The sequence below is a fragment of the Calliphora vicina genome, chromosome 5 (genome assembly GCF_958450345.1).
Source record: "Calliphora vicina chromosome 5, idCalVici1.1, whole genome shotgun sequence".
Classification (NCBI taxonomy): domain Eukaryota; kingdom Metazoa; phylum Arthropoda; class Insecta; order Diptera; family Calliphoridae; genus Calliphora; species Calliphora vicina.
The window spans coordinates 112,619,708-112,763,886 of record NC_088784.1 but is presented as its reverse complement, the minus strand read 5'-3'; the positions used below and the strand labels follow the sequence as shown (position 1 = coordinate 112,763,886).

The window sequence follows — 144,179 nt, the reverse complement described above, 5'->3', positions numbered from 1 at the left end:
CCACCATACAAGGACCCCATCAGGAAGATAGCAAATGTTACAGTTTGTAAAGGACTTGTACATAAGGAGAAACTTTTCTCAATGTCAAGATCGAATCACTAATGATGTTTTGTTCGACCAACAAACTTTACAGATCGAAAGATTTGCTGACATAAAGTCAGCGACTTGTGAACTTCCCTTGTCGCCTTCATTAAATGTTATGAGTTTTTTGTATCAAGTCTCAAAATGTACATACGTGAAATATTTGAGAAGAATTTGTCTTAATTTGCAATTTATTTTAATTTTAGTGAAAACAAACTATTTTAGTTACAGTTAATTGAGTTTGAGGTCAGTTTTATAAAATAAAATTTGTTTTTTATTTCCGATATTTCACTACTCCTTTGTCTAGCATCTTCAGAATTCAAAATTAACAAAAAATATTTTATAAAACTGACCTCAAGCTCTATCAATCACGGATCCAGGTCAACCATTTGGGGAGGGCTAATAAAGTGAAATTTATTTTATTTTTCTTGTTATCCTTTTTTATATTAAAACTTTTCGGTTTTGAGGGGGATCTGCGCCTGTGCTCAATTAACTGTAACTAAAATTAATAAAAAAGTTCGAAAAATTAGATAAACATTTTACAGAAAACAAAATAAGTATGACAGAAATAAATGCAGTTTTCACTTTTTTTTATAATTCAACGATTACTGAAACAGTTTAACATAAATAAGTTGCCAAAGCAAACAATTTGTACATTGATGTAGATTAATATTTAAGGATTTTTATCGTGTTTTGCACAAATTTGAAAATAATTAATTCGTCTTTAATAATATTGACAAAGCGTAAATTTATTCTGTGCTGAAACCGTAGCCACCAGCATAAATTGTCCATTCATAAAATGTTGTTGACTTAATGTAATCAATGATAACAACAAGTAAGTAACACTTAAGGAGAAACTTGATAAGTTCAAGTTGTGCAAAAGTTGTATGTACGTACGTACATCGATCCACATGTAAAGTTAATAACACTCCTGGTAAAATAGTGATTACATCGTTTGTGTCATGAGTAGATGCATCCTTATAAAGCGAAAAAACGCGTGCCCAACAAAAGCACATTAACAACCCTGTCTGAAAATAAAAAGTGGGATCGATCGACCCTCTTCGTTCATTGAGTAAATGTTTGTTGAAACCATTAACTGATGGTAAAACTAAAATTACTGATCACCGATTGCACACCTATAGTCACAAAAAGTTTCAAGGAATAATGAATGAATTGATCGCTGGCTCATTCACGGATACCTAAAGAATGAAATAATAAAAAAACGCAAAAGTCCAAGCAGGTCCTTTAAGCTGAACCCTTTTCATTTTCTTGTGTAAATAAGTTTTATACTAAAAAGACCCTAATTGTTGGGCATAAACATTAAGTTGAAAATACAAAAATCATCATCATCAAGAACATCAGCAACATAAACATTAATAACATTGTAAAGGTAACACTAGTATGTATGTACCTACATACATATATAATACCTTAATACACCAACAAGAGCGACAGGTGAGTGAGAATTTATTTATTGATAAATGCAACAACAGGTTCTTCCTTAAATCGATATTATGATCGGAAGTGATTTTATCCATGTCTACGGGTATCAATTGTTGTTGCTGCAGATAAGATTAAACTTCAACACAATAACGTTATTGTTGCATTTGCATAATGCTCAAGTTAATTGAATATCAGTTTAAAATGGAGAGTTAGCGGTAATTGAACTTTTGTAAAAGAGTTCATACTTTATGACCAACAATGGAAATTGCTTAACTCATTTATAATTGCAGAAGCGTGATTTCAACACTTTACAAAACATTTAGGTTTTATTTGGAAAATAATGAAAAAATCATAAACATTTTTTTGACGTTTGAAAAAGTTTTTTTTATTTAGGAAATAAACATTTTGTTTTAAAGATTTATGATGTGTTTCAAATTAAGTACTTCCCTCTTTTCGGTTATGGCAAAGGTACGTATAAGTATCTACATAATCGTATATACAATAGTAAAAAGCATTTCATTCATTTGGTTTTTATTATTATTTTTTTTATGAGTTGTTCAATTTTCTCTTATTCCTTAAACTTTGCAAAAAGTGCAGTTTGCGACAAAACCGTCATATATGAAAAATTTTAATTTTGCAAATCGGGATAAAATCTAATTTTACTTAAACAACTGTTAATTTGGTTATTAGTTAGTTTCATCGTAATAAACATCAACAAATATTTGGACAAAAGAAGGAAACACAAAACGTGGAAAAACTTTTAAATCCGTTTTACTAAAAAGTGAATTTTTTCAATTATGACGGTATATTCGTATTTGAGCGAAATGCCAAAATTAATATTAGTAATTTAGTATTCTCATAAATTAACAAGAACTTCCAGAGAAGTGAAAATGTACACTCAGGTCTCGTTTTATGCGAGGTATGTGTTTCAAAAGTAATCGCATAAATTGAATTCGCATAAAACGATACTCTAGCTTCATACAAAAACTAATGATTCGTTCCAAAATTCTGAAAAATCGCATAAATTCAGATTTTAATTAAAAAATTAGATCAAAATCGCATAAAAAAAATCAACAAAAATATTTATAATTACAGAAAAAGTGAAAATGATCCAAAAAAAATCAGCTAACACATTTTTTAAGGAAATTCTGTAAATCTGAATCACTGTATAATTGTCTGCATCGGTTTGGAATTGGTTCAACGTCACTTTCATCACTAGATGATATAATCTTATTGTCATCATATGGTAAAATATCATTTTCATCACTAGAATTAATCTAGTGAATAGGGGACGAATCGAGGAATTTTTAGGAGCTTCAATTGCTTCTTTTCTTGCAAAATAATTTGTCATTAAACTTTGCGATTTTGAATTTTTAAGTTGCTTATGCAACTCTTGATATCCGGAAAACAGATCAGTCAGTCCGCGATTAATCTTTAATTTTCTTTCCGTATCGGAATCTATATTAAGAATTTGATCAGTGATGTAAAATTGGTTTAATTTAAATATGGTAAAAAGGTAAGGCCCTTAGGCTCGGTTATGTAAAGAATTAAAAAAAGCTCTAAAATTTCAAAATCTTTTAAAATTCTTAAAAAAAATTTAATTTAAAAATCGCATAAATTTGAATCCGCATAAAACGAGACCTGAGTGTATTTACTATTTGGAAAACAATTATGTTTTAAGTGCCAAGGTTTGATACCGTTATCGCTACCGTTTTCCCTAAAATTATTCCTATTGTCTAGACTACGGTTATCGCCTAAAAATTCTATAATTCTAAATTATGAAAATACCTATTTTTATACCCTTCACCTTCATTTCCGACCCTATAAAGTATATATATTCTGGATCTTTATAGATAGCGGACTCGATTAAGCCATGTCCGCCTGTCTGTCTGTTGAAATCAATTTTGTGAAGACCTCAGATATCTTCGGGATCCAAATCTTCAATAATTCTGTCAGACATGCTTTCGAGAAGTTTGCTATCTAAAATTTTTTGCTAAAATCAGCAAAATCGGTCCACAAATGGCTGAGATATGAGGAAAAAACCAGGACAACCTCGATTTTTTACCTATATCTGGATAACAAAGTCATTAATATAGACAATATGGATATCTAATGATAGATATTTCAAATACCTTTGCAACGACGTATATAACACCATAGTAAATTGAACTTACAATGGGTCAAAATCGGAAAAATTTTTAACCTGAATTTTTTTTTGATCCAAAAAAAATTTAAAAATAAAAATTTTTTTTTAAAATTTAAAAAAAAAAATTTAAAATAAAAAATTTAAATTTAAAAAATTAAAATAACATTTTTAACAAAAAATTAAAAAAACGACATTGGAAAAAAAAATAAATTTTGTTTACCTAAAAATATTTAAAATTTGTATTTTGAAATATAATTTGGTGAAGGGTATGTATATAAGATTGGGCACAGCCGAATATAGCTCTCTTACTTGTTGTTTTATGTAGTTGAGTTTATTGAAATCTACATAAAATACCATCTTTGTCCATTTATTTAATATTTTTTTAGCTAATTTTATTATATTATTTTATTTATTAAGTCAGTCTGAAGTTATCGTTATTATTTAAGTGCCTTTACCGAAATAACAGCAAATACCGTTACCGTTAAATCACCAGAAGCCAACCGTATCAAATTGTAGTTATATTTCAAAATAATCTAACTGATACAGCAAAATGTAGATGTAGATTTCAGCAAATAACAATTCTCCGGAGTTTTCAAAATATAATATATGCATTTAAAATTTTATGAAATATGTTGCAAGTGCTATGATTAACCAACTTGTTCTCAGTTTAATGCTTTGGAAAGGAAAATTTCGGTAAAAAAAAGAATCTATTAAAATTCATTAAAATATAAAATTGCCATAAACCTTAACGTAAGGCTTCTGTATTAAGCATACAGTAGCGATTCAACTGATTTGTTTTGCTAAAACTCTGCAAATGAAAAAAGTGTAGTCTTTTGTACAAAGGTTAAAACCATAAACCATTGAGTTTTTTGTATTTTCATCTTACCTACAAATGTATATCTACATTAGGGTAATAACTAATATGTGTAAAATACATTGCAGTTATTTCGGTAACGGTAGATTGGCGATAACTTGTTTTTGGTCAGGTTATATGTACATTACGATGCTCCCAAATTCTAAAATTATGCAAAATCGTATAACGTTTATTTGAAGATTTGGGTCAAAAGATTCAAAAATAAAAATTTTGAAAAACATTCAATTCAAGTTTTAGTATTTCATTTGCCCTTATAACTTGAAATCCAAAAAAATCATAAATTGTATATTTTAAGAATTTTTTAAACAAAATTTCAAAAACTATAAGAAATTGTTTTCGATTCTAATAAATGCTAACTGACTATTAGAAATGCAATTATAAACGGTTGTACCTTTCATGGATTAGCGTGGGGGCCGATTTGAAATTGGTGGATTTGGTCGCAAATTTGTTAAAATATTTCGTATGTTATTTTCTTATATTTAATTTCAGATTCTTTCCTTAGATCTTGAAAGCTTCGAACATTTTCAAAATAAGGGCCACCCTAATATGTGTGTTTGTATGCATATTTGTAAGTATTGTCCCAGCGCTACACTCGGTCAAACACTTTAAGTCTGATAGAGTTATTAAACAAATTTAATACTCTTATTATAACTTTAATAAATGGATAATGATATAAAATCTATATTTAGTTTATACGGTCAATAAACTTTCGAAATATTGCATAATGTACTATAAAATAGGCCGTAGGCTGTAGTGCTTATAAATTTCAAAAAGAAAATTAGTTTTGTAAATTCTTGAAATTTCTGGACCTGTTCAACCGATGTGAGTCGCATTTAACAGATATAATATAGATTGAATAAAATGGAGAAACAAGGAAAAGAGAATAATACTAAAATGTAACTTTTTATCTTGTGTTCTAGAACAACAATTTTCAAATGATCCAGTCTAATTCTCAATTATTAATAATTGATGGTGTTCATAATATCTAGCAATCATCTTTTTATCAATAATAATGTAGGGTATTTAAATATTCATACAGTCGCAATATATTTTCACAAACACACAAGTTTCTTTGCAAATGCAAAATCACTTGCAAGATACTGAAAGCATTTTAAAAGTTTTAAATTTCAACATGCAACCTACAAAGTGAAAAAGTTAATGTTGCTGCTTTTTCACAAAGAGATATAAAAAAGATGGACAAGCGTTAAATCGATTTGAAAATATATTTTACAACATTTTTATGCATTTAAGATTATGATTTTCTTAATTGCAGTCAGTTGTATTCCTGGCTTGGAGCATAAAACATAGACTGACTGTAAAATACATTAGTTCTTGCCAAAATGACTGATCAATGGCAAATGTTAAAAAGAAATATTTTCAAACGAAATGTTTCGATATACAATACAATAAAAACTATAGTTGAATATAGTAATAATTAAAATTTTGTTAATGTACATATGTATGGCTGTAATATAAAATTGATGTATTATATTGAAATTGTTACTTATTTAGATTTAGATTTTCATTTGATACAATTACTGTCAATTTTTTTACATTTTCTCAACTTTTATTTTTAAGGTTTTTATATTTAAGGTAAATATTTAGGTAATATTTAAAAACAGAAATAAAATCAGACGATTTTTTTTATTACCTACTAAAGAAACCTTAAAAATGATTTTTTTGTGGTTAATTTCTTAATTATTTTTATTATATTAACAACTATGAATGTTTGGTGTTAAATGTATCCCGAATTTCGCAGTAAAATTTTAGAGTACATACTTAGAACTAATTTGTGCAACATTTTATCAGGATTGCTGTTTGACTGCTCAAACAGTATTCCGGGGAGACATCAAAAATTATGGTGGATATAAAAATCCTTTAAAAGTACAAGATTGAGTAACCAAATCAATAGAATTTAGTATTATGGACTAAATAAAATAAACCGAAATTTAAGAGCAATCATATACACATAGAAGTCATAGCTACGACATGATTGCGGCAAATAAACTATGTTTAGCGCAATCATAAATATTAGTCACAAACCACTATGTGATTAAAAAACATTTAAATTTAATAATATTTTGGTTGGCGATTCAAAAAATCTTTTTTTTTAGACTACATACACATAAAAATCATTTAATAAACTTCTCATTTAACGAAGGACATGTTTAATATGTTTGCTTGAATAATTTTATAATTTTAAGGATTCTTATCACCCTTGTAAGTAAATATTTAGTACGTACGTATGTATGAATGTAATATGCATTATCAGAAAGAGAGAGAGTTTGTTGTTTAAAAACATACAATGTCGCAAAGGGTCCCTTTTGTTTTGTTGTATTATTAGGCGGCTCTTGGTGGCAAAACGAATGAATGGCTATATTATGTACTCCGTATGTATGTATGTATGTACGTGCACATGTAGGTATTTATGTTACGTTTGGTTAAGTTTGTCATATTTATGCCATCAACTTAATTTATCGCTCTTACCCCCGAAGTTTTCACATTTTATATGAGTTAATAATACATGTAAAAGTTATATTGAGTCCTTGACTGCCTGCAAGGAAAACGTATCCTTTTTGTTGTTATTGCATGAAACATTGAAGACCATTTGCTATGAAGACGAAAAGAAACTTCGTATATAATTCAGCCAGTTGACAATTATGGGTATTGGTTTTTATTATTTTATTTTTCCCGAAAATTTCAAGTTTTAGGTCTAAAGAAGATTCTATCATTTTGGTTTCAATTTTTTGTTGTGTGCAGGTTCATGAATCCTTAGTTGCGGATGGCGTGAGCTAAAGTGTTTGTTTTCTGTTTCTGTTTTATATTCATGTCCGATTGTGAATAATGTGAGAAAATGTTATTTTATAACGTAATTGTTTTCAGTTTTTTTTATCAAGATTAAACATTTTGTCCCGTGTGTTTTTTATGTTCAACAGGGCCCATTTATAAAATGTCCTTTAGCTGAATTCTTCCTTCGCATTGTTTCTAATATTTGGCAGGTGTTTACTATTGGCACTAACAAAGAGTATTTATATGTACATACAAATATCTAACTACATACATACATATATCTTGTAATAATTTAATTAATTTTTCTGTCGTTAATTGGGTCAATTTTATTACATTTAATTTTCATTTACTTGTCGCTTTCTTACGAAATTTAAGGGTACTTTTTGTTGTACATTTCACTGCTGACAATTATTTAAGATACAAGTTATTACTGTCATACAAATTATTTTCGTAATTATTGTCTCCTATTGTTGACGTGCCATATTAGACACATCTACTACTTAAACGAAATGTCGCGTCATATTTTTTAAATTTTTTTATTTTTCAAAATGTATAATTTTTGTTATTGTAATTTATAATTATGTGATTCCATGTAGAGTTAAGGCAAAAAAAAATATTTTTGCTGAAATTTCGCTAGGGCGACAAACAAGCAGTGTTGGTAAATCTTACAGTTTCCTTAAAAAAATCTTGGTGAAAAATCATTTTTGTTCCAAATTTTTTAAACAATTCTTAGAATTTCCAGAAGTTATTATGATATCGAGTCATAACAGCAAAAAAGACGTAAGCGCCAAAAACCAAAATTTACAGGGGATTTTTTTTTAATGTGCTTGGTTTATTTATTTTATTTCATATATTTCCAAGATAAAGGGTATTTATGTCGCTTACGTCCATTTTGCTGGATATTACGTCCTTCCAATTTTATTAAAAGCACAACCTAATGTTTAAATTTTTTTGTTTTGTTCAAATTATATTCGCGTTCCAGAATTCAAATTAACGTTTTTATCCTACATATGTCTAAATTGTTTTTGCTGTAAAATCATAACGGTACATTATACAGCGATGGTGTTTTGTGATCAAGAACTATCGATGTTTATCAAAAAACGAAAATTTATAATCATGGCGCTTACGGTTTTTTTATGGAGGATATGGCACGATATGCAGTTATTTTTATATTTTTATTTTACTTTGGACAAAACTTAATACATATTTACTTTTATTTCCTGTGCATTTTTTTTTAAATTCCGGGAAATATTCGGAATTTTTTTATAAGTTCTCTTCTTTAAGTTACATTATTACATATTGAACTGGCTTCAATTATTTTATAATTGAATCAAGTATTCATTTGCTCAAAAACAAAATTTTCTGATATTTTCTATTGAATTTTGAGTTTTGAATTTGATAATTTTGACAATTGAATACACAATTTTCGTTATTGCTTGAATTTTAAATACAAAAATTATTGAATAGATAATTTTCGTAATTGAAAACACATTTTTGTTATTTTTTGTGTTTTCAATTACAAAATTATCTATTGCCATAAGAGTATTATTTATTTGTTCTTTCAAAATATAGTGCAGGAAAAAGATACTACTTACTAGTGTTTATAAACCGGATAACAGGTTAACCGAAAAACCATTTTTTTTTTTCAAAATCTACATTTTTTGCGAACCGGTTAATTTAACCGAGTGATATAAACCGGTTTAACCGGTTTATCCGGTTTATATCACTTAATTAAAGTTATTAGCGAATTTAAATATTTTGAGTTTTTATATAAAAAATAAATTTTTGCTCAGAAATATAAGTGATCACAGATCGAGCTCCTTTTCTTGATTAAACGCTTATTGGCCAAGTTATAAGCGAATTTAGATATTTTGAGTTTTTATATAAAAAATCGATTTTTGGTTACAAATATGAGTGATCACAGATCGAGCTCCTTTTCTTGATTAAGCGCTTATTGGACAAGTTATTAGCGAATTTAAATATTTTGAGTGTTTATATAAAAAATAAATTTTTGGTCAGAAATATAAGTGATCACAGATCGAGCTCCTTTTCCTGATTAAACGCTTATTGGCCAAGTTATTAGCGAATTTAGATATTTTGAGTTTTTATATAAAAAATCGATTTTTGGTCAGAAATATGAGTGATCACAGATCGAGCTCCATTTCTTGATAAATCGATTGTTGGCCAAGTTATTAGCGAATTTAGATATTTTGAGTTTTTATATAAAAGATCGATTTTTGGTCAGAAATATGAGTGATCACAGATCAAGCTCCATTTCTTGATAAATCGATTGTTGGCCAAGTTATTAGCGAATTTAGATATTTTGAGTTTTTATATAAAAAAACGATTTTTGGTCAGAAATATGAGTGATCACAGATCGAGCTCCATTTCTTGATAAATCGATTGTTGGCCAAGTTATTAACGAATTTAGATATTTTGAGTTTTTATATAAAAAATCGATTTTTGGTTACAAATATGAGTGATCACAGATCGAGCTCCTTTTCTTGATTAAACGCTTATTGGACAAGTTATTAGCGAATTTAAATATTTTGAGTTTTTATATAAAACATCAATTTTTGGTCAGAAATATGAGTGATCACAGATCGAGCTCCATTTCTTGATAAATCGATTGTTGGCCAAGTTATTAGCGAATTTAGATATTTTGAGTTTTTATATAAAAAATCGATTTTTGGTTACAAATATAAGTGATCACAGATCGAGCTCCTTTTCTTGATAAATCGATTGTTGGCCAAGTTATTAGCGAATTTAGATATTTTGAGTTTTTATATAAAAAATCGATTTTTGGTCAGAAATATGAGTGATCACAGATCGAGCTCCATTTCTTGATAAATCGATTGCTGGCCAAGTTATTAACGAATTTAGATATTTTGAGTTTTTATATAAAAAATCGATTTTTGGTTACAAATATGAGTGATCACAGATCGAGCTCCTTTTCTTGATTAAACGCTTATTGGACAAGTTATTAGCGAATTTAAATATTTTGAGTTTTTATATAAAACATCAATTTTTGGTCAGAAATATGAGTGATCACAGATCGAGCTCCATTTCTTGATAAATCGATTGTTGGCCAAGTTATTAGCGAATTTAGATATTTTGAGTTTTTATATAAAAAATCGATTTTTGGTTACAAATATAAGTGATCACAGATCGAGCTCCTTTTCTTGATTAAACGCTTATTGGCCAAGTTATTAGCGAATTTAGATATTTTGAGTTTTTATATAAAAAATCGATTTTTGGTTACAAATATAAGTGATCACAGATCGAGCTCTTTTTCTTGATTAAACGCTTATTGGCCAAGTTATTAGCGAATTTAGATATTTTGAGTTTTTATATAAAAGATCGATTTTTGGTCAGAAATATGAGTGATCACAGATCAAGCTCCATTTCTTGATAAATCGATTGTTGGCCAAGTTATTAGCGAATTTAGATATTTTGAGTTTTTATATAAAAAATCGATTTTTGGTTACAAATATGAGTGATCACAGATCGAGCTCCTTTTCTTGATTAAACGCTTATTGGCCAAGTTATTAGCGAATTTAGATATTTTGAGTTTTTATATAAAAAATCGATTTTTGGTCAGAAATATGAGTGATCACAGATCGAGCTCCATTTCTTGATAAATCGATTGTTGGCCAAGTTATTAGCGAATTTAGATATTTTGAGTTTTTATATAAAAGATCGATTTTTGGTCAGAAATATGAGTGATCACAGATCAAGCTCCATTTCTTGATAAATCGATTGTTGGCCAAGTTATTAGCGAATTTAGATATTTTGAGTTTTTATATAAAAAATCGATTTTTGGTCAGAAATATGAGTGATCACAGATCGAGCTCCATTTCTTGATAAATCGATTGTTGGCCAAGTTATTAACGAATTTAGATATTTTGAGTTTTTATATAAAAAATCGATTTTTGGTGATCACAGATCGAGCTCCTTTACTTGATTAAACGCTTATTGGACAAGTTATTAGCGAATTTAAATATTTTGAGTTTTTATATAAAAAATAAATTTTTGGTCAGAAATATAAGTGATCACAGATCGAGCTCCTTTTCTTGATTAAACGCTTATTGGCCAAGTTATTAGCGAATTTAGATATTTTGAGTTTTTATATAAAAAATCGATTTTTGGTCAGAAATATGAGTGATCACAGATCGAGCTCCATTTCTTGATAAATCGATTGTTGGCCAAGTTATTAGCGAATTTAGATATTTTGAGTTTTTATATAAAAAATCGATTTTTGGTTTATTTCTGATTTTCCGGTTTTTTTAAACCGGCTTTTACAAAAGGACGGTTTTCGAGTTATTCGACAAACCGGTTTTTTTGTCTCGAATTATTCGACAAAATCGAATATTTTTTAAAATTTATTTTAAGATTTTATGCGATTACTTTTTAATAATTATCTATTCCCCTCTTTAATTTTAAACAAATTTTAATACAAAAATGTTATATTTAAATTAACAAACTAATGTTAAGAAACTTTAACATATAGAAGTCAGAAAACACATCGAGCAAAAAATAACCAGATGGGTTTTTAACGTCACCTGTAATAAATTCGCCTTGTTGTACCGTATGCAGTAATACTTTTTAATTGACTTTTTGGTCATAACTAAATGAAAGTACATCAAGTTCTGGTTTACAATACATTGAAGGTGACTCGCAAAATTTAGAAGCTCAGCTCTGTTTTGCAACAACGAGCGACTTAAAACAAGATTTTAATTATTTGGAAAAATTTTAAAAAATATAGAATTAAATCTTTTATACAATGCAATTTTAACAGTTAGTCAATGTTTCTTCTTTAATAAAAAATTCTTAAATTGACAAAAAAAGACTAAAAACCGGTTATTCGAACCGGTTTTTGATAGAAAAAACCGAAAACCGGTTTTTAAAAATTAAGCTTTTTCGAATGATTCGAAAACCGGTTTTTAGAATATGTCGAATATTTGACTACTCTATACCCAAATCCCCTGCTTGTAGTGGATGAATCCTGCTGCATGCAAACATTTTGAAAATGCTGATTGACTAGATCCCAAGGATTTTGTTGAGTTTGACAACAATCTTCATGGAGTAATGCCCGGCAAAAAATGATGGGAATCGGGTAGTGAAAAATTGGCAAAATTCCCGGGAAATTTGTACCGGGAATTCCCAGGATAAGAACCCTAAGCAAAAAAGTATGAAATGTTATTAGGTAGAATTAGCCAGCATTGTTAAATGAAGTACAACCGAATCCTGCTGGCGACTCTGGAACACATTTTTATAACTTATGATTTTAATTTACGTTTACCACTTGTGGAATTTTCAATTTACACAAATAAAAAAATACAAATATCTATATGTATGTATATGTATGGATGGATGGATGTATGTATGTATGTATTGTATTGTATGTATCTCATTACGATCGGTAAACATGCGTGATTTTTGGCAATTATGACAATAAAAAACGAAGCGCAAAACAAAATCACAAAAAACATCAACTTACGACCATTTCATCAAAGTGTGCCCTAAAGACGCTTCAAAAGAGATGAAGAAAAAAAATAAACTTGTCTGCGATTTTGTCTTAAAGGCCTAAATCGACTAAATTTCATGGCAATTATGCATAAAAAGGTAGAGCATAAAAAATGCCAAAATGTTCCTCGAGGCAATAAAACTGAAACCGATAATTATTTATGAAAAACTCCTAGCTACTGAATTAAAGGAATTTTTAAAAATATTTTCATATAATGAAAGAAAAATAAAATATTTATATTCCAATTACTATATGGGGGTGTAGGAAAGTTTGAGCTTTTTTATTATAATTTAAAATTGTATTCTAATCGTAAAGTTAATTCAAAATAAACATGTATTTGTGTTACTGGCTACGAAGGTATTTATTTAAACTTTTAATAATAAAATAAAAAGGTAAGAAGACATAATTGAAGGGCGTTCTAATTGGCAGTTTTGTGGTACGCAGGCAGATGCAAGTGCAACTAAAAACTAACGCATCCAAATTATTATATCTTTGGATTTGACAAAAAATGCAACAAAAACCCAAAAACAAAGAATTGAAGAAAAAAAAACACTCGCTACATATAAATTGAAGGGAATAAATAGCAAGTGCATGAACACTGAAGTCTACACTTAAAATAATTTTAGTGTTTTTAACGTGGGCCTTTAGAAATTTTCTAAAATAATTTTTTAATGATTTTGCCACGCGATCTTTGTTTTTGTTCCTCGAAAATTATAAAACAAAAACAGTAAGGATGTTATTTTGCACTTGATAATAATGATGATCCTTCTTACATTTGGTACGCATTGATGCGATGATGATCATGATGATGACGAACAAGCGAGCGATCGATCGATCACCTGCAATTGTTGAAAGTGATGTAATTTGTTGAGCGTTTGAAGAATTCTCTTGGTTTTGCACCTTGTCACTGTCTGTGCATTTCTATGTATGTATGTACGGACGTGTACGTGTACGTGTCACTGGGGTTACGCACGTGAGTGTTCGTTGATGACGATTTTCTATAGAGAGAGAAACAATTTTCTTTTTTCACAACCGATAAGAATTGTGTTTCTCTTCGTTTCTTTTCATTATAGTGTTCTTGTACTATTGCCATCTGATGATCAGATAAACCGACAATCAAATACATTTGCACTTGTTCGCATGCTCAATTGTTTTAACATCCATAAATGTCCTGTTCGACAACTGAAAGCAGAAATACCTAAGCAGACACGCAACGTTCTTATTCTCAACGTACATAAGTACTAAATGGTTATAAAAATAAAAAAAATTGTTAAGTGATAAGAAATTTATTGAGATCGTGTTACAAAAGGTTAATATGTATTTCAATTGAAGTCTTTATTATTTTGTAACAATAAAATTAAGAGATTAAAATCAAATTGATCGTAATCATGTTATTACATGTGTTCTTTTTAACTTTAATCAATAGAGAGAGTGAGAATTTATTCGTTATTTTTAAATATCTACAACACAATACATGTGAAAGTTTGGTATTTCAATGGCGAAAGTATTGTTTGTGCAATAATTAGTCACATTCCTAAAACTTCTTCTTGCTGTATAAAACCAAAACCCATGTAAATGTGAGTCAGTTTTAAGTACTAAAACAGTTGTTCGCTGTGAATCCTTTACACTCCGCAAAATATTATTTTAACATGTTATATTTAAGTCAGAATATAAAAATTTGCATTAAATGTATCTATATAAGTACATGCACGTACATACTTAGTGTATGTCATACAATATTCCCATTTATCCTTTTTACTGAATCCTTGGCCCATGAATGAGTATAAACTCGTCTTCTACGTAAACTACATTACAAGTACTGATTATTTGAATGACATTTTGTTCTCATACGACGAAGAAGAAAGAAATCTGCAAAGTATAGATAAACACTCGACATAAAAAATATACACTGGCTAAAAATAACTTAAAAAGGACTTTTCCCATTTAACCGAGCGTATTGTAATGAGATCAACTTGTTTCGTTATTTCACATCCATCCAAACAAACAATAACAACAAAATAAAGGAAATCCTTCAGCTAATAGAATGTACATATATGTATGTTTGTATGTTTGTATGTATGTATCTATGGATGTGTATACTAACCGAATACACTATTGTTGTTGTTGCTACTTTCCTTTTACTTACTGTAAGTTTGTATGTGCGAAAGTGATTCAGTTCACCTCCTTTAAAAAGCCCACTTAAATAGACACGCCTGATATTTGTGCGAACGTTGGTGTTTGATTGAAAAGTTGACACAATGTTAAAACTGACTTTAAGTCAACACCCATTATGTGACGAGGATAATGCTCTCACTCTTGGTGATTGTGATACGATTATGACTGACTTACAAGCACAAACTGTTGTTTAGCAAAACAATTACCCATCCTCTTCATCCTCCTCCTCCTGTTCATCCTCTTCACAACAACTCAGACGAAAAATATGATAAAACCAAATGTTTCAGTACCCGTACAGAGTGTATTTAACGAAACTTTGAATCTTTCAACATTCATCGTTTGCCAATATGAATGACACTCATTGTGAGAATATATTTTTGAATTTGTGTTTGTAGCTGAGTGTGTCACTGTGTGCTGGTTCATATTTTTAATCGCACTCTGTATTTGTTTGTAATCGTGGCATTACGCTTGTTTCTTAACCAAATTAAGGGTGTCAAAATGTTTGGTGGGCAAATTGCTCATTTCATTACACATAGTTGTGGAAAATAAAACCGAAATATAGTTTGTTTTTTAATTTATCCATAATCGGCTTAATTTTACAAATGACTGAATATTTATAATTGATTTTTGAAATACTGTTGACTCTAATGTTACTGCTACGTGATAATATTTATTTTGGATATGAAATGTTTTAACTAGTTACACAAATCGAAATTAAATCGAATTTTAAACTTTTTTATTCACCAGATAATTCAGTCACATGGACATTGTTTAAACGGATTTTCACATTTATAAGGATCTGGAATACCACCGTGTGCCAGTGATGGGATTTGAACATATATATTTAGTATAAATTGTGCCAAATTGGGTTCAATAGTGCCAAAATTACTTTTCACAAAATAAACAGAATTTGGATCGATTTTTTACACAATTTTTTATACAATTGGTTAAAAGTAAAATGATATGCTGCATCATTTGATACTAAACTTATTTGCAAATGGCATTATGAAAATCACGCAGATTTTCTAAACTTTAATGACGTGTTTTCGACTTGAAAATTGGCGGATTAATCTCTGCAATAAATTTGACAAACAGCTTACTTAGTTTTTTTATTTATATGTTAACTAATCTGATTAGTACTCTTTATTTCATCTTCAATTCAAAACCCCACCCTAAAATGAAAATAATGATTTTTCAAACTGTTTCGGTTCGGATTGATAAATTAGATTTTCCATATTGTTCTAAAGTTAATAAAAATTGTATTTTAAGTGTTCTAAAATATTTGTATTATATTTATAGCCTTTTATTCAATTACATTTAGGTGGGACCGATAAAAACTGATATAATTATGCTTGTACTATATCACTGATGTGCACTCATTAACAACAAAATATGATCGCTTTAAAAGCTAAAATAATTATCGGGAAATTTGAAAAAATACAGCTTTTCTCGAGGCACATCCAGGGTGAATTCCAAAACGTCTGTATGCAATGCAACCTTAAAAAGTCGAGCGATTCTTAAGAATCAATCTGAAATTAAATATTAGAAAATAGACCAAAAAATGTTTTTTTAATAAATTTGTGACAAAAACTTACTCGAAATTTTTAGGTCCAATAATACGCCCACTTATCAAATGCATCTGTAAATATGTGACCAAAGGTGGCAATTTCATATGGGCCGCTATGTTAGCACTAACGACGCCATTTGGCGCATTTCTTCATTTGCCATATATCCAACTGTTCATTTAGCCGCACAACTGGAAAATGATCAAAGAGTGTACTTTACTGAGGAGAATGTATTACAATGAGTTGATCGACCGTCATCTACAACATTCACCAGATTTTTTTAAATGTTTTTTGAAAATTTGCCCGAACGCTCTTGTACTCCGAAATGCCAAGATATTAACTTGGAATCAATAGTCAAAGAAAAACACAAAATATCTAAATTCGCTAATAACTTGGCCAATAAGCGTTTAACCTTCGCTTTACCAAAGGTTTTTTATGTACATGGTTTACCAATACCCACCCGGGTGACACTAGACTTCTATAAATATATGCGACGAACAAAATTTTAAAAAATTGAAAAAACCTTATAAAAAGTTTAAAAGTTTGTATTAAATTCTATAAAACTCTAAAATTTGTTCAGTGAGTATAAATTTGATTTAAATCGAAGCAAAATTAAAAAAAATATTAAACCAATAAAAACGATGTGGTCACCCGGGTGGGTATTGGTAAAGCGAAGGTTAATCAAGAAAAGAACCTCGACCTGTGGACACTCATATTTCTGACCAAAAATCGATTTTTAATTTAAAAACTCAAAATATCATTAATCAATTCATTAATAACTTGGCCAATAAGCATTTAATCAAGAAAAGGAGCACGATCTGTGATCACTCATATTTCTGGCCAAAAATCTATATTTTTATATAAAAATTCAAAATATCTAAATTCGCTAATAACTTGGCCAATAAGCGTTTAATCAAGAAAAGGAGCTCGATCTGTGATCACTCATATTTCTGAACAAAAATCGATTTTTTATATAAAAACTCAAAATATGTACATTGATGTACATGTACATGTATTCTGTTGTTGCAAGTCTTAGGTTTTTGACAACAGACTTAGGTTCTTTGTCTCTCAGTAACATATTTTAAAATCAAATGTAAATCAAACATAACCCAAACCTATATGAATACAAATTATCATTCAACAATACGTTTTTTTTTCGTTTTAACTATTTTTAACCATTTCAAACCGCTTCTCACAAATCTAACACAAGCATTTTTTTAATTTGGACAGGACAACGTCTGTCGGGTCAGCTAGTAAGTGAATAAATTAATAATTACAATTTTTTAGTTACATATTTATTTAAATAAATAGGTATAGCTGTGAGTGAAAACCACCAGTATAAACAAGTTAGATTTCGATTATAATTTCGGGTCGAAATTAAGTAATGTCGATGCAGTCTGAATGTGATATTAGGGTACAAACTTTCCGGTACAAAAATAAATATGACATTATACCTACGATTAAAAAAATAATTGAAAATCACATAAATATTAAGAGCTTTTAATGGTATGAAAATAAACATTCATTTACTACAAATAGTAAACTTTAAATACCCATTCTCAATTAAATGTAACAAAGCATTTTTACTTATCAAGATTTAACGATTTCTGCTTTCAATGCTTTACACTCACTCTTACGTCAACGTTCAACGTTTCCCATGCCAATCGCATTAACTGAATTACAATAGAATTTAACCACAATAATAGAAACACTCCAGGCATCAATGAACGTTTGCAATGGGACGACTAAAGCGAAAATAAAGAAAGACAAAAAAAAAGTATTTTTATCTATTCGAACCATTCGTAGGTTATTTTGTTCATTTCAAACTTTAATTTACAATTCATTTACCCAGAAGAGAGAGAGAGTATGAAACGTTCGAATGAGTAGGTACAACAAATTAAACATTGCTGACGAACATAGAATGTTCGTCTGTACTCTTTCCTGAAACAAATAAATATATGTAGGTGGGTGGTTGGTTGGTTGGTAGTCAGCCGGGTGTGGGTAAAGAGCATTTAACAGCGTAAAAGCGTCAATTTCCGTTACCCGAACGAACTTTTGAAAAAACGTTTTTCATAGTTGCCCCTTTTCAGTGGGTGTTTGTGTAATGAAAATTAAGCTGGGAGCACGTGTGCATATATTTTTTTTTATTTTGTACTTATACAATTTTTTTGAATATAAAAGCGTTGCGATTGGCCGTAACGTGGTTGAAATATTGAATATGCTGTAACCGTTATGCTGCAGCAACGGTTTTTCTTGCTTATAGATGGCACATTTTCAAATGCTTGCGTTGCTGTTGTAGTTTTTGTTGCTACTTCAAACAATACTTTAGTATTTAAAAGAACCATGTACGAGTGTGCAGCAACGTAGTATTCAATTAAAATTCATTATCTAAAGGGGAGGTCTCAACACAACAGTGGGACTTAATGTGTAAATTTGTGAAAAAATTATAATATCCTAGAAATAATTATCATGTTATATTATTGGAGGGTAAATATAAATATATGTGTAATAACTGATAAGTAGTAAAGGTTAAATATTGGATAAGTAGTAAAGGCCTTATTCATAACCAGTTTTTAAATTTATCAAATGTTTATACAATAAATTTTGTATGGAAAACTTAATTTAAAACCTTTTATATCTTTAAACATTTATTATGAATATGGAGAATGCTAAAAAAAATCATCTTAAATGTATAAAAACTATAATATAGGTAGTTGCATTATTTATTAACTTATTATTAATTCTTGGTTCCTAATCGGTAAAATCTTCCGGGGAAGATTATATACCAAACGCAACTATAATAAGGAGATAGAAACTCACAGTAATGATTGCATTATTTGAAATTATCTGGAACTGATAAAGAAAATTATAAAATTTTCAAATATTTCGAAAAATTTCTTTTCGGTTTTCAAATTAAAAAAAAATCAACACAACAAAACACATAACGGTAGACCTTATTATACTAATATATCACCTCTTAAAGCTAAAAATATGCTTTGAAACTTAAAAGAGATTTGTGAATAATTTGATATCACAGTTTCTAGCTTACAAATTATATCCAAGATATATTAAAGTCAGTAGACTTTGGACTAGGGTTCCAAATTTCTCGGACTTTTTCCTTCCCCGGGAAGAAATTAAAAAATCATTTGATTCCCGGGAATTTATTAACGCTTTAAAAGAATAAAAGAATTGTGCAATATTGGTCCAACTTTTTAAGGGTTTCTAATTTAATAGTGGCATCTATCGGTAGCTTTAATCGGTATAAAATCAATAAATTCTTTGTTTAATTAAAAAACTTAGGAATTTCGACTATGTTAAACTGTAAAACACACGTAGTTAGTTTCGAAAGGAAAATTTTTGATATAATTGTAATATTCCTATTTTGAAAGTCTTTAAATAAACTAAGCTTATTGAATTATGAAAATGATTAATACAAGTTTTTGGCTTCGGGTTTAAACCCGCGATTAAAACAGAACGTTATTCTTAAATGATACTCTTTTACTAATAAAGTATGTATTTTTTTTACAAAATTTCATTAATAAATTTGTTATGTTTGCTTCAAAAGATGTCATCCACTTTTTCTATATTCTATATACACACAGCCTCAGAAGTGAGTAACACCAGTGAATTTTTTGATTTTTTTAAGATCATAAAAATCATTATGTTCCGAATTAAATATTTTTTGTAAAGAATCAAATCTATTATTAAACTCAATCTCCAACCAACCGAAACTTTTAAATTTGAATCTATGGACAGATTTTAGGATTTTCATTATCTTAAAAAAAATCAAATAATTGTTGGTGTTTACTCACTTTTGAGGCTCACTGTATATAAAAATTAAATGATCCTGCTGGCTGGAGCGATTTGGCTGATTTTTTTTTTAGTCGATTCGAAATTTTCAGGAGATGGTTTGTAAAGAAAAAAAATCGGAAATTTAAATTTTCACTTCTCACTTTTCTTAATAAGGGACATTTTTTGGAGAAACTTGAAGAACTAACAGTAGTAAATAGCTACCGGGCGAAGCCGGGGCGGGCGATCATCTAGTAATTTAATAATTTTTGATTGAATCAGTTTATTATCAATAATTTCGCTTGTATTTTTAAATTCCTCATTATATTTCAATATATAAAAAATACTTAATTTCATTTCCACTAAAATTAACGAAATATTAACCCACTGTATTGCACATGCATACATATCCATCTATCTCTTTGACAATGTGTTGTACAGTGTGCGAGTACATATTTGGTTTTCGTTTTGCTAGTGAGAGCACGAGTGGGAACGAGACAAACATTCGATTTGCAGCCAATCAGCGACGACCTGGTAATTGTAGATGGCGTTAGTTTGCCTTTGGTAAATGAATAGCCTTGTATGTGGTTGGTAGAAAACTGGTTTAGCGTAAATGTGTGACGCTCTTATGTGGTGGTAGTGATGGAACTGGTTTTCCGCTTCCGCCCTTTTTACTTTAACGCATTTGTCTGCTTCTGTGTTTGTGCTGTAGTGAGTAGTGAATCAGCAGTGAGACCAAAGAAAATAAGAAAAGCCGTAGCCTGTTTGTTGCGCTATTGTTCCACCTTCAGAGTAGAAACGATCGATCAATACGTTTTTTTTTCGTTAACTGTCATTGCCGCTGTCCAAGTGTGAGTGTGTGAGGCGATGATAGTGGTCGGTGGTGGTGGTTGGTAAATATTGTGTGTGTTTGTGTATTCTATACTATAGTTTTATTCTGTTTCAGCTTTTTTTGTTTTCGTTTTTAATTTTTTTGGTGGCGTTACGGCATTTTTATATTTATACGTTTTTAGATTGCTCGCGAGTCTTGCAACGGTCGGTGGTTACATTGCTTGTTGTATTTGCTACTACTACTGACTTCTTTCTTTACCAAAACACTCTATCCGAAACAGAATAAGAAAAAAGGCTGTGTGTTGAGAAAGCACAGTAGTCGTGTATCATTAGTTAGTGAGTTGTGAACACATTAGCACAGTTAACTGGTGTTTAATAATTAAATATTAAGCGCGTAACTTTTAAACGATTTAAACAAGTTTAATATTAATTCTACTCTCAAGAGTTTAAGTTTAAAATAACTTTGGATTTTATGAAAAACAAAGTGTAACTAATTAATAATCGTAGCAATTGAAATTAACAAAGAAAAAAAATAGTATAACAAAAAAATAACAAATAAATTAAACAATGTTTTTACAAATAAATACATAAGTGATTGTATGTAACTAAATTAGTGTGCGTGAGTTAAGTTTTGCGTAAAAACAGAAACAAAATTTTAGTTACAATTATAGTCATTATAAAAAACTAATTCTAAAGGATATTTTAACGTATTGATGTAAGTATGATTAATTTAATTTTAATCAATTTAATAAAGTAAAACCCATACAAATTTTAGAAAGAAAACTTATCAAAAACACATTCAAAAATTCAGTTTCTAATTTATTTCACTTATTAGAAGAAACCTATTTATTCAGAAATGTAATTTATATAGATCATTCGATAGTACATCAAGTTTAAATAAACATTTTCATTTAATTCGTTATACCTATTCAATTCCACTGTTGCCGTTTGGTTTGTTAAATTGTTCATAACTTTTAAGTCTTTTTGAAATCTTTCTTTTCGAAACTTTTGGTTCTGGCAATAAAACATAGTACTTGATCAAATAGAAGTACATAACTATGTAGGTACTAACAATTTCCAACAACCTGAAATGAAGTTATTGTTTTTAAGTGGCTTGACTTGTTATTTTTGAAACTCCTTCCGAAAATATTCTTATTGTTTCTGTTCTGTTGCGCTTTTATTATGCATGACTTTTGGACGAAATGAGCCGCTTAAAAGCAATAAGATTTGCATCTTAAATTAAAATCACATATGTATCTATGTCTCCCTTACATTACTGGTACTTTGCTGCAGTTCTGTAAGGTTTCACTGTTAGTATCTCTAATTTAAGATATTGTATAGCTTCCAAAATATATATTGCATCCTAGGATAAACAGTTCCTTAGAAATATTTTTTTATTCTAAAATATAACTCCCATATTTTAGAATAAAAATCGGAGACCTATTTTAGAAATATTTTTTTTTATTCTAAAATATCAAATTCAAATTCTGGTAACGATTGGAAGATCCAATCAAAACTTATTTCGCACTCATTACTAAATTATGAAACAGTTTGCAACTATTAAATTTTCTTTAAATTTAATTTGATTATTAAGGATTTACACGATCGAATTTTACCAAAAACTTTTATAACGGTAACAAAAATAAAATCGTATCCGCTTGTAGAATGTGTATTTGGAAACTTATATGTAGCTCCCTTCTTATGTTAATGCTGTAAAACACATACTTTTAAAGTTCCAAAATTAAATCGGAATGTGATCGTGTAAAGAGGCTTTAATTAATATTGTACATATTTTGGGAGTTTCATAAATGTTTTACTAAAAACATAATCACACATTTGTTGTGACAAGTGTTCCAACCGTCTTCATCTTTATCAATTGACTTTCTGTACTGAATAATTTGAATTCGAATCGAGATTTCAATGCTTTATTCCTTTCTTTGTGGAGTTTTTCTTTTTTTGTTTATAAATTAAGTTTTTTTGAGTTAAAATTTGACCCACCTCAGAACTAAACCATGGAAAACCACGAAGATTTCAATAGTTTATTTCATAAATGAAGAAATATTAAAAACTTGATACTAGCTAATTAAATCTTAAAATTGTGACTGTATGCAATCAAAATTTTGGTTATTGCTAGTAAAAATCATGGAAGGTTTCACTGAATGCTATATTACAAGGCTTTGGCTGGTTTTTAAATTCCTATTGGAATTAAATATATATAAAAACTACTTTGGAATCTTAGAAAACTAAAGAAATTTAAATATCGGAATGTTTTAATTGAACAAAATCGATTGATGTAAAACATTTACGACTTGGTTTTATTTAATAAAAAATGTCCGACGCACTCAACTTTTTGAAATTTGTTCACCGTATTTCAGTAAGCTGTCACATAAATATAAAGCAATATTATTCAACAACTTGTGATGTAAAATTTCTGATATTGTGTTATAGATATTTTCTTATATCTTATAGCGTTTTCTTTTCTGGCAAAAATGAAAAAAAATTTATTTTATATTTTACCCTTCTTTGTGTTCTTTACTGAAACAGTTTGGTAAGCGTATAATGTGTTCTTTTCAAATAATGTTGCCCTAAAACCCCGAAAATATGCTACATAGTATATCACCTTCAATTTTATCAAAGGTTAAAAAGCTTTTCTTCACAGAGAAAACAGATTCGTAGAAGCCAATCGAATGAATCGATTACACACACAGAATTTTTCGGCTATAAACAGAAAGTCAATTGAAAAATAAGAATTTCAGTTGAAGCAACCAAACTTGTGTTACTCCTTCTGAAATTCTGTAGCCACAACTGTAAAATTCGGTCACTGAGGTAGAATCATTCGATTGGCAACAAATTCGGTTGCCACTACTAATCTGTTTTCTATGTGTTGTTATTGTTTTTGAAGTTCGTTTGTGTTAATGAAATAGTTTTTGTATTTTTTGATTAAAAGTATTAAAATGGAAGCAAAAAGTATACTTTTAGAATATTTAGAAGATACATAAAAGAAAATTGCATAAATAGCAATGATTTTTGTTCTTTTGTGATCGTTTAAAATGTAACACATTATGTAATCTTTAATAAATGATACAAAATATGTAGGCAATAATTTGTGCCATTCCAAACAAACAAAAAACCTGCTCTATACTATAGCACATGTAGAGCTCACACTCTTCCTTAGAGAAGACATGAATATTGAATGGTGGGTTCCCACTTTTAATAAGGTTTTGTATTTCTTTTGTTATGTTGTTGTTGTCTGCTGTCGTCGAAAGTTTTGCCCTGGGAAAAAACCTTCCGATTGATATAGCTGTCTTTGAGTTGATAATATTTAGCCGAAATAGACTCGGGTCGTTCTGGAGCGAATATTTAATGGTTGTTGTAGATCCTTTTGTTTTCCTACCACTTCTATATCTAAGATGCGTCTTTTTCTTAAGTGCTTCGAAAATAATTACTGTGATATTCTTACAGATACAATTTTCAACATATATGTAAATCTTACAAAACAAACAGTTTTCACACAATACTGTCAAGAAAATTGTTGGATGTGAAAAACGAATTTGTGTGCCAATTTCCATTACTTTTTCTTCAATTCATTCGTTTTAAGTGATAACTATGTATTTCGTTAAAAAACGTTATATAAGTATACATTAGAGTGGGTTTTGTGAAAGGGGAACATTTTTTTTCTGCTCACATCTAGAATTGTTCCTTTTAGTTAAAAAATACTTTGCCTTCCCGTGCCGAAAGAGTCCTGAAGTTTTCCAAAATGCTACCGCTAACAGCATCTGCCTGATTGATACCTGTGCTATTCTCTAAAACGGAGATTCCCAATAGTTGTTCATCATCTCCTTTGCTTACCAATATTGCAACAACAAACTTTAAATTGATATTTCTCTGTAAGTACATTTACAAGCGAGAAGTCAAAACCAAAATTGGGATTCCCAGATTTAAAGTTCAAGAGACGCCAGAAGAGTTGAGAAAATAAGTTTTCACCTCACTTATTATGAGAAAAAGTAGTAGTAATTTTAAAACTTCGAGTCACTTTCGGCACGGGAAGGCAAAGTCCGATTGAGCTAAAACTTTAACAATCGTATTTTTACACTAAATGGCACAATTCTAGACGTGAGCATCTATAAAAATTGGAAATCGATTTTATAAAACCACCCTATTATACATATTTATATGTTTAATAAATTCCATCAGATGGATTATAGATTTCATTAAAATTTCTTTGAAAACAATATCAAATTTAATTTTCCCGCATGTAGAATTAATTAAATTATGACTTTATGAATGTATTCTTTAAATTATTTATAAACGAATTTTGTATCTAACTAAATTTTGTATCTAACTAAACAAATTTTATGTATTACTACCAACATTTATAACTTCATTAAAATGCATGAAATTAAAATTTGCATTAAAATGTTTTCATTACGAGCCACTCACTCAATTTGATCGGTTGCTATCAAAAATCTCCTCCTTTCGACACCAAACTTTAGATAATCTACGTTAGCGGCTTAACTTCAAAAGATCAACTTGAAACATGATCGATCTAATTATGTGGAACAAACAATACACAAATTTGTCATCTCCGAAATTAATTTCATTAATAACAAATACAAATACATGTTAAAAAGAAAACGTTCAAAGAGAAAAAGTTGTAGAAAATCTCTAATAATAAACACCTGTACTGGATCTCACGAGTTTGAATATGTTAATTTTGTTTCTATTCCATCTAACATGGCAATTAGTAGATGGGAAAGGGAATTCAGAAGTCGAAATACTACTACTACTACTACTACTGGTAGCCACTAAAACTAATCATAAGATACGAGTATTAAGTACAATGAAAAATATCACAATATTGTAACACAAACTCATTCATTTTTCAATATGTCACACTGGCTAAAAGGGCACTTGCTACAGTATAAACTTACATATTTATACATACATATATACTGATAGTTTTAGATATGTATGAATAAGTAGAAACGCTCTAAAGCTTCTGTTTTCGAACTCTCGATCATTTCCTCTTGTTGGCTGAGCCCGCGAACGGTCGGTTTCGTTTGATCAGTCTAAACAAACGTTAGTTTTTTTTTATAAGTTTTGAAAATAAAAAATCAATTTTTTGATAATTATTTAAAATTTTAATGTCTCATTTGAATACACACAAGTCAATCGAACGAACAGTAAGACAAACAGAGAGACAGAAAGACAAGACCATTATTACGAGTTTTAGATCTTGAATTTGTCTTTAATCTCAAACCTTTGGTAACGGTGAGTGCGTGTGTTTGTGTGTAAATCTGTTAATGATGATCATTGTGGAACGACTTAATTAGCAATAAAGTGGAACTGATTTCTTGTTGTTAATATCGAACAAAATAGAAGAAAACAAGCGGCTGTAAAGAGGAATAAAAAATTATATTAAAATAAAAAAATTTAAATAGATTTCTGCTGTGTTTGTTTGTAAAACAAAAACATAAACAAAATACGACAAATTTACATAAATCACTAAACTTTTTATATTTCTTTATTGCTTGTTTCTCGTTTCTTCTTCAATATTTCATTTCTCAAGACATTCGATTATGATTAAAAGTTTTCTTTCGAAACTCGTAACAAAATCCGTGGGAACTTTAAACAGACAACTTGAAATAGGTTAAAATAAATCAATTTTTATTTATTTGAACATCTGATTTCCATTAAGCCATTTCTTCAAGTGTAATTTTGAGTTTTATTCACATTTCAAATCCTTGTGTTTTAAGACCGTACAAGTTGTCAGTGCGAATTCATAATTAAACATGATTTTATGATTTAAATTATCATGTATTTTTACGTTGACATTCAACCCATTAAAATTCATTTAATTAAATGTTATCAACCACAATAATAGAACTTAATTTACACATTTAACCACAAGTGGCAGCCACAATTTTATAGATTCTCTTGCTACAATTCTACCACATACATATACATACATACATACATATTTAGTAATGAGCTGAAATTTAGTTCTTGAATGTGTTGGGGGTTGTACAACTTAATTGTTGGTTATTGTTTTGTTTTGCTCTTATTGTCGTTTTAAAGGACTTGTGTGTCCCAGCAGTTCTAGGAGACTGTTCCGAGCTAGTGATTTTACCTTATCATTTAGGGTGACAACTAGTTACATAACTATTTACGTGACTAGTTATTTTGGATTCATATACCGGTTACATAGAGTCAGTTACCTTACTAGCTACTTAACTGGTTACTTGATCAGCTACAAAACTAGTTATTTTAACATGTACGGTGCTAATTGACGAATCTTCCTCCGACATCTCTCCAATAGATAACTTCTGGTGGAGTAAACTAACTACTTTCTAAAGTGCAGTACAAAATATACGTTTCAAGTGACTACATTCTAGGTTACTTAGAGACACCAAAGTGACAATTGACTTCACGCTAGGTTACATGGGATGTCGGTATATTCAGCAAAAAGAAAATAAACTGTATGAGAATTATATCAACACAATTTGTATGAAACCAGTTTATACGAATTACTCACAAAAAAGTGCAGTACAAAGTAAACATTTAAATTGACTACGCTCTGGATTAGTTAGAGACATTTAAATTATTCATGCTATATTTCATGGGATGTATAAAGTAACCAACTGATTTCTCTCTACACTACAAAGAGCACATACATGTCAAATGACCAAAAATATATAAATTGGAGTCAGCCAAGTGATCAGAAATTAGTGACAATTACTGTCTATAAGGGATACATTGACTACTTGCTTAACTGCTGGGTTGTGTGTTTCAGTTTCTGGAGCTACATTTGATTATAATTTGGTTTATTAACAAGCATTTGCGTTTTTTGTTTTAAGTATTATTTTTCTGTTAAGTATGTACAATTTTTATAACCTGAAAAACGAAATCTTAACGGAGTTTTTCCACGCTGACCTCACATTGAAAGCTGTTGTGTGGTTGATTCAAGTCAAGTTTTCCTTTTTCACAATATAAATGAAATTTATAGGATTTTCATGCATGTTGACAGGCGTTGCACTATAAAGAATTCGAAATGGAACGGAAACGGAAGTAATTCGGTTGGCTTTTAAGGTGTAAATTTGCATATCTTTTTTGTGTGTTTGTGTGTGTGTGTGGGTTTTTTTTGGCATTGTACCGTCCTTTAATTTTGGGTTAAATTAAAATATTCAAAAATTAGCAGCGAAAAAGACCAAATATTGATTGTCGTTAAATTATAAAGAAAACATGGGCATTAAGGTTTCGAATGAATTTATTTTTCCGACTAGATATTTGCATAATTTTCTTTCATATTATGGATAAATGACATGCAATGACCAGTACGCTTTTATGTGATTAAATTTAATTTAACTCAGTTACACTTTGACTGATCCTTAAGCTGGAACAGAAATTTTATTTTGTGTTACTAGTTAGTATGTACTACTAAATACATAGTTTATTTATACATATTGTATTCTTTGGTCGATTCGATTCGAATTGTTTTGCTTATTGAAAATCTTTTTATTTTCAGACATTAACGCAGCGGTTTTCGTGGAAAAATCAAACATAAAATCAACGTAAATAAATACTTTTTAAAAATAAATACAGTTTGAATTTCATTTCGAATGTTTTAGTTCTGATTTGGAACAATTCTTCAATTCATTGCACAACTAACTGGCTGTTGGTTGGCACGCTCGTAAAAAAAACGATCTACAGTTCTTCAGTTTTGTGATTTTATTGCTCCAGCTAAGATACGAACACAGTGATTAGAAGACTTTACAGACACGTAGTACGTCTCTCATTAAAAAGTAAACGCGAAGCCTCCGCCACTATGCCGCATACAGGTGAGTCAAAAACTAAAATAAAAATTAAATTAAATAACTAATGACGCCATTGTAAATGTTGGTTTAAGTTTTATTACATCAAATAAAATTAAATAAAATAAAACCAACAAACATACAAATTAAAAGCAAATACATACACACTCTCTAGCATTTACAAACTTCTTTAATTACATTTGGCTCCTTAACACTTAAACCTCGTCGTTCCACTCAACTCAAAAAGAGTCAAAATTTTAAACCATGTGTGTGGTTCTTAATCACTTTACGGCTAACTCTTTAAAGGTACAATGATCTCTTTTTTGAGTATTTATTAAAAACATAATAAAACTTACAGAAATGAGTTACGACTAACTACTACTTATACATACATACATATATGAGTTTGATTACTTCAAGAATGTTTAATTGCTTAAATAAAGTTTGTTGTTTTTGCACATTTTTCAATTAATTTAACCATTATTCCTTTTAAGTATTCAAACATTATGCTTAAACATGCTCATGATGGACAACTGCAACAGCAACAACAACAACACCAGCGACAACAACATCAAAATACCTTCACGGTTATTATGATTTTTTTACGATCAATACCAGGCGGCTCTTGAAATTGTTGTTAATCTTTGGTTCTCCCCTTTTTGTTCATTGAGGATAATAAAATCGTGTTTATGATCTTTTACTGCATACACTCTCTCTTACACGTTTATTCGTATTGTAACCACAAGAGTAAATCATTTTAACCAAACTCATGAAAAATATTGTAGTTTTACTTACATACATATGGAATTGTGAGGTGTACGGAATGAATTTGCTTAAAAAATGTATGATGGCGTACATCGCATATCTCAATTTCTTGTGCAATTGCTCCAACAACATGTAATATTCAAATAACGTTTTCGATAACTTGGACATTTACGAATCAAAATGGTTTATATAGTAAATAAATATTCTGGAAATTCTTTCCAAATTTATCTTTTACAGTTGAGTATCCTAAAAAGCCTTGTAAAAATCAGTTTTTCGGTTTAACCAGAAATATGTGTTTAAGAAAAATCCGTATTCGGATTTATTCACCAAAAATAACCGGTTCACTTTTGTTATATAGATTTTTATTTGTTACCAAGACTAACAAGAATGGAAGGCTTTAATTTTTTTTACAACTTCTCTCTCTTCTCACATACAAGTAGTATGTGGATTCAACACACTTGAGAGAAAGAGTTAACTTCAAAACTTTTTCTTGAAAACTGAAATAATTTTTGCGAAATTATACACCAAATTTAAAAATTACTTTATTTCGTTATTTGCTGAGTTAGAACTAACGAAATTGTTGTTACCCCATCTAAAATTTTACAGTCACAACTTGAAAATTTGTTCACCATGACTGAATCATTCAATTGGCAAAAAATTCTGCAAAATGTATGCAAAACTTATGTAAATTTCTCTGGTTGAATGCAAATTCTTAATATATTTTTAATAATTCTGATTACAGGTCAAGCTGGTGTTAATCAGTTGGGAGGAGTTTTTGTTAATGGACGTCCTTTGCCAGATTGTGTACGGCGACGCATTGTGGAGTTGGCTTTGTGCGGTGTTAGACCTTGCGATATATCACGACAACTATTAGTATCTCATGGTAAGTTTTTAGTTTTGTAACTTAAATTGTTAAAATTTCGTATTTCCATTGCTCTATACGTACAAATTGTTTACCAAAATAACAAAATATTATTTCTTATCCTTATCCATTTTAGGCTGTGTTTCCAAAATTCTTACACGCTTTTATGAAACTGGTTCAATACGTCCCGGGTCTATAGGAGGCAGTAAAACTAAGGTAAGTTTTACAGCAGATAATATTTTTGTATATAAATTATTAGCAGCTAAGCTCGTTCCAAAAAAACTAAATTATATACGAATTCAAATGATTACTCTGTTGTTAAGTAACTAACTTTCATTCCGAAAAACATATTGATGTTATCGGACTAAGGCTTTTTGCTTAATTTAAATTTTGGAAACTGATTTTGTATATTTTGGTATTCGTTAATAATGCCATCACTTCTATTTATCCAAATTTGTTATATAGTTTTTCTTTATCTACTTACTTCCCTCATTAAAAAAAACCCCAAACAAAATAATGCTACTAAATAAATGAACCTCTTGACATTTTGTGGTTAAATCAATATTTACAGGAACCTCAATAAATGTGTGAAGAGTGTTATTTGCTTTGTTGTATTCGTCAAAACATGTTTAACAAATCACACTTTCATAACATTATAATAAATTTTTATTGTTATTGTTAGAGCGATATTATTGATTTAGTTTTTGATTACATGTGTTATGTACATATTTATCTAACATGCAGTAGACTTTGTACCCTACAACCCAGCATATGCCGGAAAAAAATTCTCGTTCTTCTCTAATCTAACTTTCACCACATGAAATGTATAAGAAAGTGCATATTTTGTAGGTTTTGTAAGTTTTTTTTTTTAAAGAGAGAAGACAATAAGAATGTTGCTGCGTCTTTGAATTTAATCAGTTTTAAAATCGCGAAACAAAATATTCATTAAAATCAACATTTATTTCATTAATGTTTCAAATAATGTATGTTGTTATGTTATGTAAATCTTGGAAACAGAGTAACCGAAAATACTTTTAATGTGCCATAGTACATGATCAATAGGGCGTCATGTGGTCGGACTTGATCCTACAATAGTTTTCACATTGATATTGAGTTTGGTTGAACAACTTCACAACAACAGCACACAGTGATTTAGAAACTTTTTATTTTGAAAATAATTCGGTAGAACGATTGGAGATATCTTTCAAGAGAAGGCAAGGTGTAGGGAATTTTCCCTTTTTGTAGGGATTTTTTTTCCAAAATTTCGCATGTAGGGAAAAAAGGAAAGATTTCTTACTTTTTTCGAATTGTAGGGATTTTTTTCCAATGACAATATAAAACTACATATAGATTTTCCAATTATAAAATTAAAAAATATAAAATCTTTTTAAGTGTATCATTAGAAATTCGTAAATCTGGTATAATAAGAAGTAATTAATAATGTCGCATCTTTCATACCATCGTCGCCTTCGCCCTGATAACTTTGGCAACTACTATAGTAGTTTCTACAATAAATTTTCTTTTGAAGAAAAGACTTGTTTTGATTTATGCATTTTTTTACGTACGCACGCCGACTTTGCAGGTCTCTTCGATTTTAATAAGTAAGTTTTTAAGTAGTAAATAACATTAATACATTACAAATTGAAACATAACTAATTTTAGAAAAAATTTCCGATTCGTTTCTGATAAATACAGCTTAAGTTGCGAGACGACTTTAAATGCAGAAGCAAGGCTTTTGACAAAATATTCAATTGCGCTAAAGCAGATCTAAGTAAACATGCTAATACCCAAATGCACAAAAAATATTTCAAAGACAAAAACCAAAACACTGGATTAATTTTTTGACAAATAAGTCACGCAGAAAAACAATGATGTGGTGAATTTCGAAATCCGCTTAAGCCTTAGTTGAACACAACTTAGCTGTTCAAAATTGAAAAAAATGTAGGGAAAATAAAAATTGTGTGTAGGGAAAAAAAGGGATTTTTTTCATTAGCGTAGGGATTTCTGAAAATATCTCCTGGCATCACTGGCTGAAAGATAGGTATAATCACTATATATAAGTATTTGGTATATATACTGAAAGCCTTAGGATTAGAGCATAAAAATTTTAAAAAATTTTTTTTTAGAAATAAATTTTCAGAATAGCATTTACTTATGATAAAAATGAAATTTCATGATTTGGTGATTTTTCGCTAAAAAAAATTCGAATTCGAATCAATGTAAAAAAAATCGAAAGTTCTTTTAATTAATAGGTTAATAACTATCAATTCCAAAAAGAAAAAAATATGCTCCAAAAATTTAAAATTGTCATAAAAGAAGCCGGTATGTGGTTATATACCGTGTAATATCTTATTAATATTTATCATAATTAAACTATATATATAGGGTCGGCCATTCAATAATAATATGTTTTTATAATCGTGGCTTTGCATTTTTAGAATTCTTAAAATAAATCTAAAATTTTTCTTCAAAATTGGAGACGGCTGAATGGGAACCCTATTCCCGTAAATGAGCATTTACTTTAAGTATTCTTTTAGAAACTTATACAAAATGTATACGAGCCCGTAGAAATATTTATAAGACAAATAATATGAATTTGAAAGCGCATAATTTTTTATATGGACCAGATAACTGTATGGAACTTTTTTGCTATTTTATTTGAAATTTGAAAAATACCTCAGCACTGACTACGTGAAATTTCATTAAAATATCTCCAAACGATCATGAGCTATCGGATTATTTCCAAAATAAAAAGTTTCTAAACCACTGTGCAACATCAATAACTAAAGACATTGCAAATCAATCTCTCCTGAATACAAACAATGTTGTTGTTATTAAAATGTGATAAGAAGCACAACAACAACAAAACTAAACACTAAAACCTAAAACAACAACAATTAACTTATAAGCGAAACCATTTAAAGCATAAACAAAATGTAACGATGTGCATAAATTGACTGTCGGGCTAGGTGGGCCACAAAAAGAAATTCAGGTGTTTTCCAATGCAAAATTTCTCAGGCCCATGTAGAATATTAAAAGTGTAACAATTGATAAGACCAACACACAATATGAGTAAATTTGATATTATTATTATTATTATAAGGTATGTAAATACAATCACAATTTACGTATTTATGGTTACAGAAACAGAAAATTAATCTCCACATAATTCCAACTTTATGGCTGTAATAAGTTGTAGCAGCTACTGGTTTTTATTCCAAATAAAATTGATAGGAGTTGGAAGTGTGAAAAATGTCTTTGGAAAGAAACCTCAAATTGAGTCTAGAACATTTAACAATTTTCTATTTTATACATACGTTCACACTCTTTAAAGTATTTCGTGAGTTGTCATTTAATGGCTAATCAATCATATATCCCAGTTAATTAATAAAAAAATGAAGGTTCCTGGTAAATACTTAATTTCAAATAAAGCCACATGTGTACATGTGTAAACATCTAAACAAAACGAACGAAACATGAGCGAGTTGAATAAAAAATCAATCACTTTTCAAACACCTATTAGTTTTAGGACAAGTGCCAGTGTATTCTTTTGCTGGTTGCATGAGTGGGAGTGGGAGTAGGAGGAGGCGGTAAGTTAGTTCAAATACAAAACGTGCATTTAACACCTTTTTGTGTTTAAATAATCGTAAGAATAATGCTCATATGTTGGCGTGTTTAACATTTTTTTTATATTAGAAATTCTTCCGTTCTCATTGTTGTTTCTTTTGTTATTAACTGATAATCATCAAGACATCAAGTGTATTTTACAATTTATGTGTCCATAAACTTCCGTTTTTATTTATGAATTTTTAATGAATTGCCAAGTCACACGTCATCGAATGCATCAGTATTGGTTGGATTTGTAGTTTTATTTTCTACTTTAGGGGAGGATTTAAAAAGAAAAACTACAATTTAATAGACTTACACAAAAAGGGTGTCGGAAGTGTTATTTTGAATAAAATTTGTATACAATTTGAGCAAGTCGGTCAGATGTTTAATCCTTTTTCGTTTAAAGTTATAATAAACACTGTTACGACACAATATAGTTTGGTTAACACACAAGCAATGCATCAAAACTAAGCACCAATAAAGCCCACAATGGGTTAAGTAGTAGATTTTAAAATGATTGCATGACTGCAAAATTTGAAAACAAAAGAACACAAAATATAAAAAACAATTGAAATTTCACGGTATTTAATTGTTTGCACTGCACGACATTTAGCGGAAGTTTTAAGCTTATTTTAACATTTATCTTACAACATAAAAAAATTAAAAAAAAACTTAAACTGATCAAATCTTTTTGTCTTCCTCTTCTATTGCAGCAAGTGGCCACCCCTACAGTCGTCAAGAAAATAATACGTTTAAAGGAGGAAAATAGTGGCCTGTTTGCCTGGGAGATACGTGAACAATTGCAGCAGCAACGTATATGCGATCCCAGCTCGGTACCATCTATTAGTTCCATTAATCGTATTTTACGCAATAGTGGTTTATGGACCGATGAAATGACATCAAATCAACAAAATGCAGCTGCAGTAGCGGCAGCTTCTGGAGGCCATCACGTAACAGCAACTCCATACAATGCACAAAATCAGTTGTACAATAATCCCTCTAACTCCTCAAGCGTAACAAGTTCATCATCTGATCCGTCAACTTACACACACACCAGATCTTCTCATTCTCAGCCACCACATGGCCTACCAAATCATTACCGATATGGAGAAGTTTCTAATGCTGCATCTACCACAAATGCATTTGCAGCAGTTACTGCTGCTGACCATCCCATTAAGCCTTCGCCAAAACATCCCTTAAATGCTTTGGCAACCACTAGTTCCAGCCCAACGTCGCTGACAACTCAATTAACAGCACAAGATCTCTCGTATTCGGCGGCACTACAGAAACATTGGTTTTGGAATCCTTCCCTTCTCTACTACACACAACATGTCCAAGCCGCCAGCCAATTCCTGCCCTACGCTGCTCATACTCAGACCCCTTCAAATGCATATTTCCCTTCGACTCAGCACGGCTCCAGCAGTGGCGGTTACACCAAATCGGAAAGTTCCCTTGATTTGACTACACCCTCGGCGGGTGATGCTTTAAGTGATTGCGATTCTGGTAAATCATCCCCGGCAACTATAAATCTAACCACGTCTTCTTCAACGCGTAAACGCAATCCCTACTCCATAGAAGAGCTCCTAAAGAAACCAGAGAAGCGAATGCGCCTGAATGCTTCACTCGATCAGAATGACCTGAAACGAAATAGTTTCCTTAATCTAAGTCCCAAGAAAGAGGACTGCAACATTAGTGTGTGTTCGGCCAGTAGTAGCAGCAATCACAGCAGTACCGGCAGCCACATCAGTTGTGTGGGCGAGGACAGTTGCGACGATGAACGTCGTTGTTCGCCAACACTGAATGTGGCTAAAAACGAATCGGATGATAACTGTGAGACAGTAGAGGTGGTCAATTAAGGTGTCATCGGTGTTAATAATGTATTTTTTTTAATGCTTATTTACTAATTTGTTTTAAAATTTGTAAAAGTATTTGTTCATGTATTTACGAGTATTAATTTCAGTTCTATTCAATGTATGTATATAAATATTAATGTAAGTGTATTAAATGTTTGTGTGTGTGTGTGTGGGTGTGATTATCATGCACACATACGTATGTAAATCAAGTAGATTAGATTAGTAAAAGTGTGAAAACAATATATGAAGAATTAAAAATTTAAAATAAAAACTATAATAAATGCTTAAATCCAAATTAATAATTTAAACTACTCTTTTTAATACAAACATATGAGGAGATCCATAACAAAACGCAATTTGTTGGATAAACGATCCATATGCCTAGGAAGTGAAAAAATAAAGAAATCTGAAATTTGTTTCTTCTTATTTACATTTTTCGATATCATATTTGTAGCACTATGTCGATTATTTGTTTCCAATATATTAGCAATAATCAAGGTATCTCGAACAAGAGAAAAAATATAACACGTTTTCCGCTACCTCTAGGAAAATGTACAAATCAGCGAATTGGAAAACAATTGATTATGGAATATTTTTATATTATTATCATCTAGTATGATTTGCCACGCGACATATGTTTCCGTCGTGTCTGTAATACCCATTAGTCAAGTAATTTCAACTAAAAATTTCATAAACTAAAAAAACTTTGTATTTACATATAAGTATTATTATAGAAATCACAATACAAAGCAAAGTGAGTAAAATTATTTTCATTTCAGCAACTGTGTTAGAACTATCTCGTAGTACTGATAACAAACAAACGCGACATTGGAACATGACCAAAATCAAATGCAAAATTTACCGTCAATCGATCTATTTTATTTGAAATAATTTGTTGTTGATAGAAATATTTTATAAGATGAGTGTCATTAAAAGTATCCAAGAACAATGAAAAATATATTTTCAGTTTTCAGTCTAATTTTCTCATGATAACAACTATATTATCCGAAAATGCATTATATTATAAGACTGTATACACTTTTTAATACAATGTTAGTCACGGTGGACCTTTCTGTGAAAATACTCATGGTGAATATTTTTTTTTTCTGAATTATATTCAGTATTCAATTACAGTAAAATTATTGATCTTTGGTATGGTAATTAACAATGGTTTACTACATATATTTTAATGTTACTATTATGTTTTGTTATGGACCGCCTCATACACTATTGTGTTACTTTTGATTTAAAATTGTTTTAAATTTATCAAATAATCTACGATCAGTACCAACCAAGTAAAATATAAATTTCCAGAAATTCTAATTTCAAAAATTTGCGAAATTTCTGTTATTATCCAGATTAAATTTAAGGTTGAAATTTGTCATTTATTGCTACACGGAAAAATAAATGTTTAGACATATTTAGGGGAAATTATATGTAAACAAGCCGCATAAAATTTAAATTCTTTAACTTGCAAAAAACAATAAATAATTACATTAACCTTTAGATTTGTAAATGACAACAATTCTTGGCCAGGGAATTGTCAGAGCATTAAAGTTTGTTATAGTCAATGGAAACAATTCTTCACTCATTGTTATTAACAGGGCAAGTTTAACTAAGAAAGAAAAAACGGGAAAATATGCACATATATATGCAGAAAAAAACTTGGTTATGCACAGGAAAAATTTAAACTAAGAGTTTTTTATTTAAATCAATTTTATTGTAATACAAATTAATATCATAACTTGAAAAGCGACATAATGGGGATTGTAGGCCTAGGTGAGGACATACTAAAACCGTTTTCAAATATTTTGAAATTTTTAGTTATTTTGAAAAAAAGGTTAGGTCGTAGTACTTTAGTACCTCTAACTCAGTAATTTTTCTACCGATTATGGAAAGGTAATGAATTAATCTTCCACAAAATGTATGCATAAAATCTATATGTCAAGAAACTGTGTAAGTTTTTATAAATAGTTTCGCCTTTGTTTTTTTTTCGTAATTTTTCAAATTTAACAATAGTTATTTTAAGTTTTTTCTACGGAACCCTATTTAAACAGTATTTTAAAGAAATTTTATGTAGACAAAAACGAGCTGTTTATACTTGCAAAAGTTATTAAACTTTTTCGAAAAAAGTTCGACAAAATTTACCTTGTAAATTAAAAATTTGTTAAAATCTTTTTTTTTTTATAGTTTTTGGTTTTTTTTATTCATATGGGCTGAGGGAGAAAATACTAAAAAAGGTGTTAATGAAAAGTTGAATAACTTTTACAATTTTCATGTTTTATAAAGAATTAAATTTCCTTTATACATTGATATAAATTTTTATAAGCTTCCATATCAAAATAAACACTGAAAAGCGATTAAAATCAAAAAAATTTATACATTTTGTTTTTCTTTTAGATATTCTTAACAAAAACAATACTTATAACTTACAAATGTATCAAAAAATGCACGTCATTCAAAAGCGTAATCAGTTTTATATCCAAACCCGTTATTTAAGTCGGACAAAAACTGACTGAGTTACATATCGATAAGTTGACGAACTTTTGAATTTGAGGGTGTTTCTGAAATTTTTTGACAAAATTTGTAATGAACTCAGCAAGCCCTATAACCCACGCTACGTCGTTCGTAGTACCGTGTAATTAATAAATTATTTTTCCTCTTTCCAAAATGAAAATATCTTTATTTGTTAACCGCCACAAATAAAATTTAGTAAAAAAATTGTATAAACAAAAGAAGTTCATGACAAAAATAATATCATTTCAAGACAGACAGACATATCTAGATCTTCTTTAAGTTTTATAAGGATCCAAAATTTAAAGATAAAATGTGTGTGTCTAAACTGCTCTAACTACTTTACACACAAAACAAAAACGATCAGCTGTTCCATTACCTTAAGAATACATCCATTAATCCAGCCTTATAATACTCATAGTATACTTGTTTTTAATTAATAAACATTACTCATACGAAGACATGGCAAATGCTACAAATATACTGACTGGAATTATAAAACAGAAACTATCAGAAGAGAAATTTTAAGTTGACAAACATTTTTTATCGTTTTCGAATGCATGAATGTTATAAAATTCGTCAACCAACTTTGAATAGCTTTAGTAGTTCTTTATAGATTTTTCTTTAATTTTTTGTCTTGAAAATACCCACAATATTCATGTAAAATATCCCCATAAAAATATACACCACTTTGGAAATTTCTTAAGGAAAAATTAAATTAAAATACAATTCAACTGAGCATATCAACCACAAATAGCTGCTACCAAACGTAGATTCACATACACACATCAACATGTACTTACTAGCACAATGTATAACCCAGTAAACTTTTTTTTGACGACATACATACATATATATTAGATGTCGCAAAAAATCTGAAACATTATCTGATAACTAACCGAATTGACTAAATTAGCTCAAAGGATAATTATGCTACAAATATGTATCTACTCAGAAGTAAACTTCTCAGACTGTGCTTAAACAAGGAATTTATTTATTGTCATTACCGAAATATATCGGAGAGTCAAGACAAACATACCATTTAAATCGCTTCCAACTATATTTTCATAAAATAACATGATTTTAAAATTTTTGATTTTTATTTCTTTTGTCATAAATAATTTTTATTTTTTTTTCGTCAGAAATATTTGTCAAACTTTGACAAAAAAAAATAAAAATCAAAATCATGATGTAATAAGTAAGGTGAGAGCGTTTCGACAACAAACACAATATTTTTTGCTGACAAGAACATATGTTTTGTCAAAATTGAATTTGTCAAATAAAAAATAAACAAATTTTATTTTTGCATATTAACTAAAAAACCGCCGTTAAATTTAAATTATTTTTGAAAAAGAACAACGGTTTAGTGCTTTATCCAAATTTCATTATATGTAATCTTTTTATTCACATTTTCATTCATGTTTTTTTATTTAAAAATTGTTTTCTTTGAAAATAAAATTTATTATTTTTTCAAAATAAATTCAGTTTGACAAATACAACCACTTTCAAAATAGATAAATAAAAATCCGCTGTGTTATTGATTTCACCTTACTTAGTGCATCCTGAATCAAAATCTAACAAATATCTCTGACAAAAAAAAATCAAAAAATAACAATTATTTATGACAAAAAAAAAATAAAAATCATAAAATAACAATTATGTTGTGATTTTTATTATAAATGTTATACATAATTATTACGGTCCCTGGTTTTGTTACATCTTCAACAGGTGCGTTATAAAAAGTTGGGGCTGAGAGGTATAAGCCCCATTACACGGTCACGTTTTAGGACAGTAACGAAAATAAAATCCAATCCGCTTGTGGAATGAATATCTTTTTGAAAATTTTTCCGAATTTGGTTCGGTTTGTGCGTACGAATTCTGACCGAATTCGGCAAAAAAAATGTTCAGTTGGCAAACTTACATTGGAGAAAACATATTTCACACAACAACCATATAGAATTTACAACTTAACTTACGTTAAATAACATACATACTTTATTTTCATGGACTTACAAACATACAAAAACGCGTATAAATAAATATGTATGTAAGTTGCACAGTTGGTGGTCTTTCGACTTATTTATGGTAGTTCAGATTTAGTTGTGTCCGTGTGTATTTATGTATTTTTTTGTTCAGTTTAATAATGTTAAGAGAGTTGGTGTAAAAATCAAACACTTAAATGTAAGATACTTACATATGTACGTACATATGTATGTTTAATGCACATATACTAATGTATATACCTATGTATGAATGTATGTGTATCCATGTGTGTGTCAATATATATTTTTAAGTTTAGATTGATGGTTGGTTACCTTGCTTACGAAGCCTTTAATTAACTCGCGCGCCAATGAAGTGTCAACAAGTCTTAACATACAAAATAACAACTTCTAGATGAATTTAAACGTTACTGCAAACCGCAACTACAACTACTTGCTACAAACAACTACTTTATCATCATAACAGCAGCAGCAGCAACAATAACAACAACAATAACATCAAATAATAACAATAACAATTACGAGTATGGTGTTGATGATGGTGGTGACCACGACAACGACAACGACGGCGACGACAATGATGAGGAGAACGACACTGGCGATGAGAATACATACCCGTAATATTGATGAAATTCATGAAACATTTTATGCAATACACTCGAACGAACCGAACCGAACAGCAACAACAGTCCAACCAGCAAACATATGACTACTTACATGAATACAATGTGATCATGATGATGATGGTGCTGGTGCTGGTGTTACTGGCGCAGCGTGCAACATTCGTGTTTAGAATTCATAATCGATCAGTATGAATGTGTATGTGTTTTGGAATTGCATTGTTCATTTGATTTGTTGTTGGTTTTTTACACCATATTGGTCTCTACCATTTAGGGAATTTTTGCACTTGTGAGGTGCGAAATACTTATTTGTGATCTGTTCGTCTGTCTGTCTGTCTGTCGGTCTGTGTTTCTCCATTGGCAAGTGATCACAGTTGACTAAGAATGAAATTAAAAATGCTGCACAAAAATGTATTTAATTTTCCCATGTTCAGAGCGTTTGGTGATCAGGTAGGTTACTTCTAGTTCTCGTACGAGTATGAAACACTAATTTGGTCAAAATCAACAATTCGATTCTTGTTGCAATGAAAAGTAAAATTCATTTTATACTATGTTCTACGGTTTGTTGCCACTGCTGCAGTAACTTGCAAAAACTACTAAAATTTATAAAGTCAATTTGCTGCCAGACTAGTACGAATGTTTGTGCTTGTGAGTACGAGTACGAGTATGTGTGTGTCCAAGTATTTGTCTTTTTGCTATTTTTGGTTTGTAAAGTATTCATCACTTAACTGGCGTTCAACCTCATGGGAACCATGTTCTAATTGGCGAAAACGATGGTAATGCTGATTAAACAAAACAACCACAAACAAGACTAATATTTCTTAAATACTAAACATCAAAGAAATTTAAACATTAACATTAGAACAACATTTGAATGCAAACTTTCCTCACTCTTTTAACTAAACAGATCATTAACGATTGTCAAGGCAAGTTTTATTTGGGAACAAATATCCATAAAAAAGCCAAATCAAAGTACAATTTGAAAAATTTGAGATTGCGTTAAATATTCGAAGCTCGTATATTTCGCAGCTATGGACACAACAGCACCAGTCGGAACCCACTGTTGAAAAAAATCAAATAAAATTTATATAAAAACTGCATTATAAATTTGGTAACACACACTTGCACCAATGTCAAGCAACCAACCAACCAACCAACCATCCAGTCAGTCCATCCAACACATTGGAGAGAGAAAAATTAAGAAATGTGAAATTAACAAAAACATTGCCATAATTGTATCACGTGCAACCATGCATCATCCGTCCATCTAACAAACCAAAATAAAATCAGACATCCATCCGTCTCATCGATGGATGGATCGATCGATCGATCGATCGTTCGCAAACATCTTTGCTGTTCTTTAATGTTGCTTTACAGTTCATAAACATCAGCAAACACCAAATAAAAACAATCTGAGAACATCAGCAGCAACATGTTTAAGATGTGATGCAAAGTCTGGTCGTTATTCCAGTACCCTATCAAGTACCGATTCATTTAGGTTGATGTTAGATGTAGTTAAAACATTTAAATAAAATGCAATATCGTTAAGGTTTTATTTAACTCGTCCATCTTTTGCACTTGTAATCTTCCTCTTAATTCTTTCACAATACAAGTTGAGACAAACTAACTGACGAACTAATAATATGCTGGGCAGAAGCATAGTTAGCTGCTTGGATTTTTGGCTAACCAACTGTCTGGCTGACTGACTGAGTGGCTGACTTAACTATGGCTATAATGTATGCTTTGGGTGAGCGCGATCGCTTCGGCTGTTGACTTGATGGAATGATGAGGAGCAACGATGTATAGTAATGCGTTGCGAAAACAAAATTCCATGACGACTGACAGTATTAAACATTTTTCGCTTTTAAAAGTGTAAAACCTTAAATAAAAACGCTTAAACGAAACCAGAAAAAAGCAAAGAATAAGCAACAGCAAACAAATAAAAACCAGTAGAGATCTTTTCCATGTCTACTGTTCTGCCATTCGATATCAAAGCTGCAGATCAGCAGCCAAACAGTACTCGCTCTCAAAGATTTCTGTTTTTTGTTTATTAAGTTTTGTCTGTCTGTCTGTCTGTCTGTCTAAACGGAGACGAATGTTTGTGTATATTGTTTTTTGTTTCGTTTCGAGATATTTCAGAATCATTCCTCATCGCTTTAAGGTGATACTTTTGGTTCATCGTTCTCCATTCCACTTTAGCACAAAAATGACAAAATGTCTTTTATTTTTCCAAACAGAATATTTTTATACGGTCGCGCTTAAAATATCAATGAGCTTGAATGGTTTTTTGGGAAGTTTTTGCTCCTGATCGTGTTGTTTTCTACTCACAGACATACGTACGTACGTAGATACGTACTCGTATGAACAATGTTTTCGAAATTGTTAACAAAAACGCTTGAATTCAGAGCTTTTTGTTTCTGCTGGCTTTTGGAATTTTGTTTGGGATTTCAGCTTTTTCACTGTAAGATGATCTTTTACTGCTACTTTCTGCTGACATTGCTAATAATGATCATTGTGATGAACGTTTTTATTTTTTTCATTTCTTGTTTGATTTTTTTTTTTTTGCTGCAAATAGTTTAGGAGCAGAATCAGAATTCTGATTCTGTTTAATTTGTGTTGTATTTTGTGTTTGTATGATGTTGGTCGGAATAAATCAAATCACACATCACAATCAATATGCGCATCATTCATTACACATGCAGTTGTTGCAAAAACAAACACGACAATATTGTGCTCAATCAAGACCGACCGATGTGTTACCCTACAAACAAACACAAAAGGTGGATGGATTGGTTGAATTTTGCCCGCAATTTCAACAAATAGATTCTATCAGTGCTTAGCTATTTTTGTAGTAAAAATATTTTGAAATTTTTACTTGAAATTACTGGCATTAGTCAAGGAAATATTTTGTAGTAGGTATTCAATTAAAAATCGCAAATATTGTGCAATGATCGATATATTTAATGATAAACTAGAAGTGACCATGCATCCTTTTCGATTGAACTTAAATACTCAAGATTTCCCATAAATCCGTTTAGTGAATTATTGAACTGGAGACACTACTCTTAATAAATCTTTCGAAATCATGGTCTTTTTTGTGAACTTTCGTATTTATTGCAATGTATAGGTCGCACTTGTACCCTACAGAAACGATCGTGAGCTTATTAAATTTCTTATTCATGTTGGACATCATAAAAAACCACACCCACTTCAAATATGGTTTAAAACTTTCAAAGCGATCTCACCGAAAGAATTGATAGAATTTCTTAAATACCATTGTGGCATGTTTAATACAATCGTAACAAAGTTAACTTTTGCCAATACAACAATATTGAAAAGTGGATGACAGCCGTAATTTTGAACTCTGAGTAGATAAAGGAATCGCAAATCACTTAAGTGATTTTGTCTCTGTCTTCCAGAGTTTTGCGTTTCACTCTCGCAATTGTTTAACGTTTGGCGTTGACTAACGTTATGGTTTCTCGAAGAATAGTACATGTGTTTGTTTTGACTAATCAATTCTTTAGTTTTTCAACTTAATTCAGCATACAAAATCTTATCGGATTGCGAAGGGTACTGAAATGTCGATTTGTGACTGCAACTTATTTTCTTAATGGTGTAATTTTTTTGGTTCATACGCAATTGTCGTTGTGTTTCTGTTGAAAATAAAGTTTTTTGTTTTTGCACAGATGTCCATTCTTGGTTTGTTGGACAGATATCATGGCAGAAAATTTATTTTATGGCGGTAATGGTGTTATGTTTTACGCGATTAGCAAGACCAATGTTTTGACGTTGCTTAACAAAATGTTTGTATGGATATATGAATGTATGTATGATGTATATGTATCGACAATGTGAGTGAACAACCGTACCGTACACCAAATACTACACACGTCCATCGGACCCTATAGCATACATTCTGCGCATGTTTGCGACAAACAGAAAATCAAATAAAAAAATATTAACTGAAATCAGTAGGACAATAATGATGATCATCGTCATTTATGTTGCAAATGAAGCAACAAAATGTTTATCATTTTTTCGAAGCAATCAATGTTTATTTACAGTACATTACTGTACAAAAGAAAGGTTTGTTCGTTTCTTTGATTGACCAAAAAACATTGAGTCGAATCAAATGAAAATAACGACACAAATCTTAAATGCACCACACAGCCAAGTAAAATTTATTTGAAGTAAAAAAGGAGCTAAGTGTTGTGTTTTATTTGTTGTTTTTTGTTTTTTATGAACAAGAATGAATGATCTTTTAAAAATCTAGTTGAAATTAAAATTAATAAGATTGTTACTAAGTTTTATTTTTATTTGTTTTTCGAGATATGGTGACCTTTCGTTTTTTATGATTTAATTTAATTTAGTTTTTCTCTTTTACTTTAGGTCTTTTGGGATGTAAAGATGTCTTAATTATACCGCTATTTGCTTTTAAGTCAGAAACCAAAAGAAAAATAAAAATACCTTTTCAGTAGAAAAAGAGTTTTACGACATTTTAGTTGGTCTTGTTAAAATGACTTAAATTAAGCAATTTTTTATGGTTTATTTACTAAACTAAAGACACATTAAGTGGAGTGGAGATATAGCAGCAACAGCAACAGCAACAACAACAACAAACACTTACGAGTATTAATCCATTGCACTTGCTGGTTGTCATCTTTTTGGCTGCTGCTCTCGTGTTGGGTTGTGTTGTGTTGTAACGAAAGTCATTTGGTCGTTCTGTCAACAGACACAAAATCAGAATTGATTTGTTTTCTTTTGACTGTTTATGTTGAAAGCGAAAAGGTTAATTGTGGCACGAAACTCATTCAGGTTGTAATCGTAAGTGTACTAGGTACTTACTTTACTGATATTTAGATACATATTCGCTTGTATCGTGTTTTCGTTCTAATTTAGATGATGGCTGACTGTGATGACTTTTGGGATTTATTGTGAAATTCCTTTCTAGGTCTTTGGTTAGTTTCTAAATACAACAAACAAACAAACAAACATACATACTTACATATGTATATGTACCTATGTATATAAGTATGTAATAATTTATTTCCCAGCAGTTCTAGGAGACAGTACCGAACTAGTGATTTTACCCATCATTTAGGGTGGGAGCTAGTTACTTCAATAGCCACGTGACTAGTCATTTTAACACGGGCATGTCCTAGGCAGGGGGTCAATTGTCTCTTTTTGATTACAATGGGACTGTCTAATAGCTGGTCCAAAGTAGGCAACGCATTGGATTCACAAACTGGTTACATAGCGTCAGTTACCTTGCTAGCTTAGTAACTGGTTACTTGATCAGCTACTTGACTAGTTATTTTAACACGTGCATGTCCAAAGCAGGGGGTCAATTGACTCTTTTGATTACAATGTGACTATCGGATAGCTGATCGTAGTCAACGCTTCTGGTGGGTAAAATAAACTGCAGTACAAAAAAAAGTTTGAAGTGACTTCACCATAGGTTACTAAGAGACACTAAAGTGACTATTGACTTCATGCTATGTTACATGCGATATCAGTATACTTAAGCAAAAATAAAAATAAACTGTATGAGAATTATATTAACACAATTTGTAAAAAACTAGTTTGTACGAATTACTCACAAAACGTTTAAAGTGACTACACTCTCGATTACTTAGAGACACTTAAGTGACAATTGTCTTCACGCTAGATTACTTGGGATGCATAAAGTAACCAATTGTCTTCTATCTGCACTACAAAGTGCACACACGTGTCAATTGACCAAAATATATAAAATGGAGTCAGCCAAGTGATAAGACATTTGTGATAATTACTGTCTTTAAGGGATACATTGACTACTTGCTTAACTGCTGGGTTAATAGTGTGTCTGCAATAAAATTACTCATATGTTGTTGATTAGGTTTTCATTTTATTTCATTTTATTATCTTTTTCTTTTTCTGTTTCTATGTTTCGATTTTTTGACTTTTATATAGACAATTTAATGCTCGTTCGTACAAAACAAAAATGCACTCCTAACATAATTTCATCTTTATTTGTGTGAGTAAGTAAGCATGTATGTATGTGTGTGTGTGAGTGTATCTTTAAGATCGATGTTAAACTGAATGTCGTCGTTTTTTACCTTTAGCTGTTTAACAGTTTTAACTGTTTAACAGTAGCAGGTTAACCGGGTGTGTATCCATGTTTGGTTTTATCTCATTTTAATTCAATCATTCAGGCTTTAAAGATTTCGTTTCTTGAATGCGAGTGTACGAGTGTTTTTAAAAGATGAAAAAATTTGCATAATTAATTTTTATTGTGTGTTTTTTATTGTAAATTTCCAAAGGAACCATCAAATTGATTGAAAAGTTCCCATGATTTCTGTTCTTTACTTTTCACTTTAGTGACGAATTGAACAATATCTATCAAATTCGGCGGATATGACAGAGATTTTATGGATTGTCTTTTGACTTATAAAATTAATCAAAAATAATGTTTCGTTAATAAAAATAAAAGTAAGCGGAAACACACGACCGACCGATATTATATTATATTATTTTATTCGTTTAATTTTAAATACATACATATATTTTTTAATGCCATTATTAATTAATGTTTAAATATTTTATGACATAATGCTGTTATTCTGGAATTAAAGCGATTTCAACCACTGATCAGTGATCACTGCATGGAAAACTATTTTTTAAACATCAAATTTAAAATAAATATTCGATCGAATTTTCGAATTAATAACAGTCTAAGAATTGTTATTATTATTATTATTATCTAAGAATTATTAAAAAATATTTACCAAAAAATTGTTAGATTTTTTTAAAATCAACTAATGTTTACAATATTAAACAAAAAGTTATAGAAAAATTTTTTTTTGGATTTTGATTGATGTAAATTATCGAAAAATACTAGATGACACTTTAAAAGTAGACACTTTTTTAAGCAAACTCCAACTTTAACCATTTGTTTTTATGCCAGGACATAATATTTTCCAAAAACAAAAAGGAAAAATATTTTCTGGTAACTCAATTCACAATCGGCATTCGCAATTTTGATAAATGATTGAAAAATGTAAAATTCTAGAAGAAATTATTCAAACAAAAATATTTGAAAATTAATTATTTGAAAATATAGAGGGTTTTGCATTTCGGTTATGAAATTCACACCATAGATGAGGGCTGTTTTACTGAACATTTGATCAAAAACTAATTTTCCTGAAAATCAAAGATAGGGGGTTTTGAATATCGGCCCTCGATTTACATACATAAGTCTAAATAACAAATTAAATTTGGTAATATTTAATTATTTGACAGTACTTTGTTAATTTAATTTACTGAGATGATGAAGAAGAATAATACAACGATAAACGAAGAAAAATACATATTTAAAATTAATAAATTTCTTCAATTTGAACAACTGTATGTACGATTAGAAATTTCATTGAAATTAACTACTTGATATATAAGTAAATTTAAATAAATTTCTTTAAATTGCCAAAATTATTATGTTATGATGTTTGATATGTGCAAAAATATTGTCCTCATATCCACCTTAAAGTATACCAATCAGCTAAGGATCACTTTTTGAGTCCATTATTTCTCCTTGCTTCCATACAACTGCCCTAACTGAAAATAGTTAAGCTCTCATAAGCTAAACTCGTACTACCAAATTTAGTATCGATCGGTCCACAATGTTCCATAGCTTCCATATAAGCAACATTCTCGTAAATTTCATTAATGTGCATAAATCTCTGAAATATATTAGTATCCAAGTAAAATCCAACACAAATTGGTTTCATATATAAGTACGCAAATCTTCCCAACAAATTTTGTGACGATCGGTCCATAATTAGTCATAGCACCCATATAAGGCCCATTTCCGAAAATCACTTTATCGAGCATAAATATCTTAAAAATGTTTATATTAAAATAGTTATCATAAACACGGTTTAGAATATCATATGGTCGGGCTTGCCCTACTATACTTTCGTACTTGTTAATGAACAAACAATTTATTTTTGCATAAACATTTTTGCTTGTAAAAAAATTGTTTTGGTGTTGGATAATCATATACGCATATCGATTCCTCTATCTATAACGAACCAGAATATATGAGGTGCCGCAGAACAAAAGGTACTTTTTTGCACATTTAAAATTTTTGGGAAATTGAGATTTATTTATTTCGCCCCCTTAAAAAACAGCATGAACCTGGAAATGGTAACAAGTTTCTTACTTATCAATAGATACATCTAACTGTCATAAGTCACCACATTAAATGTTAAGGATGTTTGATATAAAACCATTTTAATATCGGAAAAAGGACCTTTTGTTAAAAAATAAAGAAAAAAAGTACATTTTGTTAAAAACAAAATTAAAAAGTATGTTTTTATGCGTTTTTTTAAACGATAATATTTTAAATGAATGTTTTTAATCCTGATCTAATATTTTAACAAATTACACATTGAAATTAAATAAATTTTTTTTTCGTTTTACGTTGTACGTTTTGTTGGGCACAAAGTTTTTTAGAACACATTTTTTAGTAAAAAAAATAAAAAAAATGTTGCCAACTTGATTGTTACTATAAGATTTCAACCCAAATATTATAAAAATACCAAAAAAAAAACATTTTTGAAAAAATTCGAAAAAGTATCTTTTGTTCTGCGGCTCCTCATATATACTTTGTGGAGTCGCAAATAATAAAATTATAAAAATACAACCAGTATGAAAAACATCGGAATTTTATATATGATCGTTTTATCTGTGGTAGTTCAAATACATCAGAATTATAAGTTCCAAAGCGGCAATTGCCTTACACTGATTTTGATTTTCATTAAATCCCTAAATTATAATTGAATATTTTAAAGTGTCAACAAATGTTGTAAAGCTCTATTGTGAATATTTCACTACAACTAAAATTTCATAAAATTCTACTCAAATTAAACTTAAATGATCGTTTCAATACGGCAAGTGTGTAGGTAGGTATGCATGTTATTTATGAAGCCATTAGATGTGTTGCCATAACAAAGAACAGCAATTAAAGTAATAAAATTACGACTTAACGATACCCTTTATCCAAAAGAACGTTTAGATACATTCTAGTAAATATAAAATGAAAAATATGTATTAAAATAAAATCAAACGAAACGAAATAATACATATTAGGCCTAAGATAACTATGTGTATTAGGGAGATAACCAAATTTTGACTCTATCGCTATGCGGCGAACGGATACATAATAAATAGTTTTATTTGATTGATTTTGATGAAATACCCAACAAATTATATTTGTTTTTCTATACATCATTTATGGCCATATAATTTTATAAGTTATAATGAACATAAAAACACCAAATATTCGAACACACGATCAACGTGCAAACTTTTGGAATACCTGAAAAAAGAACCTAAAACTACTTATTCTCATGGTTTTAAAAGATAAAGCTTATTAGATTATTTTCTAAAATTGTAAAAAAGTTACACTGCTAATCTATAATATTAAGTATTCGTTATGTATGTACTCATTAACAAGTAGTAGGCAGTGATTTTAATGATAAACATAAGACTGACTAACTAAATACACATTAAATATGTTGCATGTATGTATATTGTGTGGATATTTACGTACTATTTGGGCCATCATATAGCTTATAACTTAGAATCACTATTCTAGGTTGGTCTTGTGACAGTCTTTTGTGAGGTGATGATGATGATGATGGCTCTGATGCCAGTGTTTAATGCTCACATAAAATGTGTTATCCACTCGTACATACATATACACAAACATATAGATTCATTTTAGCCAAAGACTATAGGCGTTCATTCAAATTGAAGTAGTTTTTCGATCGTTTCATCGTTAAATGGATTTTATGGCTTAACAGTCGCCTTAAGATATTTTTCGTTTTTTGTTGCGCTTCAGTGCTGCACCATTTGAATGTTGCCTGCATATATTTATGTACAGATGTATGTATATTTTAACTTGTATAAAAACTATATGAGCCATTGTGCATGATAGCTATTTATGTATGGCTGGTAGAAATAAATGATTTCAACCAAGAGATGATATGTGTGTGTCTACACTTGTGAGATGTGTGCTTGATTTCAGAAGCTGAACTTAGTTTAACGCATACGATAAACAAGAGTCTAGTTAAATTGATTTAAATTGACAATAAAATTTTCGAAAAAGAGTTATTTTTATTAATGTTTAAATCATTAAGAAAGAATACAAAAATCTCTACTTTTCGGAAAATTAAAAGTAATAAAACAAACGTGCATCACAAGAAGTTTCAGGATTCTTAATAAATAATTCCAGGAGTTTGTTTATTAAGTGGATTTCAACTTGATTTCAGATATCGATTATAATTAAAACTGATAAGAAATACACTAAACCTACAAATATTAAGGGTTAATATCAGAGTTGTCAATTAAGTTGAGTTTAGTAAATTTTCAAGTCGTTTGACCAATTATATCGAAAAATTACTAGTAACAACTGTTACTGAATATAGCAAGCAACAAAGAGAACTATCGTTCTCTTATATTTTTCAACATTCAATGGTAATGTCCCAGCAGTTAAGCAAGTAGTCAATGTAGTATCTCTTATAGACTGTAATTGTCAAAAATTTCTGATCACTTGACTGACTCCAATATATATATATTTTGGGTTATTTAACACTTATGAGCTCTTTGTTGTGGAGAGAGAAGTCAATTGGTTACTTTATAGATCCCATGTAATCTAGCGAGAAGACAATTATCACTTAAGTGTCTCTAAGTAATCTAAAGTTAAGTACTTTTTAGAGAGTAATTAGTACAAACTGATTTTATACTAATTGTGTTGATATAAATCTCATACAGTTATGTTTTTATTAACAGACGTTTTAGTAACAATAACTAGTTTAACGCATACGTGACAGAGTTTGTTTTTTAAATCTTTTGTTTTCCTACTGCTAGCATTTTATTTGAATATTGAATAGTTTTGTATATGTTCAAAACAAAACTATTAGCACCATTACTTACTTAATAACTTTTTTGTTACAACGAATTAACAAAAAATAAATAAAAAAGAACAGAAAACAAATTGACAAAGTAATTTCCATCCCCTTAATGTTCCATAAATTCGTTGTTAATTTTTGTATGTTCTAATAACATTAATTTGACATGTAAAATACATGTTAAAAATGCACATGAAATATTTTACAGAAAAAAAAAAAATACTGCAAGACAAGAAGGCAAGAAACCCGCACAAAAAGCGCGTGCCAAGTGCCTCTGCAGACAGGCAACTGGTAAATAACGGTTTGACAATTTATTGTCCGTCCGTCCGTCTGTCTGTCTACATGTGCGCCAAGTGCAGCAATTCAGCAAATTAGCTGCACTTTGATCGAGTCGATGATGAGAGTTGCTGATGGTTGAAATTAATGAGAGCAACACCTATAATTATAATTCCATTATGAAAGCGGACACATTTAAGTAAAATTCACCACAATGATCACTGCCTTACGATGCCAAAAGAAAGGAAGAATTGCTTTAAAGGACTCAAAAGGACAAACATTCTTTAAGAGGAGCGAATGAGTGTGTCTGTCTGTCTGTCTGTGTGCAAAAGGTGCATTAAGGATACTGGTGAAAACAATCCACAATGAGATGGGAATATAAAAACGAAAAGAAATCAGCAAAAGGACACAAGAACATCGATGTACTCGACATTAATTGCCAGGAGTTAGAGAGAAGGGGCGTTTTGTAAAGGACCGGTGTTTTGGTTTTTCGATTGATAGCCAAAAAATAATGATTGGCACTTGTCCAAAAAAAATACTAAAAATAAGTGTATGTACAAACATTTCTCTTTGTTTTTGGCGCGGGCGATTCTACTGTTTCTTATAAACAATGCGGGTAATGCGTTTATGTTTTCACATTTTTCTTTTTTTGATAAGTGCAGGTGATTTCTTCCGAATCATTGAAGAAAAATTGCGTTAAAATGATTTCCGTTAATAGACGATCGTATGGTTTACTGTCAGAAAGGATGTATGGTTGTGAAGCCATTAAAATTACACTTTTGTAAAGTGTGTCCTCATTAGCGATAAACCGCTAAGCAGAGGTATGTATGATGCAGTTTTAATTCTGCGTTAATGCTTAAGTTGATGATGATCGTGACGATGATATACATATGTTTGTATGGCTGTATATTAATGTATATGTGTGTGCTGATTACTGCTTGGCAGGCATATACATTTTCATTAGTAATGGCTTATGGTTGTAAGTAATTTTCTATATTGCAAATAAGAATGTGAAAAATAAAATAAATAAAACGAAATGTTCACAACGGTTTTAAAGTATTTATAAGTAGTAACTTTAATAAATTGTCTACTAAATACATACAAATATATATATAATTGTATTTTCAAACAATAATTTGCATTATCATAGAGGTTGTTTCGTATTCAGCTACATTCATATACATACATGTACAATGTACATACATATATTAAATTGAATACACAATTTCACAACAAGCAACTAATTTGTGTTTTCATGTGAGTATTTTTGTCACTCATTCTATAACATTAACCGTAATCGCATGTTTGGAAAAATAAAATCTGAATTTAATTTTTTAATAATATTAAATAATCTGAAACATTTTAGCATGGAAGATGTTTTGTAGTAAGTAATCTGTTTAAAAAACTAAAATGAAAAAGCTCATTAAAGAAAAAATTAAAGAAAATTAATATATAATCCAAAAAAAAAAGAAAAAATCTGAAATAATTTTTTTGGAATATGTAAATATTAGGATTTAGGATGTGCATAAAATTAAATTTTTTAAAACATTAAAATTCCTAAATACTTCACATTATAAATTTCAAAAGTTTCAAAACTTTTTGTATCATTGTATATAAAAACACTTTTCTTTTAAAATCTACAATATAAAACCGATATTTACTGTTCATTATTTCTTAAGTGTTTAGATTTCGACAAAATAGCAAATTATTTTGGGTCAATGAAACCAGCAACAGAATTGCAAAATTTCTGAATCAAGTGATAGTTTCCTAAAGTTGAAAAATACAAAAAGTAAATGATTTTTTTTATTGATTTGCCACAAATTTCAGGATATAGAGTTGGATGAATGAACTGCTCAGCAGATATGGAGGATCAACATCGCTATATGCGTTAATGATCAATAACCATCCGGTAAAAAGTAATAAGGAGATAAATTTTGAAGCTAATATTGATGTGATTTTCAATTGTGTTATTTTTTTACTGGTGTTTTACATGCCCCTTAATTAATTTAGACGCAAATACCATGATTAAAAGCCACCAAATCACGCCAACGGATTTTACAAGCTGAAGTACTCAACTTTTACTTCATATCAAACGCTACTGATGTGCTAAGAAAAAAATCTAGAAAAAAATTTATAAAATTTGAACTAAATTGTGTGTTTTCTCATATATTTGTTTAAATTTAAACCTCATTTTATAAATTGAAAGATGTTGAAATAAATTCCTTGAAACATTTTTAAAAATTTAGTTTATTTTATAAAATAGAACAGGTTTGAATATTTCTCATAAATTACTATATTACCGACAATGTAGTTACACTGTGTTATCGACTCTCAATTAGCCTAGTCAATTTCCAAGGTTATTAAAGACATAACCCATAGGTACAAATGACGTTTTTATTCTATTACATTCTAGTGATAGCAAAAAATACCAAATGGCGCCTTAAGATATACAACGAATTATTGAATAAACAATTTTTTATTATATTAAGTTTTTCGTAGCCAGCAACACCGGTGGCAACACCGCGGCTGACATCAGCCGCTGATTTCAATCAAACCATTTTTTTATATGAAGTTTTTACGATTTAGATTTGGGGGGTACATGAACCAAACAATCCAATAAGAAATACACAGTCTTGAGCATGTGAGCGGCTGATGTCAACCAAACTGGCTGATGTCAGCCAGAGCAGGAGTATAAAGTTACCAGATTAATTAATTATTCAACAAAATAGAACAAATTTATTTATTTATTGATATACATTAGAGTGGGTCAATTTTTTTCTCGACAAAGCGGTTATCAAAATCGTAATCTACGCTGAATTCTAAGAAGTTTTGCCGAAGAAACCATGGGTCTAAAATCAAAATGGAGCTTTCCATTTTTAATGCGAAAATTGTCCTTTCGTATTATATATTTTTGTTTAAATATGCTAACATTTTATTAAGCCTTTTAAGAAACTTGACTATGTTTGGGCTTTTTTAAAAGGAAAGAAAGGCAAAAAAGATGAATCTTTGCAAATGGAGAAAATTAACAATAAACTTCACCCGAGGTGGTTACAAAATCTCATATTGTGGTTGTGCGAGAACCTAAAACCGATCTTTTGGGTCACAGTGAAAAATAAAAAAGGTGCAAATAAACATGTATGTTCTAAACCAATAATCCGATCGTAATAAAATTTCTCACGGCTATAGAGGAGTTGTTACTGTTAAGTGCACATAACTTTTGACTTGGTATCGATTTTGAAATAATTCTTTCCTTATAATACTAATAAGTTAGTTGTTAATTAAAAAATATATATTTGAAAAAAATCGGGAGAGATTTGGATCCGCTATTTGCAAAAATACAGACCAAGGTAAAAAATATAAAATTTTAAATTTTAATGGTGAATATCTCGTAAACTATAAAAGATAAAATTTAGTTATAGTAGTATGTTTTGTAACTCTCGTCTTGTAGATTCTACATATGTACAAATCTTTCAAATCGGATAGAGAACAAAAATTTGCCATCATTTTTAATTTTGAATATACCCGAGACACCCCAATTTGGTGCCTTGAGGCTCCGCCCCACCTTAATGTTGAAAGCCTGAATTTAAAACTTAAGCTCAGTAACAACTCCTCTATAGCCGTGAGAAATTTTATTACAATCGGATTATTGGTTTAGAACTTACAAGTTTATTTGCACCTTTTTTATTTTTCATTTCCCCCACTGTGACCCAAAAGATCGGTTTTAGGTTCTCGCACAACCACAATATGAGATTTTGTAACCATGATTAAACGCTTATTGGCCAAGTTATTAGCGAATTTAGATATTTTGAGTTTTTATAAAAAATCAAATTTTGTTCAGAAATATGAGTGATCACAGATCGAGCTCTTTTTCTTGATTAAACGCTTATTTGCCAAGTTATTAGCGATTTTAGATATTGTGAGTTTTTTCAGAAATATAAGTGATCACAAATCGAGCTCTTTTTCTTGATTAAACGCTTATTTGCCAAGTTATTATCGATTTTAGATATTGTGAGTTTCGATATAAAAAATCGTTTTTTGGCTAGAAATATGAGTGATCACAGATCGAGCTGCTTTTCTTGATTAAACGCTTATTGGCCAAGTTATTAGCGGATTTAGATATTTTGAGTTTTTATATAAAAAATCGATTTTTGGTTACAAATATGAGTGATCACAGATCGAGCTCCTTTTCTTGATTAAACGCTTATTGGCCAATTTATTAAAGAATTTAGATATTTTGAGTTTTTATATAAAAAATCGATTTTTTGTTAGAAATATGAGTGATTACAGATCGCTCCTTTTCTTGATTAAACGCTTATTGGCCAAGTTATTTAGATATTTTGAGTTTTTATATAAAAAATCGATTTTTGGCTAGAAATATGAGTGATCACAGATCGAGCACCTTTTCTTGATTAAACGCTTATTGGGCAAGTTATTAGAGAATTTAGATATTTTGAGTTTTTATATAAAAAATCGATTTTTGGTCAGAAATAAGAGTGATCACAGATCGAGCTCTTTTTCTTGATTAAACGCTTATTTGCCAAGTTATTAGCGATTTTAGATATTGTGAGTTTCGATATAAAAAATCGTTTTTTGGCTAGAAATATGAGTGATCACAAATCAAGCTCCTTTTTTTGATTAAACGCTTATTGGCCAACTTATTAGCGAATTTAGATATTTTGAGTTTTTATATAAAAAATCGAATTTTGGTCAGAAATAAGAGTGATCTCAGATCGAGTGCTTTTTCTTGATTAAACGCTTATTGGCAAAATTATTATCGATTTAAGCTATTGTGATTTTTTATATAAGTAATCGAATTTTGATCTGAAATATGATTGATCACAGACCGATGTAGTTTGCAGATGTATTTAATAAGTGGGCATATAAGTGGACATGGACAATTTTTATTTATGTAGAAACTTTTGCGGACTATGATTGCGAACATTAAAAAAAAATTAGCTAAATCGGTCCAGGCGTCCTGGGATTTTAGATATATCGAAAAAAAATTGGCGTGGCAATTATTCTTTCAGTAAAAACTAAAATTGGATTACTATGATCATTTAAACAAAAAATTAGCCAAATCGGTGTAGCCGTTTCCGATTTTAGATAAATCGAAAAAAGTGGGTGTAAAAGTAGGCGTGGTCAATTTTTCATTCCGTAAAAACCTATGTTGGGCTATGACCAACATTTAAAAAAAAAGTTTGTCTAAATCGGTCCGGCCGTTCTCTACTGATGCAATTACCAACGAACGACATTTGGTTTTTATTTACATAGATAGATTTAAATAAAAAATTAATTTTCATTAATTGAGACCATAAATATTTATAGGCTTCAAAGGAGCACAAAACAAACAAATTTACTTTCTTTATAATAAACTAATTTTAACATATAAAATATGTTATTGTAACATTCACAAAGCAAAGCAAAATTACACGACACCTTGGGTCTCACATTTTTTAAAAAAAATCACAAAAAATATATTTATGATCCGAATGAACGACATTTAAAATATAAATAGTCCAGAATATCTACAAATTTTTTTTTTTAATTTTGTTCGATCTTTTTTTTAGTTTTTTAGATATGACGGGCCTACGGTGGTTCAATTTTTTTTTAAATATCAAAAATATTTGCGATAAAAATTCGAATTCTATACTTAAAAACAACTTACTAACAGTCATGTCGTCCCAATAAAAAGTTACACGCATCCAAAGTTGGTACATGTAAAAATGGCCGTATTTTTTACGTTTTTTCTCCAAAAAATCCCTATACGGAAGAACTAAGGTTTTGTGTAAACAGCTCAGTATTTCTTTTTATACAGATATTACCTCTCGATTTTGACCCAAAAATCTCAAACATACGCTCATCACTAAATATTACAATACTTTATTCCAGAAATACTGTGGAGAATATAAGGAGGTATGAAAAGTCTTTACATTTACAAAATTTTAATACCGTAAAACCGTAAAATATGGCAGTGGGTCTTTGATGGTGTGGGTGTGGGCTGTATGTCAGCTGCAGGACCTGGCAATCTTGTATTCATTGCAATTACAATGAACAGCCGAGACTACTTACAAATTTTAAAGAACAATCTGAAAGTAAGTACTGACAAATTAGGTCCTGTAACACCATGGGTCGTTCAAAAAGATAATGACCCATAGCACACCGCAATGCTCCTGTCGGAAATTTTAGACGGGGATATTGGAAAACGAAGCGAATACTAAAGATATAACTGAATATCTTGGAAACTCTATGAAAAGGCAACTAGAGGTCGTAATTAAGCTAAATGGGGACCAACAAAATATAAACTTTTTATTTCGGCTTTTGATGATATAAAATAGATCGTTACCCATCAACTGTATACTAAATTTTGACTGTTGTTTTTTGGCACTTTGGTCTGCTGTATACTAAATTTTGACTTTGACTGTATACTAGTGGGAAGGGTATATTGGGTTTGTGCAAATGTTTTATAACGTCCAAAAATAATCGACTCAGAATCAATTTCTGTGTCTGTGTTTCTGGCTGGCTGTCCATGTAAACCTTGTGCACAAATTTTTAAGATATCGTCGCAATTTTTATGATATTTCGATAAAAATTTGGCACATATAATTTTTTGGCCGAAGCCTATTGTAACTGGCTGAAATCGGTGCATTATTTCATCTAGCCCCCATAAAAAAGTCCTCCCGAAATTGGACTTTATCGTTCATAAATGTTTAATTCTTCTTAAAATAAAAAAAACAATTGATTTTAGTTTTAAATTTTTTTATTTTTATGTAAATATTGTTTTCTTGTAAACTTAATATATCCGTATATCGGTTCGTTTACATGATACTTATAACATTTTCTTATATATTTTTTCCTATAGTAGTAAAAATTATTAAAATAGTAGTTTCATGAACAAACTAAATAGATATGTACAACATTCATAGATACATACATTTATTCATTAAATATTACAATTCATAATTAAATAATAATTTATTTGATCATATATGTAAGTGTATTTATACAACAGACATTGTACATTACATACATCAATAATCATCGTTCGATTCTAAAAAAAAGGAAACATTAAAAATAGTAGTGTAATTCACAATATCGATTATTTTGTAATAATATGCATTTTAAATATTTGCATTATCTTTTCTCAAGTTGTTAATAGCAAAATGATTTAAAATCCTACAGATACTCAAAAAGCATTAAACGATACGATCGACATGGTGAAACTCCTACAACATTTATAGCATTATATAGGTATATATAGTAAAACTTTCTTTAAAAACAAAAACAATTTCGCATATACATATGTATGTAATAATTAATTATTTTATTATATAAAATATCGATCGAAATAGAGATAGTGGTGTTAATTGTTGTTACAATAGTTAAATCTTGGTGCCAAAATTATCTGGAATTATTGACTGAAAATTTTCAACGACATATTTAAATCATTCATTACAAGAAATGGCACTCATGCTAATTTTTATTTTTATTTTTTTTTGATTTTATGTATGTTTTTAATGGTAAAAATAATATCTTAATTAAATTATAGTTATAGCTTATGTATAGATGAATAACTAAATTTTCTTACAACTAATTAGGTTTAGTTTGTTTTGCAATTGATTTTATTTGTTTGAAAATAACTTATTTCTATAGATTATCACAGTTCGATAGTAAATGTATAAACGATTAAAATTATAAAATTATTTCTAAAGATCTTAACTATTATCTAAATACATACAATGATATGTACAGATAGATTGATAGACATATTATGTACATAGAAACTTCATACTTCTTATTTAATTTACATTTTGATCATAGTTATTGTTTAATAAGTATAGTAAGTTTACTATATATGTATGTTTATAAAAAAAAATTATGTGTCTATGGATTTGAAGCGAGAATTATAGATGTAATCAGTTTAGTTTTAATTTATCGTTTGATTTATCTTTTGTTATTATTAGATACTATTTTTAAATAAAAGTTACCACAGTCTTTCGTATTTCTGGATGAATAAAATGATCATGAATTTAGATTGTAGTTGAAATGTTGGAAATTTTGTTAACATGTGGCAACACTATGAGCTAAAATGCACTAAATGCGTTCAAATATTCATTATTCAATTATTATTATATACAATTTTGCTTAGATTTTGATTCGTTTTGATTTGTCCATTGCAATAGCAATAAGTACTTATGCAATGAATGGTAAGATAAAACAATAATATTTAAAATATATGTACTATGTGATAAATATATGTTTGTTTGTATGTAATAATTGTATGTTTAATAAATACATTCCTTAAGATACTAATTTACATTTATATGCAGGCACTTTTAAGGCGTTTAATTTTTGTTGTTTTTCTCGGTAACGAAATGAATTTCCGATCAGTTCTTGTTTCATCAGGCGGGAGATAAATAAACCTTTGTTTGCTTAGTGGCCAAAGGTTTGATGGGTTTTTTGTTTTTACTTCTAAAAAAATTTGTTCTATTTACAATTAGGAGATGATAAGACACTTGAAGGCACGTTTTTTTTTGTAAACCGTAGTAGGGCAAGAATAGGTTTAATGTTCTACTGTGTTTGGGATTCGAGGGCAGTGGTGGTGTTATCAAAGCCCAGAATTAATATCATACCCTTGTTTCATTTCGATGCAGAGGTTGTAATTCCCGTTGAGTGTCATTGTAGTACTCATGATCGGAGCTAGTGGGCTCCGAGGGTGTGACGGGCATGTCGAGCATGGTAGACGCTCCGTTTGGTGGTCGGGATACCATTACGGGTATGCCGATTGTTTGTGTTGGTATAGGAGCCTCTTGGGGATTGCGGTTGGCAGTTGGGTTGAGCAAATATTCGGGATTATCTACACTAGCTGGCACACCAATTAGGTCCATATAACCTCCAGGCGCTGAAGACATGGCATTACTTGTTGTTATATTGTTGTTGTTATTGTTAAGTTGGCTTTGTGAGGGCAATTGGCAGGTGGGCATGAGATAGTCATCTTCGTCGACTGGAAGATCTAAACGCAAATCGCCTATACCCACTTCTCGGGCATTCGAATCGGTTTCATCACTTTCGTTGGAAGAATTCTTATTCATGGGATCCTTGCAGTAACGATTTAATTTAGGTATATCTTCTGAGCCGTCGTGGTTGTGAGGACCAGGTGCTGATTTGGGTTGCAAATAGTCATCGGTCTCATTTATTGGCTCTGGTCCCTCAAATGTGGGCGCTAGCTTACGTATGAGATCTTTCTCATCTTGGCTGGTGTAGGATGGTAGTCTGGTGAACTTGTCTCCGGGTATGGCCAAGTAACGACCGGGATCACGGGCAAATTCAGCAAACACATTTACCAACTGCTTAAATGAAGGTCTCATTTCAGCATCCAAATGCCAGCACGATAATAAAGTGCAGTAAATGTCCAAGGAACATATTTCCGGCTGTTCTAGTTTCAAGCCAACTTCAATGAGATCAGGTATGTCTTTGGCTGGTATATTTTCATGAGGTCTCTGACCAAATGTCAGCAGTTCCCAGATGGTGACACCGAATGCCCAAACATCCGATTTACTTGTGAAAACCCGATGACGTATGCATTCCAATGCCAGCCATTTAATTGGCATTTTACCTCCAGCTGCTTTATACTCATTCGAGTCATTGTTTAAGAGTTTAGCCAAACCGAAATCGGTAATTTTTACACACGAAGGAGTTTGGACTAGAACGTTCCGTGCTGCCAAATCGCGATGAACTAAACGCTTTTCTTCCAAATACGACATGCCTTTGGCAATTTGTGTCGACCAGTTAAGTAGAGCCTTTGAGCCAATTTTATCTCTATTGTTCCGAACATAATCCAAGAGACAACCTAAAGGCATCAGTTGGGTTATTAGCATCATTTGCGATGTCAAGCACACAGCCAGGAGTTTTAATAAATTCGGATGCTCCACTGAAGCCATAATGTATGCTTCTCGAAGAAATTCTTCACTTGATTCGGCGCCCGTTGACTTCAAAAGCTCCTTGATCGCCACAGGAATTTTAACATTTTCACCTTCAGGAACCCAGACACCTTTGTAGACACGACCAAATGCTCCCATACCCAAAACCCCACCTTTCCGCAGTTCGGCCTCTTTAACGATGCGCAATTTCGACAAATTAGCTCCTATGTTGGAGGGTCTAAGTGGTTCAGAATCCTCGCAACCTGATAAGACCATGGTCATTTTAACGGCGTCTTTTTTGGCCTTGGCCTTTTGACGACACACATACGTGACTACACTTAATATGCCCAAAACCAAAACTAAAGTGACCAACGCTATAATCAGAAATATGTAGTTATCAACGGCTGCTACCAACTTGGAGCCCTTCATGGGCACTTTCGAACAATATGTACCCAAGTGAGGTGCTTGATAAATGACGTGCGCATATTCCGAGGGACATTTTGAGGTGCAATTGAAAATGGTCGAATTGTCATAAGGATCTCCTTCGCCAAAAAGTTTGAAGCTACGACACGCCAAGCAATCGTCTGAACCGGGACCACTGCATCCTTTGCACTCTTGATTGCATATGAAACATTCGCGATTTGCTTCGTCGGCATAATGATCTGAGGGACATTCATCCTCGCACTGTTCTCCCCTCTTATAGCCGGCACATTTTTGACAGACCTGTTCATGGAAACCATAACCACTACACAGCTCACAACGAGGATGGCATTTACGGCAGATGGCTTTTCCAGCCAAAGGTTTCAGTTGTCCTTGTTCTCTGGGGTTAACATACTCCCAGTAGTAACCATCTGGACATTTATCGTTTTTCTGTAGACATCTTTCAATATTACCATCCGAACTAATGATCGCCAATGGGCAGGTCTTACAGCCGCCAGGACCAATGGTGTCATTGGGCCCAGTACAACCTTCACATGTTGGGTGACAGCTACGACATGTACCGTAATCGGAAAACTTGTTATCTGGGCATACGGTAACGCAGCGATTTTCATCTCTTACATGAACGCATTCATCGCAATGTTCAGCATCTGGACCGGAACAAGTTCGACATTCTGGATGACACTGTTTGCATGTTTTTGCATTGAATTGATAAGCACTAGAATGTTGACAAAATAAAAGTAATTTGGTTAGTTATTTAGTTTTAATAAATGTATATATGTATAAGTTTCTGCTTACTTTGTGATATTACGACAATCCGCTATACAAGTGCCGTTGTATTCAAAGTTTTTACATTCCAAACACTGATCATTGCCGGAACCCCAACAACCAGATTGATCACATTGATCCAAACACACCAGACCTTCTTTCTCTATAAGAATAAACAAAATATTGAATTTATTACCATTAATAAGAGAAATCTTTACAAAGATAACTTACTGCAATCCTCTTTGTTGCGATTCCTTTCCACCACAAAACCGTGTTCACCCGATTTCTGCAGTTTCGTCCAATTTATTTCGTTGACATAGCATATTTTTTCGTTGTGTTGTATGACCACCGAACCAGCATTTATACGCTTTAAAGATTTCAATTCCAAACTTTGCAACGATGTCTTAACAATGGATAAGGAAGCAAAGTAACTTTCCATCAACTGACGACCGTGTATGACCTCCAAGTTGCGGAAATAGGAGAGATTCTTAAAGTCTGGATGGGCTCCCTCGATGTCCAAATAACCGGTAATTTCCTTGACCGTTGAGAATACTTCCAAGGCATCCGGATGCATTGCACTGTAGCGAGGACCAAGCGAATAGTTTTTATATATGTCTTGGAAACCAGAGAAGGTCTGATCCAAAATCCGTAGTGAACCTTCGATGACAGTGCAGCCCCTATAAGACTCTATATTACCAGCATGCAGAATTGCCAAACCCGGACATGATTTGGGACAAGGGCCATTGCACGGTATACATTCACCATCTTTGGCCATCTTGAAGGCTGGACAACTTCTGACACAGGCTCCACTATCTTTCAACAAGTGCTCGGGACATTCTTTGACACAAGTGGCACCGTAGGCATATTTTCCCTCCGGATTGGACTCCCACAAATAATTCGTGGGATTATATTTCTGCATTGGTGGACATTCCTCCTTGCACACGCCATCATCATAGAAATTCTTACATGCTATACACTCCTTCTGCGTAGGACCGGTGCAACCGCCAGCACAAAACAGGTGACAGCATTCTCTGGGACGAGGCCCGAAACATCTATCTTGAGCACACTGGGGTGAACAATTGATTTTACTGAACTTTTGGCAGTTGCTGGGACCTTCTCCCCAACATCCCTTCTCACAAGACTCGTGGCACTTGGGGCATTCTCTCTCGGGCAAAGTGAAATTGTAGATGTAATTGTAGTGATACTTTTCGGTAGGCCCAGACATTATTTCGTTCCAGTCAATGCTTCGTATATGACACAAATTAAAATTATTGAAAAAACCCACTGAACCCTGCAGGATATCCCGTAAAGCAGGCATTTCCAAAGAAAACATCTTTGAATACGTAACAAAAAATGCAAACTGTTCGTCCTGAACATTCAGATTAAACAACGTACGACCGCGAATAATTTGAAGTCTGCAACAACAACAAAAATAAATATTATTGGACTTGAACAATGCTTAATGCATTTAAAGCCATCGGCCTGAACTACTTACCTTGGGAATACGACTTTACGTATGTCAACATGACTGATTAAAATATAACCGGTAACTTCTCGAATATTCTCCAAAAAACTCAAGTCCGAATTAGGATCTTGTAACCACGTCAACTCCAAATTTCCATCGACATAGGTGCAATTATTGTAGCGATCACGTAAGTTGCGATAATGATGTTCTCGATTTGAGGGCACCGATAGACGGGATTTTGTACCAATACAAACTGTAACAAAAAAAAAAAAACAAAAACAACAAAATTAATACATGCATAAGTATTTCTATTCAAATGTAGTTATTTATTTATCTGTATGAAAAACACAAACAAAAATACGATGACCTTAAAAGGCAGTTCAAAAGGTATTTCTTAAAACAATTTTTACACACTCGAACTTTATTTGGTCAGAACTTCTGCTTTCTGATAAAAATGCAAAAAACAAAGAGAATAACATCGCGAAAGAGAATGAAGCCATACACATGTGTGTGTGAGTGTAAGTTTTATTTATCGTTAATATTAGAGTGTTATAATTTTGAGAGAAAAAACTAATGTTTTCTTAGAACTTAAGTTCGTTTCTCTAGATTTAGTTGTACCTCCTCTGACTGCACTTGCTTTTATTGTTTTTATTATTTAAGCCAGAATGACAAACTTAGAGTAACTTAAGAGAATTTTCATTTATGTACATATTTAAGGTGCAGCTTATTCTGTGTAATTGTAATGTTTTGTGTCATTATTCTTTTACTAATGCGAGTATAAAATTTTCCAGTTGAAGAGCCATTTCATTGTAATAGCTTATGCATTCAGAAACAACTAGGAAAATAATTAAGATTTAAAAAAATAATTAATTACAAATTGTATAAGACAAATTCTTAAAAACAATTATAAAATTAGTTTTCATATTCTTATTAACAATAATAAAATACATACACACACGTACTGTTTATAAACCGTTTAAAAAGAGTTTTTCTTAGCAAATTCGTTTTTTGGAACCAATTATGTAATTTAAAATGTTGATTTTCAAAATTTACTGATGATTTTACCAAACGTTAATTTGAGTTTGACTTGATTAGGGTATTGTTCTTTAAATTTTATTTTAAGAATCATTTGCAAAATTGAATACAAAGGAAAAATTGTATTAGTTCCACAGCTAGTTCCAGAACGCAGCCTGTACCCATTTGACTAACAATGAACAAGTTCTTGGAACAATTATGGAACCAGTTCTCTAATCAATAATTTTTGTTTGAATTTGTCAACCTCGGAACTAGTTCTATGGTTCCAGAACCAGTTCTTCCATTATTTTTTTTGTTCAAAATTGTTTCTTGCATTCGTTTTAATAAATTCACAGAATATTTTTTTTCACGTACGTAATGCAATTAGATTAATAGATCCTTCCAAATACATCATATTTTTCATTTTTGTTCATCGTTATTAAAGAACAAGATATTGCATTTTTTCTTGAATTATTATTATTTTTTTTATCAAATAAAATTTTTTCCAAACTAAATTCAAAGTTTTTCCATGTTCCCATAAAGTTCTTCGGAACTGGTTTGTGTTCTATAGAATTAGTATAGAACCAATGTGTAACTAGTTCTAAATAAATAGTTCATATTAAACTCTATAGAATGTCTTATGATTCACAATACTGTTTTTCGAAACGGGTTCTATGGTTATTATCCAAGAATCTGAAGTGGTTCTGGTTATAGTTGTTCTAGAACTAGTGATTTTGGAACAGGTTTTAAATATTTTCCAGGGTATTTATTAAATATTTTTAATCGTTCCTGACAACTAAAAATTACTAATGATGTGTTATTGAAACTTCTAAACTAATTCCTTTCAATCTTGGTAAACCTGTAATCTACAACCCGGATTTCTAAAAAAGGCCAAGGTTTGTAAAAAAAGTTAGTTTTGTATAAACTCTACGTACAGTGCACTCGCGATAATATGAACTAATTAAAACCAGGCCAGTTCATTTTTGAAAGATTATTCATATTTGCGAATGGCAACTAATTCCCATCTACAGCTAGGGAAGTCCAAAAATTATTAAGCAGTTGAATTAGAATATAGCCACAACCCACCCTGTTGATTTAGATTTCAACTCTGTGTAAATAGATAAAATACTTTAAAAAAAAAACAAAAATAAGCTGTTTATATTTTAAAGCTTTAGTTAGATTAGTTCACTGAGTTCATATTTTAGAGTTAATTAATTTACTAACTTCTGGGTATTTTGGGGTGTTCATATTATCTCGAGTGCACTATAAATAGATCTTAAGTTTTTTGTTCAAAAGTCTGAATTATATAGATTGTTGTTATTATTAAAGTCTAGCGAACACATAGTTACACAGTAATCCAAAAGAAAGAAAGCTTTTTAAAACACCTACTAAACTGTTAATTAATTTACTAACTTCTTTTAAAAGTGGGTGATCATTATAATTTGACCGTTTCAAATTTCAACCATTTCGAAATGTTTGTGTTTTGGTTATTTTTGTATTTTTTACATATGACACAAATAGAGAGCGATTAATTAAAAATGCACTTAATTTTTTCGGTCGTGGTTATTATTTATTACAAAAGAAATCTAGTGGAAAGAAAATAAAAATCAATTCATCAGAAATGTAGGTTGTATCTGTGGCGGCCAATGGCTGCCTGTCTGAGTTGTTAAACTAATTATATTATATTATACACTCGTAGCATGCATTAAGACACAAACAAAAAGTGGGCGTTGGGTTTGATAGTCGACAGACCCCAAACGAAAAAAGATGAGTTTTATACACATACCCACCTATTTATTAACACGTACATACATAAATATAAACATATCTATATACTATGTATAAGAAAAGCATCACAGAAGTCTACATAACCACTTTTATACTGTTTGATACTTAAGCCTGATATTTAAGCCTAAATGAAAAGTTTAGTACATTTTCTACCCATCACCCCAAAACAACTTCTAATTAAAGTTGGTTTTGTTGACCTTAAACTTTTAAATGTAAAGTCTAAAGTAAATTCATAAAAATAAGAAAATTTCTTTAAATGAAAAGATTTCAAAATAATAAAAATTAAGCAAAATAAGTGGGTTTGCAGCAAGAAGATAAAGAAATAAAAGCAAAACAGATGATAAAGGGAGAGTGAGAATGAGAGAATAACAACTAAAATGATGTTGGTGTAAACAATAATTAGCATCCTACACAAAAAAAAATAAATAAATAAAATCATTTTTGTTTTTTCATTATAATTTTCAATATAATATAAAATAAAATACAAAATTATATACATAATAATGGCTGGTTGATTTTTTTTTTTAAATTTATTTTTATACTCGTGTTTTTAACAGAAAACCACGCATTATTTCTTTATAATTTTCGTTAAAACGTTATTAGTCAGCATTGATAAAAATATAGAAATTAGCAGCTTATAATTTAAATATTGTTTATTTAATTTTTTTGGAAGGTATGCAAATACACCCAAACGGAAACGGAAAGGTTACAATGAAGGGACAATGGAGATCTATACTATTTTGAAACATAATAAAACATTTAAATGTATTCACAAAAGTGGGTGGGTGTCATTTAGGAAATCAACAATGAAGTGTGCCATCTGCCAAAAGAAATAATTAAACTGCAGCCTACACTTTTAAATTCAATCAAAAAAAAAAAACAAATTAATGTTTTGTTAAACTAATGTCCATTTTATGCATTTTTTAATTTGAAAAACTTGTGGCCAAAAAATGTTTCTTTATATTTATGTCTTAAGATTTGTAAATACTTCGAAAGGAAATTATTTTATAGCTAACTGTTTTGTTTGTTTGTTTTGTCCCAGAAACAATAAATTATTGTTCGAACAGATATAGAAATGGCAATCTGTGTTTTTCTTAAGAAAGAATTTCAAAAATGTTTGGTTATATTGTATTTTTGTTCTTTTGCCCAACAAAAGAAGCCGCATTTAAGCAATACATACACGAAGCAATCGACAAAAAACATTTTTGTTACTTCAAAACATTATACATAGTAACAACAGAACAGCAAACAAAAAAAAAAGAAGAGAAATAAATAAAAGGTTTCAGTTTTTACAGGATTCTATATAAGGCAAACAATTTTTATAATAATCATGAAAAGGCCAACAAAAAACATTAAAATAAAAAAAAAAAAAATAAAGAATCAAGTCAAATACGGCAACAACAAAAACAAAAATAAAAGCAAATAACAAACGACTTGGACACGACTTAAACATCAAGAGCTTTATATTTTTAGTTTTTGTTTCTGTTTAATATAAAAACAATCGCCATTTTTTCTACTCGTGACTTTTTGATTAATCTAGCAAAAAAATCTCTAGGTTTTTAACTTCAAGCATCTTTCTTAAGCAAAGTTGATGAAAAATGTTTCTTTTATTTTTGAAATGGCTTAAGGCCAGCAGCTAAAAAATTTAAACGACGACGAACAACAAAGACTCATTAAAACAAAAGACTCAAGCAACAAACCTCAGTCGCATTAAATTATAGAAAACAACCAGCCAGCCAGCAAAAGAAATCTTTAAACGCCATAATTTACCTAAACTCTTAAACTTTTTTATCTTCTTTTTTGTTTTTTGTTAAACCAACTCACCAAAAATGATTGATTGTTTAACAAGCAATCAAAGGGAAATCAAATAATTTGTTTATTATTTCTTCTACTTCTTCCTCGTAAAAAACTTTCTTCTGGAGCTTGATTGCAAAGCTTGGTTTGCTCTTTCCCTTAGTTACACATACACACATCCATACTCACTCAAATCTACCAAAATAATGTCTTAAGAATTTGTGCGGTTTAACCACAATTGAATGGTTCTTTTGCTTTTTGATTTCTTTCGCTTTGGTTTGATTCGGTTCGGTTCTGCTCTGTAAAATCAAATGCATCCCATCCCATCGCATCCCAAGCCCAGCAGACGGAACCAACAACAAATCAACAGAGACAAACAAATGTGTAAAAACAATCTGTTCTTCGTTCTTTTAACTCTTAACAAATCTTCAATCATGTTGTATGTTAACGTACTCGTACAATTGTACGAATACGAATACGAGACATATATACATCCATCCATACAAACATATTTACTACTCTTCTTTTATCATTTTTGTTTTTGTTTTTCGTTTCTTCTGTTCAAATATTCTTTTAAACATGTTTCTTACACTCAAACTGTAAGATACTCGTACAACAAAAATTAAACATCAACAACAACAACAACAAAACACATATACAAATATCTTGGTTATATGCCCTCTAGTAGCCTAGTCTTACCGGTTTTTAGTAGTTTTGTATTTCTTGTTGTTTATATTTTTTTTGTTTTTTTGTTTTTCTTCTCTGTGTTCACTTTTGCTGTTGCTGTTGAGTGAATATGAGTGCTAATTTAGCGGATTTAAAAAAAATTTTAAAAATATAAATATTTATTTAGGCGCTTTCCCCAACAAACCTAATAAATAATGAATTCTAGCCAAATTTTTAACTCAATTTGTATTTTTTTTTCTGGAGCATTCAGTAGTTCTATTCATGATAATATTCTTTCTTGTTACACACAAAAAACGCGATTTAAGTTTTTCAAAAATTAATATTTCGCTGATTTTAACATTTTAATGCCCACCAGGTTTTGGTATCAAGCGAAATGAAATCATTCATTTGACAATAATTTTGATGGTATTCATACATTGCGATAGTTTTCGTAAAGGAAAATGAGTTTGGAGATAAATGCTGCTGTACTGCATATAAATAAAAAAAATGTTTTCATATCACGACTTTTATTGAAAAAGTTAGAAAACTTTTTTTTAATTTTTCAAAATTTCTAAAAAAGTTCATACAGTTTTTGTTTTTTTAAATTTTTTAAAGCCTCGAAAAAAATTATGTGCAAAGACATCTGTGAATGACAAAACTTAAATTTTCTAAAAATTTATTGCAGTTCTTTGAAAGTTTGAGAATGTCGTGATATATTTCTCACAAGATTTGCAAAATTTCAATATGTTTTGAATGCTTTTGTCAAAATTTTATTTAAATTTATTAAACAAATGACAAATTTTAAAACCCGGAAAATTTTGGTTTCATCATATAATTTTCGGTTGCATTTAAAAAGACAATGTTACTCTAAAAGAGCTCTAGTTTTGCTAAACGAATTGAAATACATATTTCTAGTTTTGTTGGCATCACTTACACTTTTGTTGTGTTTTGCTTTTGAGATTCGTGGAAATATCCAGCTACCACTACGACTTCATACTACCATTACTACTACGAGTATTTATTATTTATTTTCTTATTTTTAGTGTTTAGACACCTGGATTGCTTTTTTATTGCTGTTGTTATTACTTTTTATAATTATTTATTATTGTTGCTGCTGTTGTTGTTGTTGTTTTTATTATGTATAAATATATTTTGCTCTCTTTTTGATATTTAAGTTGTTTTTTTATAATTTAGCTAATATTTACATATGCACATCTATACATACAACAAGTACGAGTTATAGCCGTATCGCATTCATAATTTTAAATGCACACTAGGGTTCCTAATTTCCTGGACTTTTTTCTTTCCCGGGAAGAAATTAAAAAATCGTTTCATTCCCGGGAATTTTTTAACACTAAATTAAACCAAAACCCAGAAATTTTTTTTTCGAATAAATTGAGTTATTGTTGTACCAGGGTTTTAAAAGAAGTATAAAATAACTATATTTGGTTGTATGTACAATGTTGGTCCAGCCTTTATAAGGGTTTCTAATTTAATAGTGGCATTTTATCAGTATTGTCACAGTCGCAGTTTTAATAGGTATGAAATCAATAAATTCATTGTTTAATTAAAAAACTTTCGACTATGTTAAATCGATAAAACACGCGTAGTTAGAGACATTTTTCATATATGATTTTAGATAAACAAATTTGAACCACTATTATTGTTATTATTTATTAATTATGAATCATATTCATTGAATATCCCTAAAAGTTGTAATGTTAGGCATCTTAATAATTCCTTAATGAGCATAAACTTTAAATTAGATTCATTCTTAATAACCAAATTGTTCTGCTGAGACTTGAGTTGAGTGAAAAATATTATGTTATTTCAACCGTAATACTTCTTTGCCAATTTGGCCATCGAAACGAATCTGAAAATTGTAACTTTTAGAAGAAAACTTATGAAGAAATTCCCGACAAACATTTCCCAAAAATTAACAAAAAAAATATTCCCGGGAAATTTCTCCCGCGTAGGAACCCTAATGCACACGTACACACATATACCTTTATTTATTTCTTTTTTTAAATTTTCAAAACAAGAATTTATTGAAAATGTATATATATTACTTATGCATGTAATTATTGTTGTTTTTTGTTAGGTTTTGATTTAAAAAAAATCATTATTTTGGTTATTTGTATTGTTCCATATGAGATTTTTCTCAAAGTCGTGCAATATGTTTTGCTGACTTTTATTTTTTGCTATAGAATATGTGATATTTCAGCAAATACTTATTCCAAAAACTAACTGCATACATTGTTTGTTGAACTCATAAAGACAAAGACATATTTTAAGTTTAGCAACAAAGACAACATTGAAATGTGCTCTTCCCGATTTCAGTATGATTTAAAAGATCTAGTTACTGCGATTAGTTTGACTTTGTTAGTTATATTCCATATTTAGCTTTGTGGCTTTTTTTTGTATTTTTTCAATTGAAAAAATTGTTCCAAAACAATTATTGAAAAGCTGTTTATTTTTTCAAGATAACTCAAAATTTTGAGGATGTTTCAGAACTTTTAAAATCTGATTACTATTATTGTATATTGTTTCTTAAAAGTTATATGACATTAAATGTTATATGTATTTTGTAAAACAGTGTATTTTTGATTTTCTTTTTGTTTTGGTATGTTGCAATCGTATTGTGTACAATAAACATTGTTTTTTGTGTTAAGTTTTGTTTTTTTTTAAATTTATATTTATTTAAGCTGAATTTGTTGTGAAAGCGAAAATCTTTGTTTGGATTTTTGTTTATCCACAAGTTTAATGTAGGCGTCATTTGTTTATATTTTTTTGTTGTTATTTTTTATTTTATGAGTACATACGTATGTATGATCAATTTAACATTAAACCCAGAAATGAAAACCCACTTATACTTCTACGTATACATGTATTTAAATACTATAATGTCAATGTTTTGCCTAAATTAAATTTAATAAATAAAAATTACGTAATAAAACTTGAGAAAAATATATGAAAATGTTTAAAGGTTGTTTGTAAAATCTTTGTTGTTATTTGGAGCCTTCTAATTATAGACAATTGTAAACAATTCAAAGAACTTTACACATACTAAGCTTTAACTTTCAAATTATAGTATTTAGGTAAATCCCTAAAAGGCATAACCTTTTTCTTGGTTTTTAAGTTGCTTAGTTTTTACCTGGCGTACTGTTTGGGATTCAGCTTTTAAATTTATTTATACCACCAGATACGAGTAGTAGCAGAAGAAGAAAACAACAATTTTAGAAAATAATCCATCCAAAGCTTTATTATTAAATGCTTTTCAACACACAGATCCATACATTTTTATAAAGTATACATATGTAGTTGGTATTTCGTTTTGTAAGTAGTAGTTGAAGTTGCAAGAAATTGCCAAACGTGAGGCACGATTTTTTATTTATGATTTTGCATCATCATCACCGACAACACCACCACCACCACCACCACCATCATCATGATCGTCATTGCCACAATCAATTACTAAGAAAAGTTTAAAGAACTTTAGAGCACGACATGCTAAAATAAAAATCGAATGTACAAAATATTGAAACCAAAGATGCTGGCTGGAATATTTATACTTCGATTCAATTCGGTTCAGATCCATTCTATTTGACAAAACATCATCAGCATCAACATGCATGTACGAGTATATGAGCATTGGAGGTAAAAATCAAAGCATATAAACAACTACGTCTACAAATACGTAAATGACCGGTATAAAATATCCATGTTTATGGCATAGAAATGCCACAAAACATGCTGTGTTGCATGAATGTGATGAGTGTTCAAATTTCACATTATTTCTGCTGTTCTGTTCTGGCTGTCTCTCTGTGTCTCTGTGTTAATACACATAAACATATGTATAAATATAATAATTTTATTAAAACATTTACATTGTATGTTTATTTTCATTATTTTTATTTTATTTTTCTTTTTCGCCATTAATAATTTATTGCAAAACGGTTTTTGTCGCCAATTGGCTCGTGCTCTTTTCTGTAGCAGCCAGCCACAAGATCAATGTGTGTATATATGTGAATGTGTATTGTTAGTTAGTTTGTTGGTTTGTCTATTGCCACATTTTTAATGACATTTTTAAAAATCCTTTAATTTGCAGTTATTTTGTTGTAAACTTTTACGCAAAGTTATAAATAATTTATAGAAGTATCTTTCAGATTGCAATAATTTTCAGCTTAATTTTTTATACATACATATGTATTTTCCAAACATAACGCGTGCTTTAAGTTTTTGAACACGATCATATTTTTTTTATTTATTAAAGTTGTATGTAGGTATTTAGTATATAAATTTGTAGTATTTATACTAATTAATTTTATAATGTTTAAAAATTATGAACAATCTCTTTAAATAACAGTTATACAAAATTTTATTAAAATGATCGTGTAACAAAATTAAAATTTGGAATTTAAGTTAAACTGTTTTAGATCATATTTTTTACATTTAAAAAATCAAAATAAACAACAACAAAAAAAGTATGTAATTTGTATGAATTGGTTTTGTGAAAATAGAAGATGTGAACAAGGCAAACCCAAAAATGTACATCAATAAATTTGTTTGATTGTAATTGTAGATTTAGACAACTTTCATAAAAACAGGCTCATATATGTATTTAAGTAACAAAAAAGTGACAAAGTTGGATAATTTGAATATCGGTAAATTCTAAACAAGATGCAAAAGAAAAACAAAAATGAATCGTTAACATGAAATCCAAGCAATTATTTACATTACATGTCTTTTCGAAGTATTGTGTATTGTATTTGTGAGAGTATGTTTTAGTTTTTTACTTATTATTATTCATCTACGTATCTATAAAATGAAGTTGAAAGAAAAACCAAAAGCCAAACCAAAACCATTTGTTTCTTTATTGAAAGTCTCGCTTTAGAGTACGAAGTCTAAATATAAAGAAAACCGAATGGCTGGATGCTGGCTGGCTGTATGTATGTATGTATAATGCTGTTGTTGTTATTGATATTGTAAGCTCAAGTTAAGATAGTTACAAACAAATATAAATACAGACATAGATACATACATACATATGTAAAATAACATTGGAATGTTGTTATACCACAATATATATGTATGTATGTATATGTATGCAACAACATCTATTTGTGAACAACACGAAGAAAAATAATAAAAAATGCATTTTAAAATTGAATTTAAAAAAAAAAAATCAAGACAAACAAATCTACTGGCGCGTGCCTCTGTAGTGGTACATAGAAGAAGAGGAAAAAAAAGCTAAAAGAAAAAGCAAATCTTAAAAATATGTAGTACATTTGGTATCTATGTATGTATCCATGTGTATGTACTTATAATACTCACACAAACACATATATTCGTACTCGTATCTAAGTAAATACGAATACATATTAGATTTATGTTACTTATTGTTGTTGTTAATGCATGTAAATTAGGGTGACACCATCCTCCCCCCCCGTCCCCACAAAAAAAACACTAAAATAAGTTTTATTCATTCTAAGATACTTCTTCTCAAAATTTGTGCCCTGAGTTTAATATTTGTGTGAGCAAAGATCAAAGGATTAAATGATCCATTTTTAAGGTTTTTACGATTTGTTTAATATTTCTCGCAAATGAAACATATTTATTAATTAAAATAAAGAATTTATATTACACTGAAACGGGATTTTTATTAATTCAATCTGTTTTAATTTTATTTTAATTTTCAAAATACATACAAAAGTTTTACCTAAAATATCTATAAATTTTTTGTCATAATATATTAGGACATTATGACTTAATAGCAAACCACTTGAATCCCCCAATTATCAATAACATCGACAGGTTTCTTCAACTCCATACAAACGGACCACCCTAATGCGCATATGTATGCATGTAGCGATTTCAAATCACTGTCTCTATGTATTTATGTGAAACTTATAATTAGTGTAGGTTTCCTAATGAATTCAAATGTTTTCAAAACAAATTTTTATTCTTTAAAATTTTAGACTTTTATAATTTGGGAAAAAAAGAAATACAAACAACAACCACAACAAGATTTCAGATGTTATATGAATTGTGATGTACAGATTTAAACAAATTTAAAATAAAATTAGATTTCGCCGAATTTAAGACAACAAAAAACATAAAATAAAACAAAAAACATACATTTATTATATTGTACAAACAACAAAAACAATTAAAAAGCTAATTTGAAAGCGTTTAAATTAATTAAGAGCTAAACAAAACTACAAAAATTATAATAATAATAATATATTTGTATAAATATTTAAACAAAACCAGTTTTCTTCTTTTCTACGAAGAAAACACAAATTGAATTTGTTAATTATAGATTTCATAATTTTTATTTATGACGAACAGTATTCATCCATCCATCTATCTATCTATCCACACGTCTCAGTATTTGAAAAGTCTTTTTTTAACATTTGCTTGTCCCCTATATATAAATACATGCATATATTTACTTAATCAAGAAGATAAAGACGAATGAATACTCCTTGCTTTATTTCCAGAATTTCCTAAGGGGTTAGAATTATTCGGTTACACGTGTTTAATGGTTCATTTGATATGGTCTATGTTTAGTTTATTTTGCATATACATATTGTACAAATAAAACAACATAGATTCATATTGTTTGTCTATTATAGATACAATTTAGTTATCCAGGTACACATCCGTTAAAGATAAAAATATATTTTTAAAAAAAAAAAACAATATTAAAGAAAAACAAATTTAAATTTATTTATTTTATAATCTTTAAACAATCAACCATCGATGTAGTACATACAAATAGATATTTACTTTCATACATACAAATTTAAATAAAATTATTGCTTATCTTTGCTTATTTAACACAAACACAGGCACTCAAACACTCGAATGAAAAAATATATAAAAAAAATCGAGGGTAATAATTCAATATTTGCATAATTTCTTGCTAATTTTTGTTCACACAAAAGTACATATTTACGATCATACTGTACTTAAAGTTCCACGAATATTTGCCTCAGTGTACATTATATTTAAACATTATTAGAGTGGTTCATATAACCCAGTAGTTTTACTAGCAGTCAATGTATCTCTTAGAGACAGTAATTGCCAATAATGTCTGATCACTTGGCTGATTCCAATTTATAAATTTTGTGTCATTATTGGGCAGTTTATACTGACTTTTTGAGGTCAATTAGCTTTCACTTAGCACCCGTACATATTAAAATAACTAGTTATGTAGCAAGATAACTGACTATATGTATGTGAATCCAATGCATTGACTATTTTGGACTTATCTTCTTAAACTTATCATCTTAAAATAACTATTCACGTAGCTATTTATTTAACTAGTGGTCACCCTAAATGATAGATAAAATCACTAGTTCGAAACAGTTTCCTAGAACTGCTGGGAATATCTAATTTCGTTTGAAATATCTTAATTAAATTTCTATACTATGTAAACGAGTATTTACAAAGCAAAACCACCATTTGTATACTATTATGTATTGTTTATTCGATTAATTCTGTTTTAATGGCAACAACGTGAAGTTGTAGTGAATATTTAGTCTTTAGATCGGTGGTCGGCATAAAGAGAACTTGGTACATTATCAGCTATTGATTGTGAATTTTGTATCTTTACTGACAATTTGTATGAACTTTGTTCTCATTCGTATTATTAACAGGTAAATAAATAGCCAATCAAGTTCGGCTTGTGGAAGCTATAAGTGCAGATTACTGCTTTTGATACATATCATCAATTTATAAATAAATAAAAATTTTTTGATTTTTGAAAGTCAGAATCTTGTCAAAGTGGTAATTAATGAATTATGAACTACCGCTACATGTAGTAATCAACAGAATTATGATGCGTTCACATGTGGGGTAATGAAATTTGGACAGTTGTGAAATATTTTTCCTTCTACCACTTGTGTTTCGTGTATTTGAGCAATGTAATTTGGATTTTTTCCTTATATAATGATGAAGCGTTCTAATATACATGTTTTGTTTGTATGTTTTTGCAAAATTTTAACAAATTTTCTAAATTATAACTCTTTGGGTGCCAAATATTAGACAATCAAATTGTAATATTCAAATTTCTGATTAAAATTGAAAATGATGATATGTTCATATCAACTATTCAAATGAAGATTATCTTTTAACACTTACAATGAGACGTAACTAAATGTGGCAACACTATTGAAGCAGACAGTAAGTAATTTATGAATATAGACTTTGTTTAAAATTTAAATTTCAACTGCTGTCTTCTTTTCCTCAACACTTGGTACTTCAATAATATTCGAACATACAAGTAAATATAACAAACATTTCGATTGTATTTAAAACAAATATTTAATAACCAATAAATAAGTATGTTTGTATGTATACACATTAGGGTGGATCCATGTATTCTAAACTATTGGCGATCTGGGTGAAAGGATAAAATAAGAATATTTCATATTTGTCATAAGTGATAATTTTCTTCAATATCTTATAATAGAATATTTCTTTGGCATACTGATGCTGTTTGGCCTCATTGTTGCAGTTTTTAAATAAGACTCAAAGTGTGGCTCGTGAAATGAACTTTAGTTTTGCTAGGCACCAACAACAACTTTAATTTGGAAAACCTTAATGTATATATTCTAGGTGTACGAGTTCTGATTTCAACCACAGTACATCTATGCTAATTATAATCAATATTTGACTATACATATTTATAATGACTACGCAAATTAAATTATAATCAAATCACGAGATTTTTTGGGTTAAATCGAAGATCAAATTTCAAATAATATTTTCTCATACATATGTATATATGATATTATGGGATTTAGATACAATGTAATGATCATTTGTTAAATGTAAATCTGACTTTATTAAAATCTTTTAACAGATCAAATGCAATCTTTGAATATTAAGAACATGGTTACAAATACGAAACAATTTGTGTAAATAAATAACTCAGGTGTCATTACTTATGACGGTTTTATTTTAGTTTCTTTACGTTTATTTCGTTTTCTTAGTATTTTATCTTAAATTATACAAATAACATAATTAACAAAGGGGTGTTGAAAATGTCTGACAAATTCTGAAGCAATTTTAACGAATTTTTTGCGTCTAAATGTTTTAAATGTTTGCGTTAAAATAAATAAATAAATATTTATGTATAAATACAACATGTATTGTATGTAGATGTGACTTGTTCTTAATCATTTAAAAAGTCTTAAGTAGTATTTACTATCATTATCATTGTCGTTGAAAAAAAGTGTGTTAAAGTGAAAAATGTTGTCTTCTATGGGTATTTTGAAGGTAAGAAGCAAAACAAACGAATAAGTTTTGTAATTAAAATACAACTACAAACTGAACTTGTAAGTAAATTAAAAAATAAAAATAAAAATAAGTAATAATAAAGTCAATTGTTGTAACAAACTACATACCTACTTGCTACATAGACGTTCTTTCGTACGTACGCAATTTGTTTTTTTGAAGATAAGATAAAATGCATTTGGTTCAGTTTAATTCCAAAATAGAAAAGAACTGTTAGTTTTACCCAAGACCATAACAAAATTCCTCACTTTACATGTTTTATTTAAACATTCGACATTCGTACAAAGTATTCGTTTAGACATAAATTGAGAACAGTCAATAAATACAACTACATACGTACTTATTTTCTTTATATTTAAGTGCTCGAAAATCAGCAGAAATCAGAAATCAAAAATTATTACAAAAGATATCATTCTGTTTATACATTAAAAAAGGTATTCTTGCAGATAACGAGCGAGCGAGTGATGCAATGTGAGTGACTAAAGTAAAAACTTAAACAGAAAGAAAGAAAACAACAACCGAAACTAAAGATATGCTGACAATTAATCTTTTACTTACAGACTACATATCAGCAGGTAGAAATTTCAAAAAAATAACAAAAAAAAAACAATATTTGTTGATTTATAAATGTTTATTAATCTTTTATTTTTGGAAAAATATTAAACGAAGACAAATCGTTGTTTTTCGTGAAACCCTTAAAGGGAAACACAGACATGTTAAATACACATTAAATATTGAAGATTTTAACATAAATAATGATTTATAAATTTCGATCGAATGTGAAAAATGTGAAATTAAAATGAATGATGGTATATTTACACCGACTTTGCAGACATATCAAACATATCATGTCTGATATGTCTGACTTGTCTTGATCAAACATTAACATTAGTTATGATGCATACTTATGATAGAATATGAGTTGTTAGGTAAATAAATATAGAAAATAAGATTATCATCGATGTTGAACTGTCATTTTGCTCCTCGTAATCGAACTGGTTTAAAGACAAAAAGCGTTAGTCTCTTAATATTTGCGCTACAAATGTAATGCTTAATTGTTTTACACTTAAATTACATTTATAAATGTTTTCATTTAATTAGCACATTTAAAATTGACTCTGTCTGTCTGTATTGGTTGTTTTTCGTTTTAAATTTTACATTTTCAACGAACTCGAACAAATTTCTAGTTAAATTTTCAATCAATCACTCAATACATTGTCTGAACTCTTTCCATGCAAAACGATTTTAGAAAAAAAAAAAAAAAATATTCTAAATACGAGTTGTAAAGACCATAGAATACTTAAAGCAACCAAAAAAGAAACAATATCGCATCAGTTGGCGATGCGATTTGGTATTAATATCACGTCTTAACAAGAGTGAACTATGGGACGTGTAATGGCGCACACACTCACACACACACACAATATCATTTGTAATTGCAATCAGTAATACAAATTCAAATCAAATCAAATGATTGCGATTGTGATTTACTAGTCATAGTCAGTCGTATGTAGTCTGTACTGTAGCCTGTTTAGAGCTTGGCTCAATTATAATAATAACGTAAACTTTAAATGTTTGTGTGTGTGCAAATTTACCCGGTTCAATCGATTAATTAATTCATTTCGAATCTGCACATGCATGTATTCAATGGAAATACAAATTTAATGGTAAATAGCAAATGGTGTTCAATAACCTGCATTTGATTTGAAAAAAAAAAAAAAACAACTTACTTTTGCCCTTAACAAATTCTGTGTGCTGATCCTCTATGTGATGGTGGGCATTGGGTTGGACGGCTAATGAGAAGGTACGTTGGCGATGGCCAGATGATGTTTTCTGACTGTTGTTATTACGTTTACGTTGCCCTCGATCCTCCGTATTGGATTGGCCGTTGTTGTGATTGTTGCTGTTGCGACCATTGCGTATGCGTTCTGCTTGAAGGGGGCTGAGATTGTGCGTGAGTAAGATCAGTAGGAGTAGTGAAGCTCCAAACCAATTGAATCCTTTCATTGTCAAGACTAAGGCTAACAATCTAATAACGCCAACGTCATTATATATTTTCAAGTTTAACGTATATGCGCGACTGACTGACTGACTGACTGAGCGAGCAAGCAAGCGAGAAAGTGTATTGTGGAGAGTTTTCGTGTTAAACTTTGCAAAATTTCCTTGATGCAAATCTTACGTCATTTGTAGACGTTTCAGATTTTGTTTGAAACTTTTTTTTTTTTCTTTAACAACCGCACTATTTTATTATTATTACTTAAATTCTATACATATTTGTATTTTTCTTTTTAATAATTTTTTATGTGCATTCAAATGATTGTAAAATTTTGGTTTTGCTTGGCAAACACCGTTGTATATTATTTCTATTTGATTTTTCGTATAGAGATTTCCATCCAAACTAGTTATTATAACTTTTGTTACGATTTTGTTTTTGTTATTATTGCTTTTGTACCGACTATTATTACTGTTTAAATAATTTTTGCCACATTTTGAAAAAATAAAAAACACTCACTCACTCGTAACATTAAAATCGTTTTGATTTTAACTGTTATTTATTTTCATAATTATTTATGTATTTTACAAATTACAAATATGTCGACGTAATATTTATTTTCAAAAAAAAATTTGCATAGAATTTTGTTTATTTTTTGTTTTTCATTTTAATTTTGTTAAAATTTGAATTCTTTAAAATAGATGTTAGAAGAATTCCACTAAACGCCGTGTATAATCCGTGCATGTAGTTTATTATTTTCCATACGAAGTGCGCTTTAAAACGTTGAATACGAAACTAAAGTTTATCTTAAAAATACAAAAGTAACTACCAACGCTATTTTCGAAATGTATACAAATACACGAAATATACAAAATATTCATACACTTAATAGAGCCAGTCAGACCAACTGACTGACTGACTGACTCTCTTTTGATATTTGACTCTCTTTCGTTTCGTTTTATATTGTATTGTGTTTTGTTTGTAGCTGAAAGATTGTTTACCACTCACTCACTACATTTTAACCACCTTTTCAACAAAATGTGTTGCACAGTTCAGTGTTGTTGTTGGTTGTTAGCAAGTAACTCTGGTTGTTTTGAGTTTGCGCCCAGGTATTTCCAGGTAGTCGTGCTCGTAATTCTTGTATTTAATGATGGTAGTGGTAGTGGTGGTAATGGTAGAAACTACAGAAAAAGTAAAATCTCTTCGCTTTATTTTTAAACAGGTCGGAGAGTTTATTTCTTCTTAAATTTTACTCTCACCTGTTATTGAAATTTATCTGGATTTGTTGAGATAAATTTTCTTAAATTTTGTAATAAACGTGGGTTTTGTTTGTTTTAATATATTTTAATGTTTTTTGAGTGGCAAAAATCTTTAGCTAACTAAACAGAGAAACTGTAAAATTGATAATAAGCTACGACGAGTTTTGATGATGAAAAATAAATATATGTAGATACATATGTGCAAGTAAATACTTGTAATACATATACAAAATATTTATTATTGGATTACTTGCTTTGGAACAATTACATATGTACTTGCCATCAAATGTTGAATATTTTTTGTTAGTTACTTATGATGATAGAATTTGTGCAAAATTTGATAATTAAACGATTGTTGATTGCAAAAAAAAATTTCTGGCCTGTTTCACGATGTCGAATAAAAATAATTCGAACGAATTTGTATGAAAATTATTCGAAAGAATTTTAAATTTTTTCGATTCATTTTTCTTTCGACATCGTGGAACAGGCAGTTCAAGTAGGTTGAGAACTATTGAGATGCTTTACATTAAAACTTCTAAGGATATTAATATTTATAGCAAATAATGACAATAATAATGGTTTAAATATCCATTTGAAACAAATTACGCATTTTTTTTAATAAAAGTTTACAAATTTTTACCTATTATTTGAAAATTTTACTTAGTCTGGTTAATTAAGAACCCTAGTATGTATGTAATTATATTTGAATTTAAATCAAAAAGCAAAACAATATTAAAATGTTCAGGTTGTATCATAAATTTTGAAAACTTTTTATGAAAATCACTTTAGATCAGTGTACTAAAATGCTATTTAGTAACACATTGTTATTATTATTATTACTTATTTTTCGCTTAATAATTCCAATAAAAGCCAACTCCGAAGCCAGTCACATGGCAAGCCTCATGACTACTTAAGTCTCTAAAAAGGAAACTATTTTAGTTATTGCGTCTAGTGTATTTCCTCTTAATACAATGTTATATCAATTATCTCACATAATTAACGCCAAAACATTTCGGAAATTAAATTTTGAATACAAGTATTCTCCCTTCCGATTCATTAATTAAAATAGATTAAAAAACTATATAAAATACATTAATGTATTTATATTTCAATCTGAATATGTACTCGTATATAATTTTCTACAATTCGATTTGGTAAATTTTTTTGTTATTTGTGTTGGTCTTTATCAGTTGTTTGCTTAACTTCAATAAGCTCAAAGTGGTAATTAACACCGTAACATTAAGAAAAGAACTTAAAAATTAGCAAAATATTGGAAAAATTAACAGGAATAAGAGTGTAATTTTAAAATGCTAAATGGTCACAGCTGGTTAGAAAGAATCATTTAAAAGTCCGAAGACAATACAAGATAATTAAATTCTAAATGTACAAAATACATAGTTATTTAAATTCACATCGTTTTAATATTAGACGAAATAATCATGTCCATTAAAACTCCATATTTAAACTTTCCTTCAAACAAATATTTATTTATGCATTATTAAACAACTTTCATTTGAAAGAGATCGCAGTAAATGGTCATTATTATCATATTATCTTACAAATGTCATGAAAAAAGAATAAACTTTTTACTAATAGTGGTTACAGTTATTTCAAATAAGATTTTTCCATACATTTTTTGTATCGCCGAAATATCTAAATTACAAAACCATCCACGAAAACTTTTGTAAATTTATGAAGCAAATACTGCTTATATAAAAGAACAATTTGCAATTTTAGAATATTCCCATTTTCATTTAAAAATATAACTGCCAAAACATAAATTGTAATAAAATGTAATTTTACAAAATAAAACTACATACATTAACGTTATTTAAAAGATTGATTTATATGTTCATACTGATTAAAATTACTTTCGGTTATTGTTTAAAGAGAAATGACTGGTAAAAGAATCGATTTACTGTTTAAGTCTTTGAAAATGGATTTAAGAAAAACCACTCTGAATTGATGAATTTTAAAATTATCATTTTTTAAATACCGAATAATTAGAGAAAAAAATTATGTTTTTTTGAAATTTTTCCATTTTTCTAAATTTTAATAAGTAATATTGTATTTTAGGAGTTTTCCCATACAATTTGCAGTAAAACTAAAACTTGTATCTCAAAAACACTTAAAAATAAATGGTATTGTGGATTTTCCTGGATTTTTTTGGAAGCAGAACTTGTAGGGTCCAGATATAGTGATGAAATTGAAATAATACTAATGCAAAGGAATAAAGTAATATTGAAAGTGATGGTGGATGTGATATTGAAAATGTTTTCGACAGTGACATTAATGAAATGGACAAAATTTATATAAGTGATGTTATTAAAAGTGGATGCACACAATTCTATTTTACGAAAAATAACTTAATTTTTAATTTATTAAAACAAATTAATTATTCGAATAATTTGATTAATTTTAAACATGCACATAATCGAATTATTCGAACAATTTGAAATCTCTTGTTCGAAATATTCGTTTTATTCGAACGAGAGAAAAATCCAATAATTTGTATAATCTAACCCTAGGGGTCCACGTAGCAATATTTATTGCTGCAATTGTCAAATTTGATTGCGTCAATAAAATTCGCGAATGTAGACTGCAAATTGCCATATGTAGCAATCCATTGCGCAATGATTGCTCTACTGATTGCCTGAGCAATTATTGCTAAGCAATAAGCTGTCAGTTCAGTTGTCATTAATGTAAAATTGCATCTTTCTATGATTCGGTGCGATTAATTCATAAATATTTAATTTATTTAAGATCCAAAAGAAAAAAAAACAATGAAAGTAGTGAAAAAAATCATTCAACGCAAAATAAACCACTGTTTTTCATAGAACATCTCTCGTTGAAAATTTTGTATTTGTGACGAACGTTTTCTCCACCTAAAGCAATCAGCAATCACTCTGCTGTTGTTCTGCCGACGTTATTGTTTGAGCTTAGCAATAAAAATTGCTACGTGGAGACCTAGGGTAATAGTTAACGAAATCTGTTAAAGTGAGCTAGTTATTGATTATTTAAAAGTATGTATGTTCATATTATATAATGCTTTTCCAGAATATCTTATAATCCAATTTTAAACATTAAACGATCGAAATGAGAAATACATATGTACTTTTGTATATCCATATGTATTTAAATCGATCGTATGTACGAGTAGCTTGAATTTGAAAACAAAATTCAATAAATGAAAGTCAAACTAATTCGAAAACGAATAAGTATGTATGGTACATACATATGGATGTATGTATGTAGATATGTACTTGTAAAAATATTGTTATTTTTCTTTTTTGCTTTTGTTGTTAAAGAGTTTCAATTGTTGGTTGGTTGTATTTGTTTACAAAACCATTAAAAAGTCACACTTAAAGTTTGTTGGTTTTTTCTTCTTCTTGGAAACTTAAAGCTACGAAAAACAAAACCAAGAAACGCTTTTTATAATCATGAGGGTCTGGCTGTGTGTGTGTGAGTGAGTGTGCGAATGTGTATCTGTGAGTGAATGAGGTTTATTAACATTTCAACGTGCTCGTTCGTATGATGCCGTTGTTTTGTATGACGTTTTCTGTTTGTTTTTATTTCTCGTATGCATGTGTAGTAAGTATTTGTGAAGTGTTTGTTGTACAACATACTATTTTAAGGTTTTTTTTTTTATTTTGCTTGTTTTTTCTCCCGAAAACAACAACGTATGCCAAAAATCAACAAACAGTTGTTAAGACATGAAACCGGCTTGCTGAAATTGAAATACATTTGTACGCATGCGCATTAGAGCTTTTATTTTAACACCACCACCACCAACACCGTCGTTGTCGTCGTCACCGCCACTCACTCTAGATGACAAAAAGACAGACAGGCAAACAAAATACAAACAAAAATGAAAACAATCGTTAACAAATAAAATAAAATAACTTAAAAAGCTACAGAACGAAAACAAAATTGAAAGAAGAGCGAACAGTTTTCGAAACGATTTGTTAAATTTCCAAAAAAAAAAATAAGAAAAAATTGTCAAAACACGAGTTTATGGCAAGAGGGAAATAATTTTTAAATTCTGTTTAAAAATTTGTCACAATTAGTTTTAATTGTTAAGCGGATTTAAGAGGTTTTATTTATTATACATACATACAGACATTCGCTTTTGATTTTAATTTCAGTTTTTAACTTGAACAATCTTAAATATTTAGCTGAGTTGACTTTTTCAACAGGTTTTTAATTTTTTTTTTAAATATTTTTTACGTGTGCTTTACACGTATTGGGCATGTGTTGTCTAAGGCCATTAAAGGGTTGGAATTTGGTTTGTCTCTAGCTATTAATTGTCTACTACTTAAACCAATTACAAGAATCGTCTTTGTACGTTTACATAGCACGCGTTCTCCCAATATGAAATCCCGAAATTAGAAAATATTTCGCTGTGACCGATTCAATATTTATAAACCAGTTCGAAATTGTACTTTTAGACATCTTACATCTTACTAATGTCACACGGTATGTTTTACATATGTATTGGGATATGTATTCGATACATATGAATTCCATGTTTATGTCAAAATTCAATAAATTATACATACGATACGTGTAACATAACCTCTATTAGTTTATATAATTGTTTGTTTTTAACTAAATATCAATTTAATAAATTTTTAAATCACAATAAATATATTTAATTTGTGTTTTTTATTTTGCACTCACACAGTGTTGTATTTCAAAATACAACACTGTGTGAATTCACAAGGTCTCTTATCATGTCATATTGTCATAATGTCCTAAATGTCATAGGACATACACTTTTATTTTATATACACAAGGTCTCTTATCAGTCATATTGTCATAATGTCCTAATCAGCATAACATACTTTTTAACTATCTGTTTCATATGGTCCAATGTTAGACCCCTTTCACACTAGGCAATTTAGTTTGGCAAGTCACTTGTGTTTATAGATGCCAGAGGTAATGTCGGGTTTAGAAGAAAATATTACATGCTGTTTTATTGTTGGGCAAGAGACTTGCACAACTAAATTTCCTAGTGTGAAAGGGGTCTTATTGGCACGATAAAACGACATAAAAGATTTTCAGTAATGCTTAAAAACTTGTGCCTAACATCCCTAATAATATTAGGGGAGCCAAACGGAACTAGATTTTTAAGCAAATATTAGATTATTTTATAATTTCGACTACTGATATCAGAAACGTTCATTTCCTATTTTTTGTGAAAATGGAGACTTTAAATCAAATGCATGATTTGAAAGTTATAAGTTAAAGAGATAAGTAAAAAATCTGAAATTTTTTAACATATTTGGATCTATGATAAGTCTCAGTCGTCTACTTTAAACAAAGTAATATCAATATTTTTTGCAGAGTTGTTTTCCGTAAACTTTGTAAACATTTTAAATATACATATATTAATTATCTTTGAAATTCGCATTTATTGTGGTCAAAAGTTAATTTTAGATTTTTTTTATACTGTTGTCTATAGGTATCGATTACACATCTGTTGGCCATTTGATGTTTGTCATTTTTACCAATACAAATTCCAGTATGTATATCGATGATGATCATGATGATTGCGATTTCTATTAATGTTCGTTTAATATTTGAGATTGGTTTTTTGAAGGCGTAACAATAGATGATAGTTTTACAAAAAGAAAATGGACAAAATATCTTTGTGAAGTTCAAGTGGTTGTTGGATTTATTAACAATAGATGATGTACTCGAACAAGCCAACCACTTGAGTTTCACGCCATACACAGCGGGATACAAGTACAAGCAGCAGAAGTATCTGTAGCAACAGGCGAAGAACAAGCAAGCAACTACACGGAATACAGAAACCAAAGACGAAGACGAAAAACCAATGTTGGAAGAAATCTTTTAAAGAATAGAGAGAGGAGTATGATTTTTTTGGCATTGACTTTTGTCTTTAAGCGATGAGCGCTAAGACTAAAAGCGATAACATTTGTTTGTGTCATTTGTATTGTTGTTGTTGTAGTTGCTGCATTGCTCTTTTGTTTAGGAATTGTGTTGTGCACTTTAGTTACGCCGATGTTCAGTAAACGCTCAGCTCAACTCAGCCAAAGCAGATGCGCCAAATGATTTTTGTATTTCTGTCGTTTGTTTAGTTGTTGTTGCTATTGTACAAGTTCTCAAGTACAAAAAAACATTAGACTCTGTATTATTATCAATTTCATTTGTTCTTTCTTGGGAATTCCAAAAATGATCAGGTTTTAAATGTTTTTTTAGTTTTTCTTAATTTTTGTTCTTGTTACCTGCCTGTTTTGCTTGTACTTTTGAGAGTTTTGTATCGATGTATGTATGTATGGGTGGATGGATGGATGACAGACAACCTGTGTGTATTGCTACATGCTGCTTAAATGGACTGAGATGGGACGAACCCATATTTTGTTTTCTGGACAGGTGAGGTAGGTGAGGTTTGCAGTTGAAAAGAAATTTGAGATTTTTCAACAATGATTTACAAAAAGGATAAGAATTTGCTCATTAATTTCAGTTATTCGAGATCGTATACAGATTTATGACAATGTGGTACTTGACATTACTTTTTATAGTATGAGTAAAAACTACACAGACATACTACACATGCTTAGATTTGTATGTATGTATGTATGTATCTTTATGACTTTTGTATTAGTTAATGGTTAAATAATTAATTTAATTCAAGTAAGCTACTAAATAGAAGTTAACTAGAAAGTGTTGTATTTTAAGAAAGTATAAAGAAAATCTAATTTCCAAATTAATAAATATACTAAAACTTATATAAGAAAGCATGCTTAAAGCAATTATTATTATGTATTTAGGTTTGTGGTTTAAATACAAATAATAAAAAATATTTAACAAAATTATAGGATGGCAAAATCATATTATTTGTATGCTTAAATTGCAATATGATTGTTATCATTAAACAACTCAAGTTCGATTGGTTTTTCGGACTTCATTTTCATTATTTTTTATCATCATCATCATCATAATTCTAAATGATCATTATGTTAAATTTCAGAAGAAGATTAAGTTGCTTGTAAAATACCAAGAATCCATCCATATTGCTTGAAAATGCCGCTTACTTTTTGGTTCGTATTTTTTTATTTATATGTATTTAAATGTAATTTCTTGTTGGGTTTTTTTGGCTTCAGTTTTAAACGTTACATAAAATAAAGTTCAGCTTAGAGCTGTTATAAATTGTAAACTCTTTTATTTGTGTTCATGAGTTTTTGTTGCTGCTGCAAACAAATATGATCGTAAGAAAAAATAAAAAGAGTTATTGCACGTCATCATCACGAAGTGGATGAAGGCGATGATCATTAAGACGACTTTGATCATAATGATGACGTTCCTTTGTAAGTTAAAGTAAATCTTCCAAGTAAATTCTTGTTTGTATGAGTGAGTGCACTTAATGCATATGATTTTTTTGTTTATGCACACATTAGGGTGGCGCCAAAAAAGGTATGAATGTTCCCAACTAAAATAACAGCTTAACTTTTTTTAATATATTTTTGGTATCACATAAAAATCAGAAATTGTCAAATAAGAATAAGTCCAAACCTATTTGAGATTTGGATATTTTTGGTATTTGATATTTAAAATTTATTGGGGTCAGTATTTTGTAAGCTGGATCAAAGGATAAAAAGGTCGTTTTTTAAGGTTTTTATGATTTTTTCATGTTACTCGCAAATGAGATATAAGAAATAGTAGTATCATGTGAAAATTCTTTGAAAGTAGATTTCAATGTTGTATCTGAATTTTAGTCCAAATCTAAAAATATTCCAAGTTTTGTCAAACATTTAAAGTTTTTTTAAAATTTGGTATATAATTATGTAAAGTAATTTAGTTTAAATTAGTATGTTATAAGCATTTTTTTCCAAAATTTCACATATTCAGAATAGTATTTGAAGTTTTCAAAATCTATTTCCTCCCCGATCTCATTTTGCCATATGTTCAATACGATTATAATACAAACTGATATATCGAAGTTCGAAAAACGAAAAAAAAAACTTTTCGGTGAAATGATGTATATGGGATTTTAATCTTTTAAATAATTATACGTAAAAATTTAAAAAAATTTAAAAAATTACACAAATTTTGAGAAAAGATTTCATGAATTAATTAAACGTTTATTTTAGTTGGGAACATCTACTAAAGTTTTTTGTGCCATCCCTAATATATATGTATTCCATCCAATTGCTTATCAAATATTTCGTCATTAATGCATTGGCCGTAAACCAAATAACAACAACAAATACATTAGCAACATCTATAAGTAAATAATAAGAATAAACAACTACAGGCAGCCCTTCTATATTATATACTGTCAAAAAGAAACTATATTATTGATTGTCGTTCTTTGTAACGATATACTTCCAATTAATATATTTTTTTTTATGAAAACTGTCGTTCTTTGTATCGATATACTTCAAATTAATATATTTTTTTTATGAAAACTGTCAGTTTATCGTCACTATAAAAAAATAACCAGATAAATATTTGGCTGTCATGACCTTATGAGTTTGTACGCAAGTGGGAAATTCAAAAGAAAATTGCGAAAATTGCAAGACAGATAAGTCATCATGTAAGTAATTCCGTGTATGTCAACGGGTAAACTAATGTAAAATACCAATTGAAAAACAAACCCCTTTCCAAAAGTTCTGAAAGTTTAGGTTTTATAATTTATAATTTTTACAAGAAATAAAATTAGAGTGAGCAGTATTTCTCTTTTGATTTTATCTTTTGGCTAAACAAGAAATGCAGGACACTTGGCAACAGTGAGTAATTTTTACATTTTGCGACCCTAAAGTATAAATATATATTCTGGATCCTTGCAGATAGCGAAGTCCATCTGTATGTTGAAATCAACTTTCAGAAGAACCCAAATAACTCACGAAATCTTTCCATAAATGGCCGAGTAATTTTAATAAATGGACGCAAACATTAACGATCAAGTAAATTTGATCGTTATAGCGTTGTAAGAGGGACTCCAGTATATATTAATCCGAAGTGAGGATCATCATCGTCTCTAGCAGCCAGCATGCATGTGATTGTTGTCGTCTGCAGTAAGTAAGTAAGTATGTACGAGTATATTTTGTTTTGTTTTTAAGTGCTTACATAGTGCTCGTGGCATAACGATGCTTGAGCTTGAAATTTGTGTACCTTCACTTCTTTCGTTCTCGTAATGATCATCGACATCATCTTAACTTTCAATATGCTACGTACACAATACATTAATATGTATGTGTATGTAGCCAGTTTACATAAAGATTGCAGCACGATAAACGTGGTCGAGTTCTAGATATTATGCCTTTCGTAGTGATCTTCGTTGTCGCTGAACATGTACATGTGTTTATTTGACTTGTTTGAATGCCTGTATTGTTGGAGTCTTGTAGGGACAAATATTGATGTTTGTTTGTCAAACTGTTCGAATGGGTTGAGTAACTGACTGACTGGCTGGCTGGCTGCTTGGAAGACTGACTGACTGACTGAATATTTGAGATGGGCTGTTCTTTTTTGATTTTCTGATTTGGCTAAAATCATGTTTAATCCACCTCAACCACTACATCCACTACTAAAGACTTGAGGTCGTTTGAGGTTTTTCTTAATGTTTGTGTAAGTATGTGTATGTTTTTTTTTGTATTTTCCTTTTGAATCTTTCTCTTGGCATTTTCCTAAAGTGGCATTTTAATATGTACATACGTACGTACGTACTTGCATTAGTATGTATTTATGTATTTAATGTTAAGCTCAGGTATTTACAATGTGTTAATGTTGCTTTTTATTATTAGTTTGAATATGCAACCAAGAACCACAACTTCAAGGTTGTTGATACGAACAAATACATACTTTGGAATTTATTTGTTTATTTATTTATTGTGTTAACAAAAAAGTTTTCCCCTTTGTTTTTTTTATCAATGATGCTGATGTTTGTTCAAACATTTAAATCCTTTATTTTATGTTTTTCTCTGAATCCGAATGCTGGGCTTTTACTTTTGATCATCATCATTAATTATATTCTGGCTTGAAGTAACAGAAAGGCAAAAAAAACTAAGAAAACTAAAATAATTCAGTCACAGTAACAAATTAGCACGATTTACTTGATTTTGTTTTTTAGTTGAACTCGTGTTTTTTTCTCAACTATTGTTTAAAGTCGCTGGAATAGCACGACTTTTGTAGAGTTCTTTTTAAGCTTTTTTTGGTTGTGGTCATCATTTAACAAGACATTTTAGGCCCTTTAGGAATCATACCATAAAAGAAGTTGCTTTTTCAGTTGTTATCTAGAGTTTGGCATCGCTTTGAAATGCCCAACTATAAACACGAACAAAAAAAAAAAAACGTAGCTATAGTGGAACAAGAAGTTTCTCCAGCCATGCTGTTGATGTTTCTTATTGTATTTGTGGTTGTTGGAATCCTTAGTAAGCTTCTTGATTTACCGCTGGAATGCTGTTTATTGTTTGCTATTGCAACCTTAGCATTTATGCATTTAAGGCCTCATGCTGTGGTTGTCATCTTTGGTTTCTTTTTACACCAAGATTAAGTAGAAGGTCTACTCCTTCTTATGCTTCTTTTTGATGATCTCTTCAACAACAACAAAACACTCAGTCTTCAACGACAAACAAACATAAGTTTCTACAAGTTTTATCTGTGGCATATTTTAAGTGCACTGAAAAAAAATCCTGTCAAAATGTATGTGATAGTGGTTACCTACCCATTACCGACATTTTGTATTATTCAATTCTCACAAGTAATATTTATTATATCGAGATGTTTTTAAAATGTATTTAAATTTAAAACAATGACGTTATCCATGGATTTAAATAAATATGGTAATTTCGATTTTATGTCGAAATTTGATCCTTGAAGTTTGATTGGCAACATTCCTTTACTTTACTGCATTCCATTCAGATGAAAGGCAATGATCTGAAAATTGCTACATATGTTCGTCTTTCGACATGTTATTTGAAGTCACCTAAAAGCTATCCCATTCCGCTACTCTAATATGAAAATACATATTTGCTTATTATTAAAAGTTATTACACAATTTGTGTAAAAAACGTTCCCAAGTACTAGTTGGGTACATAATGATCGTTGAAACATCAATACGTTTTTGGAACCAATCAATAAATTTTTCTCTGTGTAGATTTGTTAAGTGACACACATGAAATTCATGTTTAACATTGTTATTGGACCCGTAGCTTATGTCTTTTATACCCTACACCACCATAGTGCGGAGGATATATTGGTTTAGTGATGATGTTTGTAACTTGCAGAAATGTTTTCCAAACACCCACCTTAAAGTATACCAATCTGCTCAGGAATCAAAATACATGTCGCAATTTCAAAGATAATTCGATAAAATTTGGGACAAACTTTTCTTTTCCCTAGACCACATACAACTGCCCTATATGAAAATGGTTAAGCTGTCATGAATTTGTTCCATGATTTACAATATCTCCCATATAAGGACCACTCTCGAACATTTCATTAACTAAATTTCGTATATACGCAAATCATGCCAACAATTTTTTTGACGATCGGTCCATATATCCAAATAACATTAAATATAAATAAAAATAATTTATGACGCTCCATAATTATTCATAACTCTTATATAAATTTTAAAAGAAAACTGTTTATACTCATAAACTCGGTGTAGGTCGGGTTTGACCGACTATAGTTTCTTCCTTGTTTTTATGTGCCAACATACAAAAATTTTGAACGAAAATAATGTAAGAAATAAAAATCGTTTGCTTTTGTGCAAAATAACTTCATGTTTGTTAAAAGATAATTGTTGTCGCTACAAACAAAAACATTAAAAAAAAACACACACAGATACCGAAATCCAAAAAATACTTGCGCATCCAACGAATTATTGTCTTGTTGGCGGTCATTTTTAAACATTCTTTTACAGAAGTTTACTAAACATATTCATACATATTATGTATATAGTATTTACTATGTATTTATGTACATATTTATATTTATTTTTTTTTTCCTAAGAAAATTATAAGAAAACGATAAAACCTTTAGGGGGTTTGCTTAACAAATGATTTGAATATTCACGAAGACCGCAACGAATTTCATTTGAAACCTGTTTAGACTCGCAGCCTCAATCCACATCACACATAATTAACGAAAAATCAAATCGAAAAGAAACAAAATTATAAAGAATCATTTATAATTTGATAAAAATCAAAAATTAGAATTAACAAAACCTAAAAACAAAACAAAAAACCATAATCATTTTTCAAACAAAAGCATTTTAAAGACCTTTAAGTAAAAGGGCTGGCTTCCAAAAATATATGAAGCCTAGCCGATGTGGTAACTCACAATCATGCAACATCAAATCAAACCTTTCATTTATTTCATAGGGATAAAATAGCCTCATAAAAAGAGGCAGGTCAAGCATTTAATTTTTTTGTATATTTAATGTTTAGATTGAGCGATACTCGTACATACTGACTTGGCTATAAGATGAATTATCCAAATATGGCTCATGTCGAAGTGTTCGATTTAGTTTTGGCTTCATTTTAAAATTCATCTCAAACAAAAGATTCGTTGGCTATTGTACTGTTTGTTCTTCTTTCTACTTACTTACTTACACACAATATGTATTTGTTGTCTGTCCAACAAGTGTTAAACATAATGGATACATGATTTTTTGATGATTTTTGTATCTTTTTGTTTGCGCTCAAGAGTTATCAAATGAGCTGAGGAATGTCAGTCAATTTAACAAATGGACAGACATACCTTACACTCTTGAATTCATTTTATAAGTTTTATCTTTTCATTTCATGATTATTATTTTAGTACTAAAATAAAAGCAATGGCTTAATAATAATAATAATCGATATAAGAAATTTTATTCCCATAATGTTTTATTCGTATTTCCATATGGGCAATTCCATATCATCGCACGTGACATTTGTACGCCTATAGAGTGGAATAGATTTTGCAAAAATAAGAGTATCTGAAAAATAATTTGGTCTTTTTGTTCCATTCAGAGGGTACAATATTTTAAAATAATAAAAAGTTCTTTCGAAATATTGTTGTCCAAAATATTGAGCGAAATAAGGGTATAAAACGGAACTCATTTTGATTTACATGTAGAGATATGCGAAAATATTCGAATCGTGAGAGGCGTTATGTTGTCTTTTAATTTCTTGCACTAAACGAAATATTTTTCCTTTACAATCCGTTATATTTAAATAAAAACAATCTTTGAATGATTTTATAATAAATAAAATTTAATATTGTACGAGACATACCGTACGTGACAGATTTTTCTCTTATAATAAAACAATATATATTCTATAAATATATGTATACAAAAACTAAAAAAATAAATAGACAATATACATTCGGTTTCAATTGTGTTTTCAGTCGTGGTAGCGATTCTCGTGGAATTGCCCATATGTATCTATGTATGTTAGAGCACACGAACTCATACAAGTACAAGTATGCTTTAATTGTTTTATAAAAACGTAAGAAGTAAGTAAAACTTAATTATTTTTTATTAATTTTCATTTGATTTTGCTTTAAGTAATGCATATGTATGTATGTATGTATGTTTAAAATGGCTCAAGGAAAACAACAATATGAACAATTTAATAATAATTTTATTCGTCAAAAATAATCAGCAACGTCTTCTTCATAAGCAAATTTGGTTTTATTGGTTTTTGGCAAATTGTTATTGTTGTTGGAACTTAAATACATATTGCTATTCATCTCTTTTCTCTTGGATAAACAAATTCACATAATCTTGTCAAAATATATGTTTAATAGTGATGCAAAAGTATTGAATATTTGGATAGTGATTAACAATTAACTATTTTTTAAAATTCAATTCTCACAAGTAACATTTATTATCATATCGAGATGTTTTTAAAATGTATCAGCCTAAGTACAAAAGACTTAAAGTCGATTTTAAGTCCATAAAGTTGACTATTATCTAAAATTTCGTACCATAAAATAAATTTCAAATATAATTTAAAATGTTGTTTTATTATTTTTTCTAGTTCAGTTCTAGTTCAGTTCGGACGTGTTTATTTTTACTCCGAGATAACTCGTTATTTTAATGTATCTATCGGAAAATAAATATAAATATCTCCTGTTTATTATTTACGCGAAAGGACGCTTTTTTTTTTAATAATATTATTAAATAAAAAATCAAAACAACAACTAAAAGACAAATAAGTAAAAAAAAAAATTCTTTATATTTTTTTTTCTTTTTTTGAACCTTTTTTGTGCATTGACTATTAAATAAAGATCAAGAGTGTTAACGAAAGTAATTAATTACAAATACTCTTAAATGAGTCTCTTCAACGAAAACAGTGAGCGAAGGTTAAGTGTAAACGGCAGAAATGCATACGTTACAGTTAATGTAGACGAAAAAAATATAAACAAAACAAACAGAAGAATAGATGACAACTTGTTTTTAACAGCCAAACCTGTTAACCGCGCTCGTTCTTGTTCCCCCGCATTGACAACAACTAATGATTGTCAAACAAAAGAAAATTCAACTCAATCAGAAAATAAAAATATTTTATCTATGCCTGAAAGTATGCTAGCTATATCAGCTTCAGATACGAAATCCACCACACTAACTACAAATAAAATTAACCCATTAAGCGGCGCTGTACCCAAGATTAGTCAACCATTAAATAATGAAAATAAATCCCAAATACAGGTTGGAATGGACCGGTATATTACAGTTTTAAAACGGGCACGAAGTCCCAAGTCCTCGAAAGCGGCACCCTTGGCCAAATTATATAAGGATAGTGAACCTCATAGACTAAACAATGAAAATCGTTTTTCTATTCTGGAATGTGAAACTAATGAACCAGTAAATAAAATCCATTCTACAAAACCACCCCCCATTTACTTGAGAGAAAATAATTCGAATCCACTGGTTCAGAGCCTGATCTCATTAATAGGAGAGAACTCTTTTTACGTAATCCCAATCAAGAAAGGCACGATTCATGAAACTAAAATACAGGTCAATAGTGAAAACGATTATAGAAAGGTTGTAACATATTTTGAAACTCAAAAGAAAAGTTTTTACACTTATCAGCTGAAAGGAAGCAAGGGTCTACAAGTTGTAATAAAGGGTATTGACTGTAATGTTGAACCACTCGAAATAAAGCAAAGCTTAGAAGATAAAGGCTATAAGACAAAAAATGTGATAAATATTAGAAATCGCGAAAAAATACCCCAACCACTCTTCCGTGTTGAACTTGAACCCGGTGACATAAACCTGAAAAAAAATGAAACACATCCCATATATAACTTGAAGTACTTATTGCATCGTAAAATTACGGTAGAAGAACCACACAAACGATTTGGCCCCGTTCAATGTATGAATTGCCAAGAATATGGACACACCAAGGCATATTGCAAATTGCCACCAGTATGTGTCATTTGCGGGGAGTTGCATAACACATCCCAATGTAACAAATCTAAAGATGATCCTAAAATAAAAAAATGCAGCAATTGCGGAGGTAACCACACAGCAAACTACAGGGGTTGTCCTGTCTACTCAATTGTTAAAAAATCACAAAGCCAGAAACCAAAGATTTTCCCCGCTCAGCCATTAAATAACATCAATTTGAACTACCCCCCGTTGCAACAGACATATGACAACAAAGTAACATATGCAAATGTACTTAGAAACAACCAAACTCAGCCGCAAGTCCGTCAACCCCAAAACGAAAATATGAACCCAGAGGTAAGAGAGCAAACGCCAATCTTCAATTTTACCCGACTAGAATCTACAATAGAAACTCTTGTGCAATCGGTAAATAACTTTACAAACTCAATGAGTAACATGATGCAAGAAATGCTTAAGATGCAATCAATGTTATTGCAGGCTGTGCTTAACAGACCATGAACTGCCTAAGAATATGTTTTTGGAATGCAAACGGCATACGCCAACACAAAAACGAACTCGAATATTTTTTAAGAAACCAACAAATTGATGTAATGCTGGTTTCTGAAACTCATTTAACGTCCAGAAGTTCCTTTCGAATAAATGGATATGTAATATATGACACCAAAGATCCCAGAGGTAGAGCATGCGGAGGCTCGGCAATTTTAATAAAAGCTCGAATAAAACACTACTTAATGTGTGATTTTTGCGAAGATTATCTTCAAGCTACTACAATCTGTCTTGAAGATTTTCATCGAAACTTAGTGATTTCATCGATATACTCACCCCCAAGATTCTCAATTACAGAAAGTCAATATAATAGATTTTTTAAATCACTAGGCCCCCGTTTCCTGGCTGCTGGCGATTATAATGCTAAGCACACATTCTGGGGATCACGACTGATTACCCCTAAAGGTCGTGTTTTGTTCGACTCAATCTCTAAAATGGGTTTGCATGTGCTTTCGAGCGGCCAACCTACTTACTGGCCTACTGACCCACGAAAAATACCGGATGTTATTGATTTTAGCGTGATGAAAAATATCCCTAGAGAAATGATTCAAATTGAATCCTCGCTGGAACTATCTTCAGATCACTCACCCACTATTATTACTTTATTGAGCCCCCTAGAAATTGTATCCCCGACTGGTAATTTAGCGATGGCAGGCACAAGAATAAATTGGCTCAAATATAAAAAATACCTCAGTACACATTGCTCGGAAAACATACCGCTAAGAACACCAGAAAATATCGATCACTCTCTTATCAATTTCGATCAAAATCTCAGAATGGCTGCTCAACATGCTACCCAAACACCCCGAAAATTCAGATATAATAGAATTAATTCTGCAGATGTCGAACGGCTCTTAAATGAAAAAAGAAGATTTCGAAGAGAGTGGCAATTGCACAGATCCCCCCAACTAAAATCGAAGCTTAAAGATTGTATAAAAAGACTTAAAAAGCTCTTGGAATTTCGAAAAATGGAATCATTGAAAAAATATTTAGAAAGCCTGGACGCAACCCCACAATCGGATTACTCATTATGGCGAGCAACAAAAAATCTTAAAAGACCCGTTATATGTAAGTCCCCCTTGCGAAATTCAAGTGGTGGTTGGGCAAGAAATGATACTGAAAAAGGGAATCTGTTTGTTAATCATTTAAAAAAAGTATTTACACCGAACACATCAAACGAATCAATTGAGTTGCCACCTGTTGCACCCTATTTTGCAGCAGCCGTACCCCTACGTTTTGAGATTCGAGAGATCGAAAATGCTATTGCTGATTTAAATCCCAAGAAAGCGCCTGGTATGGATAAGATCAGCAACAAGATGCTTATGGAGCTACCCCGGATAGCAATAAAAATAATTCTTTTTATTTTTAATGCTATATTACGACTTGAATATTATCCTCCAGAATGGAAGGTTTCACTGGTTACCATGATACCCAAGCCGGGAAAAGATCACACAAAAGTAGAATCATACAGACCCATCAGCCTATTGTCTAATATATCAAAGCTATTTGAGAAGATACTTATGAACAAGTTGTACCCGATGTTAACTGAAAACAATTGTATTCCGAATCATCAATTTGGATTTAGAAGAAAACACAGTACTATCGAACAAACCCATAGACTTGTAAATATGGTGAGAAAAGCGTTTGAAGAAAAGAAATACTGTTCTGCACTCTTCATCGACATCTCTCAAGCGTTTGATAAGGTATGGCATGCTGGATTAATATACAAATTGAGTCAAAATTTACCGGCAAACACACATAAGCTGTTGGAAAGCTATTTAACTGGTCGAACATTTAAGGTTAAAGAGGGAAACTTTTTAAGTACTGCACAACCCATTGAAGCTGGAGTCCCCCAAGGCAGTATCCTGGGACCTTTTTTATATTTGATGTATTCGTCTGATATGCCAACTAACAATCGCACTCATACATCAACATTTGCTGATGATACCGCTATTCTAAGCATTCATGAAAACCCTCAAGAAGCGTCTCGTCACTTACAAAACCACATATTTGAATTAGAAAAATGGTTAAAACAATGGAAAATTAAAGTCAACGAGCAAAAATGTACACACATTACATTTACATTGCGTAGAGAATCATGCCCCCCTATTCATATCAATAACCAAACAATAATTCAACAATCGGAAGTGAAATACCTCGGAATACATCTCGATCGTCGCCTTACATGGAAAAGTCATATAGATGCAAAGTTGACTCAAATGAAATTGAAATCAATTCAAATTAATTGGCTTATTGGCAGAAACTCCACGCTTAGTTTAGATTGTAAACTTCTACTTTATAACATGATCATAAAACCGATATGGTGTTATGGCATACAGTTATGGGGCACGGCCTCAGCGTCAAATGTAGAAAAGATCCAAAGACGCCAAAACAAGTTTCTAAGAATAATCACAGTTGCCCCCTGGTATATCAAAAACGCGAATATACACAAAGATCTAAACGTGCCCATTGTAAAAACTGAAATCTCGAAAAACGTACAAAAATATTTAAAAAAACTTGAAGTTCACCCAAACCCGCTGGCCCGCAACATATTAGATAACCGTGGCCACACTCGATTAAGAAGGAGGGACACAGCAGACCTAATCTAGAAGGAAGAATGCCAATTTAACCAAAACAACCATGAACACAAAATTTTTTCGTCCGGCACTGGCTGGACTAATTAAATAATAATATTAGATATAAGATTTGAACCACTTATTGTTAGTTCATTAAATAATGAAGATACAATAAATAAATGATGAAAAAAAAAAAAAAAAAAAAAAAAAAAAATTTTTGAAATTTCTTTTTTTTATTTATATTCATTGAAAAATATTTTCAATTATTTGAATGTATATAAAAACAAAAATTCTATTTTAAAATAAAGTCGACTTTAACAAAAATTAACTTTAAAGTTTCTTTCATAGTTAGGGTGTATGTATTTCGATACAAAATATATAAAGAAAATGAAAAGAAATACTTTTTTCATGGATTTATATAAATAAATATAAGGTAATTTGGACTTTATGTAGAAATATGGTTCATTAAGTCTGATGTGCAATATTACTGTACCTTATTACATTCAAATCACATGAAAGGCAATGATCTGAACATTGGCTCATTTAATTAAACATGTTATTAGCAGTCACCTAAAAGCTCTCCTATTCCGCACTCTAGTTATTGGTGGTCAATGGTCACAAAATCGCATATTTGCATATTATCCGCCGTCGATATTTAAAAGTCTTACTTTTTGGTTTAATATCATTGGTAAGTTAGTTATATTATTTAATACGCATTAAAAGTCTCAGTGTACTAACTAATATATCCATATTTGCATAAAATCAAGCTGAATCCAAAAAAAAGTGTCTTGTAAAGCCCTTTACCGATAATTGTTTAGCAATTTACAACAATTAAACGAACACAATAAAAAAAATCAACTGTTGCTATGCTTTCATGTAAATTACACACGAAAGTATACGAACGGTGTTGCCACGTATTCCATAAAAACAAATATATTGAATACAATTTTCAATAAAATACATAAATTTATTTTCTATTTAATATTACTTGTAATTTGTAAATGTAAGAATTAAAAATTTAGTAAGAATTAAAAATTGTGTGAAAAATTAAAACATGGAAATATTCAGATTCGGTTTATTATTCAATATTCAATCATACTAAAAATTACATTTTTATTTTTCGAAACTTATAGATTTGTATACACTTCACCATGAGTAGCAAGTATACTTTGTCATTTCGTTTGTAATTTCTACACTTTTTTTCTTTTGCGACCCCACAAAGTATATATATTCTGGATCCTTATATATAGCGGAGTCGAGATAGCCAGTCCATCTGTATGATGAAATCTACTTTCCGTAGCCCCCAAAATAATTTTTATCTATTTTTAGACAATATGGATATCTAATGATAAATATTTCAAAGACCTAACGCCATATTAAGTCGTACATACAATGGGGCAAATCGGAAAAAATATTTTTTAACCCGAGTTTTTTTAAAAAAAATTAAAATAAAAACTATTTCTAATGACCAGACCCAAAAATTAACTTTATATAAATATCGATATAATACTGTTGCTAATCACTGTGCTCTTTTCGAATTTTCGCGTAATAATCATTTTCGATATAGCGATTATTTAGAAACCGAATTTATAAAAGTGAAAACTATTATCGCCAGAGATATGGCAACACCTAAATGGTATTTGAACATCTGTATCTGTGTGATATTTATATGTGTATGAGTCCATAAGATCATGCCGTACCATTTTACTGTACGTGCAATATGAGAGTTTGAATAGACGTTAGTATGAGTATTCATGTCTAAGTGTAGTAGATATTTTTTAGGGTTGTATTGGTAAGTATTTGTATTTGAGACGTATACTTTTATGGTAAAATAAAAAATCTTTAAAGGGTTGTTGTTGCTTTTTTTCTTTACTAAGAAATTGAAAGATTTATAATCAAACCGGTTTAATAGAGTGTAAAAATATAGGTGAGAGACAGAATCTCTTTGTTGTTACTTACGCTCACCTGTGCATATGCATGTATCTTTAAGATATTTTTGATTTAAGTCTTAAATATTACGATTTTAGCCCAAAATTAAAAGCAAATACATTTTAATAGCATACACTATTTGAAATACATAAATTTTATTTATATTAAATGTATTAATAATTTTTGTGAACAAATTCTCTTCCATCTATGCAATTATCTAGTGTATGTTTCTCTTTGTTTATCTAGTGTATGGATGTGTTTAAGAGTTGGTAACAATTACAGAGATTATTCTGTCTATATTCTTATGTATGTGTGCTGTATCTCAAACGCTCTTAAAATAATTATCACTGTCACTTTGCAGCATCCATGTTTATATGTATGCATGTATTTAGGTAAGTATTTACATGTGTATTTGTATTTTCATGAATTTGTTAACAAATTTTGTGTTTGTTTCGTTCAACCAGGTGTGATTTACTAGATAACTTTCTAGATATTGAAATTCTTGCATACACAGAGAAAACTGATTCGTAATAGCAACCGAATTTGTTGCCAATCGAATGATTCGGTTGTACACATAGAATTTTTCGGTTCTAGTAACAGAAAATCAATGGATAAAGAAGAATTTCGATTGAAGTAACCAAACTTTTATTACCATTTCTAAAATTTTGAAGCCACAACTGTAAAATTCGGTCGCTAAGGCAGAATCATTCGATTAGCGCCAAATTCGGTCGTGAACACGAATCCGTTTTCTCTGTGTACTTAAAATATGAAATTTTTTCTATGCCCAGATTTACAGACAAATTAATTGCTTACGTACTATTCTAATGTCCACATAACTTGGAATACCAATCAGGAAAGTGTTAATGTCTCAGAATTTAGTTTACTCAAATTATCTATATGTATATACATATAAATACATCTAACCGATGAGCTCCAAAACGGTTTCATTGGAATGGCAATTTTTTGACAATGGTTTTAGACCCGCGATCGGCAGACATATACTACTACATTTTGCACTTGTATAAGTGTATGAGCGAAAAAACAAGAAATGAGAAATAGTTGTACTCTCATCTTCACTACAAAACAGGAATGGAAAACTGAACATGTTAACTAACCTATTTGTCTAGCAATTATTGTGTATTAAAAAATAATAATTTACAAGAAACTTCTAAAAACCGAATTAAGCATCAAAAGGTGAGAGAAAAAAATATTTAAAATAGTTTATAATTCTAAAAACTACTTAATATGTAGTGTAGATGCTAAATAAGGTACAACAATAATATGAATTATCCACCTCTGCATTAACATTTATTCATAAACAAAAGCAAGAAACGAGCGACAACACAACCTTCTTCTGTGACAACTCATATGAGACTGAATTGTGTTTTCTATGCGTGTGAGAAGTCTGTGTAACTTTAGTAACGCCCACAATGCACAGTGCATAGGAGTTGCCGATCCCGGTTTTAGACACATAAATCAATACATTAGGTCCATGAATTTTCCCATACAAAAATGTTTATCAATTTTGAACTTTTAAAATATGTATGTATGTCTTGCAATTTTGTAGATCCACTAAAATGGATTTTCGGCCATTCGAATTTTAAGGTCATAAAACTGGGTAAAAACAGGTAAAATCGGTATCTCTACATCTCCGGAACTAATAAAGATATGTAGCACCAAAAATTATCTGAATTTATCCAAGAAATACTACTTTTTTAAAAGTAGTAGAAATACTGTTATTTTATATCTATTACTTTTTTTACTACTATTTTAGAAAAGAAGTAGAAATACTACTATTTTGGAAATGGAGTGAAAATACTAATTTTTTTAAAAAAAGTAGTTTTAAAAAGTAGTGGAAATACTACTATTTTAAAAAAGTTGTAGAAATGCTACTTTTTTTTAAAAAAAAGTATAGAAATACTACGCCGGGTATCCGCTAGTACATCTATATGGGGCCAAAATTGACCGACTCGGGCAATTTATTTACATATTGGTAAAGATTTATAATACTATGAAAGCTTAACACGACCTTTCTATTGATACTCCAAGTTTTGTTCAATTTCGAAGTTTTTTATTTTAGTAAATTATTATGTTTATAAGCAATTATATTAAACATACAAACTCCTCTAAAAATAGGGATTAAAACGCATGAATACCTTAAAAGTAAGGCACTTGTTTTTATACCACATGTATGTATTTTAAAACAATATGTAGTCCTAATAAAATAGTGTTAATTTTACAATCATAAACAATCCAAATAACAATTTAATTATTTAGTTCCTTTTTAAAATTATTACAAATTTTAATTTAATACATAATTTTCTTAATAATATAAAAATCAGAACTTATTTATAAATGTTATGAATTGAAATTAACGAAAACAAATCATACTTTTTCCTGTAAATACATATCAGTATCTGTATTTTCTCACTTTAAAACTGAAATGGTGCACAACTGCCATCTCTATCGTAATTTACTCAAATTTAGTTAAGACTGGAACAATTTAGTTACGCCTAAAACCTGTAAAGTCGCTAACACAAAAATCAATTAATTTATCGAAAATATCACATCGCAATGATTTCATACACTTGACTGATCTTTATGGGTGAGTGTCTTTACTAGTGTTCCAATTTCAAAGTTCGAAATAGCTATTTTCGAAATTCCAACGTCATTGATAAATTCTCTTATATACGAATTTTATTATATTAGTATTTTTCACTCTCTCGGCTGTTTATAAAGTAGAGAGCCTTAGGAACGTTGATAAAGTGAAACATTTGTTTCTGTGAAAAATGTTGTTAGGAAACAACAGAAAGAATTGTTTTTAAAAATAAAATTAATATGCAAAGATCAGCTTTAAATTACGCTACCTTAGCGATAATTTTTGTCTTATTTTTTTAACTGAAACACATACTGAATTTTATTATTGAAAAAATGTGTATGTATATATGTACATTGTGTATGTTGTGTGTTTGTAAGTATGGAGACAAGATAGATAGAATAGGAATAGGAAAAATAATAATAAATAATTTCATAAACACTTATTATCAACATTTAACATGATCATGCTTAAAGGTTATCGTGTTCTCTGTATATTAGATGTGTATATTGGGGACATACTATGTACAAACATCCATAGCTACAGGAGTGTGTATATTATAATCGTAAATAAATTAATGAAGAGCCATTAAAAATAATATTTTATTAAAATGAAATGAAATCAAATCACAGACATTTTTAAATTCCATTACCTAATGAGTCTGGCACCAGAAAAATAACCAAATTTGATCTTTAGAGATCAGCTATTGACATGATCGCGTTGAGATGCAGCCTCATAATCACTTATCGCTAAATAAAATTGTGATTATTTTATTCAGTGATTCCCAACCAGATATGCATGTATGTATGAAACATTGATGTTGGTATGTATTTGTGTACGAATAAGTATGTATTTGGATTAAACGAAATGTTGAATATGTCGCATTTTATTTGTTATTTTTGTATCTTTATTTCTGTTGGGTTCTTTTGTTTGGTGGCGTTGGCCAGGCGTGAAGTTTCGTGCATTTTGTAACACAACTAACAGGCCATGATGTACTACTGTTGAAAGAACTATAGATTTTAGCTTTTTATTGTTTTTGTTTTATTTTGTTGTTGTTTTTTTATTATTATTTTCTCTCTTCATTACAATCATTCATGATCTTTGCAGTGATGTTTTTGCAAACAGGCTTACCATAGTTGCAAATTCATTACCATAACTTGCAAATTAGTATCAACTCTGATGTTCGATTATTTTTTAATTTCCTAACGGAATCACATGGATTCATAAAAAGAACTATTAACTATTATTAATTTTGCTCTACCTTCGATTTTAACCAAAAACTACATACAAAATATGAGAATTAAATAATAAAAAATTAATAAAATTTAATTTTTTTTCAACGTTAACTTTAATATGCTATTAAAACAAATTGTAGGCCAGTGTCGAGTGGGTTTTAGATGGGTTAAAATTAGAACAACATACATACATATTTACATAGTACTTCGAAAGAAGTGGAAATGGATCCATCTTAATGTTTGTATGTATGTATCTGGCAACACTGGTTTGATATCAGTTTGAAGCTAGCAGCGTTTATATCATTTGTTTTGGTTCTAGAGTTGTTGCTGCTCCTGCCGGTGGTTTTGGGCTTAATTTGAAATTTTTCTCAACTGTTGCTGGCCTAAGCTTTCCACATCAAAGATCTTAACAACAACAATAGCCAACATACATACAGACGTAACCACAAATAAACAAACAGATAGATGGAGAGTCAAACAGTTGGACGTTCAGTCAGCATTTTTAATTTATTTATTTTTCAAATTATAAGGGTTTTTATTTGGTTTCTGTTACATTCCAACATAGTACTCATTTGTTTATACATTTGTATGAAAGTATTGTATGTTTACTTATATAAGAGTTGGTATCGCACCCTCTTAATTTTTAATCTTATTATTTGTTAATTAAGTAAAAAAAAAACATTTGAAATTATTATTTTTTTTTGGTACAAATTCAATAATAAAAATGTCGAAAAATTTATGAAATAAGTATTTCGGGCACGAGCCCTTTTTGTATTGTATGTGTATGTATGTACATAATCCTATTTTATTAAAAAGGGTCATTACTCTGGATTCTCAAACACACTTTACTTACTAAAGCTTGAAAGTTAATTCTCATTTCATAGCATTCATGTAGTATTCGTAATGCATCATTCTTTTTAATGTCTTGTGGTTTTTATATCGTTTAAGATTTCTTACCTGTAACGAAAAAGATAAAAAAGAAGGGAAATAAGATACGATACGATACATTGTGATAACTAAAACTAAAATGTAATTAAAAAAACAAATAAAAGAAAAGTAATGAAGAAATGAGTAAATGAAATGAAATAAAGCTTTAATAAACATAAAAATACTCGTACATAAATAAATAAATCATCGGCTTAATCATTAAGAAAGAGTTTTGCAATCGACAAATATTAAATGTTGCTAATTTAGCGATTTATGTACATACAGTGCCGGTCAAAATAATAGCACCACATAATCTTAAAGCAATTGACATGGGATATATACTGTTTTTTCTATATTATTTTTATTAAATATAATATAAAATCGTTAATTGATATCTATTACTTCTATAAGTAAACATCACTCTAAGAAATATTCAAATATTCAATAATTTATTTTCGTGACTGATTTTTGGGAACTATGACAGGATCCAAGATTTATGCTCGTTAAAGTGATTTTCGGAAACGGACCTTATATGCGAGTTTTGAATAATTATGTACCGATCATCATAAAATTACGTGACATGACTTCCGTATATATAAAACTGATTTTAAGCGAAATTTGTGTAGATACCCTCCTCACCATGGTGGTGTAAGGTATAGTGATAAATTTTACAATAAATTTAACAGTTTTCACGCAATATAATTATATAACAATATGAATGATGTGGTTCTATTATTTTCACCGCAGCTGTATATCGGGCAAAACCAACAGTATAAGACAGTTTGCCTTTAAAGTCGAAGTAGCTATCAGACATTCCAACGAGAATCTCGAACATAACAACGTATACAGCTAACAAAAGCTCTTTAGCTACTTAGACGCATTGATCTTCTTACATATAACGTAAATTTGAATAACAACAATATTTTACACCTTTTTCCTAATGTTAGACACTTTTTTTTATAAATTTCGGGATAATTACGAAATAAGGATTCCGGGACTTATTTCAATATCACGATCCCGATTGGTATCTAGCATTTTAATTAAAGCCAATTTAATTTAATGCTTCTTGTGGAATTGCTTTTGTTTTCTTCTTCAACAGCTGGTACTTTCGCTGATGCAATGATGCCAAACAGATACAACTGACATTTTTTTTTGTTTGTTTTTGCTTGTTTTATCATGTATTCATTCACACGATGTTCGTTCATATGCGAATGAATTAAAAAAAATCTCCAACATCAACAATAACACATACAAATTCTCACGACACTGAAATTGAAGCTGAAATCTTTATACATACATACAAGCAATAAGTAGTGAAAAAATATCTATAAACAAAAATTGAATGAATTATGTAAATTTTTTATTTTGTTGAAACTATCCGAACTCATAATAAATAATATTTCAGCTTTTTTCCTTCTCCTAAAAAAAACGATTCTCAAGGATTTCTTTAATATTTTTCGTTTAAAATAAAAGTAAAAACAAAACTGATGTTTATGCGATTAAATCTATATAATTGTAGCAAGTATCTGGAAATATTCAAAGAATATTGTGATGTTTTTTTAAAAATATTCATACAAAACTCCATAAGTATACATACATATGTACATTGTACATATGAAAATTAAGATAAAAAAATGAATAAAATTACAAAAATTACTTACATAAATACATATGTACATTGTACATATGTATATGAAAACAACAAAAGATACTTAACAAATATTATTGTCTGTTCAGAAGTCGGCTGGGTGGCTTTATGAAAGTGCATACATATCTATGTATATCTACATATGAACGTACGTATTTAACATATGAAAAGTTCTCACGCACACGATACTTAACAAATATGTATGTGGATACATGTGTTGTTCATGCAACACATTTACTCACTCGTACAACATACTTACATAGATTTTCTCAATGGTTCGTAAGTAGAACAAATTTTTGAAGCTGGCGTTAATATTGTTTTTTAAACATAAAGTTTGCTTTTGTTTTAAATACAATGTCAGCATACATGTTGCAATTTTTAAAGTACATAACTATGTACTCTTGTATTTATCGGCATTTGGATGGTTTCATTGGCATGAGACCATTTAAAACTGTTGTCAAGTATCCAACTAAAAGGAAAGTATAAATTTCTTTAAGATAGTTTGTATTTTCTATCCTTAACCGAATCAATTTTTCTTATATTTGTTCCAAAAATGTTTGCATAACTTAAAAATAATATCTCTCTTAGAGCCTTTGATTAGGTATGGAAACAGATCCAGGATAGGTTTTTTATAAATTGTATTATTAGTGTTTGTTTCTAACACTAGAGTAATAATTTTTTTAAATAGTGTCTCAAAACAAACTAAATTTTTAATTTAGAAACTCCCAAGGCACTTACATACCGACATAACATGATAATTTTTCTTACTTAGGATTTTCGATTGAGAATCACTTTACCCCGATATTGGTGTACCCACCAACACTTAAGAATCTGTATTTAATTTAAATACTTATTTTTATTTATTGGAAAAAAATGCTTGTATATTTTAAGCCATGAAAATGATAATAGAGGAAAAACAAAGATTAAATTTGATTTGTTTTTTCTTAAAAAGATTCAAAAGTCAAGTGTTATCATGAATTCTATGAAATCTTTTTCAGAAAAATAAAAATATTATTCAGCTTTAAGGCGATTGTCGTCGCACTTGAGAGAATTAAAAGAGAGCTACAAAATAGACCGATTTTTTTTACGAAAGTAAATAGAAAAATAGTATCAGAAATTATGAAAAATAAATTATTCTTAAATTGTGGTGGGTTTTTCCAAGATTAAATTATTTCATAAAGTTAAAGGAAATCAATAAACATATACATATGTATATAAGATGAACATTTTTTAAAGTGTTATCTATATAAACACATTAACATATTATTAAATTGTGTTTTATATAAATAAAATGCAAGATAGCCTAAGAGTTTTGTCTTTGCTTTTTTTTTTTTGTAAAGCTGGTCACTCTAAACAAAAGCTTGATACAATCTAAAAAATATTTAGTTAACAATACGACTATCTGGGTATTTGTTATTGTTTAAATTCCAGAAATACATACATTCATACATAAACAGAAAATTGTAAAGGGTCTGTATTTAAAATATTCTTACAGTTACAATAAATAATAAATACATTTGACAACAACAGCAACAACAAGAAAAATAACAACTCCCCAGCTCAGCAACTTTATGAAAGATCAGCCATTGATCTACAACCGTCACCACATTACAAACATACATCCATACATATTGTACTTACTAACAAATGGAATAAGTAAGAAGCTGTATGAACTCGCAGACTAAGAGATACGTACGTACGATTCTTTACTCATAGTGATTTGTGGTTAAACGTTTGAAGCTATAAATCTCAGACTTGATTCATTTTATACTTTTGGTTTGGCTTAGTTTTCTTTTCATTGCTTGGAAAGTATCATCATTTCTACAGTTTATTTGTTTTTGTTTTGTTTTTATTTTTATTTTTTAGTAGCAGTTTTTAATTAAAAACGTCATACAAGATTCATTGTATCTATTATGGAATAAAATCCAAGAAGTCGAGGTTAAAATGACCATATTTGTATGTAGTTATGTGTATGCGAAGAACACATTATGATTTCAAAGCCATCTACAACTTTCCTAATTTGTCTGACCATTTTAAGACTTGAAGGAAAAAGCTGTATGAAAATATCAGCACAAACAAACACTCACCACGCTTGTGTGTAAGAAAGCATTTCAATTGACAGTTAGTTTTTTAAAAAAGAAAACTCCGTTATTATTTTAACTAACACAACCAATAAATCCGCCAACAAGTTTTCAAACCGAATATCTGGAAAATTGTATTGGTAAATATTTGATTTTAAAGCAAACAAATTAATTCACTTTAACTTCCGTTGTAATTTGGTCGAACAGACACAATGATCGTTTTTCTAGATCATTATTTTTTTTTAATTTGTGTTTTTAATTTTTATATTTTGTGTTTGCATTCGCTTCGAAACAAAACAAAAAAGACATTTCAGGTCATTTTTTTTTTGTTGCCCTGAGGTTTTTTTTGTAGAAATACCAAAAAATGGGAGCGTTCTTTAACACGCAATGATTATTATTATTATTATTGTTATTACTAGTTAAAATTGGAGTTTCAAACAGCGATCAGCAAGATCAATTATTATTTGCCTTTTGGCTTGAACTTTGCTCTGTTATAATCATAAGAAATTACATATTAACAAAAAGAGCTCTACATACATATATGTATTTTTTTATTTATTTCACTGTACAAGAAAGCTATACGAAAAGAAAGAATGAAAAATGACAGAGAAACAGCTTTAAACATAAAACGGAAAAAGTTTAATTTCCAAAACTAAGCATAATTTTATAAAATATGAACAAAAAACTGACAGAAAATAAATGTGAGGCAGAGTTGAAACTAAAAAAAAAAATGATTTTCTGTCATTACTTTTTAATTATCAGTTCGTCAGTTTGTTTCTAACAAAGTTTCTTTTATATACTACACAAGATACTTGTATATTTTGTCATTTTATCAATCCTATATCCTGTTTTTTCTTTTGAAAATAGAGCAGCCTGTATTGCAATAATAAAATAAAACAAGTATTTGGTAGTCAGTGATTCATATGAATGAATATTATGAGATCTTTCAGAAACAAATAAATTGAAATTTTAATGAAACAACTGTTTTGCATTTCATTTTTAAATATTATTAATTCTTAATTAAAAACAGTAAAATCTTGCAATATTGAACACTAATGACTGCTATTTAGAATATATGGTATATATGTATAAGGACTCTTCTACATATATTTAAATCAAATTTTCATTTAATAAGTTATTAGATGTGAATGAAAGAATCTATTACAAATGCTATAAAAAAAAACATACTCGAAAATATTGCAATGTGATCTTGTCAGTTAATTACTGATAGAATTAGAAAATAATCACACATTTTACCCGGAAGTTGACCAAAGCTAATGTCTACCCTAGCATTTACGTACAATATTGTATGTAACCAAGTAAGTAATAAGTCTGTATATATGTGTGGATGTGTGCAGCAAATATTCTATAAAATGGTTGTACATAGATAGCATCCGGTTGAAGAACTGCTGAAGAAAGCATCTTTAGGTTTTTCTGATTTTCAGTTATTAACCAGAAAACTGGAAATCCTACAAACTCCTAGACTTACATCCATTAATGATAATAACTTGGTGTAAAGCACACAGATAGATACAAACACTTAAATATTTATGCATGTCTGCATGTACATATGTATGATGATTGTGTTTAAACATTAAATCTATGTACGTATGTATGATGTTGCGTAATTGTTGTTTGGTCTATGATAATCTTCTATAGACTCACTCCATCCACATCAGCATAACGTGCATTCTTGGTCACTTTTTTTTTCTTCTTCTTCTTCTTATAAACAATCATTGGACTACTGAATCGAACAAGACCTTAAGATGTAAAAAAAAGTATGAGGTAGAATGTGTTAAAATTTTCATTTATTTAAAGAATGAACAAAAAAACACGTTTACAACGGAAGTAATTTGTGGTGCCAGAAACGTAGTTATCAATTTAGTTATATTTTTTTTTTTTTTTTTTTGGTTTTTGTTCATGATAAATTTTTGAAGACTTGATCGATTAATGCAAGATTTCGTTTTTTTTTTATTGTTTAATATTATAATAAAGAAATTCCAAGTAAATTTATTTGGGCCATTTAAATTTATTAACAAATTTTAACAGTCGCTTGCAAAATAGTTTTGTTGCTAAAGTTTATTAAAGTTCACATCAAAATAAAGGCCAACAAAAATCTAGTCAGTCGCAAAGAATGCTTTCGCTAAAATTTATAAAATTACGCTGTATAATTGAACTTTGATAAATATTTATACATTAATAGCATTTCAATTGTTTAGGTTGTTCTAGCCATAGATAAACATAGAGCGGAAACTAGAAAAAACTCAAACAAAAAAAGTTATTCAAAATAATAACACATACAAGTGTTGTTTTTGTTTCCACATAGTTTTATTTTACTAATACATTCTTACCCCACTTAGATTTTTGACAACTGAGTTAGGACTTTGACATGAGAGCTTCCGATCTATGTGTATTTATGAATTCTAACTGATAGTGTAAAAAGTGTATCAAACCAATATGATTACAGTACAAATAAGAGATTTAAAAGAAATGTTGTACAAAATAACTTATTTTGCAATGGTTTCATTAGCAAAAATATGAAAATTTTATGCATTTAGCTTTGATTCGCCATGATAAGGGAATATATATGTAAGTTTGTCATTCCGTTTCCACAGTTTTCATTTGTGACCCCATAAACTGTTTAAATGGATAGCGGAGCCGATATAGTGATTTCCGTTAGTCTGTTAAAATCAACTTTCCGAAGCGCCAGAGATCTTTCCCGATCTAGATCTCTATTTCTACTACCATCTGGTGGATATATACTACAATATATTGTTGTGTGTGTTTCAGTGGGTCCCTGGATGGTTTAGATTCACAATTGACATATATAATTACACTGGCATTTATTATTGTATATCTGGAGTACTATTATAACGGGAGGCTTCAAACTTTGTGTGAGCTATGGCAGAACAAAGTTTGCCGGGACAGCTAGTTACTTATAAATACATACATACATAAATTTTTGTATATTCTAATAAATAAAGTCTCAGTTTAAACTTGAGCAAATGTTGCAAAATCATATAAAATAGTTAGTTAGTTGCTGTATTCTGTGGGAAAAAATCAAGCAAATTTTTGAGTAAAAATACTAAGTTGCAAATTGTGATCGTATTACCTTTTTACGAAATCATTTTTTTACCAGCTGTCTGTTGTTAATTGGGTTATTTGAGATCTTTACAAAGATGGATAATGTATTGTCAATACGTTTGGCTTTTGCAACATACAACACTTGGAATACATATTGTGCATATTGGTATATATGTATGTTATTATTTGTATGTGTGTATGTATCTATACTTTGACAAGATCACCCGCAACTTTACGGTGCAACTAAATATCTTCTTCTCATATACATAAGTGCATGTTTCAAAAAGCCTGTTGCACCGTTATGGTCAGTGGTTTCATTTTATAAGCAAAAATGGCTAAAACTGGCAACAGCTGTATGTTGCTGACTTTTGATACAAAAACAAGCGCAGTTGCAATGCATTGAGCGCTTGTTGATGTTTTCTCTTTTCTGTTATTGTTCTGTTGTTTTTATTTTTGTTTTAAAACAACATACTACAATAAACACCAAAACACCATAAATATAAAAGCTTTTTGGTTTTGCCAACATACATATGTATATACATTTATATAAAGTTAAAACGACAACAAAATAATCTTAAAAAAATTTTAGAAAAAATCCATCCATTCAAAAAAAATCCCAGCAGTTTTTCAAATATTCAAGGTATCGCTTTAAGACAGTAACTGTCACTAATGTCTAATTACATGGCAGACTCCAATATAAATATTTTTGGTTCATTTGACATTTACGTACTATGTGTAATGCAAAGAGAAGTCAATAGATTACTTTATACATCCGAGGTAATCTAGTTGTCTCATTAACGTCTCTAGATTGTAGTTACCAGAAATAATCTATTGGAGAGTCAATTGTCACTTTTGTAATCCGGAGTTTAGTCTTTGTAATTGACTTCCAGCTTTGGTACAGTCACCCAGAACTGGTGGGCTGTTGCCAGTATGTATTTGGTGTTGTAGAATGAGAAACTAATGTGCAACTTACGTTATATACATACATATTTATTTATCTATCTATCTGTATGGGATGTATTGGAATGGTCTAATGTTCGTATTTAGTTACCGTAAAACTTTTGTTACTTGTATCCACACTTTGACAATGCACCATGAATTTTAAAAATTACATCAACAGAATTACTCGTATATAAGCAGCATGTATATATGTACGTATGGGCTCGTAAATGACATGTTCTCACCTCATTTTGTGTTTAAACTTTAAAGTATGTATCTTTACATGAATGCCTATATTTACGTACGCCTGTTGTACATGTAAGACATATTTTAGTACCTATTCAACATTTTCTCTTTACATGTTTTTATTCCGAATTTTACGTTTGAAAAATTTCTCTAAAACTCACGTTTCCAATTCCCCCTAAATTAGAAAATCTAAACGATTTCCAAAATACATTTTACAAGATCGGTACGACTTTCGCAATTTATCATCGCTACTAACTAATGCCATGATCAATCACCATGGTTACAATTTTATGATCAACAAATAACATTTTCCCCGTAACTAGTAAGTATGTAGTAGATATTTGCAGGCAACCAACCATGTGAAACCATTTAAAATGTACTTTATTTGTGTTCTTGTTGTCTTTCTCTTATTAACAAATTACACACATATGTAGATACAATTATGGGTGAGCGATTGGGGGAGAGGGTGTTCCATTAAATTGCTACAAAATGTCGCACGTGTTCCATATAAAAAATATCAATCTAGAAACAATTTATAGAATGCAACGAAAACAAAAAAGGGTTTATTTTATCCAATAGATCAGAACACATGTTTGTGTGCAACTGAGGATACAAGCTACAATTCACATTCAGAATTTCGATCATACAACAATGAATTTTAAAACATAGAAAACCGAGTTAATTATATACGTTTCCTGTTTTAAACATTTATAAAATGGCCCACATTTTTATGAAGACAATTCACCTGAAGTTTAAAATATTTACTCTAGCAATTCCAATTCTGTGAAATAAACGCACTTTTGATATAAACCTATGTATATGTTTGTCATTCAAATGGACAAAAGTTAAGTAATAATACTCGTATTTAAATTTGAGACACAAACTAAGATCAAACAATTGCTCACAAACGAAACGCCTTTAAATCGAAAAATAAACCTTTAATCAAATACTCGTACCCATAATGTTTCAAATGACAAGACGACGGACACTCAACAAATAAATATCGAAACAGGCAGACAGACAGAGAATCAACAAAATAATATGAAGAAAAAAAAAGAAATCGAAAATATTCTGAATGTTTGTATGTAATAGTAACATACTACATACATGATCATACAAATGTATGGCTGATCGTTTGATTCATATGTACGAACCAAGCCCATCTTAAAAACTTTGAAAGCATAAAAAATTTAATAACCAATGGATAAATTAACGTTTTGTAACATTTTCAATAATGAAATAAGTATGTACGAATTTTTTGTTTTTATTTTTGTAAGAAGTTTATTTAAGTATTTTTCTCTTCAGTTTCATAAAGTTATTCAAAAGAATCACTGGCACACAGTCGAGTTCAAAATAATAGTTGGAACCTACAAGCCTCTAGATATTATCTGATTCTTTTTATTCGATTCGAAATTTTCAGGAGATGGTTTGTAAAGAAAAAAAATCAAAAATTCCGGGTAATACTCGGAAATTTGAGTCCAGTCAACTGTAATAAAAAAAGCTCCCTAAAATATGCAGTACAAATTTAGATATATTTTTTGCAAATAAATAAGAACAGGTAGGTACCCTGTCGGACTTTTATGAGCTGACTCAAAATCAAGTTGACTTATTGCTAACTCATTTACAACTAACTTCTGAAGTAACTCAATATTGATGCAGAGATGAGCTATTTGTTTTTTAAAACATCTGACTTCTTCTCGATAAGTATTCAACTTACTTTTGACTCCCTCAAAGCTGATGCAGAAATAAACAAACATTAAAGAGAGTAGCAAGATTAAATAGCAACATAACTGCAAAATTGTGCATAGATGAGCTATTTTATTATAACAACTGACTTCATCTCGATAAGTATTAAGCTAACTTTTGACTCACTCAAAGCTGATGCAGAAATAAACAAGCATTAAAGAGAGTAAAATGCAAATAAGAAAAAATAAGTTCTATATTTTTTTTCTTCATGATCATGACAGTTAAAACTGTATATATTTGTTTTGTTTATATTTTTAATCAGTTTGTCTAGAAATTTGAGGAGGACCACATACGCAAACGGTTTAAAAATGTCGTTTTTTATTAATTTCAGCACATTTCTAATTACTTTGCTAACTCATAATGAGTTAGCTTGTGGTTAGCTGAAACTTATGCATAGTGAGTGAGTACTGACTCGCTGTGATGACACTACATGCAAAAACTGAATAGGGATTTACAAGGGAAATGAGCTAGTTTTTTAGTCACCTGTGACTCATTTCTGATTGACCATTAGTTAGTTTTAAGTTAACTCAAAGTCCGACTGGGTAGGTGTAGGTATCAATTACTTGTGGTAACATCACTACTACCACTTTAGTTTTTGTAGTTTCTCATTTGAAAGGACTTTTCAAAGCGCATCCAACGGATTATAAGTCAATAGACCCAAAATAATTTGGGAAATTTCAAAAAACAAACCAAGTTATAAATTGAACTTTTATAATTTTATATCTGAATCATGATACGAGTAGTAAATAATTGAGTTGGATCCTTTTGCCTTAGAAGTTGGATTTTAGTTGTTCCTTTTTAAGTTACTATTATTTTAAACACATCTGTGAATGGTGGCTTTTTCAGCATTGAGGGGAATCAGTACACAATCGTAAACTCATCCATCCATCCATCTACACATACAACAATACATGTGTAGATTTATACAATTTTACATTTGTATTCCAACAGCTTAAATACGTGATCGACATGTTAAATATGATCAAATACATATGTACGTTTAAATCGCACTAAAAACTAAAACTTAATGCTTGATCGAATTTTCGTCTGTAAAATAAAGAGACGAAGTCTTTTAAGGTCTTTTTATTTATTTTATTTTTCGATTTTCTTATTCTTTATTTGTGCCATGAATATGGAAATATTTACTTCAATTACACTGAGTAGTTAAACGAAACAACACAAAAAAGACACAAAAACAATATAGTCATAAAGAATGTAATTTGTTTCAATAATTTAACAATGCGCTACAAAATACAATGTAAAATGCAAACTGTGTTTTGCTGTTTAAAATATAGGTACATACGTACATAGCTAAATATGTGTGTAGTTACTTGCCAAGAATATTTTTTAATTTTTGATTGTAAATAAAAAATGTTGGTTGGTTTCATGAACGAGTTTTCAGGTTTCGTATGTGCATGAATTTGTGGTGTGGACTGTATTTCAGCATGTCTTTTATCTGACAGTTGCAGTTAACTCATAAATATTGTTCTCAATGTGGAACAACTTTAACAAATCGTCAATCGTTTTCCATGATCACTTATCATTGCACCAAACTATTACATAACAAAAGTTCACAATGCAAATAATGAACAGAAAATATCTTTGCAATAACAGAATTTTAATTTAAAAGACTAATATGTTTTGTAAAGTAGCTTTCAATGCCTTAATGATGCAGTCTGAATTTAAATGAATTTTGGTTCTGAAATTAAGCTTCTCTTAATTTGTTAATTAATTCATCAAATCTCAGCAGCAAATGAAATGACAAACTAATCTTAAATGGTGAAAATAAAACTATTGACAAACTGAAAGAAAAGAGCATAAAATTCATTTCACAATTCAAAAATAAAATAAAGTCTCCAAAGTTCGTTGGCATTTAACTTACTTACAAAACAAACAATAACGAAAAACTCCGTTGATCTCCCTGTTGGAGCACAAAGCACATTCTAACTTCTTTAAGCCGGACGTGTGAACATAAAAGTTTGTAACTCTGTTTAAGAGTTTCGAAAAGGTATTAATGAAGGTGAAAAATCCATAACAAAAGGTGATAATGGACTAAGGTCAGAGTAAAAAAAATGTATTAGTAAAAGAATACAAATACACAATAAACGAAGAACTCATATATTATGTAGAATATAAGACATACATATGTAGCTGAACAGCGATCATGGCAGTGATCTTGTTTCAATGTTTTTTTAAAAAAAAAAAACATTAAAGCGGCTTCCATACTCGTAAATAAACTAAAAGAAAAACAAATTTATTAAACGATGAGGAATGAAACGGAACAAAACAATGACCCCTTGTTTGTTAAAGGGTCATTTATTCATTTCATTTCTTATTATTTTCTATTGATCATACATGAAATGATTCATCGAGAGTGAACATTGATTTCAATCGTCACAATACTTATTTACAACTCGTAAAACAATTTAACCTTTCCTTTTTTAATTTTATTGCAATCATCACTACAACAGCCACCAACCAGCAGCATGATCATCATTCTAAATAAAAAATATCATCAGTCATATACATACATATAGTTATGTAGTACATATAGATTTATTAAAGTTTAGAAAAATACATACATACATACATATATGTATGTATATAGTAATGCTATTTCAGTTATCATGTTAGTTTAGTGTTAAACCAGTTTGAAGACATCTAGAGTCGTCTTTACTTTAAGAAAGCATTCCGAAACAGTAAATAGTTCAACTTATATGAACACTTGTTTTAAGGAATATCGAATATTAGGTTCTATTATTCAAATAATCAGGAATTTTACGTTTTTTATTATATTTTAGCCAATGGCCTGTTTTTGAGTCTTCAAAACAAAATGTACATAAAAGTTCAAAACAAAAAGTTCAAATCTTTTAATAACAAAACAACATTTTAAATTGTTTTTGAAATTTGTTTTATGGTACCAAATTTAAAATAATAGTCAACTTTATGAACTTAAAATCGACTTTAAGGCTGGTTGATTTCAGTAAGATTTGCATAAAACTTATTTTAAATTATACATACCTACAATAGTTTATTATTACGTAATTGGAAAATCATTCTAACTCTATTGCTGATACTTTAACAGTTAAAGTTTAAGAACTAGGCACTTCTTTAGAAGTTGCAAGGTTTTCGGTTTTAAGTTAAATTTCATTATGTTCTAATCTAGGTGTGTTAATCCAAAGACGATTGGAAAATGAATATAGAAAATCGTTTCTAATAAAATATCCAAGCTAACCAACCTGGAATAACATTATAAACTTGTATTGATCTTGTTTATTTGTGATATTTTTCTCAAAATTTTTGTTCACAAAAATTTTATTCTTCAATTTTAACTCGAAAATAAATTTATTCGAGTATTCGATTAATCGATAATTTATTGAATAACTTTTTATTCTAAATTGAAATATGTTATTCATTCGAATATTCGAGAAAAATATATATTTTCCTCGATTATTCGAATGACAACCCTAGTATTCAGTCTTCAAAAAAATACAAAGTATCATTTATTTATATACTCTAAATAATATTGCATACATATTTATTATGTACTTGAAACAATTTATAAATTACATATGTATGTACATATGTATGTACTTTTATATGTATATAATCTATGAATATAATAACTACAACAACAACAGTAATAACAAATAAATAAATAAATATGTATATAAATGATATAGTTTTTCATCATTTTGAAATTGTATGTATGACGAAACTTTTATAAGTTTGGCATATGTTTGTCGACAGCTTTAAAAATTGTTTTGGAATTTTATTCTCTTGCTCATAGAGCATTTCGTTAATTAAAAACAATTAAGCGTCAGGGCAACTGGGTGTCATGGCAGATCGAATAAATATGTATGTATGTATGTACTTACTTACTCAAAACTATACAAACTACTTACTACAAATACCATTACAAAGTCTTGTACAAAAACAAATTTATTACGTTATCAAGAAGGGATCTTACTACCAGCCAAAAAATAAAAAGGTTTAATTTTAACACACAGACAAATTCCATAGAGTGATTAAATAATGCATCTACAGTTTCATGATTTCAAAAGAAAACAATTTAACACTTAAAAAATACAAGCATACATACAAATTTAAAGAATTAAAGACAAATAATTTAATTTCTTTTATTATTAATACTGTTAACTGATCGTAAATGGTTTTGTGAAAAAAGGGGGGTAAAGGGACTCTGACACATTTAGAACATAATAATGTTTATTATGTAGTATATGGATGTACCCTGTGTATGTATGTATGTATATGCACCCATACATATACATATATGTTATGTATGTATATGAATGTTGAAAAAAAAAACATATTAAATGTATCTATGTATGCATGTATGGTCGCCTTTAGTCATGTGTATGAAATGTTGATTGCAACATCATAAACAACACCACAATGTTGACAATTAATTGCGGTTAATTGGGATTAACATGCAACGATATGTGTATTTGTTGGCGTTAAACAATTTTAAACTTAAAAAAAACCCAATTTATTTTACTTTTTTTTTTTGCAAAATTTTTATTATTTTTGTTCTCATTTATTTGGTTTTTGTAATGCAATATGAAAAAAAAAACAGCGGAATGCAATGTAATGCATACTTATATTACATATGTATGTATGATCTAGTTTTAAGCCCTTCTTTTGCTGCTGGCCAATGTTTATTTACTCTTGTTCGAATTTATCTTATGGTGGTTGTCTCTATTTGCGTTTCGTTGTTAGTTTTATGAAGTTTTCTACGTTTCATTGGATTCTGTCTTATTTAACATTATTTGTTCTTCTACATGTACTACATGCTTACAAATATATACATATAAATATATGTATATGTACATATGTATGTTTAAACATAAACTAACATTACTAAGAAAAAATGTTTACTTGCCATTTGTTTTTAACTGCCTTTTTTAAGTTGATTCTACTGGTTTCTCTTTTATTTTGCAAGAAACTCTTACAGCCGGTTTGATTTCCTGTTAATAATTTTTATTTTTTATACACAAATATACATACGTATGTATGTGTGTGTGTGTGTGTGTATACAAAAACAACTATGGACTAAACATTTATTGTACATTATATAGAAAAGGGATTTATCTTTAAAAATATGTTCCTAAATACCGACTTAAGCTAAATTAAGTATTTAATGAGATCAAACTTCGATTAAGTATTTTGTTAATTATTTGTTACAAAATAAAAATCATTTTTAAAAATTAAATTTAAGTATTTTTGTTAAAAAAAAGTTTGATGAAGACTTTCCCCCTATTGTGGATCCGAAAGAGTGCCCTGGTAGACTAGACGATATTGTGCTGCGCAATAAATCTGTGGGTTGGGGGGTCGACCCATGTACATGACATGACAAATATTTGACGAAAAAGACGTAACCGCTAAATAAAATACATTTGAATTCTTTTATTTATTTCAAAAACTTATTTTACTTAGGATGATTCAAAACAAAAAATTTTGTTTTATTTTATTTGATGCTGTTTGAGTAAACATGTCAAACAAATTTGTGCTAATAACAATTGGTTACGCTTTTTTGAGAAAAATTTTGCCGTGTGTGACCCTACCTTTAGTAATCGTAATATAGAACAAAATATCGTGATATAGGTAATTATGGTATTTTGATTATACATATATCGGCCATTTATATGCCGATTTTCCCGATCTATAAATACCATATTATTTCTTCTTCGTCAATATTACAAAATCATTGTTTTGTAGAATATGCTAAAAATGCAACAAAAAAAATGGAAAATGTTATATTTTATATTTTATAAATTTTACAAAAATGTAAATTAATTGAAAACAATTTTGTTGACGCAACGAATGAATATATTTCTTTAATATATGGGAAATTTTGTTCAATTACTGCGATAAAAAATAATGTCAAGAAGATTTAACAACCTTATAGTTCAATATTTTGAATCTTTATCAAATTCAGTGGATCTTTCATGAACAGTGCAACATGAAATTGTTTAGAATTGTATTTTTATACTCTCACACATAAATATACATAATTGTTTGAAACAATCATTGAAAAAATCCACAACAAACACAATGCAGCAAAATAAAACAAAATAATAAAAAATTACTTTATAATGAAAAATAAAAAATAAAAAATATTGTCATGTCAGTTGTTGTTAAACTTCCATTTCAATTTGAACTACTTTTACAAGTCTATTCGTAAGAGAGGAAAACTGAGAAAAGATGAAGCAAAAAAAATCATAAAAAAGCAACAAAATACATTAAATATACAGTTTCCCACCGAAAACCTACTCGTATCTCAAGAAAAACCAAACAACCTTTTAATTTTTTTTTCTTCTATTTTTTTTCTATAGGAGAAGCCATTTCCTGAGAAAAATAGCGAAAGTTTTATTTATTTATTTATTTTGCTGGTCGTAATATCAGTACAAACTACGTTAATACATAAATATTTATCTTTTTGAAGAAAAAAAGGCCTACTACTACTTACTTACTACTTGCTTGTACATTAGACATGAACAATAATATGAATATTTTACAAATACCTAAACGGTTTATAAAGATAAACTTGCAACACACTATTTTATACTTTTTTAAAACTTTGAATACATGTACGTGTATGTAGTATGTACTTATTTATGTACGTACATATTTGCTATTTGGTACTTTAAGATATTGCCTCATCATTGTACCAGAAGATCCAATAATCGTACTGCTAGTACAATCAATATTCAGCTTTATTGTTTTATAATTGAAAAATTCTTCAGTTTTATTAAAATTGATTTTAGCAGAAATTTAATCAAGTCTTTTTTATGGTTTTTGTGGTATTTTCAATCGTTAGACCGATCAATCGATTGGCAGCAAATTGGCAAAATACAAAATAAAAAAAAAATATATAAAATATAAAATGCATGAAGATTTTAAAATACTTTACGATTGGTCGGGTCATTGCAGGTTGTATGCGAAGAATTAAAATACATATTCACTTGTAAATATGTATGTATATGGAGAGGGAGAAAGATACATAGATAGTACAACCATACATATGTATGTTTGTACGTACTCTTAGTTAGTGACGCACAAATCAGCATTTATTTAAGAAGTGCGCATGTCCATACACTTAATTTCAATTATCGGCATGTTGAATAGATGCCAGATTGAATATCTACAATTGAGGCAAATATTATAAGCGCCTTGTACTAGTTGTAATATGTACAGTGAATGCTACCGTAGGCGGACACAGACCGGACACAGAAATTTTGCTAAAAAGTGTCAAAAACAAATATTTAAATGTACAACAATATTCCAACATAACTACGGATGGAGTAAAATATTATATTTTTTCATATCTTACATAAAACCTGGACTGTCTCTATCTCTCGTTATCTCTTCTAAAATATTGTAGCCACAACTGTAAAATTCGGTTGCTACTACGAATCTGTATTCTCTGTGTATATTAATTATTACACTCTCTAACTTTCTCTGCCATTCTACTCATACATAACAGAAAATTAAAAAAGAGGAATCACTGTGCTAATTTAAGCTCAAGTTTATCATTCATTACGAATTTTGTCCTGCTATGGGAGATGTTTTAGAGGGGAAATGGTGTCCGTGTCCGGCCAAGGGAGCGTCCACCTAATGGAGATGTGCTGTTTTTCTATAGCAAACGAGTGCTTTGAGTGGAAATTTTACATGTGTTTTGTTTTTGTTACAATAACAAAACACATGTTAAATTTCCACTCAAAGTACTCGTTTGGATTAGAAAAACAGTACATAATTTGTTCCAAAAATACTTCCAAAAGCATGGAGGCATGACTGACGGAGCTGACCGTTAGAAGAACTTTTACTGTATTTACAAGTACATTAGGATGACTACATTTCTATGGATCCTATTAAAATCAAGTAAGCTTAGACTTGATCAGAAAGTTCATTTCGTTGTTCGATGCAACATTAAACATTCTACAATAGGAACATTCCATGTAAATACTTGCTCATTTCATTTCTAAGATATCAAACATGTTTTAAATATTCGGTATTACGACATTCGATTGTAAACTAATTTAAAAACGATGCTTTAAAAATACTGAGAGTACATATTTGCGTATTTGCAAAAATAATGAGTTCATATTTGTTTATTTTTTCAGAATACGAAATTATTAAAATGCAAAAAGATTAACAAAGTTTTCATCTGGTAACCTTGCTCACAATCACTTCGTTTGTGTTTAAATGATGTTCGTTTTTAAGATCGTTTGGTCAATTGAACCAATATGTGCTACAAGTGTGTATGTAGTATGTATATAACGGGAGCCATCAACACACTATTGGCTGACTGGCTGGTTATTGCAAACGATCATTTAAGAGCAACAGCATGAAGAACAACACTATCTTCGCCATAGAACTGTGATGGGCGAATGTGAGTATGCATGGAGCTAAAATGCTCCCATCAAATGATGCCAATGAAGGAATCTTTAACAAATATATAGTACACATGCATACATATGCATTTGATTATCATCTTAATCGTCATTATTATCTTCAACACCGCCATGATCATGTTCATCATAGTGATCGATCCACAGCTGCAATGTGTCTTGTCTTGGAAAATACAAGGAATAAATATGGGGCGCAGTATCGTCTCACAAATATTTAGAAGAAACAACCATACAACAACACAAAACGAAAACTGAAGGCAACCAACAAAAAGTACAAAACAAAAAATATGGTTTATTTGTGCAGAATTTATAGTTATTTGATTGTAAACCAATCATGTTGTTGATGAATAAATATTTATTATTTGAAACAAATGGTTCCAAATGGGGAGGAAGATTGAAATAACAAATTTTAAATCTTTCAAAAGTAAAACTAACAAACGATTTTTTAAATATCCATCGTATCCATACGTATCTTTTTTGATAATTATTTATGTATGTTGTATGCATATGTATGTATGTATTTTTTTATATTGTTTATGATTAAGGTCTTAAGACACCAAATGTTTGCATTTGCTCTCTTGCTATGTATCTAACAAAACAATAACAGCAATAGTATAAATATGTGTGTAATATTAAAAACTTTAGATTGTTTTAGGTTTTTATGGGCAGGCCGGTCTGTCTGTCTGTTTGTCTCCTCTCCTTAATGAAATTATGATGCAAATGCACTTAAAAAAGTAACCGGAAACAATTCACTCAAGTGTTTTCCGATAATTAACGGTACGTATGAAAATATAAATCAAAAATACACACATGTATGTACTCGTCGTATCTACATATTTATTTTATGAAACAAACTGTTCAAGTACTAAGTATCTGTTCTGCATACATTCATATGAGACTTTCGAGCAAAAAAAGGATTTCTTTTCTGTGAACAGCAAAATAAAAGAGAATTTTGTTTTAATTTAACATGTGGGCTAGGTTCTCTTCCTAAGGACTTGAAGTATGTTGTGTTGTTCTTTTATGTTTCATTGTACAAGTCTCACGTTTTAACATGAAAAATTATGAAATTTGATATTTTCCTACTCAAATAATTCGACTACAAGTGGTATGTACAAGTTTTGAAGAAAGCAGCTGGTCTTTAATAAACACCGTTCAAAACAGGACAAACACTTAATAAAGTCCTTTGCTTTTTTTAAGATTTTTGTTGTTGTCTTTATACAAAGTATCCACTTACATGCATACTTTTATGCGAAACATACGAAAGTTTAATAAAAAATTAAAAATATACAAATATGTTTGGATGTACATACATATTTACTTAATGCAGTACATATGTATGTACTTATATTGTATCGTACCTGATTTTAGAATAAGAACAGCAACAACAACAATTGTTTTGTAATAGTCAAGTGTTTGTATTTTTTTTTTTTTTTTAATTATACCTTTTCATATTTTTGTCTAAAGTTAAGGAAGTATGTTTGTTTTAAGTAAAAAATTATTGAATTAAATAGAATTAAAACAGTGGTAATTTTTTGTAAGTAAGTATTTCCTGAATTAATAAAAAAAACATATTGCTCATTTGCGACAAGAGGATCAAAATACAAAATTTGAGTTTTTGGAACGGAGTACGTTGAAACTGTCAGATTGTTTTTTTTTTTTGTATTTTCGAAATTAGACAGATTTGTCGCCTTAAACTTCTAAATGCATACATATTTTAATGGTAAAAATTTAGTTTAAAATCAAAGGCTATTTTACATAATTACATCAGGTAAAAATACTTTAAAGTTTAAACATACATATAAAGTCATTTAACTCGAAACTATGTTTATTGGAGGACATGTTTTTGAAGCCAGAGACAAAATTCACATTTTTCACAACAGAGCTAATTTTGCATTTAACAGTAAAAAAGCTTAAATTCGGTTGGAATTTAAAATCGAAAAAATTGGCCCACAAATGGCTGAGATATAAGGACAATCTCGATTTTCTCCTATTTTTGATTTACATATATCTGAATTACTAAGTCATTAATATAGACAATATGGATATCTAATGATAGATATTTCAAAGACCTTAGCAATGACGTATATAAGGCCAGTAATGGGTAGGGTTTTTATCCCGGGAATTCCCGGTACAAATTTCCCGGGAATTTTGCCAATTTTCACTACCCGATTTCCGGGATTTTTAGTCGGGAATCCCGGGAATTAAAAACTGACAAAAATACATAGAAAACAAGTTAGAACTCTGTTTTTTTTACTAAAAAACAGTGAAAAGTTTTTTTTACAATTTTTTGCTTATATCTTGGCAATAATAGATCGTATGAAAATTTAAAAAGAGAATTCACTATTTATAGAATTTATTTCTTATTGAATCAATCTAATTTCTTTAAATTTCTTCTTCAAATCCAGAACAAAATTGCTTCAAAAATTTATTAAATTATTAAATATTTCTTCAATTAATCTAGTACAAAAAGGTTTAAGACAATTTTTTCAATTAATTTTGTAAATGATTTGATTTAACAAAAATTTAATCATTCAAAGTTTGAATAAATTCTGTTATCATATTATTTCGGGATTAGCCGGGTACCCGGGAATGTAGAAAACAATTTCCCGATTCCCGGGAATCAAAAAAGGTCGTGAAATTAAAAACCCTAGTAATGGGTCAAAATTGGGGAAAATATTTTTTTCCCAAATTTTTTTTTCACCAAAAAAACACAGACGAATATATCTATCTCTCTTACTAGTTTTTGACTTAATTTCGTAATAAAAAAAATTTCCAGCAAAGAACAGATTTTTAAATAATTCCCGGGAATGTAAGAAATTTCGTTTCAACTTGAATTATTTTTGGGTCCTTCCTAATGCACTTACACACATACTAGCTATATACATACATATGTATGTATGTATGTATGTAGTATATGGTTTTATATAAGTCTGTATTTACTTGCTGAAATGGTTTCCTTTATTTTTATTAAAACATACAGTATTATTTTGTTTAAATCAAAATATCCTCCCTCTACTATAAAAGAATATGAAATCACTTTTTTGCTTCTTTTCTTTTAACATCTGTTCCTGTTCTTCAGTTCCTTTATATTTTTTCCTTCATAACAAAGCAACAACAACAAAACTAACTACTAAAAATGTACAAGATAACAAAACAAAATTTAAAAAAAAAAATAATAAAAATGCAGAAATAATACAACATGTTTTTCCTTTATTTTATTTTTTCATTATAAACGAACAGGTTTTGTTCGTAAATTCCCATGGTGTCGCTGAAAAGCAAAGTGTATTGTACGAATGAGCGAGTGAGTGTGTGTGTAAAGTAAACTAACTACCTGAGCAAGCGAACTGTGCTATTGGAATCAGACAGTATCATTACCACTGACTGCCTTTTCCACCACCACTACCAAAACATACCATCCTCATCATCTAAATCAACATTAGTTGGCAATATTTCACTACTCACTGCCGAAAATCAAACAAAACTTTTTTGTTTTTGTGTATTACTTTTTTTGCATACCTGTATTTTACCTGACGTTTTATAACAAGGAAACTCTTCTTTCGGTTTTGTTTGAGAATTTATCAAGCATAGTTATTGTTTATTTCATTTGTGTCTGAGAATTGAATGAATATGAATGAATGAATGGATGGATGGATGGGATGCCTTTGCATAACCAAAGAAATTGTGCATTTAACTGCTGTCTCGCCTGATTTTGTAGATTTGGGTAGTTTAAGATTTCCTTTAAATCAGTCTTGCATAAATCTTGTCGACTGGCTTTGTCAGTTTTTGTGTTTGTTTGTTTGCCTGTTCTATGTGAGCGTTTTTCTTGGTTCATTCACTCGTGTGTCCCTTCGTGTACGTTCAGTCATATCCTTATGTATGTTTTTGTTTGTAATACCCCATCCATTCATGATCTACTAACTATGTGAGAGATTTAAGAATTTTAAATTCTTTTGTCGATGCTGTACTCAAGAAATCCTTGATACAAATTAGTTTCGGTTGAAATTTATGCAACATTGAACTGAGCGGGCATATAATCTCAGATTAAATTTTTTAATAACAGATGATCTAGTTGATTTTGAAGGGCGTGTATTAGCACAATTTAAACCTAAATCATAGAGTTTGTACAGATGAAATGTCAAAGAATACTCTCTCGAATGTATGGCCCTTTTAATAAATAAATATTTAAAAAAAATAAATAAATAAATTAATTAATTAATAGTTTAGTTACAAGAAGCCAAGTTCCATACTAAATATGTATGAATGTATGTAGTATTAATGAACGCTTGGACATATCCAATCAACTTGCCACAATTGGCAATAACAGTATAAGAAACCGGTTATTTGTTGGTGTACTTACTGGTACTACGTGTAGCAAAGACAGCAACAACGTACATACATACATATATCACCGTTGTTGTATCAACATTGCAAATGAAGTTTATATTATTGGTTTCATCCCGTATTGTTTAAATGAAACTACATACTACAATGTTTGTCTGTAAGTTGTACACTTTTCTCATACATTATTTACACATACTCACTTCACTCACTCACTCACTTACTTATTTAACGTTTTTTTTATTTTTGTTTCTTAGCCATCCCATCCATCCAACAGATATACACACAGTCAGACAAACTCACAGTATCACTATCAAGTGCAGGTGAAGTTTCAAAGTTTCATTTACTATGTCTGATCCATATTAGGATGGCATCATTTGTTGAGTTGTCAATGATCCCAACTTAAATAAAAATTGTTTCTTTTTAAAATCCTTAGTTTTGAAATTAAAGCTTATTTTCCAATACACCTTTTTGATTAGAAAGACTTATCAAACGATCTTTTTATTCCAGCTATAACAAGGACAACTAAATATGAAGATGGGGGTCGACTAAAAAAAATAGATCATCCATACCCACTTTTTGTATATTTTCATATGTACTCTCTTGGAAAAAAAATTTGTAAGCAACATTTCTTAATTTGTTGTCAATTCTCATTGCATTTTTAATTTTTTCTGATTTTCCACAAATATTTTAACAATTTTATATCGTATTCGAGATATTTCGTCTTTTAGATTCTCATTGAATACCCGGTAAGTTTAAGCAGTTTTGTGTCCTTATAATGGAATTAATATTTAATTTAAAATGTTACAAAATTGTAATAGTTTTCAAAGTTTCGCTTTCTTTTGTGTATAATAGTTCAAGGATGTTTAATGAATTATTTAAGAAAGTTAAAAATTAAAATTTTTGTATTTAATCGCTGCAGTTTCTAGAGTGAAAATGCTTATTTTTAACCATTTGTAAGCTATACAATTCAGCTAACAATATTTTAAATTATATGTACATAGTTGCAACATACATATTTGTACATATTTCTTGAAATATTTGAAAAAGAGATCGACATTTGAACATTTTTTCGATTTTTTTTAAAAAATTATTTATATGTACATATGTATGTATGTATGTATATTGTGTGGGGCCTCCCTAATTCGCATTACACACATTTTTTGTATGAATGTAGTACATAAAAACGATCATGTTGATGACGATCGCATTGGCAACTCAAACAAAATAGAAAATGCAGATGTTTATGTTGCAAAAACAAACAAAAAATGAAAATTATATTTAAAATTTAATAAAAAAAAAACATTATTTTCAATAATATATTTGAAGGTCTTGCTGCAGTAACTCGTTAATTTTTATTACTATATGTCTTGGTCCAAAAATAGTTTCATTAATTTCTAATATACATATTTATTTTATATATACACTCGTACATAAAAATATAAAGCATTCTTTTTTAAAATTCATATAAGTACCCAACAAAAACTTGGTAATGACTTGCAATTACTAAACCACTTATTTAGAAGTAGTTTGGTAATGGTTGACATATAATCTGATATATAGTACTTTTTTACCAAATTCATAATTAATTCATTATAAAATTCATTCAAACTTTGAATAAATAATTACAATCCATCAAATTGATTTAAAATATTTTTTCTTCATGATATTTATTTTTATACCCTTCGCCTTCTTGAGAAGGGTATACATACATATATAAGTTTGTCATTCCGTTTGTAATTTCTACATTTTTCATTTCCGACCCTATAAAGTATATATATTCTGGATCCTTATAGATAGCGGAGTTGATTAAGCCATGTCCGTCTGTCTGTTGAAATCAATTTTCTGAAGACCCCAGATATCTTCGGGATCCAAATCTTCAATAATTCCATCAGACATGCTTTCGAGAAGTTTGCTATTTAAAATCAGCAAAATCGGTCCACAAATTGCTGAGATATGAGGAAAAAACCAGGACAACCTCGATTTTTGACCTATTTTTTACCTATGTCTGGATTACTAATTCATTAATATAGACAATATGAATATCTAATTTAGATATGTATTTCAAAGAACTTTGCAATGGCGTATATAAAACAATAATAAGTTGGACCTACAATGGGTCAAAATCGGAAAAAATATTTTTTAACACGATTTTTTTTTCCACCAAAATTTTTTTTCCCTAAATATTAAAAAAAAATTGAAAAAAAACAAAAAAAAAAATATTTTTAAAATTTAAAAAAAAATTAAAAAATCAATTCGAAAATTTTTTTCCAAAAAAATTGCAAAAAATAAAAAATTTTGTTTACCTAAAAATATTTAAAATTTTTATTTTGAAGTAAATTTGGTGAAGGGTATATAAGATTCGGCACAGTCGAATATAGCTCTCTTACTTGTTTAAAGAAAATTTGTAATATATTATTAATTATTTAAGACCCATTTGTAAGCGAATGTGACTCCAATGACATCGCTGTGTTAAAATACTGAGTTAAAATGATAATATACACACATCCTCAAAAGTGAGTAAACACCAGCGAATTCTTAAATTCTTTTAAGATTATGAAAATCATTATAGTCCGACTTAAATCTTTTTTTTTACAACCGCATCTATTATTCAAACCAATCTCCAACAAACCGAAACTTTAGAATTTTAATCGATGGATAAATTTTAGGATCTTCATTATCTTAAAAAAAAATCAAATAATTTTTGGTGTATACACACTTTTGAGGTGTTAAATTAATCGAAAAAGGTTGGGGGTCCGAAAAACAATAAAAATAAACTTTAGTCTACTTTATGACTAACAAAAATTGTTTATTATATAGAAAAACAATTATGCTTATCGCTGTATTTGTACTTTTATTTTATTTAACTTTTTTATTATTATTGTTATTAATATTGTTTAGTTGGTTTTGGCTTTGTTTTGTTATTTCAGCTTTTTGCATGGTTTGAAATTACGTATGATAAGCAAAAATAATTTGATACAAACAGAGTATAATGACGTTAATTTATAAAGAAATTTGACAACAACAATATACAAAATTTCAAGAAAATTATAAATGTACAAAAGTTAAGAAACAATGACAACCAAAATAACAACTAAAAATAAATTTGTGTTTAAGTTCACAACTTGTTATAAAACTCAGACGACGAAACAACAAAAAATTCATTTTAATTCTAAGAACCAAATAAAAACACTAAAACACGTTAAATGAAAAACTTGACAAAAAAGTTTTTGTTTAACAAACTATTTAATGTCATTTAAAGTTAAGAGTTTTTTTTTACAGGCCAGAAATTTTCAAACTATTACATTTTGAAAACTTGAAAGTTTTAGGAAAACCGGGGACCAATCTAAAAATGTTTAAAGATTTTTTAGTACCTGTACATTAAGAAAATCTAAATAAGAAATTATTTGAATAAAAATAGACCAAAGAACAAATAACATACCTTTGGTATCGCCAAGATCCGCGTAACCAGGAGTGCCGGCCGTTGAAAAATCCAATAGAATGAGAACGAATCCCACAATAAATTGCAATTTAATGGACATTTTTTTAAATTAATTTTATTTTACAAGACACAAAAAAAATCACAAAACACTGATTTAAAAAATTATTTATTAGTAACGTTTTGGTTCTTTTTTTTCAAAAATTTTACTAAAAACCGTTTTGTTTTTGTAGTATTTTTTTTGGTTAGTACCTTCTACATACAGGTAGGTATAAGTACAACTATTATTTTTTTTATTTATTGTTGTTTTTGTGTTAATAATTATTTATTTGCTGTTGTTGTCGTTTGAATTTCTTGATGCCGATCAGTGAAGCGTAACAAACAGTCTCAAATATTGTTGAACGCTGGCTGAATGGATGTTTTTTTTGTAAATTCACTTTTTTTACTTGTAGAAACAACAAATCAATGTAGCGTAACTGCATGTACATAAGTGTGTGTGTGTGTAAGATCGATCGTGTGATTGTTTGATTGTTGCATTAATCGATTGATGTGATTGTAAATGAAACGAAAACGCGAAAAATCACATTTAGTTAAACATTGTAGATGTCGCACAATAATGACAACGACGACAACTGTGACGATAACAGACAGTGCAACAACTGTGGCAAAATACAGACAGCAATAATGTTAATAATTCATTTAAGATCAACATATTTGTTGTAATATAGATCCTGTCGTCCTTGATGAATAGTATATAATTTATCCTTCTATGCTAACTCGATGTTTCATTGAAAATACATGTAGATACATAGGTAGTATGTAGTTTTTGTTATTTGCACCTGTTGATTTAATTACACATTTTAACTTTGTTGTTGTTTTTTAATCGTATTCTGATTTCATTCCACTCCTTTGTGAGTGTTGTTTGTTTTAATTCTCTTTTTTGCAACACTTCTTTTTAAACACTTTCAACATTTTTTTTTAACAAATAAATTGTAATTCATTTATTTTCTGATTACATATTTGTTAATAAAAATAAATCTACACATTTTTTTCACCATGTATTTGAAAAATTTCATCTACGATCATTTTACAGAATTTAATAATTTTTTTTTAGTTGTTTTGCATTCTCATTGACAGTAAAAATAACAACAAAAGAGGTTAACAAAAAAAAACTAAACGAATGAATTTATACACCGAAAATGAATATTAAAAAAGAGCACACAGAGCACTGAGAAAGAAACCTTTATTTCTATTGTCTTTACGAGAGTAGTAAAAAATATATGAAGGTTTCAATCGATCGTTTTCGAATTTTATTTAGTGATAAATGATATGTACTTGTCAAATCACCTTAAACATTGCTTTGAGTAATTATTTTTTACAAAACTCTTTAATTTATTGTTTTCTTTCAATAAAACAATAAAAGTATCTGTTAATCGAAATTGTAAATAATTTTTATTTAATCGAACAAAAATTAAAAAAAATAAAATAAACTACAACAAAACGCCGTGCAGAAAATGTCGACACGTCCGCTTGCTTTAAAACTTCGTTAACGAATGATTGTTGTTAAGTGGTTGAGTGAGTGAATCGAAAAAATCTGCACTGTTAACAAAAACGAAATGGAATTGAAACACTGCCTATGAATTTTTAACAGTGAGAATTGAGAACACATATTGAGAATTGAGTAAGAGTGAAAGATCTGTAAATAAATATGTGTGTGTCCATAAAAACTTTTAATATGGTAATATACGAGTAATATGGTTTAGAAATTTGCTATGGTATTTTTCGAGTTTGAATTTTGTTTCGAACTAAATATTATGTTGATCTTATGATTTTTCGAAACAATTTTTGTTTGCCTAAACAAGTCATTGGTTTGTGTCCATGCCTTTTATTTTCATCGAATAATTATCATTTTTGTATTATTCGTGTAATCGATTAATTTAAAAAAATGTAATCGTGTAATCGATTAATTTAAAAAATATTTATCACTTGTTAAATATTTAAAAAAAATTGACGTTAATCCAATAAACCAGAGAACGATATGAGCCATAAAGTACCCATTCGGCTCACTCAGTTGCTTTATTTTCAAGGAAATATTTATATATTTTTTTTTATTAATTTATATATTTCGTTTAATATTTTGAATAAATTATTGGTTAAATTATGATAAACATAGTTAAGGCTTAATCAAAGATACAATTTAGATCTTTTGTATGAAGGCAAACTTAATAATAACGAAAACGGTTAAAAAGTTTGGTAATGGTAGCTTAGCGGAAACGGTAGTTGAGCTGAAAGGGTACTTCCGATACACTTTGGTTACAATCCCAAATCAAGCTGGACAAAATTATAAAATTTAACAAAATTTATTTTTACTAGCTAACAATTTGCTCTCATACAAAGTAGAACTGTTATTGAATTTTTCGTTTAGTTTTCACTATTGTCCTTTAAAGTTGGCTCTCAAATATAAAATATTTTAAAACATTTACTAATATTATATAGCTTGCAAAAAATAAAGACAGCTTTGGTCTAATGATTATATACATATGTATACTGATACAACCTCGATTTTTGATCTATGTATATCTGGATTACTAATTCATTAATATAGATTACTAATTCCATATATAGATATGGATATCAAATGATCGATATTTCATAGGCCGGGAAAAATGTTTTTTAACCTGAATTTTTTTTCCCAAAGTCTGGTTATGTGTTAACTAATAGTTATACTGACAGTTTTCATACAAAAATAATTTTAACCAACAGTACAACTATTAGTTAACACGTAACCAGAATTCGTGTTAATGGGGATAAGAGTTTCAAAATTATAGAAACAAAAAATAAAACAAATTCATATTCACATATGGGCAATTCCACGAGAATGACTACCACTGACTACCGACTGAAAACCCAAAAACACTTGAAACTTTTTTTCAAGACGATTTGAATAAGAGAAAACACTAAAATATTACTATGTGTAAGTATTTAGAGCTTATTACATACAACATTTTATTGGCAAAAATAATAGTTTAAACTGACTATATTTAATTTTTTAATTTAATTGGCGTGTTTTAGGCTAAAATTGTGGTAAAACTAAGCTCCCAATTAGCATATAGTCTGAAATGAATTTGACTCTGATTGTTTATTTGCTATTATAAAATTGTTTATTGAAACCGATTGTATATTTTCTATTAATTTTTATAGTTTTTGTATACATATATTTACAGAATATATATTGTTTTATTATAAGAGAAAAATCTGTTACCGTACGATATTAAATTTTATTTATTATAAAATCATCCAAAGATTGTTTTTATTTAAATATGACGGATTGTAAAGGAAAAATATTTCGTTTAGTGTAAGAAATTAAAAGAAAACATGACGCCTCTCACGATTCGAAAATTTTCGCATTTTTCCGAGTTTTACCCGGAATTTTTTAATTTTTTTTCTTTACAAACCATCTACTGAAAATTTCGAATCGAATAAAAAAAAATCAGCCAAATCGCTCCAGCCGTTCTCACGTGATGACATTACATACATGGACCATTTCATTTTTATATATATAGATGATGTAGTACCCTCTGAATGGAACACAAAGACGAAATTATTTTTCAGATACTCTTATTTTTGCAAAATCTATTCCACTGTATAGGCGTACAAATGTGGCGTGCGATGATATGGTATTGCCCATACTATGTATATTTTAATTTTGTATATTTATTTTAAGTTTGTTTGGTACCGTTTGGCACACACTCTAAGTCCATATATTTGTAAGCAAACATTCACCATTTGCCTCAAATGACACCATCGTGTTAAAATAATGAGTTAAAATGTCAATTTATAAGTAGTGAAGAGTAGTAATTTTTACTCATTACTTTGTAATGTAAGTTTTTGCTAAGTTTAGTGTATTGATGTTTGAACTTATATTATTTTTAATTTTTAACCAGATCTTATTTCTGAAAGCACAATATTTGACATACATACATACATCAAATAAACTCTAACTTATTAATATGTATTAAAAATATTTCTAAATACTGATTAATCTACATATAAGAAAAATATAGTTAAAATTTCCAACTAAAAAAGTCCCTGCGATTTGACAGTTTCTTATCAAAAGTTCATTTCAATACTTTTGCATACCAATATGCACATTCGTGTTGTAATATTCCAAACAAATGTACATACATAACTACATATATAAATTAATAATTATAATAAAACAAAGTCTTAAAAGTAAGTCCCCAACCTTTTCATTGAAAAAATATAAAAATCCCATTTAAATATAGCCAAGTTTGAGTAAAGATAGAAGACCGCTGTGTCGCATAAATATCGAAAGAAATTCAAGCAAAATCATCAGTACCTTCGAGACAAGGCTTAATATCAGAACAAACTGAAATAAATAAATCAACCAACCGCAAAACTAAAACAAAATAATAACAACAATATGAAATTCTTCATGGTATTCGCTGTTACATTCTGCTTGGCTGTTTGCTTTGCCTCCCAATCCTTGGCAATGCCTGCTGATGATGATCATGATGTTCACTTTGTTGACGGCGTCCAGGCTCTAAAAGCAATTGAACCCGAATTACATGGTCGCTACAAAAGAGCCACATGTGATTTATTGAGTGGAACCGGTGCTAATCACTCGGCTTGTGCTGCCCACTGCTTATTGAGAGGAAATCGTGGCGGTTATTGCAATGGAAAAGCCGTTTGTGTATGCCGTAATTAAATCAGACTTACATTAATAATTTTGTAAATGTAATTAAATAAATATTTTCCGAATAGTTTAAAACTAAACTATGTAACTTGTATTCCTTTTTGTATATGTATACATTTAGGCCGGGTCGATTTGTGTGGAGGATCAAAAAGTAAAAAATCGTATAGCAGAAACGCAATCTACGAAAAATTCTAAGAAATTTCCTCAAGAAACCATAGGTCTAAAATCAAATCCTATCTTGCGCATTCAAATAAGATTCAACACAAATAAGTTTCATATCAAAAAAACTGTATAATCATATACCCGGTGTAGGGTATCATAAGGTCGGGCTTGTCCGACTATACCATTTTACTTGTTTATTAAAAAGTCTTCTTTGTTGCTTTTCACAACGGATTTTGTTATATTTTTTTCGAATGAAATATTAAAATAAAATATAAAAAACCAAATAATTCAAATTTAAAATATTTTTTAACACTTAAGTAGTTAAGATAGAAGGATGAAATTTTGGCATGTGGTATTCAATATTTGGATCTTTAACTCACTATTTAAAAAAAAAAAATTATTGGAAATCTAAAAGGATATTCAAGGATAAACATTTTAAAGGATATTTTTGACATATTTTGATTCCTACAGGATAAAATAAAAATAATACGAAACGTTTTACAACTCTTCTTGATCATTTGACACCAAATATGACATAGTAGGATGATCAGAATTATTTTAAAATATTTTTTTAAAAATGTACTCCTCTGAAAATTTGAAGTTCTTTTAAAAGGAAACAGGATCACTAAATGAAAACGCACTTTTTCTTCATTTAATTTATTGTTTGAGACGTATATCATCCGGTTCGCGTCTAATATTGTGTGTCGTACGGTGTAATATAATAACCTTCGAATTAAGAATATGGGGGAATTCATGTCAAGCGAACAATCTTTTAAAAACGATGTCTTCGGATTGAAATTTGCACCAAGGTTAGTCCTATTGGATAGTAATTCAGATTTTTGATAAGAATAATAGGTAATAAGTTACCTGTTTGGTGTTCTTGACCGATATTGTTGAAAAATTGTGTCTGAATTATGCATCCCAATCCCCCATATTACCAATTCAAAATAATTGTCATATCCCCCGACATTTAAGCTTCAAATTAAGTTATAAATATATGAGCAAACGTTATTTAACATTGCGAAACAGTCCGTTTCCAATACACGTTTATGTTTTTTTAAAACTGACGCTGTGACTGACTACGCGCAATTGTAATTAGGGTTTAAGTGTGCGAATCTAGATAACATCACTGATGATACTTAATGATGTGCTATTGCATGGTGTTCACATTGTAAATCCTTATTTAATACAAACCAACAACTATTCCAACTGCTGACCAAGCTGAATATTCATTTTGACAAGTAAAATAAAACTACAACAAAAATTAAATTTTATATACCCATTTATTTAGATCATTTGTTAGTCAGTTAGTGATTTAATTGCGGCAAACACAAACAGATTTAGTATTGCAATAACCACCACGGTATCCAATCAACAAACAATGAGCTGCACAGGCCGTACCACTGAATCCAGTTGCGCTCAACAAATCACATGTAGCTCTCTTGTAACGACCATGTAACTCGGGTTCAATTTTGGTTAGTGCCTCTACACCATCAACAAATTGACCATCTTCAGAAGATCCTGCTGGCAATGCCGAGGCTTGGGAAGCAAAACAGGCAACTAAGCCAAAAACAACTGCGAATACAATGAGGAATTTCATTTCGTAGTAATCAATTAATTTAATTCAACCTGATTGCAATTTATGCACTGATATTACTTGTCCCACACATTCATTATTTATAGTTGCATTGAATTCAGAATGTTATCTAACATCTGGAGTCGAGACAATTGGCAAATAATGAGATGACGAAATTATACATTGTGTAAACTTGCACTTAGGAAATCTACAGAAGTGCAAAATACTTAAGTGTAACTAACTTATTCCCTACATTAAAACTTTAAACTTTTTTTTTGTCTAAACACTTTAATTGTAGATTTTTTTAATCAGGAGAACCTACACGTCTCGATTTATATTTATATCGTCTGATTAAAAAATGGCACTTAATGGCTTCTAAGTAGTAAGGCGTAAGTAAGGGGCAGAATAGTTGTGTTAGAATACACAATAGCTTATTAAACTTTTCATGAAAACATTTAACAATCACACTAAGGGCCATTATTACATGTTGCCGTTATAGTAAAAGTTAACTTTAACCCTTTGTCGACCGACGGTACTTATAAGTACCATAACAATAATAAGCTTACAAAATGAAAACAAAACATATTTTGATCCGTTTTGCCCAAAAGTACTTTGAAGTACACTATCATCTTTGGAGTAATATAATTTCTTTTGTCTATTGGCAAACTCGCTTATTCAAAATAACGGTGAATTATTTCATGTTCTCATTGTGATGCTTATTTACATATTGTAATGACAAAAAATACTGTTCCGTAAAATACCATTGTAATAGAAAATGTTATAAAAGTTACAATACTAATCAATATACAAGGTGGCGCAAAAGTAATCCTCCTATCAGAAAATGCTATAAATTTTGCGATTGGCCCCTAATGTCAGTTCTGTTTTGACATTTGTGTAGTAAACACATGCGAACATGCTCCAGAACGCGGAATATTGCTGACTATTTATTTGGCCAATAATCGGTCGGTGTGCTGTTTTCGCTGGAGGAGTCATCGGCCTTTTTTCTTCGAAGACATTCTCGACTTGATGTAAAAAAAATTAAAAGACCAAATAAAAATAATCCACAAGAAGAATCAAAGTTTTTTTTTTAATTACAGCCAAAAAACATCGGAAGTTTACTTTGCGCCACCTTGTATTAATGAACTTTAAAAAAAATCGATGAGTTTGTTATCTTTTGGCTGATGCTGACCCAACGGTACCGGTACCAGGTCCCTTTCGGATCCTTGCAGGTCCCTTTCGGTTCCTTGCAGGTCCTCCACAAAGTTAAAATTTTGTAAATAACTTCCTTGTAATAATGGCCTTAAGAGTATTATTTATTTGTTCTTTCAAAATATAGTGCAGGAAAAAGATACTACTTACTTACTTACTAGTGTTTATAAACCGGATAATAGGTTAACCGAAAAACCGGTTTTTCTTCAAAATCTACGTTTTTTGCGAACCGGTTAATTTAACCGAGTGATATAAACCGGTTTATCCGGTTTATATCACTTAATTAAACGCTTGTTGGCCAAGTTATTAGCGAATTTAGATATTTTGAGTTTTTATATAAAAAATCGAATTTTGGTCAGAAATATGAGTGATCACAGATCGAGCTCCTTTTCTTGATTAAACGCTTATTGACCAGGTAATTATCGATTTAAGCTATTGTGAGTTTTTATATACATAAGTAATCGAATTTTGCCCTGAAATATGATTGATCACAGACCGATGTATTTTGCAGGTGTATTTAATTAGTATTAGTGAACGGGGACAATTTTTATTAATGTAAAAACTTTTGCGGACTATGTATTGCGACCATTAAAAAAAAATTGTTAAATCGGTCCAGGCGCCCTGCGTGGTCAATTCTTCTTTCAGTAAAAACTTAAATTGGATTACTATGATCACTTAAACAAAAAATTAGCCAAATCGATGTAGCTGTTTTCCGATTTTAGATAAATCGAAAAAAGTAGGCGTAAAAGTGGGTGTTGTAAATTTTTCATTCCGTAAAAACCTAAGTTGGGCTATGACCAACATTTAAAAAAAAATTGTCTAAATCGGTCCGGCCGTTCTCTACTGATGCAATTACCAACGAACGACATTTGATTTTTATGTATGTATATAGATTTGGTAAGATTTATAGTGACAAATATCACAGTTATGAAGAAGTGCGTTTGCATCTTATATGTCCTTTTTTGCGACTTGTAACATTTTCTCTTTCATATCAGAAAGTCGAGGTGATAATAAATTAAAAAAAAATGTGATTTACATTTTGCCTACTTACCAATAGTTTTGCTCTTCTTTTTTGTTTTTTTTTGTTAGCTAAAAATGATTCTTTAAGCCTTTTTCAAATTGTTTTTATTGATCAGAAACTATATAAATGTTAAATTTTTGCTTTGTCTTGGGCGGTTTGAATGCGCACACAATTTGCATTCTAGTGTTTTTTTTTAATTTTATTTAATTTTCTTTATTCTCATTGTTATTATGATTCAATATTTTTTTGTGGATATTACAAAAGCAAATACATAATTGTTGGTATTTTTGTTTTTTTCTTTTATGAATATCGCAGTTTTTATAAATGTTCATTGGTTTTGTAAGAAGGGATTTTGAAAAGTTTTAGGTTTCAATTCGTTTCATTATTTTATTTGCTTTAGTAATAATTTTACTTGAAATAACTTTATTTTTTTTTTAACATTAAGCTGGTGTAAAGTAACATTTTTTTTGTTTGTTTGTTTAAAAACAATTTTGATTTTAATTTCTAGTTTGTTTTTTCTTCATCAATTGAATCTATTTTGCTTTTTATTTATTTTTTTTTTATTTTTTGCTTTTTAAGAGTTTAAAAAATAAATCAAAATGACTTACAAAAAAATAAATCAATTGTATTAAATTCCTTAAGTTGTTTGTTTGGTTTTGTTGTATTATTTTAAATATCGTAACATTTTTTTTTGATATGCTATACAATGGTTCCATTTAAAGTTTTTCGTTTTTCTTCATTTTTGTTTTTTTATAATTTAATTACTTAATTTATTTTATTGTTTGTATTTAAGTATTTATTTATTTCATTAAAGAGGCACTGTCAAATAATTATTGCTTCAATTAAAAAAAACTAAAAAACTAACAAAGGAAATTATGTAATTTGTAATTAGGTGCCTTTTTGGGTTTTTCCTTTTTGAATTTAAGCAATTTTTCTTTTTCTTATTCGTAATGAAAGCTCGCTGTTTTTATTCTTTATTTTTAATTGTATTATTTTGTTTTGTTTATAATTAATAAAAAGAATGTGTTTTAAATTTGTGTGTATGCGCATGTGTGTTTCAATATGTGTTTTCAGGCACAAAGTGAACAAAATAAAATAAAATCACTGCATATTCGTAATTAATTTTGAAAAATGTAATGTTTAAGAAAGGAAATGTACTTGTACTTGTTCCAATATCATTTTATACACCTTTGTGTATTTAATTGTATTAAAATGAGATTTAATGTAAAAGAATTTATTGAAATGTGTAAATTTACAAAAAAATCAAAAGAAAATTCCGAGTCATTCTACAATACTCGTACATACGTAAATTATTAATGATTGATTTGCTTTTTTATGCATTTAACTTTGTAACTTTGTTCAAGTTTTGATAGCGGCATTATCTAACATCTAAATAATCTTTGTTTCGTTATCCTAAATTTGGGTTTCAAATTAAAATGGACATTTATAATTATCTAGTTTTTTGTTT

The 144,179-nt window shown here is 29.4% G+C and overlaps 2 protein-coding genes across 3 annotated transcripts; one reads left to right on the top strand and one right to left on the bottom strand.

The window, feature by feature from the left end:
• The first annotated feature begins 29,046 nt into the window (after window positions 1–29,046).
• Window positions 29,047–36,279, top strand: Poxn (Pox neuro). Its single transcript, XM_065512786.1, has 4 exons — window positions 29,047–29,059; window positions 30,540–30,680; window positions 30,796–30,875; window positions 34,982–36,279. The coding sequence occupies exons 1-4, from the start codon at window positions 29,047–29,049 to the stop codon at window positions 36,122–36,124; spliced, it is 1,377 nt and encodes a 458-aa protein (XP_065368858.1). The 3' UTR covers window positions 36,125–36,279.
• Window positions 36,280–59,222: 22,943 nt separating this feature from the next.
• Window positions 59,223–135,566, bottom strand: Egfr (epidermal growth factor receptor). 2 transcript variants are annotated; one of them, XM_065513604.1, is made up of 5 exons: window positions 134,030–135,566; window positions 65,102–65,324; window positions 63,838–65,021; window positions 63,637–63,769; window positions 59,223–63,556 (listed from the first exon to the last, which is right to left on the bottom strand). In XM_065513604.1, the coding sequence occupies exons 1-5, from the start codon at window positions 134,127–134,129 to the stop codon at window positions 61,108–61,110; spliced, it is 4,089 nt and encodes a 1,362-aa protein (XP_065369676.1). In that variant the 5' UTR covers window positions 134,130–135,566; the 3' UTR covers window positions 59,223–61,107. The 2 variants fall into 2 exon arrangements, with proteins under 2 accessions (XP_065369676.1, XP_065369675.1); XM_065513603.1 differs by lacking the exon at window positions 134,030–135,566 and adding an exon at window positions 81,370–82,160.
• Between the last annotated feature and the right edge of the window lie 8,613 nt (window positions 135,567–144,179).

Excerpts from the sequence above, each read along its gene's own strand:
- Egfr (XM_065513603.1), bottom strand. The coding sequence starts at position 81,646 with ATGAAAGGATTCAATTGGTTTGGAGCTTCACTACTCCTACTGATCTTA. Across the intron at positions 65,325-81,369 it reads AGAATTTGTTAAGGGCAAAA|TTTGTATTGGTACAAAATCC; the intron begins GTAAGTTGTTTT and ends TTTTTGTTACAG. Across the intron at positions 63,557-63,636 it reads GATTGTCGTAATATCACAAA|TGCTTATCAATTCAATGCAA; the intron begins GTAAGCAGAAAC and ends TCAACATTCTAG.
- Poxn (XM_065512786.1), top strand. Across the intron at positions 30,681-30,795 it reads ACAACTATTAGTATCTCATG|GCTGTGTTTCCAAAATTCTT; the intron begins GTAAGTTTTTAG and ends TATCCATTTTAG. Across the intron at positions 30,876-34,981 it reads TAGGAGGCAGTAAAACTAAG|CAAGTGGCCACCCCTACAGT; the intron begins GTAAGTTTTACA and ends CTTCTATTGCAG.